Source organism: Podarcis pityusensis (assembly GCF_964106645.2).
Source record: "Podarcis pityusensis genome assembly, chromosome: 3".
In the NCBI taxonomy this organism is placed as follows: Eukaryota; Metazoa; Chordata; class Lepidosauria; order Squamata; family Lacertidae; genus Podarcis; species Podarcis pityusensis.
Window position 1 is genome coordinate 120,074,430 of NC_138026.1, and position 122,897 is coordinate 120,197,326.

Here is a 122,897-nt window from a genome sequence, read left to right on the forward strand (position 1 = left end):
TGTCCATGAAATGGGGGGGACGTTACTGAAAAGAAGCTTAGTCCTCTTAATTGCGTCATGTTGTGCGGTAGATCACTGCCAGTCGTTTTATGCTGGGAGTAGATCGTGCCTGGGCTAGATGAACTTGGGACGCGGGTGGCACTGTGCGTTAAACCACAGAGCCTAGGACTTGCCGATCAGAAGGTCGGCGGTTCAAATCCTGTGACGGGGTGAGCTCCCATTGCTCGGTCCCTGCTCCTGCCCACCTAGCAGTTCTAAAGCACGTCAAGTGCAAGTAGATAAATAGGTACTGCTCTGGCAGGAAGGTAAACGGCGTTTCCGTGCGCTGCTCTGGTTCGCCAGAAGCGGCTTAGTCCTGCTGGCCACATGACCTGGAAGCTGTATGCTGGCTCCCTCGGCCAATGAAGCGAGATGAGCGCCGCAACCCCGGAGTCGGTCACGACTGGACCTAATGGTCAGGGGTCACTTTACCTTTAGATCGTGCCTGGGCTAGATGAATTTGGGGTAGCGTCCAACTCTCTCGTTCTGTGATGGAACTCGGGTGCTATTGATGGAATCAGAGGCTCCAGATGTGCCTGATTCCAGATATGGAACATCTGTCGGCAGGTGGCCTTCCAAGTTGAGCTCCTCAAGATCAGTTGCTGTACCTGCCTGCTTGAGGCGTTGTTGTTGAATCACAGAATTGTAAAGGTGGAAGCGACTCCAAGTGTTACAGTTGTCCCCATTGGGTTGTCACAGCCAGACATGGTGGACGCCGTGACTGGCGTAGTGGCCAGAATTGGAGCTTCAATTTCCAACCACCTGGTATTTATACCAAGGCTGGCCAATCCGGAGGTGCCATGCTCCCTGCCAATCGCAGCTGCCCACATTGCCCATTCCCGTCCCATTTGCGAGCCTGAAAGAGAACTGAAAGGTGTAATAGAATGATTGGAACCTTATATCATATGTGGTGGTCGTGTCCGGAAATTAAGAAATACTGGAATACGATACATGAGGAAATTAAAAAGCTAATAAAAACATCACATAATAAAAGAGCAGACTCATATTTATTAGGAATTTTGAATGGAGACATCCCGAATGACAAAATTAATATTTTCTTGCCCCCGACAACAGCAGCAAGAATGTTAATAGCCAATACAGTGGTACCTCGGGTTACATACGCTTCAGGTTACAGACTCCGCTAACCCAGAAATAGTACCTTGGGTTAAGAACTTTGCTTCAGGATGAGAACAGAAATAGTGCTCCAGTGGCGCAGTGACAGCGGGAGGCCCCATTAGCTAAAGTGGTGCTTCAGGGTAAGAACAGTTTCAGGTTAAGAACGGACTTCTGGAACGAATTAAGTACTTAACCCGAGGTACCACTGTAATTGAAAAGGAAATTACGTTCCAACCAAAGAAGAATGGCTGAATAAATTATGTGAATACTTGGAATTAGCAAAGACTGATTTGATAAGACAAAACCCAAAAAATATAATCCAAAAACAATGGAAATGTTTAAATGATTATTTATGTAGACAAAAATTAAATGTAAGGTATTGGTTGTGTTTAGAATAGATTTATGAAAGATTTAGAAAACTTATTGATAGGAATATTTGTGTGAGATTGTATGGGAAAAATACGGAATAACAGATACTATCTTGCTTAACATGTATATAGAAAGTGCAGTGCAAGCAATGGAAGTCAGCCAATGAAATTTTATTATTGAGATATTTGTAGTATAAATTTGGAAGAAATTCTTCCAACTTTTTTTCTTCTTTTTCTCTTTACTTTTTCTTTTCTTCCTTTTCTCTCTTCTTTTATTATATGTGTGTGCTTATCTGTATGTATGTATCTGCAATATGTTGCATACATTTTGCAATAATTACGTTAAATAAATTAATAAAATAAAAGGGTGGAAAATGAAAAAAAATGAAAGAGAACTCCGAGGCTTGGACATCCCCGGAGAATTTGCCCCCCAAAGCACAGTGTCGTCTCTGAGCTCTGAACGACGAGCAAAACAAAAGGGGAAACTGGGAGGTGGGCGGTTAATGCTACCTGGGCTGTTCTGTAGTCGAGAGAACGATGCTTGTTCGTTTGATCTGGGGAGCTGATGGAGAAAGGGTGCCTCTAATTTAAATTAGACTACTGCAATGTGCTCTACGTGGGGCTACCTTTGAAGGTGACCCGGAAACTGCAATTAATCCAGAATGCGGCAGCTAGACTGGTGACTGGGAGTGGCCGCTGGGACCACATAACACCGGTCTTGAAAGACCTACATTGGCTCCCAGTACGTTTCCGAGCACAATTCAAAGTGTTGGTGCTGACCTTTAAAGCCCTAAAGAGCCTCGGTCCAGTAGACCTGAAGGAGCGTCTCCACCCCCATCATTCTGCCCGGACACTGAGGTCCAGCTCTGAGGGCCTTCTGGCAGTTCCCTCACTGCGAGAAGTGAGGTTACAGGGAACCAGACAGAGGGCCTTCTCGGTGGTGGCACCCGTCCTGTGGAACGCCCTCCCTTTAGATGTGAAGGAAATAATCAGCTATCTTCTCTTTAAAAGACACCTGAAGGCAGCCCTGTTTAGGGAAGTTCTTAATATTTAATGCTGTACTGTTTTTAACACTTGATTGGAAGCCGCCCAGAGTGGCTGGGGAAACTCAGCCAGATGGGCGGGGTATAAATAATAAATTATTATTATTATTATTAAATCCCCAGAGCCCAAAATGTGGCAAATGTTGGACTTGTGTCTCCCCAGTTTCCTTGCTTCATCTCTCTTTTCCCATTGCTGCAGAGACGGCGCCAATTCTGACCAGCGGAAGAGGGAAGAGGATTTTTACTACACGGAAATGCAGGTGAAGGACGAGGCGCCCCCAGAACCCGCAGTGGCCGTCTCCAGCCCCACCGCCACCTCTGCAGGGGCTTCTTCTCCCATCACCATCCAGCAGACTCCATCAAAGCCAGAAGCTCTCATCCTGGACCAAGCAGTGCCCCCAGAGCATCACCTGTCCAGCAGCGCCCTCAGCCAGTCGGCTCCTAGCTCCTTCTGGCACATCCAAGCTGACCATGCGTATCAGGTAGGGCCCGGCCAGCCCTCCCCAAATATATATCTCCCCCCATACCCTTTTTATTACAACTAGCAAAAACCCAAAAATATGGCTGTGGGGTGCAAAATCATGCCACGTGCAAAACAGTTGAACGAGAGGAATAGGGATGCACCAATATAACTTGAGGTTAAACCACAGAGCCTAGGACTTGCCGATCAGAAGGTCAGCTGTTCGAATCCCCGTGACGGGGTGAGCTCCCGTTGCTCAGTCCTTGCTCCTGCCAACCTAGCAGTTCAAAAGCACGTCAAAGTGCAAGTAGATAAATAGGTACCACTCCGGCGGGAAGGTAAACGGCGTTTCCGTGCGCTGCTCTGGTTCACCAGAAGTGGCTTAGTCGTGCTGGCCACATGACCCGGAAGCTGTACACCGGCTCCCTCGGCCAATAAAGCAAGATGAGCGCCGCAACCCCAGAGTCGGCCACGACTGGACCTACTGGTCAGGGGTCCCTTTACCTTTTACCTTTATGCAGGGTAGTCTGGCTACGGTGATGCATGCTTTGAAAACAAAGTCCTCCTTCATGGAGCGTGCAGTTAAACTACAGACCTCTCTCTCTGTCCTGCCACCCCATAAATGCATTTTGCAAAAGAGGCAGCGGAGATGGAAACACAGCGAATCCTTTCTCACCTCCTTTGTTTTTTCTCTCTCAGGCTCTGCCGTCCATCCAGATCCCCGTATCCCCACACATATTCACCAGTATCAGCTGGGCTGCAGCGACATCTACCATCCCTACCCTCTCGCCGGTGAGTCCTGACTAGAGATGTAAAATTTCTGGAAATTTTGAAGCCATGTGAAATAAAATGTGCCCCCCCCCTGTTTTTTCCGGGGGAAAATAGAAATTTTGGAAAAATTGAAAAAAAGTTTAGTGTGGTTTTACAAATTGCGTGAAATGCAGTGTATATAAAAGTATTATGCCTGCAATAAAACACGTAACAACCTCCCTTGCCCTCAAAAGGAACAAAAAAAGCAAGAAACCATCAACGTAAAAATAATCAGATTTGCCCCTTAGCACCAATAGCAAATAAAGTTAAGGTTCACCTCAATATTTAAGCTCCATAGAAGGTCTACCCTTTGAGCAGTGCTTTTTTAAAAGAAGAAGCAAGACAACATATGTTGTTGTTGTTTAGTCATTTAGTTGTGTCCACCTCTTCGTGACCCCCTGGACCAGAGCATGCCAGGCACTCCTGTCTTCCACTGCCTCCCACAGTTTGGTCAAACTCATGCTGGTAGCTTCGAGAACACTGTCCCACCATCTCGTCCTCCGTCGTCCCCTTCTCTTTGTGCCCTCCATCTTTCCCAACATCAGGGTCTTTTCCAGAGAGTCTTCTCTTCTCATGAGGTAGCCAAAGTCTTGGAGCCTCAGCTTCAGGATCTGTCCTTCCAGTGAGCACTCAGGGCTGATTTCCTTCAGAATGGAGAGGTTTGATCTTCTTGCAGTCCATGGGACTCTCAAGAGTCTCCTCCAGCACCGTAATTCAAAAGCATCCATTCTTCGGCGATCAGCCTTCTTTATGGTCCAGCTCTCACTTCCATACATCACTGCTGGGAAAACCATAGCTTTAACTACATGGACCTTTGTTGGCAAGGTGATGTATCTACTTTTTAAGATGCTGTCTAGGTTTGTCATTGCTTTTCTCCCAGGAAGCAGGCGTCTTTTAATTTTGTGACTGCTGTCACCATTTGCAGTGATCATAAAGCCCAAGCAAGTAAAATCTCTGCCTCCATTTCTTCCCCTTCTATTTGCCAGGAGGTGATGGGACCAGTGGCCATGATCTTTGTTTTTTTGATGTTGAGCTTCATTTTTTAAAAAAATAATATTTATTACTTTTAAACCTTACAAAAAGGAGAAAAGAAAAGAAGAAAGAAAAGAAAAGGAAAAGCAAACAAAAACACACAAAAAAATACAATACAATATATAAACAATACACAACACAACATTAACATTAACACATTAAACAAAACGAGCAAAAACAATTCAAAAAACACACATCATACCATCTCAATATCCTCTCTTTCATTCCCTTGTTTCATCGACCTCCTCTCACCTCCCTTTTTGTATTTCATTTCTATTAATTATTTCAGCAAATCCTTTCCATCTTTCTCTATTTTCTGTCATGTGATTATCTTAACATATTTTAACCTTATTTTCCATTAATACTATAATACTTATTTATGCTTAATTCCTTAAAACATTTCTACTAAAGCCATATAATTCCCTCCCAACATTTTTCTAACACTCATTAATTTTACATTATTTCCATATATAGATTTTAAACTTTTTCCAATATTCTTCCACCGTCTCTTCTCCCTGGTCTCGGATTCTGCCAGTCATTTCCGTCAATTCCATATAGTCCATCAACCTGGTGATCTTCTGTCCGAGGCTCTTAACTCTTTTCCAAGTCCCTTCTGCGAGTCTTCTTCATATTTATACATGCACTTTACTTTGTCTTCTCCTGATCATGTTCTTATTTTCCTTCCTTTGATGCTGAAAAGTAGATCTCGGGGAAATTCCCATCTAGCAATGTTTTTATTCCTTCTCGACAAGTCAGCCAAATCTCCATAGTTAAAACTGAAATTCAAAAGATATTTCCAGTCGTATTTCAAAGTTCCTCCAAGTCTGGCGGTCCCCACAACTCCAGTCTCCTCCTGACCCAAGTCCAGGTCCCAAAGGTCAATAAATCCCTGCATGAAGGGATCTATCCAACTTTCCTTCTCCCGTCCAAGCAGGGCTCCAATCCTCAAAGTCTGACTTTCTCTAAATTCAGTCTTAAAAGGCATCAACTTATAGTCATCAAATTGCATCTGTAAGGCTGGGGCTCTCTCCCTCTCCACTTGTGCAGCTTTACGTTCCTTTGATGTTGAGCTTCAGACCATATTTTGCGCTCTCCTCTTTCACCCTCATGAAAAGGTTCTTTAATTCCTCCTCACTTTCTGCCATCAAGGTTGTGTCATCTGCATATCTGAGGTTGTTGATATTTCTTCCGGCAATCTTAATTCTGGCTTGGGATTCATCCAGCCCAGCCTTTTGCATGATGAATTCTGCATATAAGTTAAATAAGCAGGGAGACAATATACAGCCTTGTCGTACTCCTTTCCCAATTTTGAACCAATCAGTTGTTCCATATCCAGTTCTAACTGTAGCTTCTTCTCCCGCATAGAGATTTCTCAGGAGACAGATGAGGTGATCAGGCACTCCCATTTCTTTAAGAACTTGCCATAGTTTGCTGTGGTCGACACAGTCAAAGGCTTTTGCATAGTCAATGAAGCAGAAGTAGATGTCTTTCTATAACTCTCTAGCTTTCTCCATAATCCAGCGCATGTTTGCAGTTTGGTCTCTGGTTCCTCTGCCCCTTTGAATACATGCAGTTTATTCGATCTCATTTTCTGAACTACTGCTGTCATTTTCCATTTCTTCCTCTTCCTCTTTATCATTTTTTTCATGGACTTCTAAAAAACGGCTTTGCAAAAAAAACGGCTTTGCAAAAAACAGGGAAAAAACCTGATTTCCCCCCAATTTTTCCGTTTTCCCCCAGGCCTTCCCATCTCTAATCCTCACTTCTGTGGCTGCAGGAATCTTGAGCAGCACAAAGGGCTGTTTCCAGCGCCTTGGGGAGGCGGGGTCCTGGAGACACTTGCTTTTGGGTGTATCGTAAAGTACGTACGTTTCTTGTTTGCAGGTGCGAAGCCGGTCCCTGAGTTTCAGCGAGCAGCAGCCTCCGCCGCCGCTGCCTCCTCCACCACCACCACCTGTCTTGAAATCCCACCTGATTGTCACGTCTCCTCTGCGGGTGCCCAGCAGCTCGAGGTAAGGCCGGCAAATAATAATAATAATAATAATAATAATAATAAATACCCCACTCATCTGGCTGTGTTCCCCGGCCACTCTGGGCAGCTTCCAACACATATAAAAACATAATAAAATGTCAAACATTACAAACTTCCTAATGTTGTTGTTGAGTCGTTTAGTCGTGTCCGCCTCTTTGTGGCTCCCTGGACCAGAGCACGCCACGCACTCCTGTCTTCCACTGCCTCCCCCAGTTTGGTCAAACGCATGTTGGTAGCTTCAAGAACACTGTCCCACCACCTCGTCCTCTGTCGTCCCCTTCTCCTTGCGCCCTCCATCTTTCCCAACATCAGGGTCTTTTCCAGGGAGTCTTCTCTTCTCATGAAGTGGCCAAAGTCTTGGAGCCTCAGCTTCGGGATCTGTCCTTCCAGTGAGCACTCAGGGCTGATTTCCTTCAGAATGGAGAGGTTTGATCTTCTTGCAGTCCATGGGACTCTCAAGAGTCTCCTCCAGCACCATAATTCAAAAGCATCAATTCTTCGGCGATCAGCCTTCTTTATGGTCCAGCTCTCACTTCCATACATCACTACTGGGAAAACCATGGCTTTAACTATATGGGCCTTTGTTGGCAAGGTGATGTCTCTACTTTTTAAGATGCTGTCTAGGTTTGTCCTAATAGCTTTTTATTATTCCTAATAGCTTCCTAATAGCTTTTTATTATTAATTTATTTTACAATGCATATAAAACAGAGAACAACAATTACGGCAACAGGCAAAAAATAAAAAGTTGGGAAAAAAGAAACTGTAAAATAGACACCTAGAATGAGTAAGCTGCACATGAATTAAAATAACCAAGCTCAGATCATCAAGTATTGTGACAGACTTGAAAACGATGGTTCTGGAATCCCCTGAGATCTAGGGATGGAGGAAATAAAGGAACGAATGAATGAACGTCATAACAGAATGCCAAATCCTATCAAAAGTCTCTGGAGGTTCTAGTCCTTGTAGAAATCACAAATTATGTGTGATTTAAGTCTGCCTGGATAGCTCAGTTGGATAGAGCGTGGTGCTGATAACATCAAGGTTGCAGGTTTGATCCCCATATGGGACAGCTGCATATTCCTGCCTTGCAGGAATTTGGACTAAATGATCCTTAGGGTCCCTTCCAACTCTTCAATTATACGATTCTTTGATTTTCCTATATTATAGCTATATTCCAGAGTCAGCAGTATCAAATGTCTGGTGTAAGATTTTGGGCAGTTTCTGATTGAGTTGCGATCACTGTTTGTGCTGCCAAGATTATATATATATATATAACGACAACAACAGCAACAACAATTTTAATTTGTACCCTGCCCTCCCTGGCTGGAGCCGGGCTCAGGGCAGCTAACAACATAAAACTAACACAGTATACAAAGAACATAATAACAGGCAATCAATTAATTAAAATACATTTTAAAATTTAGTTCAGAGCAAATTAAAATCTGGACAGATGGCAGTCCACGGGTAAAATTGACATGCTGATGATGATGATAATAGTAATAATAGTAATAATAATATTTTATTATTTATACCCCATCCATCTGGTTGGGTTTCCTCACTCTGGGCTGCTCCCGACAGAACACTAAAACCAGAATAAAACTCCAAACATTAAAAACCTCCCTAAACAGGGCTGCCTTCATCAGAAACACTCAGCAACATTTATTTTGGAGAAGGTCTTCTTGACTTCCTTTCCGTTTGGCCCCGGGGTTCCCAAAGTAGTTCCAAACACACCTAGAAGACCCCCCAGGACTGCAGAGGCTGCTGTCCACCTCTATCCCCCTGTTTTCATGGCCGTGTTAAGGGGAGGATAACTCTGGGACGTTCTCTAAATGTCGGCGATCCAACCCTGTGTCTCCTTCAACGCCTGTCCCCTGCCTTTCTCTCTCCCGCAGGAAAGTCCGCGGCGAAGCCAAGAAGTGCCGTAAGGTCTATGGCATCGAGCACCGCGACCAGTGGTGCACCGCCTGCCGGTGGAAAAAGGCCTGCCAGCGATTCCTGGACTGAGCGCATGCAAGTTTCCCAAGATGGAGGGAGCAATTCTCTCTCTCTCGCTGCCAGCCAAGCGCCAAGGGGCCAGACCTCTGTGTTTTTGCAGCGTCCACGCCCTTGGAAGCCACTCTCCCCGTGCTTCAGCGGAGATCTCGAGAGCCCGTCCTGGGCTCCGTATATTCTACGTCCGGCAGGTTTTTTTTCTTCCTAATTTTCAGTGTTTTGTGGGAATGTTCGTTTTTTAAAAACACATCTTTTCCTCCTTTTTTTAACTCACAAACACAAACACAGCGCCTCCCTTTCTATTTGTAAATAAGAGGTGCAAAGCGGGGAGAAAAGAGAGTTTTTGGCTTGGTGTAGCTTAACAGACTTGTTTCTCGGTGTGCCCAGGGACCAAAGAACCTTTTTTCCTGAACTGTTCCCTCCAAACGTGGTTGGCTGAGTGTTTGGGTTGGTGGTTGCAATATGGAGTGCATAGGAGCATCCCTTATCTAATCCCAAATCGAGAGGGTGCTGGGTCCATCAGCTGAAGGAGGAAGGGGCGTGGCTGACTTCCTGTGGACTCCGCCAGCATGCTGTCTCCCCCTTCTGGTGCCCGGGAGGAATTACACGCTTGCTCCCAAGCCCTGGGTTTCCCCCCTTCCTTTTAAACATTACGCTGTCAAAAGAACAATCATTGCATCAAGCTACAATCCAGCGAATGCTTGTTTCATTGAAGTGGAAGGAACCTGGCTCTATTGCTTTGGTTTATGCTTTCATTCCCCCATTTTATACCTAAAATTTAATGTGCAAAACAGCCGTGGGGCACCTGAGTATTTCTCATGTGGCTTCAGTCGCCCCCTGCCTCAAAGGCCAGACCTGGCGTTACCCGAGGGAGGAAATAATATTTTTGCTTAATGATGGGCTTGCCCATCAAGACCATTGGGTGGTTTTGTGGGTGCTCTGGTCCGAACTGGAGCGAACTGGAGCGAGTAAAAGTCATGGGTGCCAGGGCATAAACGCCATTATCGTGGCCTTCCCCAACGTGGCCCCCCTGCCAGTGTTTTGGGCTGGCTGGGGCTCATGGGAGTTGTAGTCCCAAGCACTGGCAGGGCGTCCGGTCGAGGAATTTGCTTCCTTCCTTCCCTCTTCAAGGTCAGGCCCGTTGCGCATGCAATCCAGACCGTTCGTCGCCAATGCACCCAAACTGCGCCATTTTGCAGAGCATGCTGGGAGAATGCACTTGGCTCACATTGTGGAGTTGTGTGGAAAGGCAAAACATTTTGGGGAAAACCCTCTTTTTAGCCTAGTGCTGCCAGCGGTCAGTGTAGTTGCCAAATGACAATCAACGCAGAGAGCTAGATCTCCGCGCTGGGGAACGATAAAAGTAGCCCAGGGATGTCTTGTGACAGGAGATTTAAAAACTCCAGGAATGTTGAAGCCCTCTGTTTCCCTGCACCCCCAGGTTGGGGAAAAAATATATGAAAGTTTAGGTAGTACTTTTTTAAAAAATCGGATTTTCAACTTGCTTTAACACACCACGTTTCCAGCGGTTTCCATTTAGGCCCCAGAACCCGGGGGGGGGGGAGAGGTGGGGCCCCCCCACCCACAATTTGTCACATGACTCCATCTGATTCTCGGTTGTGGGTGCCGCACTGCGCAAGGAGGGAGCCCTCATTGAGACCACCAAACTTTGGGGCTGCCAGTCATGACATAGAGGCGCTTGTTAACGAATCGTGGTTTCCCTTCCTTGGGGGAGCGCTTCCCTCCCTCCACAAAAACCAGTTGCCCCGACATCTTTTTCCGATTGCTTACGTGGTTTTCCCCGTCCCAGTCACCTGCGTTTTGATAATCATGAGCCATAAACTAAAGACATAGATCTCTCCTTGCGAAAAGAGCAACCGAATGAACAATGAACACTCTGAGAACGAGGATTTCTTTGCAGAAAATAAAAGCTAGCCCTGCTTTACTTTTAAGGGTACTTTTTAAGGCTTGGGGTGGGAGACTTTTTTTTATTATAAAAAGGAGTTATGTATATTATCAGTGCTTGTTGAGAAATGTGTGTTTTCCTTTGTTGTCATTTTGTGCATCATACACACCAGCCTCCCTCAATCTCCTGATCTTTTGGACCAGAATTGTGCTGGTTGGGGCTGGTTGGCAGATCTGGTCCACAACATCTGGAAGACTCGAAAGTTGAGGGAGGCTGCTATACACAGTATGTCGGATTTTTTATTTCCCTAAGCCCAGACTCCTGGTCAGTGCTAAAGCTGGTCGACGCCAAAACGTGGGTCTTATTTGAGCGCTTTGAACATCCAGAGAATCAGTGGATTATCGGATCGCCCAAAGCTTGAACCCAGATTTCTGCATTTTTATATTTCCAGATGTGAGATTTTGGGATATTTGTGTTCTTTCGATTTCATCAAATCAAATCAATCTTTATTATGGTCCAGAGACCCAACAAAACGATTTCTTCAAATCAGTGTGCGTTACTTGAAAAAAGAAACCCTCATGAATTATGATGTGGAAACGTTGTATTTTTGACAGCTGTGTTTAAATTTCGGGGACAAATAATCTGGGACATCAGAGATGTTTCTTTGGAAATCTCATCCATCCTGCTTCAAAAATATCGATCTGTAGCTGTCTCGCTGCATTTGACCTTTCTGAGGTCCGGCAAAATCTACCGGATTTCCAGAATGCTCTGTTTCTGCTCCTGAAGGAGTCTCCTGACCTCTCTTCCCCATCAGAACTAATTTGTCTTGAGATTTGGAGACCAGTTTCTTCACTGGCAGAAGTCCGGGCCCTTGGGAATCTCTCTTATTTTTTGCTTCTGGTTTTTGTTTTGTTTTTTGTTTTTGTTAAAAGGTGATTAAGGAGGAGGAGGTGGAAACAGAGAAATAATTTGTAAAGGAAAAAGGAAAGAAAAAAGGACTTTGGGGTAAGCATGTGGTATCTGGCTTTCCCTTGCTAAGCTGCAAAAACCCCGGGGTTGGGGAATATTTCCTGCTGTTACCGAGCTATTAAAGGAATGTGCACTCCGTCAGTGGGGAGGCGATGACTTATATTCGCCGCTAAAAGCAGCACCCTGGTTGCTGTATGCTCCAACCCCCGGCCTTGTTCATCAAATGCCTCGTTCCAAAATTCTATAGCACTTAAATTTTGGAAAGTGAAAAAGGAAAAGCTAAGCTTGCATAGGAATATATTTGTTGTCAGTATTTTTTTTTTGTTTCATTCCATGGGATAAGAGTTCCCCACCGTCTCTTTTTATTTTCTGAGCTGTGCAGTGCAAGTTAGACTGGACAACGTAGGTCTGTGGTTTTATGTATGCCTAGCCTTTTTCTTTCTTTTTAAAAAACTGGTTTGTCAAAGTCGTGGGGTGGGAGGGAACCCAGAACGCAATGGAAACTCGAGGGAACAATCTACCCATGCAACAGATTGCCACTTTGCCATTATTTCCAGGGTGCACGACTTCCCCTGCACCGAAAGGGCACAATCCTGTTGTCTCTACACTTAGGATAGAGGACTTTACATCTGCATGTGATGGCCAGAAACTAGGGGCGAGTGATGGGAACAGGCAGGGCTGGCTCATTCTGCCACCGCCTCCTCCTGGCAGACTGACTGTGAGGGCTGCCTATTCATGAGACTAGCCCTCATTGAGGAGCCAGGTTTAAGGTTCAGCCTGCTAGCCCTTCCTGCTTCGTTCCACTCAAGATGCTCTGCTTCCTAGACTCTGGTCCTCCCCGCCAAGCGCTTTGTGGCCCTGCATGTAACTCCGATGGCTGGCATACGTAGAGCCAGGAGCAAGGCTGTGTGTTGCCACTCTGTGGACTAGCACCTTGATTTTTGTATTGTGCCATGGTGGGAGCTTCGGGACTTGGCACTCAATAGAAACCAGCAATACACGAATCCCATCACTACTTCAAAAGGTGTGAGCTTCATCTTGTGTCTGCATGATGCCCAGGGAGATGTTCTGCAAATTATTTCAGGGCCCCAAAGTACAAAATCCGGCTTCGATCAACGATAACCTTGCAACTATTGTGGGTAACTTCAGTTTTTTCCCTTGGCAGGAAATGAACCGAAAGCAAAATATTTGCTATTTCCTCTAGCCAAAACAGCTGTTCCTCTGGATTTTCTTTACACCTCTGAGCTCCCCTTTCCTCTGTTTTGGAAAAACAGCCTAAATGTTTCGATCTCATTTTTAAAAATCTCTTCCCTTCCCCTTTCTCTTTTTTCCCCGGCCCATTCTCTCAATTTCCCTTGAAACCTGGTCGAGTTCCTTACTTAGAACTTTTTATAGTGAAAGTCTCTCTTTTCCTCACCTCTCTGTAAAACAGGATGGGGGTCTCTCCTCTGACCACAGGTGTGCTTGCAGCCTTCCTAACAAATGGCAGCTCCTGCAACTGAACTCTATGAGCTGTTTTTCCTTGCTACATCCTTAAGGACATGGGTATATCATTACTTCTAAAGGGTTTTTTTTTTTAATTAAAAAAAATATAGGGTTGTATTCAAGCGGGTGCCAAGTCCCTCAATCCATTGATTCCAGTTTTGCAGGGCTTTCGGTCCACCATTCTGTGATCAGAATTTGTTCTTGGGCAACAGAAATTTTCTCTCCCTCCCCCTCCTCAATCTAAATCCTAGGGGTTCGCATCCCATAACAGGACACACATCAGAGGGGAATCCTGTTGTGTTAGCACGAAATCCCACACTTGTACAATTATTCTGTTGCATGCCACCTATATTCTTGTCCATCCAGTGGCGCTCTCTTTCCCCGAGCGAACGGTCCAGGTTTGTCGTTTCAGCGTCCTGACCTTCTGAGACAGAAGTCGCTTGAGTCGAAGACCCAGGAAAGATCTGCACACACCACTGTGGGCTGGATCTCCCACCCCACTTAAGAGGGCTTTTGTACACATGTATATAGGAATCTTTTCTACCAGGCACTAATAGGAAGAGGTGGGAGCTGTTTTCTAATTTACACTTTGCACTGCGAACCGTTGAGTTTTCGTTGGGAGGCTGGGAGCCCACATGAGACCGACAGAGAGGAAGAGTTTGTGCAGAAAACTGGCACAAATTGAACCATTGCACATTGTCTGGTTCGATCCAGAACTCATTGATTACCCCTTCCTACCAGGAAAGGAAAAAATGAACGCTTGGGTTTTGATCGGGAATGGGAACAGGGGACCCTTTGTGGATGTTGTTGGACTACAACTCCCATGATCCTTGGAGATGATGGGAGTTGCCTGAAAACCGAAAGATTCCCACCCACCCCAACCAAAATAAAATACCAGCGAAATCCTACATGGAAAGGGCTGCGTGGGGACGTGCATGTGTGGATGTTGTGGCCTGTCGGGCATGCGTAGACATTTTTGTTAGCTAGGCCTGCTGGGGTTTACCTGCATTTCTAGTCGCGTGGATACAAACTCCTTTTTGCATTTGGTAGAAATCTTAACACACACACACACACACACACACACACACAGGTGCAAGCAATTCTGTGGGTACATGAGAATGGGGACCAGTCTGATCACCAGCAATTTTCTTCTTCTCTTTCGAAAGAGTTTAACAAAGGTGCAGAGAGAGAAAGAACCAGGAACCTCCATTTTTTCTGCCCTTTCTCCCTCGCACAAGTCACACACCAGCCAGTTCAGAAGTTCCAAGATGCTAGCCATCCTCTCCAAACTGTCCGTCTGTCAAGATCTCCTTAGGAAGCTAAGGAATGCAACATGGCCGTTTTGTGGGCTTGCTGGGTTGCTGGCAGGGTGGGAAAGGTGAGGGGCACCCCCCCCCCCCCAGTTATTACAAGGCGTTTGGACAGGAAAGGGGAAAGGATGAGATCTTGTAACCCGCTAATAATAGCTGCTGTTTGGATGGTGATATGCTACCAAGCCTAACGGGGGGAATATATCGTATCGGTGAATTACTGTCTCTTAATTGGAGCTTTTCTTTTTTGATTGTCTTCCAAGTATTATTTTTTATTGTAAGCAAAACAAAAAAAAAATGTGAAATGTAATTTTTACAACGGCAATATGAAATATATTTTATAATAAAATGATATGGCCTGATAACCCTACGTTTCTCTGGGTTTTTTTTCTCCTACTTGCTATTACTGTATCATCATCAAGATGACATTTATACCCTACTTTTTCCTCAAAGAAACTGAAGGTGTCGTACGTAGTTCTCCTCCCCATTGCAACCCTACAACTACCCTGTGAGGTAGTTTAGGCTGAGAGGCAGTGGCTGGACCCCAAGGCGACCCAGGGAGCATGCAGACTGAGTGGCGATTCGAACCCTGGTCGCCCAGGTCCTTGGCCGACTCTAACCACTACACCACCGCTGCCTCTCATTCCATTACTTCAGCGGAAACCCCTGGGGGATGTGCCTGTGTGCTTCAGGTATGTGTGCAGCAACCACAAGGCCGTTTGGAAACAGCCTGATAATGTTTCGTACTTGCTCTGTGTTAATCCGATTTGATTCTTTATTTGGGTTTGAATCTGTTAAAGCCAAACCTCTGGTTTGCTCCCATTGATTATATTTTGGGGGGACGATCTAAAAGGGCTATTAAGGTTTCTTCCCCTGACTTTATTTTTTTATTTTTTAACTTTTATTGTGCTTTAAACAGGTACATATAAATATATACCTGACTTTATTACATTCCTATCCTACCTTCCCTCTCAGCACCTCAAGGTGCCACACGAAGTTCTCCTCCCCATCTGATCCTCACAACAACCTTGCGAGGGACGGTAATAATAATAATTTATTATTTGTACCCTGCCTATCTGGCTGGGCTTCCCCAGCCACTCTGGGCGGCTTCCAACTCAGATTAAAAATACATTAAAATGTCACACATTAAAAGCTTCCCTGAACAGGGCTGCCTTCAGATGTCTTCTAAACGTCAGGTATTTTTTTATCTCTTTAACATCTGATGGGAGGGAGTTCCACAGGACGGGCGCCACCACTGAGAAGGCCCTCTGCCCGGTTCCCTGTAGCTTTGCTTCTCGCAATGAGGGAACCGCCAGAAGGCCCTTGGCGCTGGATCTCAGTGACCAGGCTGAACAGTGGAGGTGGAGACGCTCCTTCAGGTATTCTGGGCCGAGGCCGTTTAGGGCTTTCAAGGTCAACACCAACACTTTGAATTGTGCCTGGAAACGTACTGGGAGCCAGTGTAGGTCTTTCAGGACTGGTGTTATATGGTCTTGGCAGCCATGCCCAGTCACCAGTCTAGCTGCCGCATTCTGGATTAGTTGTAGTTTCCGAGTCACCTTCAAAGGGAGCCCCACATAGAGCGCATTTGCAGTAGTCCAAGCGGGAGATAACTAGAGCATGCACTACTCTGGCAAGACAGTCTGTGGACAGATAGGGTCTCAGCCTGCGTACCAGATGGAGCTGGGAGACAGCTGCCCTGGACACAGAATTGACCTGCGCCTCCATGGACAGCTGTGAGTCCAAAATGACTCCCAGGCTGCGCACCTGGTCTTTCAGGGGCACAGTTACCCCATTCAGGACCAGGGAGTCCTCCACACCCGCCCGCCTCCTGTCCCCCAAGAACAGTACTTCTGCCTTGTCAGGATTCAACCTCAATCCGTTAGCCGCCATCCATCCTCCAACCGCCTCCGGGTTTCGCCGCTCACGCACGCGCAGAAGCGCCAGATTGCACTGCGCACGTGCACAGATGCAGTGCCTCTGGGACGGATTACGTCCGCAACTTGAGGTTCCACTGTACTCACATTCTGATGGTTTTGGATTCTGTAGAAGAGGCTGTTGGATCAGGCCAAAAAGGGGCCCATCTAATCCTGCATCCTGTTCTGAAAGTGGCCAACCAGTTTGTGGGGAACCCGCAAGCAGAATCCGTGCACAAGAGCATCTCTCCGTCCCTGTGGCTTCCAGAAAATGCTACTCAGAAGCAGCCATTGCTGCCTCCGGCTAGTAGCCATGGATAGCCTTGCCCTCTACGAGTGTCTCTAAATCTTCTTTTAAAGCCATCCAAGTTGGTGGCCATGGCTGCTTCCTGAGGCAGGGAGTTCCACAGTTTTACTGTGCCTTGTGTGAACAAGTACTTTCTTTAAAAAAATTAAAAATCAGGGTTGTTTTCTGTGCTTGATTTACAAGAAAAAGGGGAGAGGGAGCCAAACTTTGCTGGCTGTTCATTGGTCAGCTCCTTTGACGTACACTGCTGCGGGGAAGTCACATAAGTGTAGCATTTATTTTTGTATTCTTTGTATTCAGGTTTTCTAAAATAAGTGAGTATATGTTTGGCTGTATGTGCATATTAAATAATAAAAGTAAAAAAATAAATAAATTGTAGAGTTGTAAGTGACCCTGAGGACCTTCTGGTCCAACGCAGGAATAGGCAGCTGTCGTTTGCAGGAATCGAACCTGCAACCACGGCATTGTCTGCACCCTGCTCTAAGCAGCTGAGCTATGCATAAGGCAGTGGGTGGGGGTGGAATAGGTGATCTGGCACTGCACAGACATGACATTTGCCTTTTTTTTTTTTTAAATAATATTTATTGATAATTTCAAAATTACAAGAAAAATAAAAAATGACAAACAACGCTACAATACAAAAAAGAAAAAAGAAGAAGAAGACAATAAAAAAAGGAGAAAAGCACAAAATGAGAAAACCAATATAACAATACAGCAATAAAAAAGTAAAAAAAGAAGAAAAAAGAGAAAAAAAACCACAAATCCCAAATTGCATATCCATAATTTCCATTTGCTTGTTTCATTGACCTCCTCACACCTCCGTTTTTGTATTCTAGTTTAGTAATTATTTCAGCAAATTCTTTCCATTTTTCTCAATTTTTGTTATAAAATTTGTCTTAACAATTTAACCTAGTAATTAGCTCAACAGATCCTTACCATCTTTCCCCATATTCTATTATTCAGATTACCTTAATTTATTTATCCTTATCTTACCCCTAATTTAAATCTTAAATTTCAAATATACATAACTCCTAATATCATTTCTGCTAGAGTCGTATAGTTTCATTCCCACATTTTCCCTAATATTCATTAGCTGATTCTAAAATAAAAAAGTTTCCATTATAAATTCTCTTCCAATCCTCATCCAGCGTCTCTTCTTCCTGGTCTCGGGTCATGTCAGTCCTTATTGTCCATTCCGTCTAGTCCATCAACCTGGAAGCCTTATGTCCGAGGCCCTTAAATCTCTTCCATGTCCCTTCTGCAATTCTTCTTCATCTTGTTTGTGCTTGCCCTTTTCCTTGTCTCTTGTTGGTCTCTGTCTTAGTTTCTTTCCTTTCTCATTGAGGAGTAGGTCTCTGGGGGGTTCCAACCCAAAATTGTCTCCATCACCCTTCATCCAGCTCACCCATTCCCCACAGTCCCACTCCCCACAGTCCTCGATGTAATCCAAAATGAATTTAAAATCAAATTTCAGAATCTCTCCAAAGCTATAAGTCTCCTCATCTCCAGACTCCCCTTGGCCCGCTCCAGCTTCAATCTTCAATAACAGTGGCTTATGCTCCTTTAGGGCCTCGGGTCTCTCCATTTGTACTATTTGAGGTGCAGGCACATCCTCCTCCATTATCAACTGCACTTGCCCAGTCGGTACAGATTGATAGGTTGGTTCTTGGATGATTTCTGTATCAATGTTATTAACCACAACAGTCAAATCCATTTTCTCATTCATTAAGTCCATCTTTTCATGCATCTGTTCCAGCAAAGCATTTGTCTTGCATAGAGCAAGCAACCAGTCTTTCTCCCAGCTCATCTTTGTTCAGGGACGAAAAAGTCTGTTCCCACAGTCTTAATCTCACAGATGTTGGGTCTCAAATATGCTGCAACAACAATTTAGCAAGCTCCCTCTAGAGGAGGCAATCTACTTGTAGCCATTTTTTTTTTAAAGACAAAGGAAAGTTACTTTCATTTCTCAGATATTTCAAACGTTTTTCAGATATTTTGTTTCTTTAAGATGCAAAAGGCAACATTAGAATCAACTTGTTTCTCTTCATTAGCTATCTGTCAAAGTGTTACGTTCACCGTCAATGAACCTCAGCAACAGTTTCTGTCTCTGACACCCCGTTCCCAGGTTAGAGACGATGGAAACTTATCCTTCTTAACTCCCACACCTGGTAGAGTTAAACAGAGTTCCCCTCCCTTTTCTCCTGCTTCCAAGGGGGGTTTCAGTGGTTCTAAATGAAGGAAATTTAGTCCTTTTTTGACAGCTTCCCGGCTTTAGCTTGCAAAATTTTTGCTTTAGTCTATATACAAGGAAACGGAAGGCAGACTTCCTGTTTACACCTTCCCGCTTTGTTACCAAATTAAAACAATTTCTTGATCCAATTTTCCGTTTCTACTCACGGGTACTTGTTTTAAGTCCAATTGTCCACAGGAAAAAGTCAGCGCTCTCTGGCAATGGCTGTGCGGCTTCACTCCGTGAAAGTAGCAGTCAGTTCGTAGCACCGCGCTTCTCACCCCACTTTGCTCCGGAGCCCCTAGATGGGATTCCCTGCGAGTAGGGGGGCGCTTCTGGTGCCCTGCCGAACCCCACGTTCCCAGGCTTCCTCCGCCTGGGATTTCTAGTGGGTCCCCACCTTCGCCGCAGCGGGAAGACCCAATTTTCATGGAGCCCGTTCCTCCGGTCGGAGGAACTCCGCCATTCACCAATGGCGCTGACCCGGAAGTCTCCTGACCATCCAGAACTCATGGCCTTTCCCCCAAAGAATCCTGGGAACTGTTGCGCATACCCACAGAGAACTACAATTCCCAGCACCCTTAACAAAAACAACGGATGTGAATGCGCTCACGATCTCTCTGGGACCAGAATAAGCGAGGCTCTTATTTAAGTACATGGAAATGAGAGCTGGACCATAAAGAAGGCTGATCGCCGAAGAATGGATGCTTTTGAATTCTGGTGCTGGAGGAGACTCTTGAGAGTCCCATGGACTGCAAGAAGATCAAACCCATCCATTCTGAAGGAAATCAGCCCTGAGTGCTCACTGGAAGGACAGATCCTGAAGCTGAGGCTCCAAGACTTTGGCCACCTCATGAGAAGAGAAGACTCTCTGGAAAAGACCCTGATGTTGGGAAAGATGGAGGGCACAAGGAGAAGGGGACGACAGAGGATGAGATGGTGGGACAGTGTTCTCGAAGCTACCAGCATGAGTTTGACCAAACTGCGGGAGGCAGTGGAAGACAGGAGTGCCTGGCATGCTCTGGTCCATGGGGCCACGAAGAGTCGGACACGACTAAACAACAACAACAAAAATAACTATTTAAATACAACACACACACCCAAAAAATGCGCTCATGATCTATCTAGGACCAGAATAAGCGAGGGTCTTATTCAAGTACATCTCACGTACATCCCCCCAAAAATCAGGGGTGAAAACAGCCTGTTCCGGCCACGAGGCTCGCCGCTCAAGCAACCATACCTCGCAAGAAACGTTGGCCCAAGGTGTGAGCCACCCAGGACCACTTTTTAATTACTTTCCTGCAAGCAAAGCCCAGGTGTTCCATCTCGGGGCGATGATGTTTGCATTCCTACGAAGTCATAATTCATAGAAATTGAAAGGAAGGGGGAGGGAAATTCCAATGGGGAAACAAGGAACTGATGCCTCACCTCACCCTAGTGCACGTTTTGTTTCTCCCTCCCTTTTTAATTCCCCAAATCAAAGCCTGCCAAGGAGGCTGGAGGCACTTTATAAAACAGAGCTCTCCATTGCCCTTCGCACTGCCAAACCTCTGAGGCGGAGCGCGCAAGGATCTGAACCCGGCTCACCCAAGCCCCCACACAGCCTCTTTGAACAGCTGCGTAAAAATCATAGAATCACAGAGCAGTAAGGGACCTCAGGGGGTAATCCAGTCCAACCCCCTTGCAATGCAGGAACTGCGGCTGAAGAATCTGACCCGATCATAATAATAATAATAATAATATAATAATTTATTATTTGTACCCTGCCCATCTGGCTGGGTTTCCCCAGCCACTCTGGGCGGCTTCCACAGAAACCAAAAATACACTAAAATATCACACATTAAAAACTTCCCTGAAAAGGGCTGCCTTAAGATGTCTTCTGAATGTCAGGTAGTTGTTTATCGCTTTGACATCTGATGGGAGGGAGTTCCACAGGGCGGGTGCCACTACCGAGAAGGCCCTCTGCCTGCTTCTCTGTAACTTGGCTTCTCACAGGGAGGCAACTGCCTCGGAGCTGGACCTCAGTGTCCAGACTGAACGATAGGGGTGGAGACGCTGCTTCAGGTCTACTGGGCCGAGGCCGTTTAGGGCTTTAAAGGTCAACACCAGCACTTTCCCGATCTGTTTAAAAACCTTGCCATGAAGGAGAGTCCGACGCCTTCCGAGGGAGTCCTACAGTGCTTTTAAACATCTACATGCAGCCGCTGGGAGAGATCATCAGGGGGTTTGGACTGGGTGCCCATCAATATGCGGATGATACCCAGCTCTACCTCTCTTTCAAATCAGAACCAGTGAAGGCGGTGAAGGTCCTGTGTGAGTGTTTTGAAGATCTGAGCATTTTGAAGTTCCAACAGCAGGAAGCACACCAAGTCCCGAGTCCTCCCATTTTGGCCCAATTTTTCCATTCGTTTCTCAAAGGAGCTGGCCAACCAACAGCCAGCAAGCTTGGCTCCCTCGCCGTTTACCTTCCCACTGGAGTGGTACCTATTTATCTACTTGCACTTTGACATGCTTTCGAGCTGCTAGATTGGCAGGAGTAGGGACCGAGCAATGGGAGCTCACCCCATCGCGGGGATTTGAACCGCCGACCTTCTGATTGGCAAGCCCAAGAGGCTCTGTGGTTTAACCCTCAGTGCCACCCGCCCCCCTTAGTAGCCCTATTTAGGGAAGTTTTAAATATTTAATGCTGTATTGTTTTTAACACTCAATTGGGAGCCGCCCAGAGTGGCTGGGGAAACTCAGCCAGATGGGCGGGAAAGAAAGAAAGAAAGAAAGAAAGAAAGAAAGAAAGAAAGAAAGAAAGAAAGAAAGAAAGAAAGAAAGAAAGTAAGTCATGCTACCATGAATCCACTAGAGGGAACTGTTGACTCATTTTTCTCTCCTGCTTTACCTACAACGCACTTCAATGTTTCACCCACCAGATGGCAGTATTTGTTCTTTCTCGTTCCCAAATAAGAGGTTTGGCTTGAAAGCAGACACATCTATCTGTCTGTCTGTCTGTCTGTCTGTCTGTCTCTCTGTCTTTCTGTCTCTGTATTATAGATAGAACAATGTTATGGAAGGTGTTTAGCCACCCAAATGTTAACTTTCTTTTTTCTTGCTTGGGCATTGAAAGGTAAAGCCAGTGTGAATATAACGGGTGAAAAGTTTCAGATTAAGGCTGAACTCTTCCGCTCACTTTCTCATTGATTTCAGGTGAGACTTACTCCGGAGTTGTTGTTTAGTCGTGTCCAACTCTTCGTGACCCCCTGGACCAGAGCACGCCAGGCACTCCTGTCTTCCACTGCCTCCCGCAGTTTGGTCAAACTCATGCTGGTAGCTTCAAGAACACTGTCCCACCATCTCGTCCTCCGTCATCCCCTTCTCCTTGTGCCCTCCATCTTTCCCAACATCAGGGTCTTTTCCAGGGAGTCTTTTCTTTTCATGAGGTAGCCAAAGTCTTGGAGCCTCAGCTTCAGGATCTGTCCTTCCAGTGAGCACTCAGGGCTGATTTCCTTCAGAATGGAGAGGTTTGATCTTCTTGCAGTCCATGGGACTCTCAAGAGTCTCCTCCAGCACCAGAATTCAAAAGCACCCATTCTTCGGCGATCAGCCTTCTTTATGGTCCAGCTCTCACTTCCATACATCACTACTGGGAAAACAATAGCTTTTACTATTCGGACCTTTGTTGGCAAGGTGATGTCTCTACTTTTTGAGATGCTGTCTAGGTTTGTCATTGCTTTTCTCCCAAAAAGTAGGCGTCTTTTAATTTCGTGGCTGCTGTCACCATCTGCAGTGATCATGGAGCCCAAGAAAGTAAAATCTCTCACTGCCTCCATTCTTCCCCTTCTATTTGCCAGGAGGTGATGGGACCAGTGGCCATGATCTTTGTTTTTTTGATGTTGAGCTTCAGACCATATTTTGCACTCTCCTCTTTCACCCTCATTGAAAGGTTCTTTAATTCCTCCTCACTTTCTGCCATCAAGGTTGTGTCATCTGCATATCTGAGGTTGTTGATATTTCTTCCGGCAATCTTAATTCTGGCTAGGGATTCATCCAGCCCAGCCTTTCGCATGATGAATTCTGCATATAAGTTAAATAACCAGGGAGACAATATACAGCCTTGTCGTACTCCTTTCCCAATCTTGAACCAATCAGTTGTTCCATATCCAGTTCTAACTGTAGCTTCTTCTCCCACATAGAGATTTCTCAGGAGACAGATGAGGTGATCAGGCACTACTTCTGAGTAGACACATGCAAAATTACACCAGAAGGCAAGCAGTCCAGGGTTGCATTAGGAATGGGAGTTTGTTATGCACTGAGTTGAATAGGATTCAGAATGCAGCAGTCTGATTGGTCCACAGGAGCCACCCAATCCAGCTCCAGGTGGAAGTGAATCCGCAACCTGATTGGCCTACAGGAGAATCCTGGAATTAGCCAATCACGTGGGGCCCATTGTGTAAATAATGTACATAAAGCAGACATTTCAGGGAAACTTCCATTCCTCCTCACCACTATCAGCTGAATAAAGAGCATGAAATCCACACTCGACTCCAAGTATATTTCAGAGTTGTTCAGGCCACATCACGTTTTAATGCAAACCTTCCTGATTTGTGTTTCCCAAAGCAAGATGCAAGATGAAATGCAACTCTCCTTGAAATCCCCACCTCTCTGAATTTTGTGGGGCAGTTGCCCAAGCACCAAATGCATATATTCAGGGAAAGGGTCAGCGAAGTCTCTCACTGTGGGGAGATTAGGGTGTGCATAAGTGCAAAATGGATATTGTAGAGTTGGAAAAGGTTCAGAAAAGGATCTGGACAGAGGAAAGTTTTTCTTCTGCTCTCGTAACATCCATGGATGTCCATTGAAGTTGAGGCTGATGGGAATTGCAGTCCAACAAAATATGGAGGGCACCAGCTTGGCAAAGGCTGTTCTGTTGTCTCTGGCTTGCTTTTTGCATTTCTTATAGGTCTGTCCATTTGTTAATTTTTGCTTTGATCTATGTGTGATGCTTGGTCCCTGCTCCTGCCAATGTAGCAGTTCAAAAGCACATCAAAGTGCAAGTAGATAAATAGGTACCACTCTGGCGGGAAGGGAAACAGCGTTTCCGTGCGCTGCTCTGGTTTGCCAGAAGTGGCTTAGTCATGCTGGCCACATGACCTGGAAGCTGTACGCCGGCTTCCTTGGCCAGTAAAGCGAGATGAGCGCCGTAACCCCAGAGTCGGCCACGACTGGACCTAATGGTCAGGGATCCCTTTACCTTTTTATGTGTGATGCACTGCTTTGAGGGCACAACATTGTTGCATGATGCCTCGGCATTCTATATGAGTTGGTGGCATATCCATTTCTTTTTTAAGGAAAATCCGTGAGGAGGTCATAAATGGGAATAATGAATGAAACTTTTTCAGTGCCTCTGAGAATGCACGGAGTACCTAGCTTCCACATCCCGCTCTCTAGCCCCATGTGCATCGGGATTAGGGGAGGGTAGACTACCTGCCATGGAGTTTTCTTGGCAGGGATACTGGAGTGGCTTGCCGGTTCCTGCTCCAGGTGGATCACGTTTGGTCAAAACTCTCCACTATGACCTGTCCATCTTGGGTGGCCATGCAAGGCATAGCTCATAGCTTCTCTGAGTTATTCAAACCCCTTCGCCATGGCAAGGCAGTGATCCATGAAGGGGATTGCCAACAAAAGTCCGTATAGTTAAAGCTATGGTTTTCCCAGTAGTGATGTATGGAAGTGAGAGCTGGACCATAAAGAAGGCTGATCACCGAAGAATGGATGCTTTTGAATTCTGGTGCTGGAGGAGACTCTTGAGAGTCCCATGGACTGCAAGAAGATCAAACCTCTCCATTCTGAAGGAAATCAGCCCTGAGTGCTCACAGGAAGGACAGATCGTGAAGCTGAGACTCCAATACTTTGGCCACCTCATGAGAAGAGAAGACTCCCTGGAAAAGACCCTGATGTTGGGAAAGATGGAGGGCACAAGGAGAAGGGGACGACAGAGGATGAGATGGCTGGATAATGTTCTCGAAGCAACCAGCATGAGTTTGACCAAACTGCGGGAGGCAGTGGAAGACAGGAGGGCCTGGCGTGCTCCGGTCCAGGGGGTCACGAAGAGGCAGACATGACTAAACGACTAAACAACAACAGACTACCTGCACTGCATCATGTGAATTCTGGCCTCCCTTGAGCCTGAAACGAAGCCTCGCCGCTGCTTTCTTTGCAATGGGTTCTGCTCAGTTAAAGAAATAATAACGTGTAGCAAATGATTCAGTCCCCAACAGAAATAAGCCTGCGTAGCCAATAATTCAGCCCCCAACTTGGCAGCCTCATCTCGCGCCACAAACGTCCCATAAATTTTCCCCAAACTACAATGAAGAGTTGTCATTTCCGCACCTCTCCTCTTTTCGTGGCGTTGAGTTTTATGGGTCCCCTTCTGCTCCAAAACGCTCCGAATGCAAAGGACTCGGATGCCATCTAGCATGCTCAAGTGCTTCCCAGAGCTCGTTCGATGAACGGCGGCGCAGGAAGATCCTGATTTGGGGCAATCAACCCGTTCCAGGCTGCTGGGCCCGCCTGGCGATCTGGGGCTCATAACGGCTGTCAAACTCCTCTTTTCTGCCTGTTTGGGCTCCCTTCTCAGCCAAGGCAGCAGGAAACATTTTCCCACCTCTGCAAATGGTTTATTTGGGGGGTTGGGGGGTTGGATGGAGAGGCAAGCAGGGAGCACTCCTGTCATAAATATGACAGAAGAAACAAGACTCCCAACTATAAGATCAGGCATTTCTTTAGAAAGTTATGTACCGTATTTTTCACCTGACCATAAGACGCACCTAGTTTTTAGAGGAGGAAAACAAGGGAAAAAATATTCTGAACGAAACAGTGGATGTATGATTTTTGTGGTTCATGCTGTGGCCACAGACATGTGATTTGACAGTGAGTTTGGGGTGACCCAATGCAAAAATCCTGAGAATCCATGTGGATCTGTGCTTTGTAACCACGTTTTTGCGCCATTGCGGCCCCACGAAACAGTGGATGTGTGATTTTTTTTGGTGCCAGCTGTAGCCATGGACATGCTATGTGATCTGATGGTGAATTTGGGATGACCCAATGCAAAAATCCTGAGGATCCATGGGCTCTTACCTCCCCCCTCCCAGGCAGCCTCCTTTATCACTAGCGTCCCTTATCTCGCTCCCGATCCCACCGATCAGCTTCTTCCTTTCAACACTTCCTTCCCTCTTGTTTGCCTTAGTGTCTTTTCCTTAGCTGGAGCAGTTTTTCGCTCCTCCTTTTCTTCTAATTTCTTTCCTCATTGCTTTAATCTTCCTGTCTCCTCTCCTTGCAAGTTTGCTGTCTTTACCTCCCCACTCCCAGGCAGCCTCCTTTATCTCTAGAGTACAATATCTCCCCTCCCGATTGCTTGTTGATCAGACATTTCCCCTTACTTTTTAGGAGGGAAAAAGTGCGTCTTACAGAGTGAAAAATATGGTAATTAAAAGTTATCTGAAAAGCTAGTCAGGCTTTTCTTTAAAAAATGTGTTCCAAAGCAGATTGATAGCTTGCTGAAATTTTAGGTTGAAGCTTAGTTTAGATCATTTGACAAGTGTACAAAAATATTAAGAAAATTGGGTGACACAAGGTAAAAAAGTTGGATCACTTGATATGGAATAACCCAACAGTGTGTGCCTGGCAATTCTGCTATTGAGAAGCCTTCTTTGTGGTGGTGGGGGCCGTTCGCAATTCTTCAGTTCTAGGTTCTAAGATCTCCCTGCTATGGATTGCGAGATATGAGTGAGGAAGGAACAGAGTCCAGGAGATCCCATTGTGCCTCGGCTGCCTCCTTCCCGTGCTCGCCAGCTAATGCTGACCGGGCAGGAATATTAATCGGTGGAATTCTGCATCCCTGTGCGCTTATGAACTCCCACCCCCACCCTGCTCATCTTGCTAATACAATAGATTGGAGACCTGTCAGGTCTTCTGTTTCTGCGCAATGTTGTGGAAAACGCAAGCTGGCTTCTTTCTCGAAATTAAAGTACGGCTCAATTACCTATTGGCTTTGATTGCTAATGAGGTTACAAAAGAGGTGAATCCCGGGTTAATTAAAGAGGGGTGGGTGGGTGTGGGTGGGTGTGAGAGAGAGAGAGAGAGAGAGAAAGAAAGAAAGAAAGAAAGAAAGAAAGAAAGAAAGAAGGTGTTATGTACTGAGTTGAATAGGATTCAGAATGCAGCAGTCTGATTGGTCCTAGAACAATAGGATCCAGAACGCAGCAATCTGATTGGTCCTAGAACAATAGGATCCAGAATGCAGCAGTCTAATTGGTCCATAGGAGCCACCCAATCCAACTCCAGGTGGAAGTGAATCCGCAACCTGATTGGCCTACAGGAGAATCCCATAATTAGCCAATCACGTGCAGCCCATTGTGTAAATAATGTATATAAAGCAGACACTTTGGGGGAACTTCCATTCCTCACTACTATGAGGTGAATGAAGAGCATGAAATCCACTCTCGACTCGAAAGAAAGAAAGAAAGAACGAAAGAACGAAAGAACGAAAGAAAGAAAGAAAGAAAGAAAGAAAGAAAGAAAGTAAGTTAGTTTAAAGTACCCGGGCTAAAAACTGAGCTGTGTTTATTATGCTTTGGCCATAGGTGGGTGAAGGCATTGCAACAATCTGAACAGAAAACAAAATGGGCATGGTCCATACAAACACAAATCAATAATGCCGTGCCTTTAAACAGTAAAGGAGCTTAAGATGGCAGTGAAAACAGACTTTTTAATAGAATAAAATAAACCTATCTCCACCTTCCCTCTTCCCTGAGTTCTTATTTGCAGATTCCCCTCCTCTTCCTCTGCCTCCCTCCTTCTAACTTTGCTTCCAGGCTTCAAGTCCTCTCCTCTCTGAGCTCACAGAATCCTGGCTCCTGCAGACTCCAGCCCTGGGCTTTGAAGGGTGAAATCACCTAGGCGTGACAGAGAGGCATCCATCGCCTTGCATATCAGAGGGACAAACACCGCAAGGTTGAAGCATTTTGAAGTACTGCAATAGCTGCTATCTCTGGACGGTGATGAAAATGATGACGATGATTTCTAACCTGCCTTTTTGGCTTGGAAGTGAAAAAGAAAAACGTTAAAACAGAAAATTAATTCTACATTTTCCTTGATAGGAATGCTTTCTCCCACCTCCACCCAAATTTTCTACTCTTTTAACTTCATTGTACAAGAAGCAACCGTCCGTATTCAGCAGTCCCCTCCAACAGAAGCCCCAAATGTCTACTTAATTGCATTTAACTTTTTCAGTGCTTTCCATTTTCAGGCAAAGGTGTCATTCCTCAAGTTGCCATGTGCCTATAGCCAGTAGTACGACTCATGCAACACGCTGGTGACTAATAAAGGTAAAGGTAAAGGGACCCCTGACCATTAGGTCCAGTCGTGGCCAACTCTGGGGTTGCAGCGCTCATCTCGCTTTATTAGCCGAGGGAGCCGGCGTATAGGATCTGGGTCATGTGGCCAGGATGACTAAGCTGCTTCTGGCGAACCAGAGCAGCGCATGGAAACCTTCCCGCTGGAGCGGTACCTATTTATCTACTTGCACTTTGACGTGCTTTCAAACTGCTAGGTTGGCAGGAGCAGGGACCGAGCAACGGGAGCTCACCCCGTTGTGGGGATTCGAACTGCCGGCCTTCTGATCGGCAAGTCCTAGGCTCTGTGGTTTAACCCACAGCGCCACCAGCGTCCCACTTGGTGACTAATATACACACAATAATTACCAAAACGATTATGCATTCTTTATCAATCTTCTGAGAAAAATACAAAACCTTATGCAAAGCCACAGAGACTTGCGAACTACCCATCCTAAGATGAATTTATAATGTCTGATTTCAATGGATTTTTCAAGTGCTTAACTCAGTCTATAGCCAGGCTGATTCAAAAGTAGTGATTTTTTGTGAAGTAGTGAAGCAGCTGATCTCCTGACTCCTTTTCCTCTAAGCACAAACAGAACTGAATTCCCGCCCTCTGCACCTCCTTTTAGCTGGCAGCCCCTGAGTGATGGAACTCCCTTTGCAAGTTCACGATCCCATACCCTCCAACTTTTCTCCGATGAAAATCGGGACGTCCCATTCCATAATGATTATCTTAATTTAAACCCCACCCATCTTCCTGGGTTGCCCCAGCCACTCTGGGTGGCTTCCAGCATATATAAAAACATAATAAAGCATTAAATACTTTGAAGAATCTTCCCTATACAGCATTGCCTTCAATGAAAATAGGGACATCCCTGGAAAATCGGGACTTCAATACCAGCCCTTGCTGAATGCCAAAGGAGCATAGCTTTACCCTAGCCATTAACACCTGGGAGGATGTTTTCAGAATGTGCCCTCTTCCTGGGACTGTAATTACGTAAACTTTTTAAGATACTGAATTTTGATATATATATTCAAACAGTTTACACACTGCTTAAGCAGCTTAAAGGTAAAAGGACCCCTGACCATTAGGTCCAGTCGTGGCCGACTCTGGGCTCATCTCGCTTTATTGGCCGAGGGAGCCGGCGTACAGCTTCCGGGTCATGTGGCCAGCATGACTAAGCCGCTTCTGGCGAACCAGAGCAGCGCACAGAAACGCCGTTTACCCTCCCACCGGAGTGGTACCCATTGATCTACTTGCACTTTGACGTGCTTTCGAACTGCTAGGTTGGCAGGAGCAGGGACCGAGCAACGGGGGCTCACCCTGTCGTGGGGATTCGAACCGCCGACCTTCTGATCGGCAAGCCCTCGGCTCTGTGGTTATGCAAAAAGTGAAAATCGAATGCTTCTGAATCCCAGTTCCTGGAAATCAAAGGAAGGGAGAGGGCTCTTGTGCCTGGGTCCTGCTTGCGGGTTTCCCACAAACATCAAGATGGCCACTGTGAGAACAGGATTCTGGACGAGATGGGCCATCGGCCTGATCCAGCAAGTTCTTCGTCTGTTCCTGTTAACAATAAAATCTAAGGGCCACCAAAGGTCTTGCTCTGGTACCTGAGTCCCTGGTTTCCCTTTCTGCTTCCTCCATAACATTCAGGCTGAGACGATTCCCCATCTCTGCTCAGTTTTTCCTCTTCCCATCTTCCTGCCTTTCAGCTGTTTTGGAGACGATGGAATAGAGCGTGACAATATTAAGACTGCTGGATCCTTCTTTTTTCGGAACTGCAAAAAAAGACCAAACCAGACACACATACAGTCATACCTCATGTTACATCCACTTCATGTTAACGTTCTTTCAGGTTATGTCCCGCGGCGACCCAGAAGTACTGGAAAGGGTTACTTCCGGCTTCTGCTGCTCGCGCATGTGCAGGTGTGCAAAATAACATCACGCGCATGCGCAGAAGCGGCGAATCGCAACCCGTGCATGCGCAGACGCACTGCTGCGGGCTGCATTCCTTTCATGTTCCGAATGGGCCTCCGGAACGGATCCCGTTCACAACCAGAGGTACCACTGTATCTACGTAAGAGAGGAATAGCAGAGACCTTGACCAGTCATTCCATTTACATTCCACCTTCCTCTTCCAAGGATCTCGAGGTGGTGTACATGTTTGTCCTCCCAATTTTATCCTCGCGACAACCTTGCGAGGTAGATGGGGCTCAGGGACGGTGACTAGCCCAAGGCCAACCGTGAGTTCCATGGCTGAGTGGAGATACGAACCCTCATCTCCCGGGTTCCAGTCCTTTGCTGAAGTGTCAAGAAGGAATGACTGAACTGAAAGACTACCACACCACCATTCTTTATGCCCAAAGTCAGAACCGTCCCCTTAGGGCAGTGGTGGAGAGCCTTTTCCATCCTGAGGCCCACATTCCGGGCAACTTCCGAAGGGCCACATGTAATTACTACTGTAATTCGCTCTATGCGGGGCTGCCCTTGAAGATGTCCCAGAAACTCCAGCGGGTGCAGAATGCTGCAGTGAGGCTCCTCACGGGGTCCCTGCCATGGGAGCATATTCACCCAGTGCTTTACCAGTTGCACTGGCTCCCGGTGGAGTATAGGGCTAGCTTCAAGGTGCTGGTCTTGACCTTTAAAGCCCTTTGTAGCTTAGGGCCCTTGTATTTACAGGACCACCTCTCCTGGTCTGCCCCGCAGAGGACCTTAAGGTCCATGAATAATCATAGTCTAGAGGTCCCAGGCCCTAAGGAAGTCAGATTATCCTCCACCACGGCCAGGGCCTTTTCAGTGATGGCTCCAACCTGGTGGAATGCTATGTTCCATGAGACCAGGGCCCTGCAGGATTTAACCTCCTTCCACAGGGCCTGTAAGACAGAGCTATTCCGCCTGGCCTTTAATTTAAATTCAGCCTGATCTTTTATTTCCTTCTCTTCCCTCCCCCTCCCCTTTTATGAAGATCACCCGCTCTGAGACCCCACAGCTAATTCTCCCCTGGCCTCCTCGCTGGCCCAAGTAGGACTAATTCAGCCAGCTAGCCCTTGTGACCATCTAACGTTTATTGGATGGATTTTCCCCCAAACTGATTTTTGAATTTATTGTTATTCACACTTTTATACTGTATTTTATGCTGCTTTTACAATTAAGTGTTTTAAATTTGTTGTCAGCTGCCCTGAGCCTGGTTTTTGAACTGGGAAGGGTGGGGTATAAATAAAATTATTATTATTATTATTGTTGTTGTTGTTGTTGTTGTTGTTGTTGTTGTTGTTGTGGCTGGAGCCAGAGGCTAAAGTGGGTGGAGCAAAGGTTGTCAATTTTTCCTTTGTACTGTTGGTTAGTTTCCATACATACCCCTCTCCATCCTCCATCAAGACTAGCAAGAATTAATTGCCGGGGGTTGGATTGGATGATCCTCTGGGTCCCTTCCAGCTTTTATGATTCTATAATTTAAGGGTACATCCCAGCCACTCAAAAATGTGGAATGAGGGGTGTGGTCTGGAAACTCTTCCAAGGGCCATATAGAGAAGCCCAGAGGGCTTCCTTAGGGTTAGGTCCGACGGCAAGCCCATACTGATAGCAGGGATTTCTTATAGTCACCCTTTGTCGACTAGCAACTGGTACAGGGAGGTTATCTAGAGTAGCTGAGCAGGATCAGGGCTGGCTTCCAGGAAGGTGGGCCCACCTACAGAGTAGATGGGTCCTTCTGAGCCCTGGGGTCCCGAGAACACTGGGTGCTGGCACCTGCTCCCAGAGTAGGCCATTGTTCTTCCACAAATTCCATTAGTGCAGGAGCTTAGTTGCAGTTACGGCTGAAATACTGCAATTCTGGCCACCAGCTTCATATTTTGGGTGGAAATTAGCCACTTCACCAAAAGGCATTCTCTCACCCAGCCTGGGTGAGGGCAGGTGAGGCTTTGGACTACTGCAATGCGCTCTATGTGGGGCTACCTTTGAAGGTGACCCGGAAACTACAACTAATCCAGAATGCGGCAGCAAGACTGGTGACTGGGGATGGACGCCGAGACCACATAACACCGGTCCTGAGAGATCTGCATTGGCTCCCAGTACCTTTCTGAGCACAATTCAAAGTGTTGGTGTTGACCTTTAAAGCCCTAAACAGCCTCGGCTCAGTATACCTGAAGGAGTGTCTCCACCCCCATCATTCTGCCCAGATACTGAGGTCCAGCGCTGAGGGCCTTCTGGCTGTTCCCTCACTGCGAGAAGCCAAATTACAGGGAACCAGGCAGAGGGCCTTCTCGGTGGTGGCGCCCTCCTTGTGGAACACCCTCCCATCAGATGTCAAAGAGAAAAACAACTATCTGACTTTTAGAAGACACCTGAAGGCAGCCCTGTTCAGGGAAGTTTTTAATGTGTGACATTTTAATGTATTTTTAATCTTTGTTGGAAGCTGCCCAGAGTGGCTGGGGAAACCCAGCCAGTTGGGTGGGGTACAAATAATAAATTATTATTATTATTATTACAGTGGTACCTCGGGTTACGTATGCTTCAGGTTACAGACTCTGCTAACCCAGAAATAGTACCTCAGGTTAAGGACTTTCCTTCAGGATGAGAACAGAAACCGGGTGGCGGCGGTGCGGCGGCAGCGGGAGGCCCCATTTGCTAAAGTGGTGCTTCAGATTAAGAACAGTTTCAGTGTGATGGCCTGGGAATCCGATTCAGAGGCTGAACCAGAGGAATCCCAGCCTGCACAGGAGTCCCCGCCTCCAGGGCCGGCTGAACTGGGGCAGGGGCTTGATTCTGAAGCGCCTGCACCTATGCCGGATCCTCAGGAGCAGGCACCAGGTGAATCCACTCTGGCTCCGGAGGGGGTTGAGGACACAGTGCCTACAGGTGCGCCTCTCCCAGCCCTGTCAGGAGAAGGTGAGCCTCCCCCTGGGTCCAGTAACCCTCCATCCTCTCCTGAACTGCAGACGCTCAGGGCAGAGAGGCGGAGGGAACTGGTTTCTCGCAGGAGGAGTGCTCGCCTTAAGGCCAGGAGAGACGGGTCTCCTGGGGGCCGGGACCGCCCCTGGCCTCAGAGAAGATAAAGGCCAGTCAGCCTGGTCCCAGGTTGCGGGAGCAACGTCCTTGAAGAGCTGTTTCGGCCAGCGCCCAGTCCTGTTCCCCCAGAGTTCCTGTCCTTGCCCGGCTCCTTGCTTTGGACCCCGCTTTGCCCGTGGAGGACTGTCTGCCGACCCTCGACTCAGGTCCTGGACCTCGCCCCACGGTAACATCCCCCCGGGACCAGCACATTCAGGTTAAGAAAGGACCTCCGGAATGAATTAAGTACTTAACCCGAGGTACCACTGTATATTATTATTCTGGAGTCACAAGGACCACCCAAATCCCACGAGGAAAGAAAGGGCATCCTTGTCAGAGGCAGATGTCCCTGTTTTCGCCTTCTTGAAAATCTCTCCGGAGCTAATATTGGGCCATCGTGAGGATGACGTTCTTGATGGGTCTGACTCAGCCAGGAGATGTGCAGGTCCTTCCTGTAATTCTCAGTGCAGAGAGAAAGGAGGAGAGTACGCGTGGGGAATGTTTTTCTACACACCTGGGAAAACTCGCGGTGGCGATCGAGGATTTTTGGTAGCTCTTGCAGACGAACTGCTTGACAAACTGCCAGGGGAAAAGCTTTCTGAGCTGAATAACCTAGAAATAACAACGACAATACTTAATGGTGCTTTACAGGCAAACGCAAGGGCCTTCAAGGTAGGCCAGCACTGTGACCCCTCCTATTACAGAGGTGGGGTGTTTGTGTCTGTGACTCAGAGGGGGCTTCACCTGAGCCCACCTGAGGCAAAGTTCATGGCAGAGGTCTGAACCTGGGGTTTCCTAATTTGTCGCCCAGCCTCTTAGCCACCAAATCTCAGAGCAGCTGTTTACCAGCTCCACCTGATACGCAGGATAAGACCCTACCTGCCCGCCTACTGTCTGGCCAGAGTGGTACATGCTCTAGTTATCTCCCGCTTGGACTACTGCAATGCGCTCTATGTGGGGCTAGCTTTGAATTTGACCCGGAAACTACAACTAATCCAGAATGCGGCAGCTAGACTGGTGACTGGGGGCGGCTGCCGAGACCACATAACACCTGTCTTGAAAGACCTACATTGGCTCCCAGTACGTTTCTGAGCACAATTCAAAGTGTTGGTGCTGACCTTGAAAGCCCTAAACGGCCTCGGTCCAGTATACCTGAAGGAGTGTCTCCACCCCCATCGTTCTGCCCGGACCCTGAGGTCCAGTGCCAAGGGCCTTCTGGCGGTTCCCTCGCTGCAAGAAGCAAAGCTACAGGGAACCAGGCAGAGGGCCTTCTCGGTTGTGGCACCTGCCCTATGGAACGCCCTCCCACCAGATGTCAAAGAGATAAACAACTACCTGACATTTAGAAGACATCTGAAGGCAGCCCTGTTCAGGGAAGTTTTTAATGTGTGACATTTTAATGTATTTTTAATCTTTGTTGGAAGCCGCCCAGAGTGGCTGGGGAAACCCAGTCAGATGGGCGGGGTACAAATAATATATTATTATAATATTATTATTATTTCTTTGTTTGCTATGGCTCGTATCCAGCCAAGCCAAAGGTTTGGTCTGAGTTCACACTGCACCTTTAAAGCACATTCAAAGCAGATTTTTCACCCTCAAAGAATTCTGGGCGCTGTAGTTTGTTGAAGGTTGCTTGGAACTTGCAACTCTATGAGGGGTAAACTTCAGTGCCCATAATCCTTTGAGGGAAAGGATGTGCTCTGATATTTTTTTAAAAGGCATTGTGTGTACACAGTCCGACTCTTGACTAATCAAGACCATTGATTTCAAAGGGTCCACTTTACAACATAGCCGGATACTACCCTACATTAATTCTATATGCTGTAAAAATATCTCAAGACTTTTTCCAATTTCCTTCCTCATGAAAACATCACCTGAAAAAAATTGCACGTTTTTATTTTATTTAAAAAACCTTAATAATCTGGATTGTTGCTTTCAAGGCTTTGGCAAATTGCCCTTTTTGGAAAGATTTTTCTTAAACTAAATGTATCTAAAGAGCAAATCTCAAATGACTATATATATATATATATATATATATGGCATGGTTTTATTTCTCATACAGATATTGCAGCAAATGTTCACTCATCGCCACCAGTAAATGCAAATGCCTGGGTCATTTAGGTCCTTTGTTCTCAATAATAATGGAACTTACAAGTAGAGAACATTTTTTTAAAAAATAAATCTTTATTATTTGTAAAGGGAATATTTGCATGAGTCAGTACTTCATTATCTCTTTGTAGCTTTGTACTTTTATCCTTCCAATCTGTGATGCTTTTATGATTTAAATTTTTGAATCTTTGCTGCCCCCCACCTTTGTTATGCTTGCACTATTTTTGTTAATAAATTAGTTAATTGAAATTTTTATTCTACAACTGACATTTATCGGTTTCACTTGCCTAGGCTTGTATTGTTTGCTATGCCACTAATTTTAACTTATGAAAATTATTTTTCCAAAATTGGGGGCGGGGGGGGGGGCGGTCACGGATTTTTGGAAAATATAGCAGTGGAAGATTTTCTAGAAAATGCCCCCCTCCCCAGCACTGGTTAAGTTTGCATTTTACATCTGCAAGGCTGCCATCATCCACATCTGCGAATGTTGTCAGCCGTTACATTAGTGACAGCTGGAGGATGGTCCGCCAAGGGTTTATTATCCCATTATACATGCCTTAGTAAAGATGAGCACATTGTAATGAACTCTACATGGGGCTACTCTTGAAGATCATTTGGGAAAATCATTGGGCCCTAAATGCAGTTATTAACTGGTGAAGGTCTCACGGGTCGTGTGACGCTGATGTTTAAAGAGATCTTGGCTGGCCGTGTCTTTGTTTCCCTGCTAAATTCAAGGCCCTCCTGAAAGCCCAAGATGTGTCATCAAATCACGGAATTGAACCCCCTGCAAAGCAGGAATCAGAGCTAAAGATCCCTGTCAAATGCCCACCCAACCTCTGCTTTAAAACCTCTAATGAATTAGAGCTGGACCATAAAGAAGGCTGACCGCCGAAGAATGGATGCTTTTGAATTCTGGTGCTGGAGGAGACTCTTGAGAGTCCCATGGAATGCAAGAAGATCCAACCTCTCCATACTTAAGGAAATCAGCCCAGAGTGCTCACTGGAAGGACAGATCCTGAAGCACAGCAGAGGTTATATTTTCTGAGAATCCTCCAGAAAAACAATCTTTCAAAGGACCTGTTGATGGCATTTTACCATGGTACTGTGGAGAGTGTTTTAACCTATGTTCTCTGTGTGTGGTTTGGGAGCTGCACAGTCAGGGGAAAAACAATGCTGTCCAGGGTTGTAAAGACTGTGGAGAGAATAATTGGGTGCACTCTTCCCACCTTGGATCAAATCTACGCTTCCAGGTGCCATAAGAAAGCTGCAGAGATAGCGCAGGATAGTGCGCACCCTGGAAATGATCTCTTTCAGCTTCTGCCTTCTGGAAGAAGGTACAGGGTTATAAAGACTAGGACTAGCTGCCTGAGAAACAGTTTCTACCCAAATGCAATTTTGGTTTTAAATGCAGTGTAAGGGACACTAGTGGCGCTGTGGGTTAAACCACAGAGCCTAGGACTTGCTAGTGAGAGCCAGTGTGGTGTAGTCTCGTAATCTGGGGAACCGGGTTCGCGTCTCCGCTCCTCCACATGCAGCTGCTGGGTGACCTTGGGCTAGTCACACTTCTCTGAAGTCTCTCAGCCCCACTCACCTCACAGAGTGTTTGTTGTGGGGGAGGAAGGGAAAGGAGATTATTAGCCGCTTTGAGACTCCTGAAGGGGAGTGAAAGGCGGGATATCAAATCCAAACTCTTCTTCTTCTTCTTCTTGCTGATCAGAAGGTTGGTTGTTCGAATCCCCGTGACAGGGTGAGCTCCCGTTGCTCGGTCCCTGCTCCTGCCAACCTAGCAGTTCAAAAGCACTTCAAAATGCAAGTAGATAAATAGGAACCAGTCCGGTAGGAAGGTAAACGGCGTTTCCGTGCGCTGCTCTGGTTTGCCAGAAGCGGCTTAGTCCTGCTGGCCACATGACCCGGAAGCTGTATGCCGGCTCCCTCAGCCGGTAAAGCAAGATGAGCGCCGCAACCCCAGAGTCGGTCACGACTGGACCTAACAGTCAGGGGTCCCTTTACCTTTAAGGTAGTCTTTATGTAAGTATATTGTACTCCATTATGGGGTATCAGAGTTTTTAGGGGCTAACCAGGTTGGGATAGCTGGGATAGCAAGCTTGTGGGTTTTTGAATGTCTGATGTAGATTTTTTCAATTTTGTTGTTTTGTATGGGACAATGACAATAAAGATTATCGTATCATATTGTATCGTATTGTATCGTATCGTAAAGACTCTCTGACAGATGTCTGTCTGTCTTCTGTTTAAAAGCCTTCATTGGATAATCAAATCTTAGAATTGCAGAGTTGGAGGGAACCCTCTGCCAAGCCTCTAGTCCAACCCTCTGCAATGCAGGAGTCACAGCTAAATAATCCTTGGTCGATGGCCATCCAACCTCTGTCTGAAAGGATGATATGGATGACCAGCTGACCAAGTGGTTAGAGCAGCCTTCCCCCTACCTGGCGCCACGCTCGCTGGTGGGAGTCGCAATCCAAGACATCTGGAGGGCACCAGGTTGGGGAAGGCTGAGTTTGAGACACGGCGTAGGAAATGTAACGATTCAACATTAGAGGCACCTTGTTCCGTCCTCTTCTGGTCTTACTTGGGAGTCTTTGGCACTGTGGGGACGCTGTCGTAGATCTCATAGCTCTCTGCCCTCACGTACAGGTCCCTTAAGCTATAGTGAAAGCGTCCTTCTGCCTCTATCGCTTCCCTCTCCTCTGTGGAATACTCCTCTTCCTCAAAGAGGACGCGGCTCTCGACAGGGCTTTTCGCTGCCTCCTCTTTCTCCTCCTTCTCCACCTCCTCCTCTTCTGGCTCCTCTGGAAGAGGAGAAACCTCCTGGAGTTCAGGGTGTAAGGGGGGAAAAGGGAGGAACTAGTCAGATGTAGCAGAAATGTCTGCAGGGGCAGATAATTTTTAAAAAATGTGTTTATTCACATTCCTCATGCAGGAGCCCAAGGCAGTAAACACACCATGATAAAACAGCTCTTTAGTTGCACCATCTATACTTACCCGAAGGAACTGGTTATTGTATTGTTTCTTGCTTTTGTCACCAAGAAATTGTAGAGTTGGAAGGGACCAAGAGGGTCGCTGAGTGAGTGCAGCCTCTTGCAATGCACAAATCGTTTGCTCCACACGGGGCTCAAACCCCTGGCCCGAGACTGAGAGTTTATTCCTCTACCAACTGAGCTGCCTCTCTCTCTCTCTCTCTCTCTCTCTCTCTCTCTCTCATTCATTCAGAAAATGAAATAAAAAGGAAGGAAGGAAGGAAGGAAGGAAGGAAGGAAGGAAAGGGAAGGGAAGGAAGGAAGAAAAGGAAGGAAGGAAGGAAGAAGGGAGGGAGGGAGGGAAGAAAGGAAGAAAGAAAAGGAAGGAAGGAAGATGGGAGAGAGGAAGGAAGGAAAGGAAGAAGGAAGGAAGGAAGGAAGGAAGGAAGGAAGGGAAGGGAAGGAAGGAAGGAAGGAAGGAAGGAAGGAAGGAGGGAAGAAAGGAAGGGAGGGAGGGAGGAAGGAAGGAAGGAAGGAAGGAAAGAAGAAAGGGGGAAAGAAAAGGAAGGAAGGAAGGAAGGAAGGAAGGAAGGAAGGAAGGAAGGAGGGAAGGAAGGAAGATGGGAGAGAGGAAGGAAGGAAAGGAAGAAGGAAGGAAGGAAGGGAAGGAAGGAAGGAAGAAAAGGAAGGAAGGAAGGAAGGAAGGAAGGAAGGAAGGAAGGAAGGAGGGAGGGAAGGAGTGAGGGAAGAAAGGAAGGGAGGGAGGGAGGAAGAAGGGAGGGAGGGAAGGAAGGAAGGAAAGGCAAGAAAATGACATATGAAAGGGGGGAGAAGGAGAACATAACTAAAACTCTATGGTACCAAGAGTAAATTAAAAGGAAAAACACAATAATTTACATTGTCACTCCTTGCAAGCCTTTTCCTACCTGGCCTGAGAAGGCCAGACATTGGCAGGATTGGCAGCGACAGCAGCAGCAGATAGAGTCTAATGTTTTATCCTCTTGTGAATTATGCTGCTTCAAAGGGTGCCTGCAACTCCCCTCGCCCAATTCTGGCCCCAAAACGCCCCCCCCTGCGAAGTCTTGCTCATACTCACCGCTTCGTCGTCGCTTGGGAAGACGCGGATGCTGAGGTTCTCCAGGACAGCGTAGGATTTGGGTTGTGGTTTCAGGTAGCAAGGGGGCGGGTGCTGGAGAAGGTAGACCAGGGAGAGCCAGCGGTCAAAGACGGGCTCCTCTTCCTCGCTGGTCGCGTGAAACCGAAGGTAATAAGTGCGCCCATTGATCAGCTTGATCTTGATGATCCGCTTCTCCGGGTCATGAATGGAGATACGCACATATCTCAGAGGGATGAGCCTGTAGTGGCAGCAGAGAGGACGCAGAAAGAGAATATTCAGGGCAACTCAGCAGAAGGATGCGGGGAGCCACTGCCTTGTACTGAAGGAATGGGTTTCCCAAAACCCAAAACTGACCGTGAAGGCAGTTTTAAACTGCACCAAAATCCCTATTTTTCCTTAGCTAAAATGCATAAACATTGAGCAAATGTACAACAAGAACACAGCTCTCTCCCTTATCAGTCCGTGGCGGCAATGAGTGACCTTGCCAAGTTCCAGTAGAGCAGGGATGAGGTGTCTGTACCTTATCTTATGTGCTGACCACAAAAGACGCACAGACCCAATCTGGGAACAGCGCCAGAGCGTGTTCTCGGAGATGACGACCTCTTCCTCCAAGATAAGAGTAGGAAGAGGAATTCCCTTTTATGGTTAAGAATACCAGAGCAAGAACATATGTGATGTCAACCTGCGTACATAGGCTGACGTGGTTGGATTTATATGGGAAGGAGGGAGAGGGTGCCTGGAGAATATATATACTGCATGAAACTTGTCATTTCTTTGGACTTGCTGTGGACTTGATCACGCAAGTGCCTTCTGCTATCCGGAGAGCAGAATAAACTCTTTCTTTGAATCAACCTCAGTGTCATTTGACTTCCTTCCTCCTGTCCCGGAGCAACGCAGACCCAATCGGTGAACTCCAATAAGGCTACAGTACCTAAGCCAAGAGGACCGATCCATCTAGCTTATCAAGACAGATAAAAGAAAGCCCTTCTTGCAGGGCATACTTAACCTGTGGAACTACCTCCCACAGGAAGCAGTGATTGCCACCAACTTGGATGGCTTTAAAAGAGGAACACACAAATTCTTAGAGGAGAGGGGCTATTGTTGGTGATTAGCCAGGATGGCTCTGCTCTGCCCAGTGGTGAAGCTGCATGCTCCGAAGAATGGATGCTTTTGAATTCTGGTGCTGGAGGAGACTCTTGAGAGTCCCATGGACTGCAAGAAGATCAAACCTCTCCATTCTGAAGGAAATCAGCCCTGAGTGCTCACTGGAAGGACAGATCCTGAAGCTGAGGCTCCAAGACTTTGGCCACCTCATGAGAAGAGAAGACTCCCTGGGAAAGACCCTGATGTTGGGAAAGATGGAGGGCTCAAGGAGAAGGGGAACGACAGAGGACGAGATAGTGGGACAGTGTTCTTGAAGCTACCAGCATGAGTTTGACCAAACTGGGGGAGGCAGTGGAAGACGGGAGTGCCTGGCGTGCTCTGGTCCAGGGGGTCACAAAGAGGCGGACACGACTAAACGACTAAACAACAACAACACAGCAGTACTTGGATGTGATGCCTTAACTTACCTGGTGAGCATTGGTTCCTCTGTGTCCTCAGAGGAGACTTGGCCAGCAACAACAGGGCGAGCAATAAACATCAGAGTGGGTAGTGGCAGCTTGATGTTGGTGGAAGCAATACCGATGATGGCCTCATTGCACTGGTTGTGCATGAAGATTTGCTGGCCCCTTTTCGTCACCTGGGGTAGCAGAAATAATAATAATAATAATAATAATAATAATAATAATAATATATTATTTATACCCCGCCCATCTGGCTGGGTTTCCCCATCCACTCTGGGCGGCTTCCAGCAAAACACTAAAATACAAAACCTATTAAACATTAAAAGCTTCCCTAAACAGGGCTGCCTTCAGATGTCTTCTAAAAGCTTGGTAGTTATTTTTCTCTTTGACATCTGGTGGGAGGGCGTTCCACAGGGTGGGCGCCACCACCGAGAAGGCCCTCTGCCTGGTTCCCTGTAACTTGGCTTCTTGCAGCGAGGGAACCGCCAGAAGGCCCTCGGAGCTGGACCTCAGTGTCCGGGCAGAACGATGGAGGTGGAGGCGCTCCTTCAGTTCTACTGGGCCGAGGCCATTTAGGGCTTTCAAGGTCAGCACCAACACTTTGAATTGTGCTTGGAAATGTACTGGGAGCCAGTGTAGGTCTTTCAAGACCAAGAGTACCGTAACCAAGAGTACCATAACTGTTGGAGAAGGTCATGCCAAAAAAAAAAAAGCTCTCCTAGATTAGACTAGGAGGCTGATCTGTCAGGGGCTGGCTGGATGACGAGGAGTGGTGGACAACAGCAGCTGGAGAATCCCTAGGGAAGCCTCAGAAGTGTGGGATGTAATGCACTGGGAGCAGCCAAGTACAGCATTCCTTGTTTTCCTAGAGTGGACATGCAAGGGAATGTTTGGTCCAGCCAGTTGAAACTTCCTCCTGGCCTGGATCATCCTTCCTTGCATGTGACTAGTGGGTGGGCACTGGTAAAAGGCCAAGGCATTCTGCCACTCTCTCTATTTTCCATCTTCTTTTCATCCCGCGAACTTCCCTGACTGCTAACTGCAGTCACTAGGTCAACCCACATATGGAGTAAAACTGTTTGTATATGCTTGTAACTTTAAGCCTAAAGGCTGCCTTCAGGCATCATGCTCTGCTCTGCCTGATCGTGAGTAAACTTTCTTTTTGTTCCTTATGAATAAGACTGTGGTGTCTTTATTCTTTTAGGAGGGATTCAAGGGGTCTTACCAGGAAAATACAGTGGTACCTCGGGTTAAGAACTTAATTCGTTCTGGAGGTCTGTTCTTAACCTGAAACTGTTCTTACTCTGAAGCACCACTTTAGCTAATGGGGCCTCCCGCTGCTGCCACGCCGCCACCGTGCGATTTCTGTTCTCATCCTGAAGCAAAGTTCTTAACCCGAAGTACTATTTCTGGGTTAGTGGCATCTGTAACCTGAAGCGCCTGTAACCCGAGGTACCACTGTATTAGAACCCATTTCAATTTGGACAAGCCAGATTGTATTGTGTATTGTGTATCCTCTCCTGCCACCCTGAACATACCCACAAAAAGAAGCTCAGATCCCAGGGTGTGGTGGTGGGACATTGAGGACACGTCAGATGGGGAAGGAAGGGTTGGATGCTCAAGAGGCAACAGGCTTTCATAAGCAAGAGGAGCCAGGTGCAGAAAGCAGTTCAGATTCAGCAGATGAAGCAGAGGTGGAGAGGACACAGGTTGCAGAAGCTTGCTGTATTAAGCTCAACCTTGTCTCCAAGGACACGGAGGTCTTTGTAGCAGAACAAAGAACACAGACACCCCCCACACACACATAGTTTGAGGCTTAGAGGAAGTAGAAGGCAAAGACCTCCAGTTCTGGCAACTGCTTCATAGGGGCCAGTCCTGTCTGTAGGCATTACTACATTGTACACTGTTTCCTTGAATGAAGAGTTAACTTTTCTGCTTGTCTCTGCATCTTCGGTGATGACCTGCATCTGAACCAGCCCTGACATCATTTCTGGGTCAACCTTGTCACTTCCATCTTCAGGAGAGACACTCTTACTGCCGTAGGTTCCCAAGGCTTCTCTTACATTTCCCTTTATTGTCCTAGAATCGTAGAACTGTCCAGTCCAACCCCCTGCAACTTGCTCTGACAAGCTATAGGAACAGAGGAAGCTGGCCATTTGTCCGTCTAGCACAGTATTGTCTCCAGCCTGTCCCAGCCTACCTGGGGATGACCGAACCTGGGACCTTCTGCATGCAGGACAGATGTTCTGCCACTGAGCCACAGAAAATAGGATGCCGGGCACCAGAGTTAGTTGAGGTCATTGCAGGCCACCTCTCTGCAGTTCCATTTACCTGGAAAAAGCTGCTCTCGAACATGGCAACAGACCGAAAGTTCGGGTATTCTCCTTTCCCGAGGTATTTCTGCAGAACTGTCTCAATCGGGGACTGGGTCAGAGAAGAGAAGTCAATGTTTTCATGTGGGCTGTGGAAGAACTTCAGGATGCGGCCACCTGCAAAGAAGATTCCACAGCCTCAGCGTTACATGCAAAAGAGTGCAGTTTTTAATAATAATAATAATAATAATAATAATAATAATAATAATAATAATTTATTATTTATACCCCGCCCATCTGGCTGGGCTTCCCCAGCTATTCTGGGCAGCTTCCAACCAAATATTAAAATACAGTAATGCATAAAACATTAAAAGCTTCCCTAAACAGGACTGCCTTCAGATGTCTTCTAAAAGTCTGGTAGTTATTTATCTCTTTGACATCTGATGGGAGGGTGCCACCACTGAGAAAGTCCTCTGCCTGGTTCCCTGTAATCTCCCTTCTCGCAGGGAGGGAACTGCCAGAAGGCCTTCGGCGCTGGACCTCAGTGTCCAGGCAGAACGATGGGGGTGGAGACGCTCCTTCAGATATACTGGACCGAGGCTGTTTAGGGCTTTAAAGGTCAGACCAACACTTTGAATTGTGCTCAGAAACATACTGGGAGCCAATGTAGGTCTTTCAAGACCGGTATTATGTGGTCTCGGCGGGCGCTCCCAGTCACCAGTCGAGCTACCGCATTCTGGATTACTTGTAGTTTCCAGCTCACCCCACGTACAGCGCATTGCAGTAGTCCAAGCGGGAGATAACCAGAGCTTGCACTACTCTAGCGAGGCAGTCTGCGGGCAGGTAGGGTCTCAACCTGTGTACCAGATGGAGCTGGTAAACAGCTGCCCTGGACACAGAATTGTCCTGCGCCTCCATGGACAGCTGTGAGTCCAGAATGACTCCCAGGCTGCGCACCTGGTCCTTCAGGGGCACAGTTACCCCATTCAGGACCAGTCCTCCACACCCGCCCGCCTCCTGTCCCCCAAAAACAGTCCTTCTGTCTTGTCAGGATTCAAGCTCAATCTGTTAGTTGCCATCCATCAGCAGTCCAATCTTGTGTAGACATGTCTACCCAGAAGTGAGATCCGTTCAGTTTGATGGGATTATGTCCAAATGACCTAAGATTGCAGGCTGAAACTCTGGACAAATGAAAAAGGTCTTTGCTCTCAGCTGGAAAGAATTTGGGTTCAAGCTGGAGTACACAGCTGAAATGTCAACTATCTGGAGGTACCAGAACAGCAGGCAGTTTTGGCAAGCAGCCTTCCACAACCTGGTGCCCTTCAGATGTTGTTGGGACTACAACGCCCATCATCCCTGAACATGGGCCTTGCTGACTTGGGCTGATGAGCGTTGGAGTACCACAACTTCTAGAGGCCATAGATTCATGTTAAAAAGTGTAGGGACAAGATGTCTAGCTTCTCCTTGCTGCTAAAACCTCTACTTCTCTTTTAAATCAGAACCAGTGAAGGCGGTGAAGATCCTGTGTGAGTGCCTGGAGGCGGTTGGAGGATGGATGGTGGCTAACAGACTGAGGTTGAATCCTGACAAGACAGAAGTAATGTTTTTGGGGGACAGGGGACGGGCGGGTGTGGAGGACTTTGGGTTCTCAAATTTCAGCAGCATTAAAATTCAGCGCCTGCTCTTGCTCCACTTCCATCATTGTTTGAGTGCCTCCTGTGAAAAATAGCACCCCTAAAACCGCCTCTGCGAGGCAGAGCATTGGTCTGACACAGTACATACAGTGGTACCTTGGTTTTAGAACAGCTTAGTTTATGAACAACTTGGAAACAGAACGCTGCAAACCCGGAAGTAGGTGTTTTGGTTTGTGAATTTTGCCTTGGAAGCGGAACATGTACCGCTTCCTGTTGAGTGTGTTCCATTTGTAAATCGAGTCCTGTGCTGCTAATTGGGCTTCCTGTTGAGTCTGTCGGCTGTTGAGTCCCAAGCACCCACGCAACACAGAGGTGATATTTGGAGCTTTTGTGTTTGCTATTTTTTTGTGCTTTTGTTTGTGTGGCTTTTTCGTTTTTTTGACTGTGACTTGTTCCTTGTTTTATGCGACTGACATGTGACTGTGGCTTGTGACTTCGTTTTTGTGACTGTGTGGAACCCAGTTCAGCTACTGATTGTGTGATTGTGGAAATGGATAAAAGCCCCTCATCCAAACAATGATATCATCAGTGCACATAAGGTGAAAAAAAACTTAATTTGAATTTTTATCATCTACAATGCTGCCTTATTTATTTCATAGTACAGCACATTGATTATTGCTTTCATTTTATGGATCAATGGTCTCATTAGATAGTAAAATTCATGTTAAATTGCTGTTTTAGGGGTTGTTTTTAAAAGTCTGGAACGGTTTAATCCATTATGCATTACTTTCTATGGGAAAGTGCGCCTTGCTTTTAGAGCACTTCGGTTTTGGAATTGCTTTCCGGAACGGATTACCGTATTTTTCGCCCTATAGGACGCACTTTCCCCCCTCCAAAAATGAAGGGGAAATGTGTGTGCGTCCTATGGGGCGAATGCAGGCTTTCGCTGAAGCCTGGAGAGCGAGGGGGGTCTGTGCGCACCGACCCCTCTCGCTCTCCAGGCTTCAGGAAGCTATCCGCTAGCCGTGGGAGACGCAGCTCTCCCACGGCTAGCGGAGAGCTTGCCGGCACCCAGAAGCTTGGGGCGCACTGAGCTCAGCACGCCCCAAGCTTCGGGTTTCGCGCAGTCCTCCGCTAGCCGTGGGAGAGCTGTGCGACTTCGCGCAGCTCTCCCACGGCTTGTGGATAGCAGCCTGTTCTGGGGGCTGGGGTCGGGGGAAGCTTGGGCTTCCCCCGCCCCAGCCCCACACCTGGGGAAATATTTTTTTTTCTTTATTCCCCCCCCCCCAAAAAATTAGGTGCGTCCTATGGGCCGGTGCGTCCTATGGGGCGAAAAATACGGTAAGTTTGGGAACCAAGGTACCACTGTATAAGGCATCTTCCTAGGATGATAACAATTCATGCGCATGATGTATCTGGCTGCTAGTGCATGAAAGCTTAAGCTATAATCAATCTGTTTGTGATGAAGGTGCTCTGAGACTTTTGGGTTTTTGTTGCTTTTATTTTGCAGAGGCAGACTTGGCAAGGCTGCTCCTCTGGTCGATGAAATATTTGCAGTGTCTAGCAGCCAACAAATAAAGCATGAATCCAGCCTCGCCATTTATAACAGTGACATTTCCTATCAACACCTGTCCTCACACTACGATCGTAGCAGAAACACGAAGGGAGAGAGAGTCAGAGATAGGATCTATGGATTCAACTGTGCATCTGTTCTGCACCGTGTAGGGCAGCCAACCTGGTGTCTTCCAGATGTTTAGGCCCACAGCACCACAGCTGGGAAGAGATAAGACAAGGACAGGGATATCTTATAAAAATAATTTTATGGGCATTGTGACTTATCGTTATGTTTATTGATTATAGTTTAGTAATTCTTTACTGTTTCAGAAAAACATCTACTTCTGCCTGGAGACAGACAGGTCATGCATCTACAGCAGTGACCAGAGGAGGAATGACCGCTGGGAGGAGCGCAGAGAGAAGAAATGCCAAATCTTAAAAAGTGTAGTATAAGCACTGACAACTGGGAAACACTGGCCTGTGAGTGCTCCAGTTGGAGAACAGCCTTTCCCAAAGATGTCATGGGCTTTGAAGATGCTCGAACTCAGGACGCAAGGGAGAAATGTGCTAAGAGGAAGGCACGCTTGGCAAACCCTCAATATGATCAACTCTCGTCCGGAAACCTATGTCCCCACTGTGGAAGGACGTATGGATCCAGATTTGGCCTCCACAGTTACTTACGGACTCACTGTTAAGACCGTGTTCATGAAAGACAATCTTACTCAGCTATGAGTGATCGCCAAAAAAGAAGAAGTTAAACTGTGGAACTCACTGCCACAAGTGGCAGCAATGGGACCAATGTGGATGGCTACAAAAGAGGGTTGGACGAATTCATGAGGATGTTGCTATCAGTGGCTACTACTAAACACCGACAATTGGGAACCACTTGCCTGCGAGCGCTCCAGTTGGAGAACAGCCTTTACCAAAGGTGTCATGGGCTTTGAAGACACTTGAACTCAGGACGCAAGGGAGAAATGTGCTAAGAGGAAGGCACGCTTGGCAAACCCTCACCGTGATCAACTCCCACCTGGAAACCTATGTCTCCACTGTGGAAGGACATGTGGATCCAGAATTGGCCTCCACAGTCACTTACGGACTCAGTGTTAAGTCCATGTTCATGGAAGACAATCTTACTCGGCTATGAGGGATCTCCAAAGAAAAAGATGCTGTCCTTCATGGAGCTGGGCATGTTTAGCCTGGAGAAGAGGAGGTTAAGGGGTGATATGATAGCCATGTTCAAATATATAAAAGGATGTCACATAGAGGAGGGAGAAAGGTTGTTTTCTGCTGCTCCAGAGAAGCGGACAGGGAGCAATGGATCCAAACTACAAGAAAGAAGATTCCACCTAAACATTAGGAAGAACTTCCTGACAGTAAGAGCTGTTCGACAGTGGAATTTGCTGCCAAGGAGTGTGGTGGAGTCTCCTTCTTTGGAGGTCTTTAAGCAGAGGCTTGACAACCATATGTCAGGAGTGCTCTGATGGTGTTTCCTGCTTGGCAGGGGGTTGGACTCGATGGCCCTTGTGGTCTCTTCCAACTCTATGATTCTATGATTCATCCAAGGATGTAGGAAGCAATGCTTCTGAATCCCAGTTGCACTTGTGCTCTGATCCTGCATGGAGATTTCCCACAGGCATCCAGTCAGCCCTTGTGAGAAGAGCATGCTGGACTAGATGGGCCATTGGCATGATCCAGCAACCTCTTCTTACCTGTGCATGTTCTTAGGTACAGAGCACCTTGACTCACCTGCATGGCCTTGGAGATAGGCCTTTCTCCCCTTATGATCTTCTTTGTCTGACGTAGGCGACCTTGGCTGGCTGTTTTCTCCCCTTTGAAAGCCTGGTATCCTGGACAAAATTGACATCTGCACAATAGATAGTCAGAAGTGTTGGAATTTTGGGGATTTCCTGTGCTGACCTGAATGTTTGTTTTTTAATTTTTTTGTTTTGTTTTCCCCCCACTTTCATCCAGGGATGTTGAATAACTTTCCAAAAAATCAAACAATAACATACATCAAAATCATCCTATTAGATATACATAACAGTATATACTTTTGTCCCTTCTCATTTATCCTAATTTTTTTCGCCTCCCTTCCTCCCTCCCCTTTAACCTCTCCCCCCAAAACTTGTTCTCTCTTCAAATCTTTAACCATGTGCACAGATTATTCATTCTAATTTGGATGCTTGGGTTGGCTTCCCCCGTGCTATCTAATTCCTATAACTTGTCCATTTATTCAAAATATTTTGACATTTGTTTTCCCCTGTATCTTCCGTCATTACCTGTTCAAATATATCAGATTGTATATGTTCAAAAACATAGTCATTCCATATTTCAATTGTCCATTTGTCCTTTTCTTTACATCCTAATGCAATAACAAACATACCAGCCAAGATCATAATTTTATACCAATCTTGCTCTTTTCTTTCTGTTTTACTGTTTCCCAGTATTCCTGAGATAAGCATTTCTCTATGGACTTCTATCTTAACCTGAAATACCGTACATCAGAAATAACCTTTATAATCTTTTGCCAATGTTCCTTTACATAAATACACTCCCACCACATATGTGCATATACCCCTAACTCTTGACCACAATGCCAACACTTAGGACTCAATCCTTAACTATATATGCCAGTTGCGCCGGTGGATGTGACTTGACTATGGCAGCTCATTTCTTGCATACTCCTAAGGAATGTCTCTGTTTTGTCGCTTTCCTCGCTTAATTTTCAAGGGGTGGCAAAGGGTTGATTATTATTATTATTATTATTATTATTATTATTATTATTATTATTAATGCATATGCATTATTCCAATAATGGAATGCATGCCACGCCCCTGGAATGCATGCCACGCCCCTGGAATGCATGCCATGCCCCTGGAATGCGTGCCACGCCCCTGGAACATGTGCCATGCCCCGGAACGCACACCACACCCCCCTGGGCAGCATGCCATGCCCTGTGGGATACATGCCACTCCCCCTGGGATGTGTGCCATGCCCCCTGGGATGAGCGCTGCTCTGGGTACCGGAGCAGGTTGCTTCGCCTCTGGCCACGGGGCCTTGGAAGTGAGGGTGACCAGCTGCCATGTTCTCTGTCAGCATGAGGGGAAGGCAGAGCCTCGCAATCGGCTGCCCTGGGGCTGAGATCATCGTGCGATATCGGAGGTCCCTTGAAATCGGTTGCCTTGTTCTCCCTCACGCGAGGAGCCATATATTTCTGCATCTTGCCGGGTCAAAATCGTTATCACAGTGTGATTTCTAAACTGACTTTGGCCAATACAGTCATATCTCATGTTACGTTTGCTTCATGTTACGTTTTTTCAGGTTGCGTCCCGTGGAGACCCGGAAAGCCATTTCCGAGCTTGGGAGGAGAGGGGGTTGCGGGCTAACCCCTCCCACACACGCGGGGGCTGGCCTTTTGCCCCCGCGAGATCCAGGGAATCCCCGGGCGTGTTTTCGACCCGGACCCGCCAATCGGCGGGCTGGGGAGGCGTGGCCTAGCCTACTTAAGGCCAGGCACGCCTGGGGACCGCCCTCTTTCCCCTTTCCAGTTGAGCGGATTTTCAAAAGAAAATCCAAGAAGAAGCACACGTCTGCGAAGAAGAAAAGAAGTAAGCAGTCTGAGACGGAGGACGAGTCAGGTATGTCATCCTCGGATTCGGATAGTGATGGCCCATGGATGGTTACTGGGGTTTTGGTGAAGGCAATCATGGGATTCCACTTTGGGCGCACGAGAGGAGGGCCAATTCCCATCGTAAGACCTTCAATGGGGTACTGGAATGGAAGGATGGGGCGTTGGTCGAGGATGTAAAGGTTTCTACCAATCAGTCCAATCCAAAATCCAAAAAATCCAATCCAAAAGAAAACGTTTTTTCAGGTTGCGTCCCGTGGAGACCCGGAAAGGGTTACTTCCAGGTTTCGCCGTTCGCGCATGCACAGAAGCGCTAAATTGCCCGTCACGCATGCGCACATGTGCACAAGCACCAAATTGTGCTGCACACCTGTGCAGATATGGTGCTTCTTTTTTTTAAAAAAAGTAATGTTTATTAGAAGTTTAAAAGTTACAAAAAGAAAAAAGAGAGTTAAACAAAGCAAAACAATACAATACAATACCTAAAAAACAAAAAACGCTGCTTATCTTATCAAAACAAAAACAAGAACAAAAACAAAATCAATTAAAAACACACCCAATATTTCCATATCTTGTCTTTCATTTACTTGTTTCGACGACCTCCTCACACCTCCCTTTTTTGTATTCTAGTTCAGTTAGCTATTTCAGCAAATCCTTTCCATCTTTCTCAGTTTTTGTCCTAAAATTTATCTTAACACAATCTAACCTTATTTTTTTTCCCCTTTAGCCCATTAACAGTCTATTTTTACTTAATTCTTTATAACATTTCTGCTAAAGCCATATAACTCCATTCCAGCATCCTTCTAACATTCATTAATTTGCACATGCGCACAAGCACCAAATTGTGATGCACACCTGTGCAGATACGGTGCTTCAGGTTGTGGGCTTCTCATGTTGAGAACGGGTCTCCAGAACAGATCCCATTCGCAACCAGAGGTACCACTGTATAGTGAAAAACCGCACAGTGCTAAAACAGATCCACATTCTTTTTGGGCAAAAGAAGCGATGCTTATTTTGAATTTGCTTTTCTGATGTTCTGTGTTTGGCTGTCTATATCATATGCTGTGTGAGCCGGTGGCATATGAATGCTGGTTTCAAACAATAAATAAAAGTGGGTTTGTGATCTCACTATGTGAAAATGACAAAAATTTAGTTGTGGGAGGGGGGAAGGCAAGGGATGGAGCCGCAGACCCCCTGGGTGTGTTCTACAGACCCCCTGGGGTTCCCGAACCCCTAATTGGGAACCACTGGATTAGAGAATTGCAGCTGGAACTTCTGTGTGCTCGCTGAGAAGGAAGACCCACAAAACTGCAACCTTACAGGATTACAGTCAGAAACTACTCAGCTACCCTTGGAAGTAAGTGCTGGCTGTTTGCAGATCAGTCTGCTAATTAAGTAGCTAATTGAAGTGCGTGAGGTGTGGAAACCTCATTCTAGAAAGCAATTAATTATGGCTGAGAGCCAACAGATCAAGGGAAAGGACTTGTGGGGCAGGATTTGAAATAGTTTGAAACGGGAAACAAGCAAGGGAGAAAAAAGGTTTGCCCCAAATAGGGATGTTGGAGAATTCTGATGGGAACGGAAATTGCCAATCTTCACTTATTTGCCCCACGTCTAGAATGGAAACCCAGCCAATTAATGCGAACTTTATTTGATGTCACTGCTACTTTCAGTCCCCAAATAATAAGTACTTGATCACATGCCCCCCTCATTTGCATTGAGTGAGGGGGACTAACGTAATGACAACCTGGTTTACATAATTTGTCTCATTAATTACATAAGTTATAGAAATTAACTGCAACAGAGAACAATATTAATAATGTAGTTTTTGGTTGAAAATGACTTGCAGTGGAATGGAAACAGTGATGCATGTGTCAAATATAGGGCAGAACAGAAAATGAAGCCTTCTTAACATCTCTACCCGCAACACATCTTCCACTTCCCCTCCAGGGACTGTGCCTTTTCCCATCCACCTCTGCAAAGCAGCTAGGCTGCTATTCTGCACTTTCCGTTCTTAATGAAGAAGTAGAAGCAGTAAGAAAATAAAATATAAAAACAGTTTCCCCACTGAAATGCAAGAGTGGTACCATCTTTGTTCAGAGATTCCTACTTATTTTCATTTCTCGGAGCGGCCGCCAAGACCACATAACACTGGTCTTGAAAGACCTACACTGGCTCCCAGTAAGTTTCTGAGCACAATTCAAAGTGTTGGTGCTGACCTTTAAAGCCCTAAATGGCCTCAGTCCAGTGTACTGGTTTCCCCAGCCACTATGGGTGGCTTCCAGCAAAATATTAAAATACAGTAATTCATCAAATATTAAAAGCTTCCCTAAACAGGGCTGCCGCATTCTGGATTAGTTGCAGTTTCCGGGTCACCTTCAAAGGTAGCCCCACGTAGAGTGCATTGCAGTAGTCCAAGTGAAAGATAACCAGAGCATGCACCACTCTGACAAGACAGTCTGTGGGCAGGAAGGGTCTCAGCCTGCGTACCAGATAGAGCTGGTAAACAGCTGCCCTGGACGCAGAAACACTAATGGCCTCTTAGGCTTCCTCCATGTGAATAGGAGTTCACTTTTTGAATAATAAGAATGATATGTCACTGGAGGGGGGGGGATCAGGATTTTAGAGATGGGGACAGCCAAAAAAAGTTTGGGAACCACTGGTTCAGACGCAGCGGACTTCGGAATTCCAGTTGCTATGGGACAAATTTCGCAGGAAAGCGAAGTTTCCTTTGGGCTTCCCAAAGGCAAGCAAAAAGGCTCAGCATACCTGGAGGATGTAAATTCTCTCCCTGCTTGGACTAAATCCAGGGCCCCAGAATTCTCTTCAGCTCCACGGTTAGGGACAAGACCAAGTTACTGGGATGCCTTGAAGGGTCTGCTCTTCCTAGATCTGCAGCAGGCGAGCTGAGCTGCGTCCAGCCAAGACAAGGGGGTGGTGGGCTTCATTTCTCCCCAGCACCTCCTGCACCACTATTGTGATGTCACAATCCCACGATTGCATCACATCATGGCTTCATGTGACTTTTCCCCTTGCCCTGGGTAGCAGTTGTCAGGGAGCGCTGGTTGGAGGCACCAGTTAGGGAACCCCCAGGGGAACCCCCAGAAGAGGAAGGCTCAGAGCCAGGGGGTTGGTGGTGGGACGCCAAGGAGAGGTCAGAGGAGAGGATCGGGAGGAGGTGCTGGATGCTGAAGGGGCAACAGGGTTTGGTGGGCAGGGAGAGTGGGCGACAGGGAGCAGTTCAGACTCTGAGACTGAAGCAGATGGGTGTGTGCTGTTAGAATTCCTGATCCATGATTGCAGTCATGGGACTTTTCTCTTTCACATGACGGTGTATGTTTTGACTCCACAGAGTGGGAAGTGACGGAGACAGGATGTTTGTGTTACTGTGTTCCGTGAAGTGGGACTATTGTCCTTTGTTCTTTTTCTCTTTGCTGTCTGATGCTAGAGAGAGAGGGAGCCATGTTGCAGTGCTCCGTGTGTGTTTATATGTAAATAAAGTAGATTAGCCAAAATGCTGAGCTGCTGAGGTCCATTATGCAAGCTGCGAAGACTGTGCGGATCCCTAAGTGTGCCGCTGTCGGTTGGCATCGGTCGCTGTGATGTTCGGGCTGAAGAAAGCTTATGAAACTCCCGAACTATTGACCAGGAGGGAGGGAACATGCCAGTCGGGCATGTTTCTCTGCCAGGGTCCTACTCGAGTGTAGGCTGAACTCCTGATGCGTGTGTGTGTGTGTGTGTGTGTGAAGAGGATGCTGAAGAATCCCAGAAGTCTCCCTTTACGGCTGCAACAAGCTCCTTTCTCCCTAGTCTCCAAGAAGATAACGAGGAGGGCAGGACACAGGTCTGTCTTAAGCATATCCAGCGCCGTGGTGCAAAGCTCCCTCCAGCGCGCCCTCCCTGTTTCCCAGAGTCTTTTGGGGAGGATGGCGCTGCTGGTGGGGCTGGAGGAGGGGGGCAGCAGCTGGAGGGCAGCTCCTCCGGCGGGGAAGAGGGGCTCACCCCGTCGTGGGGATTCGAACCGCCGACCTTCTGATCGGCAAGTCCTAGGCTCTGTGGTTTAACCCACAGTACTACCCGCATCCCTTACTGGTATGTCATAGAATCATAGAATTGTAGTGTTGGAAGGGACCTCGAAGGTCATCTTATGTCAAGATTTGTGGTCTCTCTAGTCCAGCAGCCTGTGCCCATGGAAAGCTGGGAAACAGGACCTGAGCACAATAGCAGTCTCCATTCCTGGGGGTTTCAGTGTGTTGTAAATGAAATCCACTGTGGTGGACCAGCCCACAGCTGAAAAAGGTTGCTGACCGCTGCTCAAGCATGATTCAAACACAATAGCACTCTCCTCCCCCTCCTTTGGTTTCCAGAAAACGATGTTCAATTTCTTGCTAGGCTTGATGTGGAACGCCCTCCCACCAGATGTCAAAGAGAACAACAACTACCAGACTTTTAGAAGACATCTGAAGGCAGCCCTGTTTAGGGAAGCTTTTAATATTTGATGTATCACAGTATTTTAATATTGTGTTGGAAGCCACCCAGAGTGGCTGGGAAAGCCCAGCCAGATGGGCGGGGTATAAATAATAAATTATTATTATTATTATTATTAATGGGAGAGGAAATAGAAAAGGCAGATCAAAGGTTATTTATGTATGCTACGACTGCTGCCAGAACTTTGGCAGCCCCAAAATGGAAAGTACCAGAATTACCAACAACAGAGGAGTGGCAGACGAAGATGGTTGATTATGCGGAACTAGCAAAACTGACCTGTCGAATCCGATATCAGGAGGAAGCAAAATTCCAACAAGATTGAATTTATGGAGTTCATAAATAATAACTGTAGAAATCTGAAGACTCTGGCAGGACTGAAATAAATCTGATGATGTAGATAGGATTGGATACAATAAGAAACTGGGAAAGTAACTGACATAAGAAAACCTGTTGAAGGGAGAGAAGGAAGTCAGCAGAGTGTGGGGAAAGAATGTGGGTAAATGATTGCTGAATTTTACTGTATTTTGTTTGTTTGTATTAAATGAAACACCAATAAAAAGCATTAAAAAAACCAAAAACCAGAAATTGATATTCAGAAGCATTGCTGCACTCCTTCCTTCCTTCCTTCCTTCCTTGATAGCTCAGTTGGTTAGACCATGGTGCTGATAATGCCAAATCTGCAGGTTTGATCCCTGTATGGGACAGCTGAATATTCCTGCATTGCAGAGAGTTGGACTAAGATGATCCTCAGACTCCCAATTCTATGATTCCTTCTTTCCTTCCTGGAAAGGTTTTTCCCTCCCTCCCTCTCTCTCTCTGGAGAAGACTAACTCCTACATTACTGGCTAGATCATATGACTTTCCTTCTTCCAACAAACCCTCAATTGAGGATGATTAACTCGTCTTGTTATTATCCCACAATGTCAGCCTGCAGGAGAGAACTTCTAATAAACGTCTGAGATGAGCGCTCCGTTGCTGATGGAACTGTCAATTCCCCCCCTAACCCCCAGATGGGTTCCTTCAATTTATTTTGTGCTTCTCCTGTCTTATGTAATTGGGAGAGGTGTGTGAAATCATGAACAGAGGCAGCTACTCTTCCAGGACCAAAAGATAAGGAGGGGCTGATTGTGTGGCATATTGGTTAGAGTGTTGGACCAGCATGTGGGAGACCAGGGTTCGAATCCCCACTCAGTGGTGAAGCTCGTTGGGTGACCTTGGACCAGCCACTGCCCCTCAGTCTAACCCACCTCACAAGGCTGTTGTGAGGATGACACGGGAAGGAGCAGAACCATGTACCCCATCTTGAACTCCTTGCATTACATGTTGGGTGGTACAACTTCTGTCCTGGCTAATCAACATGATGTGTCACCATGAGAATGTCTCTCCTGTTCCCATCCCTGTTGCCTCACAGATCTTTGAGGACCTAACTGGTGTTACTCGGTGATGGGGAAAACGTTGATACAAGGCGAACAATGGGTTAAAATTACACAGTGCTTGGGATCCTGTCTTGAGGAGCACATCCTCCACATCTGGATGCTCTGAGATAAGGGTTGCCATAGCAACACCATCAAGGCCAAGTCATTCACGCTCCCATTGGTTCAGGAAATATGCCTACATGTAAGTAAGCTAAAGGTAAAGGACCCCTGGACAGTTAAGTCCAGTCAAAGGCAACGGTGGGGTTGCGGCACTCATCTCGCTTTTCAGGTCGAGGGAGCCGGCGTTTATCCACAGACAGCTTTCCGGGTCATGTGGCCAGGAGGACTAAACCACTTCTGGTGCAATGGGACACCGTGACAGAAACTAGAGTGTATGGAAATGCCATTTAGCTTTCTGCCACAGTGGTACCTATTTATCTACTTGCACTGGTGTGCTTCTGAACTGCTAGGTTAGCAGGAGCTGGGACAGAACAATGGGCGCTCACCCCATCGAGCGGATTCGAACCACCGGCCTTCCGATCGGCAAGCCCAAGAGGCTCAGTGGTTTGGACCACAGTGGCACCTGCCTACGTGTAGAGATGGGTATAATAGTCTCTAGGCATTGCTTTCATTATGTTGTGTCCCATCCTCTTTTGCTGTCAGGGTCTGATTCTGAATCTGTGAGAGTCAGGGGAAGAGGCTATGGGTTAGCTAGCATGGTGATGGTGGCACTGCACATATCTTTACTTCTAAGACCAGAAGAACTGTGTATAGATAGTAATGTTTAGCTTTGTGCCCGGAGACAATAAACTCTTTCCTACTTGGAACTGCATGGGAGAGCTTTCCCCCTAAACAGGGACTCTGGAAAAGGCTGTCTGCTGGGATCAGGAAATCTCTGTGACTCGCCTGGGGCTCTGCGTAGCCTGCTGACACATCACACAGATTGAGGTGTGGTGAACTGCCAACTCCCTTCCACAAGTCACCAGCAGGAAAGGCTCGCTCTTCTTCATTATACCTCTGCAGCTCGGCCTGCAACAAAATGCCGCAGTGTGGGTTGCCCCTTTTCAGAAAACTCCATTCCACTCCCCCAACTCTTTGTTTTCTTTCCTCGCCCCCACCAGAATTAAATTAACTACATGCCTACTGACCATTCTAGTCCTCATTGGGCTGTTTGTGGGCACCTTGGGTATCCCCGTCCTAAATAATTATTGGGACTTCAGTAAATCTCGCCGCTTCCCAAACTGTGTGTTGCTGTAATATAGAAAGGTGGTGTGCAAATGTGAAATGAAAGTGAAATTGAAACTTGCTGATAGCTGAGTTACTTAAATCTGCTGATTTCAATTGGCCTGCTGTGAGCATGACTAGCATTGGATATCACCTAATGTTTCCTGGATCATTCCTTTCCATATGTTTATGAACACTCTCAAAGCACTCTAAAAAGTTAGCCAGCTACGACTTATCCTTGTGGAAGCCATGCCACTTCTGTTTCAACAAGGCTTATTCTTCATATGCTTAGTGAGCGCTGTCTGTTAGGATATTTCCGTTCCACCTTAAAAGGGAGCAGGCTTTGTGAGTCACAGAGTCTGCGTATTTCCTGTTCACAGGAAGTTTATGTTTTGTCTATTGCTTTCGTTGTCTCTCTCTGTGTGCCTGAGACATCAACACAGGCAGTCATGTTTTTCTTTGTTCTGACCAACGCTGAATAAACTTGTAAATAATGCTCTCCTGAGTGCATCTTTCGCTGTGCATTATCTGCTGATAGAGCGTGCATCAGCTCTGGAATGTGGCAAGCTATTTCTGGAAGCTCGTGTCGCTAATTGCTGATACTGTATCTATGGGAGATCGATGGACGTCCGGAGGCAACGTGGAGTCATGATGGACTTTGTCTCCCTGGCAGTATCCCAACACTGTCTTCCACCAGTTTTCCCAGAACAGAGAAATTAACCTAATCAGCCTCTGATTTCCAGGATCCCTAACCAGCTTCTAATTTCTAGGATCCAGATTCCCAGCCTCTAATTTCCAGGATTTTAAAAATTGGCGTTAACATTGGCCACTTTCTAGTTTTCGGTGAAGAGGCTCAACTGAAGGATATTTGGGGTAACATTTTGGTCTGGGGGACACCAGTACTTTGCCAGTACAGTGGTACCTTGGGTTAAGTACTTAATTCGTTCTGGAGGTCTGTTCTTAACCTGAAACTGTTCTTAACCTGAAGCACCACTTTAGCTAATGGAGTCTCCTGCTGCTGCCGTGCTGCCGGAGCACGATTTCTGTTCTCATCCTGAAGCAAAGTGCTTAACCTGAAGCACTATTTCTGGGTTAGGGGAGTCTGTAACCTGAAGCGTATGTAACCTGAGGTACCACTGTACTAAATTACTCTTGGGGCCCAGTATGCCCTGACCCTTCCAGTTCTTGTGATCCTGTATCTGTTGAGGTAGAACCAGTCCCTTTGTCTAGGTAATGGTTTTGCCTAACTTGTTGAGCACCACGATTAGCATACCCAATAAAGTTGCTTTGTGCCGCAAAACAAATGGATAGGTCTCTCCCACCTCACCCAGCTGCCAGGTACGAGGAGATGAGCCAGAGTTTTGGGGTGTGAGCTAAGCTGAAAGCAGACTGGAAGCGGGAGACACAGAGACCTGCTTGCTCTGTGCTGGGTCCAAAGCTGTGGCTAATGGAGAAGCAAGATCTGTTGGGGTGTCATTGCTTGGAGCTCCCCCATCTTAGGCTGAGGTTGTAAAGGTAAAGGGACCCCTGACCATTAGGTCCAGTCGTGGCCGACTCTGGGGTTGCGGCGCTCATCTCGCTTTATTGACCGAGGGAGCTGGCGTACAGCTTCCGGGTCATGTGGCCAGCATGACTAAGCCGCTTCTGGCGAACCACAGCAGCGCACGCAAACGCCATTTACCTTCCCGTTGGAGTGGTACCTATTTATCTACTTGCACTTTGATGTGCTTTCGAACTGCTAGGTGGGCAGGAGCAGGGACCAAGCAACGGGAGCTCACCCCGTCGCAGGGATTCGAACTGCCGACCTTCTGATCAGCAAGTCCTAGGCTCTGTGGTTTAACCCACAGCGCCACCCGCGTCCCAGCTCAGGTTGTACATATTTGTAAATATAAACCATATATCCTAAAGACACTGCAGTCTCCGCTGAGCTTCATTCCTAGGTAGCTGAACTGTGGGCAATTTCTGGAGCCCCTGGGAGCTCTTAGAGATTGGGACAGAGATAATTGTGTCCCACTGGCTCTTTCCATTCTGCTAGGGTTTGTCTATGCCATGGGTAGGCAAACTAAGGCCCGGGGGCTGGATGCGGCCCAATCGCCTTCTCAATCCGGCCTGCAGGCGGTCCGGGAATCAGCGTGTTTTTACATGAGTAAAATGTGCCCTTTTATTTTAAATGCATCTCTGGGTTATTTGTGGGGCATAGGAATTTGTTCATTTCTCCCCCCAAAAATATAGTCTGGCCCACCACGTGGTCTGAGGAACAGTGGACCAGCCCTCTGCTGAAAAAGTTTGCTGACCCCTGGTCTATGCCCATCTTTAAGTACTCCAGTTTGCCCACCTTAGCTCAGAGGCACCTGACATTATTGTATAAATACCTGTGCATGTTCTTTTTCTTTTCAAATGTTTTTGGCACACACATTTTACCATCTTTAGTTTTGGCCTTTCTGACACCCTTCACTCGTTCCGAATTTAGTGTGAAAATACAAAGGTGCTGCAAAAACAATCCGTTAAATCCCCCCATGCCTGGAAAGCGATCCTAAAAGTTTCTTTGAAATCCCCTGCCGCTCAGGAAAGTTGGGGAGCGAGTTCGAGTTAGCCACGGGCGAGCGCCAGGTCTGCAAGGAAGGAGGCCTGTGACTCATATCTCCGTCCGGGACTTGAGCGAGTGGTGTGGCCAGGGCAGAGACAGGGGTGTGGGTGGAGAATACGCTCCGGTAGCACATTAGCGCCATGCTCATTGACGGTGTGCTGACCACAACGCTACAGTAGAAATAGAAAAGTAATTTATTAATCTTTTCTCTTTTTTTCTTTTTGCTATGTACAAGTTTAATGGAGGAATCTTGGCGTCTGCAACAATTAAAAAGAACAGGGTTCCGCGTCTCATTTCCCCTGTTTTTGAACATTCAATGGTTAACAGAAGAAGGTGCGCCCAGCTCTCGCTACATTGCTAATTTTCGGTCATGCGGTCTTTTCCGGAGACGATTGTTACCAGGCAGGACAGAGGAAGGGGGCAACGGGAGTCTCATTGGCTCCTCACCCCTGTAATTACAAAAATACACCTTTGAAAGTGACAGCCCATAGAGAGCGGCTTTGACAAAATGCATGCCATAGGGGGAGAGAGAAAGACGGAGAGGGATGAGGAACGGGGAACAAAATATCCACAAACACCACGGTACTGCCAATCCAAAGATGTCAACCTCGTTTTGGGAACATAATCCAGGATTTTGACTCGGTCCCAATTAAATTCTGGTGCTAAAATAGAACAAATATCAAAGTTGCAAGCCAGAAAGTCAATAACTTGTCTACACAATCACAATCGCCTTCCTAAACCTGGTGGCCCCCCACCCGATGTTTTAATTAATTAATTAATTACATAAAAATTATATACCGCTTGATTGTAAAAACGAAATAAAACCGAAAGCAGTTTACAAAAAAGAACAAACACCTATTTCTTTTAAAGGGGAAAACAATTAAAACATTAAAAAAATTAAAACCAGCAATAATTTTTCTTCTTCTTAAAACAACAGCATTTTAGATAACTGGCAGGCTTGGCTCAACAAAAATGTTTTTAGCAGATACTGAAAAGAGTACTTTGAAGGCGCCTGCTTGATTTCAATTGGCAGGGAGTTCCAAAGGTGTAGGTGCCAACACACTAAAATATAGATTGCTTACAGATGTGGAAGGGGTGTCGTGGGTCACCTCTAAGAGTGCTGGCTGGGGGTGATGGGACTCATAGACCAAAAACATCTGGAGTACAATCAATCAATCAATCAATCAATCAATCAATCAAAAGCCCTACATGGCTTAGGTCCAGGCAACCTGACAGACCATATTCCCACATATGAACCTGCCCAGTCTCTGAGATCTTCAGGGGAGGCTCTTTTCTCGGTCCTGCCACCCTCACTGGCGTGCTTTGTGGGGACGTGGGACAGGGCCTTCTCCGTGGTGGCTCCTCCTCCTGGGCAACTTTAGAACTCCCTCCCTAGTGATGCAAGACAGGCTCCCTTCTCCCTGCTCTTCCACCTGCAGGTGAAGACCGTTTCATTCCAACAGGCCTTTGGGAATTGTTTGTTCGAGAGAAGGGCTTCTAATAGCACTTGGCTGTTTCCATCATCTTCACCTTATCTTTCCATAGTCTTTTAATTCTGTTAGAGCTCAACTGCTTATTTCTCATATCTTTTTACCTCTTCGCAATTTATCTGTGCTGCGTATTTTCATTTGCAAGCCGCCTCCACTCCCGGTCTGGGACGGCAAACGTGGGAACGACGATAAACAGAACGAGAACGGAAAGGGACTAAATCGGAAGCTACGGGGTTGACTCCTTAGGCTTCGGCAGACCTGAACCAATTCACTAGAAGTTGGCGGTACGAAGAAAAAAAACAGGAACACCGCGAAGGGGGGGGAGTCCGTCCGCCTGCCTAGATCTCGTTCTGCTCTTTCGGGTCGTCGGCTAGGCCATCGTACTCGACGGATCGCGGAGACATCCCCAAGTACTGCTTCAGGAACTCGCTAAACCGCTTCTGGTTGTGCCACTTCCGGGCCGATTTCCGGACCCCAATGAAGCCCCCAAACCGCTTCTGGAGCTCCTGGACTCCGGCCTCCCCTACCGGCTCGTAACCGAACGGCCCACTCAGGAAGCTGCTCACCCCTTTCGGTATGTCAAGCTGGGCCGGCATGTCCCTCAGCAGAGCTTGGACTCCGTCGCCATCTCCACCTTCCGCTTGCCGGAAGAGGCCGCTCGTCTTGGACACCCCCTTCTCGCCCCCAGCCTTGTCGAGGTCCGCCGCCCGGGCCAGGCTGCCGAGGCGTTTCAGGCCGCCCCTGCTTGGCCGCAGGCCGCTGTCCCACATCTCCAAGGGCCGGCCGGCGTCGTCTTCCAGGCTGTCGAGGTCGAGGGGCAAAGGAGCCTTGCCTCCGGTGGCTTTGCTGCACAGCCCCCAGGTGGCGCTGGAGAGCAGCTTCCCCTCGCACTCCATGACGCAGATCTGCAAGAAAGGAGGAAGGAAGAAACAATTTCAGGAGGAGCGTGTTCACACTTTTAGTTTCAGGAGTATTGCACTCCTGACGTTAATCATCTTTCTCTTTGAAGGAGGAAAGATAGGAAAGGGCCATTATTAAAATAGCTGCAGGCTATTTTAAAATGAATCTCTCTCTTTGTAAACTTAAGAAGACTGTAAGCACTGTTACGGAAATAAAAGGGGGGGCACATCTTTAAAGTTGTTAAAGGTAAAGGTAAAGGAACACCTGACCATTAAGTCCAGTCGTGGCCGACTCTGGGGTTGTGCGCTCATCTCGCTTTATTGGCCGAGGGAGCCGGCATACAGCTTCTGGGTCATGTGGCCAGCATGACTAAGCCACTTCTGGCGAACCAGAGCAGCGCACGGAAATGCCGTTTACCTTCCCGCTGGAGTGGTACCTATTTATCTACTTGCACTTTGACATGCTTTCGAACTGCTAGGTTGGCAGGAGCAGGGACCGAGCAACGGGAGCTCACCCTGTCATGGGGATTCAAACTGCCGACCTTCTGATTGGCAAGCCCTAGGCTCTGTGGTTTAACCCACAGCGCCACCCGCGTCCCAAACCCTTGTATACCCCTCCCCATTTGTGACATACCAATGATGCAGTGGTGATGTATCAGTGAAGCTGCTCGAAGTGTATTCTGGGGGAAAGAGGGAAGTTTTAAAAGTCGGTGTCACCCCATGCTCGAGGTTCTTACTCCTGTGGGCAGGGCCGTCTTATCCATAGAGGCTTGTGGCGCGGCGTGCCAGGGTGCCACGTTATGGAGGGTGCCAGGGAAGAGGTGGAGGCTGGACGCGGCGCCTCCCAGCATCAGCTCGCCGCCCTCGCCCGCCTCTGCTCCCCTCCTCCCTGGTTTGCCAGAACCAAGAGAGGCACAAAGAGGGTGGAGAAGTTAGCTTCACACAGGCATAGTCTCTGATTGCTTGGGGGAAACCCTGGAGAGGAGGGGACTTAGGCAGCTGTGGGGAGGCGGGGACCTTCATTCTCTGCAACTGCTTCATGGGGGCCAGACAGGGCCCGATTTAGGTTTGATGAGGCCCTAAGCTGCTGAAGGTTATGGGGCCTTTATATGTCCAGCTGTCAACAACAAATTGCCGCTGGTTTTGTGTTGAATATATGTTCATACCCTTGGCCTATGCTGCCTGATCATCAGTCTACAAGCACTCCTTAATATTAGATAACAGGCACAACAGCTTGATCTACATTCAACTGTGATGCACCGCAGTCTGCAGCTGCGTCCTACCTGTTGCCATGCAAACTGTCCATACAGAATGTAGGCACCCTATATATAGAAAGGAGCAAACCAGTGATATTTTAGGGAGCAGGCTAGCAGACAGAGCCCATGACTTACATCCTAGGAGCCTACACAACACAAAACACTGTTGCTGCATGTAGGTTTTATTTTATTTGTTTTTTTATCTTATATTTTGGAACGGTACATACAGGGTTTTTCTTTCCTTTAAATTTTTTTGGGGGCCCCAAGAGAGTGGGGCCCTAAGCTATAGTTTGTTTAGCTTATACGTAAATCCATCACTGGGGACAGACCTACCAGCGATGAGTTGCTGTGCTCATCCGGCATGGCACTCCTGTGCAGATCCTGTTTTTTTTCTAATAAAGCGTTAATTCCTCTTGTCTTATGTGATTGATTGCTGGTTTCACAGACTGCCTTCCTAGAGACACCACTTCTCTGAAACCTTGAAAGCTTCTGATACAAACAAACAAGCAGTTTCTCTTCCCTCACTCCCATCACTCACACGAGTGCTTGGGACTTCCAGAGACAGGCTTCCCAGCAAGGGTGTGGAGATTGAGGCCCGGGGGTTTAATGCAAAGACTGGCTCCAGATAGCATGGGGTGACAAGGTTGAATTGGTGGCATTCGGCCAAGTGGCGACACCTCGCTTTGAGAAGGCTTGCATATATTAGCAGGTAGCCAGGAGATGACGTGGGTGGCGCTGTGGGTTAAACCACAGAGCCTAGGACTTGCTGATCAGAAGGCTGGCGGTTCGAATCCCTGTGACGGGGTGAGCTCCCATTGCTCGGTCCCTGCTCCTCCCAACCTAGCAGTTCGAAAGCACGTCAAAGTGCAAGTAGAGAAATAGGTACCACTCCGGTGGGAAGGTAAACAGCGTTTCCGTGCGCTGCTCTGGTTTGCCAGAAGCTGCTTAGTCATGCTGGCCACATCACCCGGAAGCTGTATACCGGCTCCCTCAGCCAGTAAAGCGAGATGAGCACCACAACCCCAGAGTCGGTCACGACTGGACCTAAAGGTCAGGGGTCCCTTTACCTTTACCTTAGCCAGGAGATATTTCCCCCCCCCCCAGACCCCAAACTTTCTCTGTTCATCTCTTCTCACCCCATAACTAATTGATTGCAAACAGGTTCTTAGAGGGATCACTGACTTCCATCAGAAGTCAATTATAAGACAGCAACTTCCTTTCCCCCCTTTGCTGGAAAGGAATTGAATTCACAGCAAGGGGTCTTTGAGTGCCAAGAGCGAAGAACCCAACTCTCTTTTCACGCTCAGGTTGCTAAACCGCTTACTTCTGCAATCAGGCTACTATTTCCAAAGGCTTTCCTTCTCCACCCCCACCTTTCATTAGCAGGTGAACTGCTTGCATTTAACTCTACCCACACTGTGTGTGTGTGTGTGTGTGTGTGTGTGTGTCTGGCGGCTTGTCTGTATTTTTTTAAAACGCTGCCCTGCAAAAGTTTAGCTGTCTATTTATTCTGCACAGCCTGACTCAAGGAAGAGCAAAGTGGGGAACTTGGACTAATTATAAGTTCTGAAGTTTCCTGGGTCTTCTGAGCAGAGAGTTCTACATTTTTTGTCCCGAATGGCTTCTTCACACAGAAGGGAGGCCTTTTGAAATTGCTCTTGCTTTGGCAAACTGAGCCATAGCTGTCAACTTACAGATTTGAAAATAAGGGACCAGCAGCCTCGAAAATAAGGGATCAGCAGCCAAAATAAGGGTTCAGCAGCCAAAATAAGGGATCAACAATTACTTTGATAAAATACATATTTTGTTGCGTGCAAATGGCTTTAGATACCTATTAGGACCATAAATTACCATATAGCATATATTCCACACAAAAAAACAGCAACAATTTGTTGTTGACAAAGGACAGCTGGACATAGAAAGGGCCCCATTACATTCAGTAGCTTATTTAAGGGACATCATCAATAAGGGACAGCAGCGGGACATGGGGCTGGGATAAGGGACTGTCCCGCCAAATAAGGGACACTTGACAGCTATGAACTGAGCTGAGATATTTGTTCAGCTCCACCACATGGCCTGACTCTACAGCTTCAAGAGACATTGCTGGTGACGGCTGATCTCATGTGGGGGCTGAACTGTGTGGGGAGCCAGCGTGCTGTGAGCTCACTGACCAGGCAAATTAATGCAGGGGGAAGCTCCCAGGGCAGGGGTAGGCAAACTAAGGCCTGGGGGCCAGATGCGGCCCAATTGCCTTCTCAATCCGGCCTGTGGACGGTCTGGGAATCAGCGTGTTTTTACATGAGTAGAATGTGTGCTTTTATTTAAAATGCACCTCTGGGTTATTTGTAGGGCATAGGAAGTCGTTCATCTCCCCCCCCAAAAAATATATATATAGTCCAGCCCCCCCCCCCAAGGTCTGAGGGACAGTGGACTGGCCCCCTGCTGAAAGTTTGCTGACCCCTGCTCTAACCACTGCACCACGCTAGCAGAGAACCTCTGCCTTCTGCAGTGCCCTTGGAGTGAAATTCAAGGTTGCACCCATTGCGTGTGTGTGTGTGTGGCTGGTGGCGAAATTGGCATTTCCCTGAAATGAAGCAGCTGACTAAATGAATCTTAATGACCTGTCCACTGCATTTTCTTAATGGGCAGGAGATGGTTTGCCAGCACCATGCGGAGTCCAGCCCAGACAGCTGAAGCTGGCTTCGCTCCTTGGTTTGCTAATTCATTCATTCAGGCATGCTTGCTTTCATTCATTCCAATCCACAAACCGTCCGGCCATGACAGTATCAGCTGTGGAAAGGAAGCCCTCCAAGGTCAAGGGCATAAGAGTGCATTGAACTTGCTATAATTTTGAGGCGAAGGATCCTGTCCGTGCCTTAATTTCAGAGAAGCCGTCTTTGGTCGTTTGGCAACCAGAATAATCAAGGAGATTGCAGCATTTGGGACTTTTTAATTTACATCATAAAAATGTAAAGGGACCCCTCACCATTAGGTCCAGTCGTGGCCGGCTCATCTTGCTTTACTGGCCGAGGGAGCCGGCGTACAGCTTCCAGGTCATGTGGCCAGCATGGCTAAGCCGCTTCTGGCGAACCAGAGCAGTGCACGGAAATGCCATTTACCTTCCCACCAGAGTGGTACCTATTTATCTACTTGCACTTTGACATGCTTTCAAACTGCTAGGTTGGCAGGAGCAGGGACCGAGCAACGGGAGCTCACCCCGTCACGGGGATTCGAACCGCTGACCTTCTGATCAGCAAGTCCTAGGCTCTGTGGTTTAGACCACAGTGCCACCCACATCCCTAATTTACATCATAGGTATTTATAAAATCATGCATGACATTGAGAAAGTGGATATTTTTTTTCTCCCTTTCTCATAACACTGGAAGTCGTGAACATTTGATGAAGCAGAATATTGGATGATTCATGACAGATACAGTAGAAGAAAGGACTTCTTTACAGAATCAGAGAATTGTAGAATTGGAAGGGTCCTCTAGAGTCATCTAGTCCAGCCCCCAAGGGCTGGTCTGGGGCACAGGACCACATGGCACCAGGATATCTGGAAGGGACCAGATGGGCAAAGACCTCTTCTAGATTCACTTTCTGTTTCAGAGATGCTTCACAGGAGTTTGGGGGGGGGAGTTATCCTAAAATAAGTTTATTGCGCAGGCAGGTGCGAATCGGCCGGACTGCAACATGCTTCCAAGGTGGGCTCAGATGGTGACCTAGATGAATGCAGACGGATGCCTTGGCGACGATCTTTCTTTAGGGCCCCACTCAATGAGAAATGGAGCCAGGGCAGGGAATGGCTGGGACATAAATTCTCATCAAATGGGAAGGAGCAAGCGCCAGAAGCGGGAGAGGGAGAGGGAAGGAGAAAAAGCCCATTGCAAAAAGTGTCACTGTTGATCAGCCAAGGAGGCAGGAAAAGCGTGGAGATGAGAACGGTATTTACCTCTTCCTTTGAAACTTGGTGTTTGAGCTGCCAGGACTGGAGCTTGGAAGGCGGCCCAAAATCTGGCATATCAAGAACAGGCTGGCCCTAGCATTGGGCAGAGTGATGCAGGGGCCTCAGGTGGCCTGTGTTGAGGATAGGGGCAGGTGAATCTGTCAGTTTTGGTCCTTCCCCACCCCCAATCTTATGTTCAGTTCTCCACATTTCCACATGATGTTGTGAGGGTGGCACAGGGACGCGGGTGGCACTGCGGGTTAAACCACAGAGCCTAGGACTTGCCGATCAGAAGGTCGGTGGTTCGAATCCCTGCGACGGGGTGAGCTCCCATTGCTCGGTCCCTGCTCCTGCCAACCTAGCAGTTCGAAAGCACGTTAAAGTGCAAGTAGATAAATAGGTACCGCTCTGGCAGGAAGGTAAACGGCGTTTCCGTGCGCTGCTCTGGTTCGCCAGAAGCGGCTTAGTCATGCTGGCCACATGACCTGGAAGCTGTACGCCGGCTCCCTCGGCCAGTAAAGTGAGATCAGCGCCGCAACCCCAGAATCAGCCACGACTGGACCTAATGGTCAGGGGTCCCTTTACCTTTACAGTGGTACCTTGGGTTACATATGCTTCAGGTTACATGCTCTTCAGGTTACAGATTCCGCTAACCCAGAAATAGTGCTTCAGGTTAAGAACTTTGTTTCAGGATGAGAACAGAAATCGTGCTCCAGCGGCACGGCAGCAGCAGGAGGCCCCATTAGCTAAAGTGGTGCTTCAGGTTAAGAACAGTTTCAGGTTAAGAACAGACCTCTGGAACGAATTAAGTACTTAACCCGAGGTACCACTGTACCTTTACTAAAAATTCACCAGCACTTCAGTGCAAATGCATGCAATACTGCCTAATATACGCGTTTTTGCAAAGCAATCTCCCCTAATTTGTTCTTTATTGCACTTCTGTACACACTACTTGGCTGGAGAAACTCATTGCAAAATTCAGAGAAGTGCAAATTTCAAAGGATGCGCATTGGTTCACAAACGATGGATCAGGTAGGTTTGCCTTGCACTGTGTGCCATATGACCCAAGCCCGCCGCTGCTTGGACTACTCACCAGAAGGCTGAAGTCATCTTGCTGGTGGCTGTACAAATGTCTGTGGCAGTTCAGACAATCTCTCCGGCAGTCGCTGAGGGCGTAAGCAAGCAGGCAGAATGACAAGATGTTCCAAAGGAGGATCCTCATGGTGTCAGCTCTCAAAAACCTGCAAAAAGGAACCGGGGAGAGTGGAATGGTCAAGAGAAGGAACTGTCCTTGCCCGTCCTCTGACTCTGGGTCACTAGAAGTGGAAGAAAACTCCAACCCAGAAGGTTTTTTGTCATTCTCACCAGTCCTGTGGGATTGCCTCCCCACAGAGGTTCATGCTTAATAATAATAATAATAATAATAATAATAATAATAATAATAAATTTTATTTATACCCTGCCCTCCCCAGCCAAGACCGGGCTCAGGGCGGCTAACACCAAATATAAAATCAATTGATTGAAATACAACTTAAAAAACAAGATTAAAATACAACATTAAAACATTAAAATGCAACCTCATTTCAGTGGAAACTCAATCAAAAACTTTTTGGGGGATAAAAACATCAAGTCTTCACCAAGGCTGACTATCCAGACTGATCCTACGTGGGCCAGAAAAAAGCCAGGGAAGTCCCCAAATAGGAGTTCCAACACAGGAGAAAGGAAAAAAGAAAGAGGGGTAGGGGATCAAGTTGATTCCAAGCCAAAGGCCAGGCAGAACAACTCTGTCTTACAGGCCCTGCGGAAAGAAATCAGATCCCACAGGGCCCTGGTCTCATGAGACAGAGAGTTCCACCAGGCTGGAGCCAGTGTTGAAAAGGCCCTGGCTCTGGTTGAGGCTGTTGGGAAACTGTGTATGTGCAGCTACTCACACAGAGTCAATTAAGGTTTGGCAGACAGCCAGAAGGCAGTCTGAAGGAATAAGTCTGCCTAGAAATAACAGAGACATGAAGACAGCTTCCTGATTGGTCAAGCTCTTTCAAGGGAGTGATAATTAATGGCCCACAAACTGGAATGTGTTAGTTCGTGGTTCAGTGGTTCAGTGTGTCAGTGTAGGTGTTGTGAGTCGTGTCAGAGAGAGCTAGCAAAAGATCTGTGTTCTGTTCCTGTAAATAATCCACTGTATATAATAAACACCTAACTACAAGTTCCTGGTTCCTGCTTCGTCTATCCTGTCTCCAGCCAAGTCGCCAATTGCTTCTGTGTATTCTGCGTGTATTCTGCTAGGTCTGGCTAAGGTCCTGCAACTAGTCAGAAAGTTGGGAAACACCAAACTGGTTTTGCCAATAGAGGCTAATCTGTAAGTGGGCATATGCTTACAATCAAGAAGCATATAAATTCAAAGGATTTGCAGATAAGGTGAGTTCTGAAGAGGGATTTGAAGGACAACACAGGAGACGGCAGGGCCACGGGTGCAAGAACATGCCCACTACCTACTGAGCCAGGTTCAAGGCTCTTGCATTCATTTACAAAGCCCTGAACAACTTAGGTCCAGGTTACCCCGGGGCTCACCTGAACGCTTACATCCCGGTAGCAGCAGAACATATGCCCGCACTGCCCAGGGCGGGCGCACTCCCGAGGGGTGTGTGGCGCGGAGGGTGTGTTGATATTTTCACCCCTTCCCATTGCAAGAATCTCCTGATCTGATGATTTGAGAAAGGAGGGGGCGGGAACTGCTCTTCTACTCTTCCGCTCCTTCCTGACTGCCTGACTTTCGAAGAATTGATTTTAGAATGAATTGATTTTAGAATGTATTTTAATTTATTGACTGTGATTTTACGTAAACTGTTACTTTTACTGTTGTTAGCCGCTCTGAGCCCGGCTTCGGCTGGGGAGGGCGGGATATAAATAAATTTTATTATTATTATTATTATTAAGATTTTTTAAAGCGACACAGCAGTATACAATTTTTTAAATATAAACAAATGAAAAGGAAACACGGGCGGCTTTCACAAGTTGCGCAGAAAGGTCTCTTGCAGCTGACTTATGAAGGCGACGCCGAGTGTCATTTTTCTAGAAAAAGGGGTGCCAGAGCTCAGCATGAACTTCTCCTTTGTTGTCTTAGAATGGCAATGGCACCCACCTGAAAGGTGCCGGAACTGAGCTTCGGCGGGGGGGGGGGCGACTCTGATGACGCCCTTCCCTCCATGCTGAAACAAACCCTAGCGTTGCTCACTGGTGTGACGGCTCAAGCAGAACCTGTGACGGTGCAGTTACTCATTAAGTAAATTAAGAGAATCGGACCCCGAGGCAGGAGGGTACTCAAAGCCTGTCACAATGCGGCGAGTCAAGCCAAACGCAGCCAGGGATATGCTTGTTTCCCCACCTCCTCCCTGCCTCTATTTGCGAAATTCCTGATCTGCGTTTCATCTCACGCAGGGCGAGATAGCTCCTGACCAGCTCCAAGGTTTGCTGGCAGATGGAACAAAGAATTATGCTTCCTGGCTGGAGGGGAGCTCTATTTGTGACGCGCTTGCAACCCTCGCCTACCTCGCCGGTGCCGGGAAAGCGATGTGAGCATTGCGTACAGTTGGCATGCTTCGGAAAGCAATGTGGCTTGCTCACCCCAAGGAGGAGGGAAAGGAAAGGCCATCTCTGACCCTGGGGAGGCTAGAGATTGTGGTCGTTGGTAGGTTAAATGTTGCAGCAGGCCTTGCAAAGCCACTTCCGCCCTACAGAGGAGATGGGGTTGCGGGCTTCACGATCCCACCACACGCGCGGCGGCTGGAGCCCAGCCCCGCGCGATTGGGGGGATTCCCGGCCGTGTCACACCCTGGCCAGCCTATCGGCTGGCTCTGGGGGCGTGGCCTGCCCTATTTAATGCATGATGCGGCTGGGGATCTCCCTCTTTCCCCACCTGCCAGCTGTTCCTGCTTTTTCCCACCCTCTCGCCCTATAAGGTTTCCTTTCCTTGACCTTGCTATGGACCTTGGTTGGTCGCTGTTGAGGGGCCTGGTAGAATTTTTTCCACTTGGCAAATTGGTCCCAGCCACTTGGTTTTCACCTGTCTCATAGCAAATCGTCACAACTTTCTTGGTATTGGCAGATAGGCATTGGTATTGCTCTGTAGATGGAAGAGGGGAGGAAGCGCCATCACCTGCCCCACATATTGAAGGGTAGTCCGATAAAGGATTCTGGGGGGCGTGGCCCTGTCCGAAGCCTAGGGAGGTGAGGGCCTAAGGCACGCCCCCTAGCGGTGACCCCGGGGGAGTTCCTAGTTGATGTGCATCAGCAGGACTCCCCCTACTGGTCGTTAACCCTTCCCGGACTTCAAGCGTATGGGCTGAAGTCGGATATAGTCAGTTAGGACCAATGCCTAAGCCAATACCGCTCATCACCTGTAACCAATAAAGTTGTGGCCTTATTTAGCCCATTAACCTTAATATTTGTGTCATGTGTCTTTATTTCCACTGGGGGGGCGGGAACTCACCACTCAAGCCCTCAAGTCCAAAAACCCTGATTGATGCAAGAAATCAAGCTATGAGAAGTTCTGCTGAGAGGGTTCAACTCTCAGGAACTTTCTTGACATGAGGCTCATACATGCTTCTGCTAGTCCAGCTGCTTTCTCCCGGGAAACTTTTCTGCTGGATCAGAACAAACATCAGTCAGTTTTTCTGCGGGTTGACGTTTGTTCTGATTCAGTGGTAAACAATGGCTTTTCCCAGAGAAAGCAGCGGGATGAATGGAAAACCTCTCAAATCTGTGCTTTCTAGACACGGAACAAGTGGAATGTGCCCATGGATGCTGAAACCTCAATTTCCCCCAAACGGAAAGCTTCCCAGAACTTGCGACTCCCGCTCTGGTATTAAATTATGTGGAGTTTAACACTGTCAGAAAAAACAACAACTCGTGAGTTACGTGTTGCCAAAGGCTTGGAGGATCATGAAAGATTCTGTTCTGTCTGATGGGATTTTATCTTCCATACAACAAATGCAGATATGCAGGACTCTCTCTCCACAACAGTACAAGGTGAAATCTGGTTTTCCTCATGGTCTCAAGTACTCTACTTACCTGATTTAAGTATCTGCCTGATCTATTGTGCTGCTCTTTTGCATTTGCTTTGTTTGACTTCAATAAAACCATGATTCTATGCAAATAAAATTTTTGGGAGGGGGGAATAAAGCAAGCGATAGAGTAGAGTGGGGAACTTCAGGCCTGGAGGCCAAGTGTGGCTCTCCAGACATCCCTATCTGGCCCTTGGACCCCTCCCATGGCCACACCCCTTTCCCAAGGCTGCAGCTCTGTGTTCTCCTTGAGCTCTCTTGCCTGGCTCGGATGTGTACACAAGAGCAGTTCTGCGGGGTCAAGCCAATGACTCATCTAGTGCAGCATTTTAGAATCACAGAATCAAAGAATTGTAGAGTTGGAAGAGACACATTGTAGAGTTGGAAGAGATTGTCTTCCATAAACATGGTTTTAACAATGAGTCCGTAAGTGACTGTGGAGGCCAATTCTGGATCCACACATCCTTCCACAGTGGGGACATTGGTTCCCGGGCAAGAGTTGATCACGGTGTGGATTTGCCAAGCGTGCCTTCCTCTTAGCACGTTTCTCCCTTGCATCCTGAGTTCGGGTGTCTTCAAATCCCTTGACACCTTTGGTAAAGGCTGGAGCGCTCGCAGGCCAGTGGTTCCCAATTGTCGGTGTTTATACTACATTTTTTAAGATTTGCCTTGAGACAGTCTTTAAACCTCTTTTGTTGACCACCAGCACTACGCTTTCCATTTTTAAGTTTGGAATAGAGTAGTTGCTTTGGAAGATGATCATCAGGCATCCGCACAACATGACCAGTCCAATGAAGTTGATGTTGAAGAATCATTGCTTCAACACTGGTGATCTTTGCTTCTTCTAGTACACTGATATTAGTTCGCCTGTCTTCGCAAGTGATGTGTAAAATTTTTTGGAGACACCATTGATGGAATCTTTCGAGGAGTTGGAGATGGCGTTTATAAGTGGTCCATGTTTCACAAGCGTATAGTAAGGTTGGTAGTACAATAGCTTTATAAAAAAGCATTTTGGTTTCCCTGCGAATGTCAAACTCCCTGCACTCCAATCAGGAGAAAGCCATGCTGGATTTTAGCATCATTGTTGGCCCTTGTGGAAAGAAGTACCGTATTTTTTGCTCTATAAGACTCACTTTTTCCCTCCGAAAAAGTAAGGGGAAATGTGTGTGCGTCCTATGGAGCGAATGTAGGCTGCGCAGCTATCACAGAAGCCAGAACAGCAAAAGGGATTGCTGCTTTCGCTGTGCAGCGATCCCTCTTGTTGTTCTGGCTTCTGAGATTCAGAATTTTTTTCTTCTTGTTTTCCTCCTCCAAAAACTAGGTGCGTCTTATGGTCTGGTGCGTCTTATAGAGCGAAAAATACGGTACTTTCTTTCCTCTGTCCTCAGCATGTTTCCTTAGAAGTAAGCTCCTCTTTACTCAACAAGCCTTACTCCCCACAGTGCACAAAAGTGTGCTTAGGGCCGCAGCTGTATTTTTTTTTAAAGAACTCCACCCTGCCTTTCAATATACAACTCTCAAAGCAATTCACAGCTCGTTTTAAGAACCACCAATGGCAAAACAATTAAAACAGCAAAATAAAAAGGGGAAACAAAAGCAGTTCAGTAGCAACAAGGCCCCCAGGCCCTTTTGAATTCTACAAGCTGCTGAGAGGCACTAAAAAGCAGAGCCCTCAAACACTCATGACAGTAAAATGTTTTTACTAGGCACCTGAAGATCAGTTAGACTGGGTGCCATGGGAAGTACTGACTTTGAGGTTTCCCTGAAAGCTTAATGCTGGTGGTCAACAAAAGAGGTTTAAAGACTGTCTCAAGGCAAATCTAAAAGAATGTAGTATAAACACCAACAATTGGGAAACACTGGCCTGCGAGCGCTCCAGTTGGAGAACAGCCTTTACCAAAGGTGTCATGGGCTTAGAAGACACTCGAACTCAGACGCAAGGGAGAAACGTGCTAAGAGGAAGGCACGCTTGGCAAATCCGCACCGTGATCAACTCTTGCCTGGAAACCAATGTCCCCACTGTGGAAGGACGTGTGGTTCCAGAATTGGCCTCTGCAGTCACTTAGGGACTCATTGTTAATACCATGTTTATGGAAGACAATCTTACTCGGCTATGAGGGATTGCCAAAGAAGAAGACATAACAGAGTTTTATTTTGTATACTGTCCTTCATCCGAAGATCTCAGGGCAGTTCACAAAATAGTCCAGCATCCTGTTCTCACAGTGGCCAGCCATAAGCCCATTATGGGGAACCTGCAAGCAGGATTCGAACACAGGAGCAATACTCTCCCCTCCTGTGGTTTCCAGCAACTGGGATTCAGATGTGTTGCTGCCCCCGATTGTGGCGGCGCAGAGCATAGCCACTGTGGCCTTCTCTGTGATGGCCTGGGACTCGGGCTCAGACTCGGAATCAGAGGAGTCTCAGTCCGCACCGGATCCTTTGCCTCAGGCGGCAGCTGAACCTAGTCTGGGGCCTGATCCTGAAGAGTCCCAGTCTGCCCAGGTTCCCCTGCAACAAGCACCAGCTGGGCTGAGTCAGGGGCCTGAGCCTGCCCTGGCTCCAGATGTGGGGATGACCTCGTTGCCTCCAGCTGGGCCATCACTTACAGCTGCTCCACTACCGGTTGGGTCAGGGGAGGCTGAGGCGGCCCCTGGGTCTAGTAACCCACCAACGTCTCCCGAGCTGCAGAGACTCAGGTCTGAGAGAAGGAGAGACCTGAGTACTTGCAGGAGGAGTGCTTGCCTTCGGGCGAGACAGGGAGGTGAGTCACCGGGGGATCAGGACCGGCTATTACCCCGACAAAGATAAAAGGCTGTCGGACCCCGCCCCAGGTTGCGGGAGCAATGTTGCTGTTTGCTAGATCCTGCCTGAGATCCTGTACCTGTCCTTGCCTGGATTCCTGCCTCGTGTCCTGCTTTGGCCCTGTCAGACTGACTCCTAGCGGAACCTTCAGATACTGGACTGGACCTGGGCTGCGTTTCACTGTTTACCCCCGGGCCCAACACACTCTCCTTCATGGACTTCTTAAGGAAGTGACCCATCACCACCTCCTTCAAAGGGGAAGGCATTTCATCCTCTTCCAGTGAAGCATTGCTTACTCCCTGGTTGCGCCCAGTCCGGCCACTATGGCTAGCTATAAGAAGCCATGATGGACAGAGGTCAAGCGAAGAAGTGGCCGGCTGCACTTCTTGACACAGTTTGTCCACATCCTCAGACCACAATAATGGAAACTTATCCAATGTAGATGTGTTGCAGGGGGGTTGGACTAGATGACCCTCGGGTCCCTCTCCAGCTCTACAGTTCTATGATCCCATGGATCTGGAAATGCCCACACCATCTGGAGAGAGCCAACTTGCAAAATTTCCTGCACAGACATATCTTTGCAGCCCCTTAGCAATCATTTAAGCAACTTCTGAGAAGAGGGCTTGTAGGAGACAAGTCAGGATAAAAACCATTCCCTCACGTCTGATTAGGAGTCAAGCACCATCAGTCCTTTAACCCCACTTGAACATTTTCTTCCTTTCTCCCTTAAAAGCGACAACAAAGATACCAAACTGTGTCATGAAAGGAAGGGCTAAAAATATCTCTCTGGTCAGAAATCTCTTAGCCAGAGTTGGGGGATTAATTTACAACTTGATTAGGGTGACGGGCGATGGGCAGATGATAGCAGGAGGAAGAGGGGGAGAAACTGCCTTTGTTTTGGAGACAGGAGTTTATGGGAAGCGATGAGTCTGGGATGGATGCGATGTGCAATCAAAGAAGTGGGTGTGTGATTGAAGCACTCATTCTCACATCAATCACCGCAGTGGGAATTTGGCCGGACTCAGAAATGATGAGGTGCTGTAAATGTCTCTTATCAAGCGTGCAAGGCAAGCTCGCAAGGAGCCCATGTGGTCTGATACGGTGGTTTTTATGTGGAAAGCACAGGGAGTCAATAGCACGGGCAGCCAAACAGCTACTGAGGTAAGTTCAAGGTGTTGGTTCAAAGAGATTCTAGACCTCCATTTTGAAGGCTCCTTTTTCTGAAGACCTTCGCATCTCCCAAGACATCTGCCTTTCCTTTGCACCCAGGGGAGTACAAAGGGGGGCGGGCCGCCCCGGGCACCACACTGGGGGGGTGACAAGATGGCCCGCTGCCTCCCCCCAGCTGTAGAGCGGCGGAGGGCACGCACAAAGTCAGTGTGGGCACCGCTCATGCCCCGTCCGCACGCCGTCCGTATGATAATATTATTAATAATAATAAATTTTATTTATACCCCGCCCTCCCCAGCCAAGACAGGGCTCAGGGCGGCTAACACCATGTAAAAACAATTGATTAAAATACAACTTCAAAACCAGATTAAAATACAACATTAAAATACAGCCTTGTTTCAGTAGAAACTCAAATCAAAAACTTTTGGGGGATGAAAACGTCAAATCTTCATGAAGGCCAACTATCCAGACTGGTCCTACGTGGGCCAGAAAAAAGCCAGGGAAGTCCCCAAATAGGAGTTCCATCACAGAAGGAAGAAGGAAAAAGGAAAGAGGGGAAGGGGATCAAGTTGATTCCAAGCTGAAGGCCAGGCGGAACAACTGTGTCTTACAGGCCCTGTGGAAAGAAATCAGATCCTGCAGGGCCCTGGTCTCATGAGACAGTGTTCCACCAAGCCGGGGCCAGTGTTGAAAAGGCCCTGACCCTGGTTGAGGCTAGTCTGACTTCCTTAGGGCCTGGAACCTCTAGGGTGTTGCTATTTATGGACCGTAAGGTCCTACGTGGGACATACTGGGAGAGGCGGTCCCGTAGGTACGAGGGTCCTAAGCTGTGAAGAGCTTTAAAGGTCAAAACCAGCACCTTGAACCTGACCCTGTACTCCACCAGGAGCCAGTGCAGCTGGTAGAGCACTGGGTGAATATATTCCCATGGCAGAGACCCCGTGAGGAGCCTCGCTGCAGCATTCTGCACCCGCTGGAGTTTCTGGGACAGCTTCAAGGGCAGCCCTGCGTAGAGTGAATTACAGTAGTCAAGCCTGGAGGTGACCATCGCATGGATCACTGTGGCCAGGTCGGAGCGGACGTTGCGCATGCATTACGAGGCGGTTCGCCCCACCCCTCGGCGTCCCACCCTGGGGGATGGAGATAGTTCGTCCGCCACTGTTTGCACCCTCACTGCTCCCGTATGAAACGTTCCTTTATCCTAAGGACATAAAGACATAAGGATGGATAAGAAAATTGGCTTCCAGGTGGAAAAATCAAAATTAGAAACAGAATTGTTAGAACCCAAAACTAAGATTTTGTCAAGAATGTATAACTTGCTGTTGAAATGGAATACTCAGGATGAAACGGTGAAATCTGCTATGATTAAATGGGCACAAGATGTTGGACATAATATTATGTTTGCTGACTGGGAGCAGTTATGGACCACAGGTATGAAGTTCACGGCATGTAATGCCTTAAGAGAGAATATTATGAAAATGATATACAGGTGGTACATGACCCCAGTCAAGCTTGCAAAAATCTATCATTTGCCTGACAACAAATGCTGGAAATGTAAAGAAACTGAAGGTACATTCTTTCACCTTTGGTGGACGTGCCCAAAGATTAAGGCTTTCTGGGAAATGATATATAATGAACTGAAAAAGGTATTTAAATATACCTTCTTGAAGAAACCAGAGGCCTTTCTCCTGGGCATTGTCGGCCAATTGGTGCCAAAGAAGGACAGAACTTTCTTTATGCATGCTACAACAGCAGCAAGAATACTCATCGCAAAGTATTGGAAGACACAAGATCTACCCACTCTGGAAGAATGGTAGATGAAGGTGATGGACTATATGGAACTGGCGGAAATGACTGGCAGAATCCGAGACCAGGGAGAAGAGTTGGTGGAAGAAGATTGGAAGAAATTTAAAGACTATTTACAGAAATATTGTAAAATTAATGAATCTTAGAAGGATGTTGGATAGAAACTAAGAGGTTTTTAGCTGTAATGCTTTAAGAGATATGAAAAAAAAAAGGTTTACAATTGGGCAAAAGCTTAATGGTAAGGATTTGCTGAACCTTAAAAAACAAAGTGCGAGACTGGCTTCATTATTATCAAATAATGGAGGTATTTAAATTGGACAGGAAAATTGGCTTCCAGGTGGAAAGATCCAAATTAGAAACAGAATTGTTAGAACCCAAGACTAAGAATTTGTCAAGAATGTATAACTTGCTGCTGAAATGGAATACTCAAGATGAAACGGTAAAATCGGCTATGATTAAATGGGCACAGGACGTTGGACATAACATTATGTTTGCTGACTGGGAACAGTTATGGACCACAGGTATGAAATTTACGGCATGTAATGCCTTAAGAGAGAATATTATGAAAATGATATACAGGTGGTACATAACCCCAGTCAAGCTTGCGAAAATCTATCACTTGCCCGATAACAAATGTTGGAAATGTAAAGAAACTGAAGGTACATTTTTTCACCTTTGGTGGACGTGCCCAAAGATTAAGGCTTTCTGGGAAATGATATATAATGAATTAAAAAAGGTATTTAAGTATACCTTCCCTAAGAAACCAGAGGCCTTTCTCCTGGGCATAGTGGGCCAAATGGTGTTAAAAAAGGATAGAACTTTCTTTATGTATGCAACAACAGCAGCAAGAATACTCATTGCAAAGTATTGGAAGACACAAGAACTTCCCACACTGGAGGAATGGCAGATGAAACTTATGGACTATATGGAACTGGCTGAAATGACTGGTAGAATCCGTGACCAGGGAGAAGAGTCGATGGAGGAAGACTGGAAGAAATTCAAAGACTATCTTCAGAAACACTGCAAAATTAAGGAATGTTAGAGTGATGTTGGACTGAAAACAAGTGGTTTCCAGCTGCACAGGTTAAAGTTAAGGATAGATTAAGATTAAAGATCAAGATTAAAGATGTTTAAAGAAATGGAAATTTGATATTAAAAGGGAAAACTTTAAAGTTATATGATATTAAGATCAAGGATTAGGTTTAAAAAAGTTGAAGTTATATATTTTAACATTTTATTAAATTAAAGATTGGGATTAAAAAAGTGGAAAAGAAACTGCTGGACAAATAATGTGGACTGGAATACAAAAGAGGGAGGTATGAGGAAGTCTAGAAAATAAGTAATTTAAAAATGGAAATGGAAAAGAGAGTTTGTTTTTAATTGTTGTGTTTTGTGTTTTTATTGTTAAGTTTTGTATTGTTTTATGTGTGTGTTGTTTTACTTGTTTTGTTGTTTAAAACTTTAATAAAAAATTATTAAAAAAAAAAAAAGGATTTGCTGAACCAACAAACTGAATTGGAATACAAAAAAGGGAGGTATGAGGAGGTCCGGGGAAATAAGTCTAGGGAAGGTAGGTTTGGAAAATTAATGTCTTTTTTAACTGTTTTATTTTGTATGTTTCTTGTTTATTTTTTACTTTTTTGTTATATTTTAAAAAAACTTTACTCTTTTTTCTGTATTTTGTATTTTTTGTATTTTTTGAAACTTTAATAAATATCATTAAAAAAAAAAAAAAGGCATAAGGAGAGCCTGCTGGATCAGGCCAGTGGCCCAACAACTCCAGCATCCTGTTCTCACAGTGGCAACTAGATGCCCCCATGGGAAACCTCCAACCAGGATCCGAGCACAGAGCCCTCTTTCTTCTCCTGTGGTTTCTCGAAACTGGTGTTCAGAAGCATTGCTTCCTCTGACCGCGGAGGCAGGGCACAGCCATCATGCCTAGTAGTAGCCTTTGATAGCCCTCCTCCTCCTCCTCCATCCTCTTTTAAAGCCATCCGAATTGGTGGACGTCACTGCCTCCTGTGGCAGGGAGTTCCGCTGCTTAACTTTGTGCTGTGTGAAGAAGGACTTCCTACTCTGGCTTTAGAGGTGAGCACGTGAGCAAACTGACCGTGAATACAGTCATACCGCGGGTTACAGACACTTCGGGTTGTGCACCGCGCTGAACCTGGAGGTACCGGAACAGGTTACTTCTGGGTTTTGGCGCTTGCGCAGGCGCAGAAGCGCTAAATCGTGCTTTGTGCATGTGCAGAAGCACCGAAATGCAACCCATGCGTGCGCAGACGCAGCGCTGCCGGCTGTGGGTGCTGCGGGTTGCAAACGTGCTTCCCGCATGGATCATGTTCGCAACCCAAGCGTCCACTGTATTGTTATAGATTTGGGGTGGGGACCCCTTCCCCAAACTCTAGAAATTAATAAATGGTCAGATTTTGATTATTTGGAGTATTGAAGGGAAGACTGGAGGTCAGTGGGGTAGCACAGGCTAAGATTTCTTTCCAAGCCAGGGCCTCACCGGGGGTAGAGGCATTAACATGGTGAAAGGAAGGAGATTCCAACTAAACATTAGGAAGAGTTTCCTGATGGTAGGAACTGTTCAACAGTAGAAGGGACTCCCTTCGAGGTGGTGGACCCTTCTTCCTTGGAAGAGTTGGGTACCAACCTGCCAGGGATTCTTTAGCTGTGATTCCTGAACTGCAGGGGGCTGGACTAGAGGACCTTTGGAGATCCCTCCCAACCCTACAATTCTATGACTCTGATCTAGGGATGCTCAGGCAGCTTTTTAGACCCCAAAACAAAGGCCCTTTATTCACAGCAACACTACCTGCTCTCCACGGACCGGGACTCTGCCGTTTGAAGGAGAGCGGTTCTGTTTTCCGCTGAATTTTAAATAAAATGCTGCGGCAACCCAAAAACGCCAGTGGCCTCCCCCTCCTTGTTTTGAGTCAGAGGGTCGCATCAGTGACTCAGGCAGAGTTTATGACCCGCTGCCGTCCCAAATGCTTCAGCCCCGGACAATTAACCCCCAAATGATATTACGCTTGCATGTGTGAGTCTCCTTCATTTCCTAGATTTCTAATTCCTTACATCCATCTCTCCTGAATACCATTTGTGGATCTGCAGCCGGCAGCAAAATGAGGTGATAATGATATTCAACAATGGAGTTGGTGAGGCAAGGGGCTGGTCAACTGTGCAGTTCCACATTTGGTCCATTGCTTGGATGAAGGAGCCATAGACACAAGCCCACACAGTGTATGTGAGGTCCAGGAATGGCTATACTCAGTGCTTATGGCGAGCTTTGGAGTGGTTGTGCTAGAATCATGTTTTCCTTCCCTGTGGCAGCTGCAATGGAGGTTGCTTAAACCTTTCCCAATCCAAATTGAACTGTTACAGCTCCAGAATGGATCCCGTTCACATCCTGAAACAAATGTAACACGCGACTGCGCGTCTGTGTGTGTGCGCGGGTTGCGTTTCGCCACTTCCGCACATGCGTATGACATCATTTTGAGTGTCTGCACATGTGCAAGTGGCGAAACCTAGTAGTAACGCGTTCCATTAGTTCTGGGTTGCCGTGGAGCGCTACCCAAAAACACTCAACCTGAAGTGTATTCATCCTGAGGTATGACTGTATAGGTAAAAAAGAAAGGTAAAGGACTCCTGGACGGTTACGTCCAGTCAAAGGCGACTATGGTATCTCGCTTTCAGGTCAAGGGAGCCAGCATTTATCCACAGACAGCTTTCTGGGTCATGAGAGCCAGTGTGGTGTAGTGGTTAAGAGCGGTAGTCTTGTAATCTGGGGAACCGGGTTCGCGTCTCCGCTCCTCCACATGCAGCTGCTGGGTGACCTTGGGCTAGTCACACTTCTCTGAAGTCTCTCAGCCCCACTCACCTCACAGAGTGTTTGTTGGGGGGGAGGAAGGGAAAGGAGAATGTTAGCCGCTTTGAGACTCCTTAAAGGGAGTTAAAGGCGGGATATCAAATCCAATTCCCCCCCCCCCGGCACAACTGAACACCGTGACGGAAAACAGAGTGCACAGAAACGCCGTTTCCTTTCTTGCCACAGTGGTACCTCTCTATTTACTTGCACTGGTGTGTTTTCGAACTGCCAGGTTGGCAGAAACTGGGACAGAGCAACGGGAACTCACCCCGTCGCGGGGATTCAAACCGCCGACCTGCTGATCAGCAAGCCCAAGAGGCTCAGTGGTTTAGACCACAGCACCACACGCGTCTGTTATATACAGGGGTTTAGGGATGGGCAAATTTGTCTATTTCCTCCCCCCCATTTTAAATTCAACTTGTCAGACATATAATAATAGTAATAAATAATATTTTTTTATTTATACCCTGCCCTTCCCGGTTCAAAAACTGGGCTCAGGGTGGCTAACAACAAATTTAAAACACTTAATTGTGATACAAGATAGAAGCAACATAAAATACAGTATAAAAGCTTGAATAACAATAAAATTCAAGGTTCAAAAATCAATTTGCGGGAAATCCACCCAATAAACATTAGACGGTCACCAGGGCTAGCTGGCTATATTAGTCCTATTTGGGCCAGCGAGGAGGCCAGGGGAGAATTAGCTGTGGGGTCCCAGAGCGGGTAATCTTCATAGAAGGGGAGGGGGCAGGAAGAGAGGGGAATAAAAGATCAGGATAAATTTAAATTGAAAGCCAGGTGGAATACGAGGGCCCTAAGCCACAAAGGGCTTTAAAGGTCAAGACCAGCACCTTGATCCTGACCCTGTACTCCACCGGGATCCAGTGCAGCTGGAAAAGCACTGGGTGAATATATTCCCATGGCAGAGACCCCGTGAGGAGCCTTGCTGCAGCATTCTGCACCCGCTGGAGTTTCTGGGACAGCTTCAAGAGCAGCCCCGCGTAGAGTGAATTACAGTAGTCAGGCCTGGAGGTGACCGTTGCATGGATCACTGTGGCCAGATCAGGGCGGAAAAGGTAAGGGACCAACTCCTTAATGCGGCGAAGGTGGAAAAATGTCGCCTTGGCTGTTGCTGTAACCTGCGCCTCCATGGAAAGGGAGGCGTCAAGGATTACACCCAAACTCCTAATGGAAGGCACTGGCACTAATCGGGCCCCCGCAAGAGAAGGGAGTTGGTCCCTCATCCCCATGCCATCCTGACCCATCCAGAGGACCTCTGTCTTCGAAGGATTTAGTTTCAATCGGCTCCCACGAAACCATCCAGCCACAGCTTCCAAGCATCTGGTCAGTGTGTCCGGGGCTGAGTCGGTGTGGCCATCCATCAGCAGATAGAGCTGAGTGTCATCAGCATATTGGTGACAGCCCAGCCCAAAGCTCTGGACAATCTGGGCGAGGGGGCGCATAAAGATGTTAAAAAGCATCGGGGAGAGGATTGCGCCCTGCGGCACTCCACACACCAAGGAGTGGCACGATGACATCTCCCTCCCTAGCGCCACCCTCTGTCCCCAACCTGAGATAAAAGAGCACAACCAGTTACGGGCTATGCCCTGTATCCCCACGTCTGCGAGGCGGTGGTCCAGAAGATCATGATCGACCATGTCAAAGGCTGCTGACAGATCTAAGAGAATCAGCTGTCCCGACCTGCCTCGATCCAGTTGTCTACGGAGATAATCTGTTAGGGTGACCATAGCTGTCTCAGTCTCGAAACCAGGACAGAAACCGGACTGAAATGGATCTAAACCCAATGTTTCCTCCAGAAACCTACCAAGCTGTTCAGCAACCACTCTCTCAATTACCTTACGCAGATACAGAAGATTCAAAACTGGGCGGTAATTGGATAGATCTAAAGGATCTAATGGAGTTTTCTTTAAGAGCGGACACACCACTGCTTCCTTTCAGCTCCCCTGGGAATGTCCCCGTGCCAAGGGACAAATTGATAATTTTAGCCAGAATGTTTTTGCTCTGTTTATTTAATTGTCTATCTGTCTGCCACTCTGGACTCCATGTGGCGGGAGGGTGAGGGTATAAATTCAACAAATAACCATTTCTTGCGGTTATTTGAGAGAGTGAGAAAAGAATGAATTTCTATCCACTTTTCCCCCAATATATTTTAATTTCGTAAACTTTTATTGTGTTCCCTGTCTCTCATTCCACCACTCTCAATTTTCAGAATTACTCATAGATTCAACCCACTTAAAAAAAGAGAGAGAAAGATCAGATGCATCACCTAATTGGAGGCCGAGGGAAATGATTGTTTTGGCAGAACAAAGGGGCAAAACAATTCCTAAAACCCAATAAAGGAAGAATGGTGCATCAAGTCAAGGAAATTTGTACATGACAATATTGACAATTTGTGCTGCTCAGCACCGTAAAATGGTTATGAGTTTAAATCTAGGTCATTAAAACAACAATTGCTGCAACTCCTAATTTTTAGCAAATGTGGAAAATTTTTTAATGGGGAGCAATAAAAAAGGGCTAAAAGCCCCCACAATTCTCTTTAACTGCAAAAAAATGCGGAGAGAAACCAATAAACAGGCATATTGTACACCAATAAATGAATAAACAAAATAATAGTACCAAGAAGATTCTCGGAATTGTAAATGTGCAAGTTTCTATGATAAGCTTGAAAGACAAGAAATCTTACAGGTCCAAAGAACCGCCAACACCTGCATTAGCGGAGGCTTCAACTAAGCCTGAAATGATCTGAGCGTAAGTGAAAAAGAAGAGGCCTTCTGGACCAGGGCAATGGCCCATTTAGTCCAGAATCCTGTTCTCACAGTGGCCAGACCAGGTGGCCATTATGGGATGCCAGCTACAGGATTCGAACACAGGAGCAGCCCTCTTTCACCTTGTGATTCCCAGCAACTGGTATTTAGGAGCAGACTGCCTTGGACAACAGAAGGAAAACATAGCTGTTGCGCAGGACCTGCCCAAGACATTTTGACACCTGAGGCCAGCCAAAAAATATGGCACCCTCCCCTCCCCACCGGGGAAGAAGGGATGGGTGAAGATCTACATCGGGAATAAAGATCTCCATCGGGATCTGTTGCCCTGTGGTTCCTGCTGCCTGAAATGGTCACCTCACCTTGCCTCATGGGTGGGCCGGCCCTACCATTGTGGCTAGTGTTAAGTATAATTGCTTTAATTGACACTGAAATGGGAATGGCTCAATGTGTATTGGTGGAAAGGTTTAGCGTGGGGAGATTCCATTGAAGCTGAAGAACAACAAGAAGAGTGCTCTCTGAGTTTAACTCGTTGACAATTAACTATTGTTGTTTCCTGCTGGCTAACAGGTGGGTTTTGTAACCTTAGTTCAGGTGGCAAAGGTATTTGGCTGCAAATTTGCCTTGGAGTCGCCTTTGTGCATGGGCAGGCAAACTAAGGCCGGGGGCCGGATCCGGCCCAATCGCCTTCTAAATGCGGCCCGTGGATGGTCCGGGAATTAGCATGTTTTTACATGAGTAGAGGGACACGGGTGGCGTTGTGGGTTAAACAACAGAGCCTAGGACTTGCTGATCAGAAGTTCGGCGGTTCGAATCCCCGCGACGGGGTAAGTTCCCGTTGCTCGGTCCCTGCTCCTTCCAACCTAGCAGTTCGAAGGCACGTCAAAGTGCAAGTAGATAAATAGGTACCGCTCCGGCGGGAAGGTAAACGGCGTTTCCGTGCGCTGCTCTGGTTCGCCAGAAGCGGCTTAGTCATGCTGGCCACATGACCTGGAAGCTGTACGCCGGCTCCCTCAGCCAGTAAAGCGAGATGAGCGCCGCAACCCCAGAGTCGGCCACGACAGGACCTAATGGTCAGGGGTCCCTTTACCTTTACCTTACATGAGTAGAATGTGCGTTTTTATTTAAAATGCATCTCCGGGTTATTTGTGGGGCATAGGAATTCGTTCATCCCCCCCCCCCAAAAAATATAGTCCGGCCCCCCACAAGGTCTGAGGGACAGGGGACCGGCCCCCTGCTGAAAAAGTTTGCTGACCTCTGCCTTTGAGTCTTCTGTCTCAAGACTCTGTGGAGAGAAGATGTAAATGAAGCTCTCAAGAGCGCCAGGCGTAATGTTATAGGTCTGTTTGGGTTATTTCATATTTTCTAAGATGTTGAACTTATGCTGGACAGCACAAGATATTGTATGGATAATTTTGGATTTTTCATGTGAGGTTTTGATTTTGTTTTGATACTTGTCCCGCAAGTAAAAGTTTGAACAATATTTCTATGGGTCCAGACGATGGTTTCTTCTAAAAGGAGTCCGTGCTTCTGTTTCCAGTCGCTTCAGACTGCACAATATTAATATCGGCAATAGCTAGTAGCTGATGATTGGATAGTCTTATTCCCATGAATTTGCCTAACCCCCTTTTGAAGTTTTGTTAAGGAAATAGGAAGGTAATCCCCACAGCCACACAACACTTTGACTACACTCCTCCTAAGCAGCCTTTGTCAATGTGACAGCCTTCAAATGCTTTGAACTGCAATTATTGCCTTCAACCGTTATGTACTGAGTTGAATAGGATCCAAAATGCAGCAGTCTGACTGGTCCTAGAACAATAGGACCCAGAATGCAGCAGTCTGATTGGTTCACAGGAGGCCACCCAATCCAGCTCCAGGTGGAAGTGAATCTGCAACCTGATTGGCCTACAGGAGAATCCCGGAATTAGCCAATCACGTGGGGCCCATTGTGTAAATAATGTTTATAAAGCAGATACTTTGAGGGGACTTTCATTCCTCCTCACCACTATCAGCTGAATAAAGAGCATGAAATCCACTCTCGACTCTGAGTATATTTCACTGGCGACGAAGGTGGGATCCCGCTGAGCTGACCGCAGCACCGCCACCTGCCGCACCGCTGCCTCGCACTGTGTATCCAGTCTTCAGCTCTGCAGCTCACCTGTCCTGGCTGGGAATGATGGGAGTTGTAGTCCCCAGCGTACAGTTGTCGCCTGTTGGCAAAGTCTTATGTGCAATAAACAAGAGCTTCCCTACATTGCATTCACTAGTTCGCTTAAAGACCAGCCTGGTGAAGAGCTCTGGTTTACTCAAAAGCTTGTGAAGCAATTCTTGGGCTTGTTGACATCTTGGGTGGCCGTCATAATTTCAAAATGAAAGTGGCAATTTAACCTTTAGCCCTCCCAGATGCCAGTTTAACCTGTTGCTTCCTCTGCTCAGCATCTTCGACGGGTTCCTCTCCGAGAAAATTTTATTTATTCAGCATCCTGAGGTTTGACAAACAGCTGCTGGGAAATGAGAGTCAACGCTTTGTCCCTGCCTGGCCCCGCTCCACTGCACCAGTGGGCTAAGAGTGACGTTGAATCACTGGCATGACTAACACATCGTGCCAAGACTCTGGGAAGAATAAAGGAATCGTAGAGCTGGAATAAACCCTGAGGGTCATCTAGTCCAACCCCCTGCAATGCAGGAATCTTTTTTTCCAACGTGGGACTCAAACCCGCAACCCTGAGAGTTTCCTGTTCCACCTACTCTATGAGGCTGTAAAGGTAAAGGGACCCCTGACCATTAGGTCCAGTCGTGATTGACTCTGGGGTTGCGGCGCTCATCTCGCTTTATTGGCCAAGGGAGCCGGAGTACAGCTTCCGGGTCATGTGGTCAGCAGGACTAAGCTGCTTCTGGCGAGCCAGAGCAGCGCATGGAAACACCGTTTACCTTCCCGCCGGAACAGTACCTATTTATCTACTTGCACTTGGACGTGCTTTCAAACTGCTAGGTTGGCAGGAGCAGGGACTGAGCAATGGGAGCTCACCCCGTCGCGGGGATTCGAACCACTAACCTTCTGATCGGCAAGCCCTAGGCTCTGTGGTTTAACCCACAGTGCCACCCGCGTCCCTACGAGGCTGTAAGGATGAACTAATTCAGCAATAAAGGTAAAAAAAAGATAAAGGACCCCGGATGGTTAAGTCCAGTCAAAGGCAACTCTGGGGTTGCGGTGCTCATCTTGCTTTTCAGGTTGAGGGAGCCGGCGTTTATCCACAGACAGTTTTCCGGGTCATGTGGCCAGCAGGACTAAACCACTTCTGGCGCAACGGAACACCATGACTGAAGTCAGAGCGCATGGAAACGCCGTTTACCTTCCCACCACAGAGGTACCTATTTATCTACTTGCAATGGTGTGCTTTCGAACTGCTAGGTTGGCAGGAGCTGGGACAGAGCAACGGGAGCTCACCACCATTGCGGTGATTCGAACCGCCGTCCTTCTGATCAGCAAACCCAAGACACAATAACCACTCCAAAGCACACAACTCTGTCATCCTTCTCCCAGCAAGACAGAGAATACACCAGGTAGCCATGTCTTGCTGACGAGGTATTTGTTCCAGTAGGGCAGCCTTTACTGCCTATGCAGCACTTCAATTAATTAAGTATTTAGTTTAGTTTAATTAAGTATTTAAAGGACTGTTTTTCTCCCAGAGGGTAAAAGGGAAATCCCATCTCAGACAGGCTTGGATCTCTTCCCTTTTTCTCCTCCTCCTTCTCCTTGACGCTTTCTAATGAATTCTCTGCCCCTGCACATCGTAAACAGAAGAAGTGGTCTCAGTATTATCTACACTGATTGGCCGCTACTATCCAGGTTTTGGATTCATGTTTTACTCAGCCCTATCTGGGTCTGAACTGGGGGTGGGTGGGCTTCTGCAGATGTTCCGGCACTGAGCTATATCAAACAGTTCCATGTGTCAGACTTAGCCCTCTTTTCTGATGGCCTATTGAGTCGTTCATAAAATCACAGAATTGTAGAGTTGTAAGGGACCCATATGGGATGCAGGTGGCATTGTGGGTTAAACCACAGAGCCTAGGACTTGCCGATCAGAAGGTCGGTGGTTCAAATCCCCGCGACGGGGTGAGCTCCCATTGCTCGGTCCCTGCTCCTGCCAACCTAGCAGTTCGAAAGCACGTCAAAGCGCAAGTAGATAAATAGGTACCACTCCGGTGGGAAGGTAAACGGCGTTTCCGTGCGCTGCTGTGGTTCGCCAGAAGCGGCTTAGTCATGCTGGCCACATGAACCGGAAGCTGTACGCCGGCTCCCTCGGCCAATAAAGCGAGATGAGCGCCGCAACCCCAGAGTCGTCCACGACTGGACCTAATGGTCAAGGGTCCCTTTACCTTTACCCTTTAAGGGACCCATTTGACCAAACTGCGGGAGGCAGTGGAAGACAGGAGTGCCTGGCGTGCTCTGGTCCAGGGGGTCACGAAGAGGCGGACACAACTAAACAACAACAAACAACAACAAGGGACCCGTGGGGGTCATCTAGTCCAACCCCCTGCAAAGCAGGAATCACAGCTCAAGAATCCCTGACAGATGGCCACCCAACCTCTCCCATGATGGAGGGTCCACCACCTTCTGTTCCACAGTCAAACAGCTCTTGCCATCAGATAGTTCTTCCTAATGTTTTGCCAAAATCTCCCTTCTTTTAACTTGAATCCATTGGTTCCTCTGGAGCATCAGAAAACAAGCTCACTCCATCTTCCATGTGACAGCCCTTCAGATATGTGAACCACAGAATCATAGAATCAAAGACTTGTAGAGTTGGAAGGGACCGTCTAGGAATATGCAGCAATCCCATACGGGGATTGAACCTGCAACCTTGGCGTCATCAGCACCACGTTCTAAAACGGCTATCATATCACATTGCACCATGCCTTTCCTATGGGGACATGCAATTTGAGGGACACTCATCTGAATGGAGATTGCCAGATCAAGATGATGGAATCTCATTGCCAAGGTAAAGGTAAAGGACCCCTGGACAGTTAAGTCCAGTCAAAGGCGACCATGGGGTTGTGGCGCTCATCTCGCTTTCACACCGGGGGAACAGGTGTTTGTCCACAGAGAGTTTTCCCAGTCATGTGGCCAGCAGGACTAAACCACTTCTGGTGCAATGGGACACCATGACAGAAGCCAGAGCGCATGGAAATGCCGTTTACCTTCCTGCCACAGTGGTACCTATTTATCTACTTGCACCGGTGTGCTTTCGAACTGCTAGGTTGGCAGGAGCTGGGACAGAGCAACAGGAGCTCCCCCTGGTGCGGGATTCAAACCGCCGACCTTCTGATCGGCAAGCCCAAGAGGCTCAGTGGTTTAGACCACATGCCACCCGCATTCCTCATTGCTACCACAACCCCTGGCTCCGCTATAGGGCTCTGACCACTCTGACCACAATGGCTTTCATGCTCTAGCCATCATAATTCTGGTGCGTTGCAGGAGGTGCACGTGGCGAAGCAAGCTGTTTCTCCTGGAGCTCATGTCACAGGCTGAGCTGATACACGAAGGTGTTTTTGTTTTTTTGCAGGAGACACCACTTCAAGAAAATATTTCCCTGAACCATGCAGTGCAAGTTGTGGCCCAGAGGGTAGGCAGTGGATATGCTGAACATTCGCTTGGCATCTCGCTGTCAGGGCTGGGTTGAAGGCCACATGGATAGAAATGTACTTCACAGCATAATTTCCCTGTAAGGGCGGCCGACGTCAAACAAAAGAGGAGACAGTCCTCCGGTGAGATTCTCCTTCGCCCGTTCCCATTCCATTCAACAGAGCTTGTGCAAGAGAACTTCCCCCCTCCCAGCCAGTCCTTCCCGTTTTCCATGCAAAGCTGTCGGAACGGCGCAAAGAATGCTCCCCTCTCCCCCCGACGTTCATAAATATTTCATGACCGGTCGCGGGAAAAGACAGCATTTTGGGGGATAATGCGCCGTGAAATGTAATGTTCTCTCCTCCACCCCTAGTTACCAAGAGACGGAGCGTGGCTGCGCTCACAGCCCGTATTTTAAATACATCTCATCAGCCAACCTGATGCAGGCAGAGCGAACGCAGCAAGCAGACAGCTTGTTCTCTTGCTCTCCGCTTTTGCGGATAATAATAATAATAATAATAATAATAATAATAGGAAAAGCATGCAGGGATTCAGCCGGACCAAGGCAGGATAGTGGGGAGCACATGGATGCTTGATTTGCAGCATCCACCAGCTACTTAGGACTTGGGGAGGAGAAACTGAGGCACAGGAACTGCGCTGAAACAGGTGGACTTCTTCCCAGCTCCCACAATCCCAAAAGGGTAGCAAACTAGGAAGAATTTGGAAGAAAGGAGTGATGGAGTATCCATGTAGTAAATAGGTATGTTGGGAAGTACAAAAACTCCTGGAGGCTCAGCCTAGAGGAGGGTGCTCTAAGGTTGTCCTAAACTTTCATTTTCATATATACAGAATTATTTTTACTGTTTTTTACATTTTTCCCAAAATGACAACAGTGTTGTATAACAAAATAAACAACATTTGGCTAATAAGCCTGATACTTCCCTCCACACCCACCCACACACCGGCTAATGGTTTTCAAACTTATTCCCTGCTCCTGCATTTGATTATATTTTCTTCTTATCAAATCCAATTCTTTAAAAAAAACCATTATTTTTTAAATCACTCTTAATAACAGATGATACTTTTATCCTTACAAAACTTCTTGTAACCCTGCTAATGATGTCGGCTGTCAGCAGTTGTCTGTCAAATACAACATAAATTTATTCCAATCTTTCAGAAAAGTCTGGTCCTGCTGGTTCTGTATTTCCCCAGCCAATTTTGCCAATTTGGCATAATCCCAGTACATTTGGGAGCACAATTCAAAGTGTTGGTGCTGACCTTTAAAGCCCTAAACGGCCTCGGTCCAGTATACCTGAAGGAGAGTCTCCACCCCCATCGTTCAGCCCGGACACTGAGATCCAGCGCCGAGGGCCTTCTGGTGGTTCCCTCACTGTGAGAAGCCAAGTTGCAGGGAACCAGGCAGAGGGCCTTCTCGGTGGTGGCTCCTACCCTGTGGAACGCCCTCCCACCAAATGTCAAAGAGAACAACAACTACCAGACTTTTAGAAGACATCTGAAGGCAGCCCTGTTTAGGGAAGCTTTTAATGTTTAATAGATTATTGTATTTTAGTGTTTTGTTGGAAGCCGCCCAGAGTGGCTGGGGAAACCCAGCCAGATGGGCGGGGTATAAATAATAAATATATTATTATTATTATTATTATTATTATTATTATTATTATTATTCCAATAATTTCATCTGCCGCTCTTCTTTTGTTGCTAGTCCTTCCATCTTCGGGCTAACTCCTAAACACACTTTCTGGAGAGTAAGTCCCATTGAGCGTGTGGGGTGAGGGTCAACACAGGCCTTTTCTGTTGAGCAGCATCCTGCAACCTTTGTGGAGTTTTACTTGGGAGAAGAGCCACGCAAACCTGCCCATTTCTCTGTTTCTCATCCCCCACCCTCAACCGTAAGTTTAATGCTTCACATTCTGACATTAGCATGTGATTTTTTTCATCTCTGAAGCCCTTGTGGAAATCCATCAGAATTTCTGACTCTACACACTTTGGTGTGCAATCTCGCCTAATTGATATGCTTTTGCAAAGCACTTTCCCCTTAACAGAATGCACATTTTCACTAATAGATACATTTCAAGCATAAGACACTGACGGTTTTATTTGCTCTCAGAGCCTTTTACATGTTTTTCTACGGCTTTTTTATCGGTGTCTGGGTGCCTTTTCGTTTCAGTGGCAATGTTTGCTTTTTGCATTGTTTTTGTATCACGGAGATTTTTTTAAAAAAAATTAAACGGTTGACGAACGCTTTTAACCAAATAACGAAAATAAATTCATATGCACCCTCTAGCCTAGTAAATGAGCTTTTTTTCATACACGCATTACTTGGCTGCAAAATTCGGAGAAGTGCAAATCTCAAAGGCTGGCTGTGTTTCGGTTTGAATCTTGTTCTGGAAAACGCAGATTATAAGAGCAGAAGGAGAACACGCAGGATCAGGCCAAAGTCCCATCTAATCTAATGCCTTCAAGGGAAGCCCACAATCAGGATCCGAGCATAAGACCCCTCTCTCTTTTCAGCAATGGCTGTTCAGAACCGTGACTGCCTTCAGTCGTGAAGGCATGAATTTGTCTAATCCTAGGTTGCTGAGCACCACTGTCTCCTGTTGTTGCAGTAATTTATGTATAGGTTAGGGGGGGTTGCCCCTCCAGCAGATGGCATGCACATGCAGCCCACTACCAAAATCAGTCCCCACAAAACACTTCAGCGCAGTTTCTTCCTATCTATTCAAAGGGCCTCTGCTGCACGATACCAAATGTAAGAATTCACTGATCAATGTGTCTGTGTACTGGCTCACTGGGGAAACTTCAGAAATTCATATAGACATGCGAGCTCAGCTACTCAGCAGCCCCTCTGCCTGAGTGATGATCCCTGGCCTCCTGATACCTGAGTGCCAGACAGGTAGCCATTCCAGAAAGAACAAACCCAGATGAAGACAAAAGGGTGTGATTAACTTGGCTGGGAAACAGGGAAATGTAAGTATCTCTTTTGTTACACTTGATGGGTGTTTGGTGGAGGGCAAGGGGAACCATGGGGCAGGGTCCAGGATGCTCATATTACTGCCACCAGACCTCCCCTTTCATGATGTAACCATGATGTATGAGTGATGTAGTTTGGGGGGGGGTGTAACATGGGGATTAGCAACTAATAAAAGTTTGGGTTCTCTCTTGTTTGGGGCTTCCATCTTGTTCCACCTTGTGGCAGGTGGGAGTCCTGTCGCGACAGTCTTCAATAAAGGCCAAGCCTACTGGCTGCTGTTTTGCTCTGGTATTCCTGGCTGGTGTCCTTGTTTTTTGTCAAAGGGAGCCCTCAGATTTCTCCGTTAACACTGTGGCAGGGAGTTCCGTAGTTCAACTTTGTGCTGGATGAAGAAGTTCTCTTTTTTACCTGTTCTGAACCTTCCAACATTTATATACTTGCTAGTTCTCATGAGAAGGAGCCACGCCCACACAGCTGTATCGCTGATAGGCAGATACTCAGACCAGAGAAATGCAATTGCTAGAGAGGGCTCTGTGTGATGTCATTTCCTCTCTCCTGGAGAGGAAGGAGCATATAGTACTTCCTCTTCCTCTCTCTCTCTTCCTTTGACCAACCCTGAGCAGTGCCAGATTTACATATAAGCTAAACAAGCTATAGCTTAGGGCCCCACTCTCTTGGGCCCCCCCAAAAAAAAATTAAAGGAAAAAACCTTGGATGTATATTTCCAAAATATAAGATAAAAAACAAATAAAATAAAACCTACATACAGCAACAGTGTTTTGTGTTGTGTAGGCTCCTGTGATGTAAGTAATGGGCCCTGCCTGCTAGCCTGCTCCCTAAAATATCACTGCTTTGCTCATTTCTATATATAGGGTGCCTACATTCTGCATGGACTGGTTGCACGCCAACATGTGCAAATGGCTTCAGATACGTATTAGGTCCATCAATTACCAGATAGCATATATTCAGCACAAAAAACAGCAACAATTGGTTGTTGACAAAGGACAGCTGAACATATAAAGGGCCCCATTACCTTCAGGAGCTCAGGGCCTCATCCAGCCTAAATCCAGCCCTGATCCTGAGGGCAGCTGTGCCCTGTTCTTGCTATAGTTCCAGGCACATGCCTGAAGCTGGTCATACTGCAAATATAAATATTTTGCCTGCATGGATTTTACTGCTGTCATTGCTGTGAACCAATGCAAGATTGTAAGCGATTAAATTATATTTTTAAACTTGCTTCCCAAGCTGTTGCCTGATTCTTAGTTAAGCGGGGCAAGAAGGGGAAAGCCAACTTACTTTGTAGCCGCACTTTCTGAAAACAAGGTTTTGCAGCCTAGTTGCTTCGCTTTTAATTTTGCTGCCCAGGATGGGATTTTGAAAAACTGTTCAGCCCACACACGTGGGCGCCTAGAGAGATAAATTGCAATGAATATACCCTCTCCTATCCAGTCAAACCTATCCCACAAGGAGAAAGGGATGAAAACTTTGCTCTGTTGACTTTCTCCATGCTGTGCTTTCTTGTAAACAAAATCTGCCCTTATTCCCTTATGGGGGACACAAGACCCCCTATAGAGTCCTTTGCATTCTTGAGAGCATTTATTTACTTATTGTTGCCTTTGTATCTCACGTTTTCTCCAACGAGCTCAAGGTGGAGTACAAATCTCTCCCTCCCACACCTTGTTGCTCCATGTGTGGTAAATTACATTTTTCAGGATTCTGTAGGGTGGTTGTTATGAAATGGATGGTGGTGGACACACAGCCAACATCATGGAAACAAGCGTATTAAAATATAATCAAAAGAAACCCACAGAAAGAGCTGCCATTCGAAGCAACAACTCAGATATAAAAGCTCCGGTTTGTTTCTCATGTCTTCATCACTAGACACCTAAAGCATTGACGGAACGGGAAGGGTGGATTTTCAAAGGGGGGGTGGTGGGCATTGGTAAAAGTTCCACATCTGGGAAAGGATGGTTTTACAAGAATGCGGGTGGCACTGTGGGTTAAACCACAGAGCCTAGGACTCGCCGATCAGAAGGTCGGCGGTTCGAATCCCAGTTTTCCAGGTCATGTGACAGGGTGAGCTCCCGTTGCTCGGTCCTTGCTCCTGCCCACCTAGCAGTTGATAAATAGGTACCACTCCGGCGGGAAGGTAAACGGCGTTTCTGTGCGCTGCTCTGGTTCGCCAGAAGCGGCTTAGTCATGCTGGCTACATGACCCTGAAGCTGTACGCCAGCTCCCTCGGCCAATAAAGTGAGATGAGCGCCACAACCCCAGAGTTGGTCACGACTGGACCTAATGGTCAGGGGTCCCTTTACCTTTATGGAGAGTCCTGGAGTTTGATCTAGCTCAGCATCTTCTTCTAGCCATGTTCAAAAAGATGCGCAAGCAGGAAGCCCACAAGCAGGTTCTGAGGGCGTAAAAACATAAGGAGAGATCCTCCTGGACTGGGTCAATGACCCCATCTAGTCCAGCATCCTGATTTCACAGCAGCCGCCAATCAGGTTGCCTGTAGGCAGGGCCGCCCCAAGACATTTTGGCGTCTGAGGCAAATGGCAAAATGGTGTCCCCCTCTCTCCCCATCAGGGAATAATGGGTGAATGAAGATCTACATCAGGAACAAGGGAAGGGGAATGAATATCTACATCTGGTTCTGGTTATATATGTATTCCACTACAGCAGCAAAAATGTTGATTGCACAAAATTGGAAGACTGGAGAAATACCAACTAAAGAACAACGGTAAGAGAAGTTGATGAACTCTGCAGAACTGGCAAGAATGACAGAAAGACTAAAGAGAAAAAGACAACAGAGACTTTGAAAAAGAATGGGAACCATTTATATTATATTTGCAGAAACAAAGAAAGGCAATAGACTTGATGTCAGGATTTAAATAAACATTCACATTATTAGCATCAGAAAATGGTGAAATAAGATGATGTATTTAATTTTATTTTTATGTTTTTAAGGTTTGGTGTTATGTTATTAATAACTTTTTTCTGTTGAGAGATAGCAAAGCGGGTGAAAATAGAAACCAACCAGAAATGCAAGCCGGGGAAGTATTGGAGGGGAGGGAGGGAGGAATATATAGCAAAGGTTAAGAATCTGAGGTGTATGTAATATTAAAGAATATATACATCTGGATCCTGCTGCCCGAGGCAGTTGCCAGACCTGCTTGTAGGAATCAGAGCACAATTCCAACACTCTCCTCTCCTGTGGCTTCCAGTAATCAGCATCAGAAGCATTGCTTCTGCATAACTCTGTGCTCTGCGTGAGTTAGACCATTTGCTCCCCAAGCTCAGCATTGCATACCCTCCAACATTTCTCCAAAGAAAATAGGGACATTCTGTTCAATAATAATAATAATAATACTCCACCCATCTGACCGGGCTGCCCCAGCCACTCTGAGTGGTTTCCAACAAATATAAAAACATAATAAAACATTAAACCATAGCTGTCAACTTACAGATTTGAAAATAAGGGACCAGCAGCCTCGAAAATAAGGAATCAGAAGCCAAAATAAGGGATCAACAATTACTTTGATAAAATACATATGTTGTTGCGTGCAAATGGCTTTAGATACCTATTAGGTCCATAAATTACCATATAGCATATATTCAACACAAAAAAAGCAACAATTTGTTGTTGACAAAGCACAGCTGGACATAGAAAGGGCCCCATTACCTTCAGTAGCTTATTTAAGAGACATGATCAATACGGGACAGCAGCGAGACATGGCGCTGGGATAAGGGACTGTCCCACCAAATAAGGGACGCTTGACAGCTATGCATTAAACATTTAAAAAACTTCCCTGGGCAGGGCTGCATTCAGACGTCTTCTAAAGGTTGTATGTTTACTTATCTCATGGGTCGTATAATTCCGTACCCTCCAACATTTCTCTGATGAAAATAGGGGCATCCTAAGGAAAAGCGGGACATTCCAGGATCAAAGCAAAAACCAGGACAGCTTCTGTGAATCCAGGACTGTCCCTGCGAAATAAGGACACTTGGAAGGTCTGGTATTGTCTGCACTGCCTGGGAATGGATTTCCAGGTTTCCAAACAGCTCTGAAGATGCCTCTGGGGACTGAATGAAATGTGTCCTGTTAATGACTTGCATGGCCTGAGTACAGTCAGGTTTTGCCACCAGGGAGCTTTTATGAGAGAGGGAGGTGACTAAATTGGCTGGCCTTTGTGTATTACTTGTAGCAGATGCTGAGTGGGCAGATCAGGTTCACCAAAGCGAGCCAGGGGATGGAGCAAGCCTCCTAAGGAGGGAGTCTGCAGCGTTTGGGTGGCGCTGTGGTCTAAACCACTGAGCCTAGGGCTTGCTGATCAGAAGGTCGGCGGTTCTGAGCTCCCGTTGCTCGGTCCCTGCTCCAGCCAACCTAGAAGTCTGTGTGTGTGGTTTGGGAGCTGCACGGTCAGGGGAAAACCAATGCTGTCCAGGGTTGTAAAGACTGCAGAGAGAATAATTGGGTGCACTCTTCCCACCTTGGATCAAATCTACGCTTCCAGGTGTCACAAGAAAGCTGCAGAGATAGCGCAGGATAGTGCTCACCCCAGAAATGATCTCTTTCAGCTTCTGCCTTCTGGAAGAAGGTACAGGGTTATAAAGACTAGGACTAGCCGCCTGAGAAACAGTTTCTACCCAAATGCGATTTTGGTTTTAAACACATTGTAAGGAGTCTGTATGGGAACATATTGTATTTAAAAATGGGGTATCAGAGTTTTTAGGGGGCTAACCAGGTTGGGATAGCAGGCATAGCAGGCTTGTTGGTTTTGAATGTCTTATGTAGATTTTTCAATTTCGTTGTTCTGTATGGGACAATGACAATAAAGATTATTGTATTGTAGCGTATCGTTCAAGTAGATAAATAGGTACCACTCTGGAGGGAAGGTAAACGGCATTTCTGTGCACTGCTCTGGTTCGCCAGAAGCGGCTTAGTCATGCTGGCCACACGACCTGCGGACAAAAGCCATCTCCCTCGGCCTATAGAGCAAGATGAGCATGCAAACCCAGAGTCATCCACAACTGGACCTAACGGTTAGGGGTCCCTTTTCCTTTATTTTAGTTCAGAGAGAAGGCAAGGTAACCTGCCGGAAGTTTTTTCAAAAGAGAAAGTTGAGAGAGAAAGGTTTTCCTCCTCTTCTCAACATGTGGGCATCTCATGAAGCTAAATGCCGGAAGAGTCGGGGGCAGCAAAATAAAGTCCTTTATCCTTCATACGGCACATAGATTAACTATGGAACTCCTTGCCACAGGAGGCAGTGATGGCCACTGACCTAGATGGCTTTAAAAGAGGACTGGAGATATTCTTGAAGGACAGGGCTATGGGTGGCTCCTACTAGCCATCGTTGGAGGAAGAAAGGCCTCTGAAAACCAGTAGCTGGGAACCCCAGGAGTGGTGAATGCTCTTCTGTTTGGGTTCTGCTTGTGGGTTTCCCTTGGGAGCACCGGGTTGGCCTTCCCTGAGGTTGCTTCCAGACAACCACTTGGTCCACAATTTGTTCTGATTTGTTTGTGCAAGGTAGGCAAGGAGGTTATGCAACGCAGCAGCAAACAGTTGCTACTCCACATTTTCCAATTGCATTTTCCTATTACTTTCCTTACCAAAAAATTTCTGTTTTTAAAAAATAATAATAATATATAATAATATATGATCATTTGAGTCCAGCAAATGGATTCTTCCTTAACAAGGTGTTGGACTAGATGATGATGATGATACTAATAATAATAATAATAATTTATTTATACCCCACACTTCCCGGTTCTCAGGGCAGCTAACAACAAATTTAAAACACTTTAAAACACTTAATTATAAAACCCTCAGGGTCCCTTCCCACTTTACTATTCTACAGGAAAGGTGGGGGGAAGTTGGCAAAGGCCATTCTTCAGTGGTAGCCCCTCTGCGTTGCAAGGAGAGGGTCTTGCGTTCCAACCCCAGTGCCAATCAGTGTAGACAGTACTGGTGTCAGGCTCCTGGCTGGCTAAGTGCTGAAGCTTTTATTCCAAAAACCACTGTGCAACCTCAGCGTGGACCAAGCTGCAGGTTACACAATCCTGGGGTTCAGAGCAGAGCTCTAAGTTTGACCACTGCAGGGCTAGATATCTCCTGGGTCCCCTCTATGATAAGCTGGTAGGCACAAACTAAGTCTATGGGCAGAGCCGCGCATTTAAAGCGCACAACTCCCCACCCCCCAATACTGGGAACTGTAGTTTCTTGAAGGCGCCGGGAACTTTAGCTCTTTGCACTCTGCACATGGCTTCTCTAAAGCATCCCAGGAACCATAGTTTCTGCTGCAAAGAGCTAAAGTTCCCAGCGCCTTCAAGAAACTACAGTTTCTCCCAGGATTCGGAGGTAGGGGTGGGGAGTTGTGCGCTTTAAATGCGCAGCTCTTAAGGGAGTGCAACCGGTTCAGTCACACTGGGCATGGACTCCTGGGGGGTACAACAACTATTAGAGTGGAGTAAGAGAAGTGGGGCTGCCAAATTTTGATGTCGCCCGGGGCACCGCTGAAATCTGAGACCCCAGGGTCTGCCACTACCGTATGCTCTGCCCCAGCACCTGATACGCCCCCTCGGTCCTCATTTTGGAGAGTTGGGTGGGCCCAGCCATTTGCACATTTCGGGTCCTGAGAGAGAGAGCGCTGGGCAGGAGAGCAAGGACTCCTGCAAGCAGACAGAGTTCTGTAGCTCCATGGCAGAGCATCTGCCTTGCGCACAGAGGGTCTGGGTATGGCTGGGGAAAACTCCTCCTGGCTGAAATCTTGAAGAGCAGCTGTCAGTCAGTGTAGACAAGGGGTCAGCAAGCTTTTTCAGCAGGGGGCCAGTCCACTGTGCCTCAAACATTGTGGGGGGCCGGACTATATTTTGGGGGGAAATGAACGAATTCCTGTGCCCCACAAATCTCAGAGATGCATTTTAAATAAAAGCACACATTCTTCTCATGCAAAAACACGCTGATTCCTGGACCACACTGGACCACGCTGATTGAGAAGGCGATTGGGCCGCATCTGGCCCCTGGGCCTTAGGTTATCTACCCCTGGTGTAGATGATGCTGAGGCCATAAGGCAGCTCCCTATGTCCCTAAGAGCATAGAAGCAGCAACCAGAATGACCAGAGCAACTTCCAAAAGAGAAGGCACTGTTTGGAGCCTTTTCATTTGGAAGAAATATGAGCGAGAGAAGATGCAACAGAGTCGCAGGAAATTATGCACATTGTGGATGGAGAGAAGCTTTTCTCCCCCTCCACACCAGAACACTAAAAGGCAGGGACCATCCAGAAAAGCTGAAGGGTGGAAGAAACAAATGGAAGGACTCCTTCAGCTACAGCATGGGAGACCACAAGGTAGTCATCAGCAACTTCACTGGGAGATAAGGTGAACAATGACTATCAGTTGTAATGCATTTACGGAGCCTCCAGGGTCAGGAATAGTCTACCGCTAAACACCTGCCAGTAGTGATGTATGGAAGTGAGAGCTGGACCATAAAGAAGGCTGATTGCCGAAGAATGGATGTTTTTGAATTCTGGTGCTGGAGGAGACTCTTGAGAGTCCCATGGACTGCAAGAAGATCAAACCTCTCCATTCTGAAGGAAATCAGCCCTGAGTGCTCACTGGAAGGACAGATCCTGAAGCCGAGGCTCCAAGACTTTGGCCACCTCATGAGAAGAGAAGACTCCCTGGAAAAGACCCTGATGTTGGGAAAGATGGAGGGCACAAGGAGAAGGGGATGACAGAGGACGAGATGGTTGGACAGTGTTCTCGAAGCTACCAGCATGAGTTTGACCAAACTGCGGGAGGCAGTGGAAGACAGAAGGCCTGGCGTGCTCTGGTCCAGGGGGCCATGAAGAGGCAGAAACGACTAAACGACTAAACAACTAAACAACAACAAACACCTGCTGCTGGAGACCACAAGTGGGAGAGTCCCATTACACTCCATTCCTGTTTGTGGGCTTCCCAGATAACCCAAGCAGATGCTGGATCAGTCCAGCACCTTCCAACCAAATGCTTCTATTGGGAAACCCGCAAACAGGATCCGAGCAATTCTCCCTTCCTGTGGTTTCCAGGAACTGGGATTCAGAAGTGTTGCTGCCTCTAACTGTGGCCTTAGCAAACACACCTTCTCTGACGGAAGAGTTAAGGATGTGGGCATCTCTTGCCCAGCTGTAGCCGGGTTGTGTGATTTTAGCGATGGGAGAGAGGCGGAAGGCAGCTCAGAGACAGGTGCGCTTGGGAGCCAAGTCTCTGTGCTTCCAATGGGAATTGATTCTCAGTAAAACTGCATCTTTAGTGAAGGATTCCCGAAACTTAAAATTGCACATCAAATGCATATACAGTATGTGTGTTTGTCTTCTTTTCTTTTTTTTATGATCCAAAACATTGCAAAGATTTTGCTTTCTGCTGGAATCTTTCCATGTCAACACCAGGTTAACTAGCAGATAAGGCATGTGGTGGACACGAAGGTCTTAGGAGAAAAGCAATGACAAACCTAGACAGCATCTTAAAAAGCAGAGACATCACTTTGCCGACAAAGGTCCGTATAGTTAAAGCTCTGGTTTTCCCAGTAGTGATGTATGGAAGTGAGAGCTGGACCATAAAGAAGGCTGATCGCAGAAGAATGGATGCTTTTGAATTCTGGTGCTGGAGGAGACTCTTGAGAGTCCCATGGACTGCAAGAAGATCAAACCTCTCCATTCTGAAGGAAATCAGCCCTGAGTGCTCACTGGAAGGACAGATCCTAAAGCTGAGGCTCCAAGACTTTGGCCACCTCATGAGAAGAGAAGACTCCCTGGAAAAGACCCTGATGCTGGGAAAGATGGAGGGCACAAGGAGAAGGGGACGACAGAGGACGAGATGGTGGGACAGTGTTCTCGAAGCTGCCAGCATGGGTTTGACTAAAGTGCGGGAGGCAGTGGGAGACAGGAGTGCCTGGCGTGCTCTGGTCCAGGGGGCCACGAAGAGTCGGACACGACTAAACGACTAAATAACAACGGACACGAAGGAGAAGCCTGGGAGCAGGGAACCGCTGACCATCAGTGTTCTAGAGGATACAGTTAAACCCTCCTTGCGTTTCACCCCCCTCCTCTCTCTTACGGAATTAGCAATTAGCTTTCCTGCATGTCAGAGAACCGGCGCCAAATGTCAACACATCTAGTGGGAAGCAGGTGCCGCCGATTTAACTGAGATACTCGTAATGGGAAAGCACATTAACCTCTTTCTAAAAAACCCTCAGAGCAAACTGTAATCATGTGCGCGTTGCATTTCATCATGAGGGCATCTGGAACTTTGATAGTATTTTAATGCAGTTCTGAGATAGGGAGACGGCGCGCTCCTTTGTCAACGTGGCAGGCTCCACATTCTGTCCATAGACCTACCTGCCTATTCTTTGCAAGAACTGCCCCCCCTCAAAAAAAAACCCCTCACAGTGGAGCTGCAGATCTCCCTGGTCTACTGGATGCCTGCAGAGGCGCAAGTGGCGCAATGTGCATCCTATCGTAAAATTGACTATAATCGACTGAATTATACGGTGCAGAGAAAGCGGCAGACAAAAGACTGCAAACATTCAGCCGCAGAAATTCAAGCCCGGAGAGGCTGCCGAGCAGAAGCGGAAGAAGTTTGTTTTGGGGGTTCAAATTTGCCCTCAGGACACAGCTTAAGACATTTATCTCTCTGCGTGTGGCCCAAAAAGCATTGTTCTTCAAACAGTCGCTTCTGGGAATAAACCTTTAATATAAAGTTCCAAAGTTTTTCAGGGTTGTTTTTTTTTTAAAAAAAAATCCTTTTTCTTTTTGTTCAGAAATGGAGTTTTAAAATAGCTACTGTGGGATTCTGGAAGACTGAGCGTGGAATCCTATGTATGGCTACTCGGAAGTAAGTCCTGCGCCCTTCACCGCAGCTTGCTCCCAGGTAAGCGCACATAGAACTGAAGCCTAAAGGAACTTGGATTCTAAGTTGGAGAGATTTCCGTAGGAAATGCGCAGTTGTCTTTGAAGGGATTATTCCCTTTGCAAGACAATGGGAGAGCAGAAAAATTGAGAGCATGCTGTGCTTTTTGATCCCAAGGGGCAGGTCTCCTGTTAACGAAATAGTTCTAAAACAAACCTTTCAGAGCTGGCTGCTGAGAAATATCCACAGGAAGGAAAAGGGGGAAAAAGCAAACATTGCGACAAATATTTTCTTTCTATCTTTTTTTTTTTAAAAAAAAGCAATATATGCATTATTTGCAAAATGCCACCTTGTTCCGGCTAACACATTCCAATACATAGAGGAATTTCCACCCGCCCTTCTCTCTCAAATTGGGTGATTTTTTCTGTGTCCTCCACCACCCAAAAGCGTTTTTTCTTTAACAGGGAACAAAAAGTAGCTAGTTTATCAAAAGACAAATCCTCCTTCAACGAACCCGGTTCCAAACAATCTCTGTTCAAAGAGAAGGCGTGCTTTCGACTCTGCTGTCGGACCAGAAACAAATGTTTAAGCGGCTGATCTCCTTGAAGGAGAGGTTAAGGCGGAGAAGGAGGTTCGCCACCGGAGAACCATAAAGCCCCCCTCCCTCCCCAGTTCCGACCCCCCCCCCAGGTCCTTCCCACCCCAAACCTGCCAGTTCCAAAGCTCTGGGTTGGTTTCGAGAGCATGCAAAGCCAGGAACTCACAAGCCCCGCCAAGACAAAGAGGAGAGGCTGGCAAATCACAGCTAGCAGACGCCTACCTGCCTGGGTGTGATGCCTGGGTTGCACTGCTCCGTCTGATGTTCGAGCCTTGCACTGTGTTCTCTGCCGGAGTGGCCCCCTCTATATGTACACGCAGGCACACACACACACGCACAAACCTTGCCAGCCCATTAACATGTGGATCGGTGAGTCCAACCCTCTGAAGGAGCCACCTGACTGATCCACTGGCTTAGCAGCTGCGCGCCCCTCGGCACCCACCGGAGAAACCTTCCCGGAAAGTGTTTGTCACACTCCAGGAAGCTGGAACAATGGCACATGGGCATCACCGGCAGCCCTAAAAGTGAGGCTTCCGATGGGCTCGGGCTTCTCTGGCTCTGCGACGCTGCTCGCTCAGGCATCGCTGGTGAGGTTCCCTGGGAGTCCCGAGCTTCCAGACCTCACCGGGCGCTGCCTTGTGGCGGCTCTGGTTATTTGCCCATTGGGGCCAGAGTTACCTGCTCAGGCTGGCAGCAGCTGCAGGAGGAGGGCTGCAGAGGAGGGTCCCAGAGTCAATTCTGGTGTCTCCAGATAGGGCTGCGAGAGACTCCTCGACTGAAATCCTGGACAGCTGCTGCCGGTTGGTGCAGACAATACCACGCAGATGGGCAAATAGTCTGATGCAGTCAATGGAAGCTTCTTCTGTCCCTCTCTCCAGCAACTGAGGCACCCGCTGCCCTCCATCGCCTGCTTCCTGAGCCTTCTGACTGAGACACACTAAGCACAGAAAGCTGGAGGCTTCTGCATTCAAAGCATAGGTTCTGCCACTTAGCTCCTGTCCCCTGCCTAAGAGCCAACAGGGTGGAGTGGTTAGGGGTGTGTGGTGGGAAGCCCTGAGTTCAAATCCCACTTCTGCCACCAATTTACAAGGTGGCCTCAAACAAGATTCTGTGACTCGGTGCTTCCCATATAAAGCAAAGGTGTGTGGGGGGGGACCTGTGGCTCTCCACGTGCCTTTGGACTCCACCTCCCATCAGCATGGTCAGGGATTATGGGTATTGTAGTCCTGAAATATCTGGGGGCCCACAGCTGCCTGATGCCAGCAATAAAGGTCTTGAGGTCCTGCTTGAGGCCTTGCCATAGCCACCTGGTTGGCACCTGTGAGAATGGGCTACTGGACTAGATGGGTCATTGGCCTGATCCAGCTGCCAAGACTCTCTTGTTCCAGCGGCCACAATCCCAGGAAATGGCTTTGACTGGCCGGCTAAACCAGGTGAGTTTTGGACTTCCCCTGCTCAGCAGATGAACAAATGAGACCAAGAGTGGGTCCAATTATGATTATGATTATTAATTTATTATTTATACCCCGCCCACACTGGGCGGCTTCCAACAAAATATCTGTGGGAATGTTCAGGGATGCAGGAGAGGATATATTGTCTGATAATAGCCTTTCCAACTTGCCTTAACAAGTTCACAATTTAGCAGAGTAACATTCCCCTTTTTAAACTCACAGCGGATGCGTTAGCTCAGGCTCGCTAAAGCCTCTATAATAACTGTTCTGGTATTTCCCCCTTATTCCCTCATAAAAGATAAGACACGACACAGTCTTCTATAAAAGTATAAAAAGGTTTACTCAACACATCATTCTGTTCACAATAAGATCCCAGAAGGCAGACTTAGCTTAGAAAAGTAACATATACCTAGAAACTATCTCTTAAGGAGACAGTCCCTTTGTCCTCTCTTGGTTGGAGGCCAAGAGGGCATCTTTGGCTAAGCAGATGTTGCTTCTTTGATGCATGTTGTCAAAGAGAGGGAGATGGCTGTCCTACCCTGTGCTTTTGTCGTTACCTGCACAGGTGAGGCCACACCCACCTCTAGTCACATGCAGAGGAAGTCTGTCCCAGCCCAGAAGGAAACAGGAAGTTCATCTGCTGGCTGGACAAACATTCCTCCCCAGGTGTAAACATGTTCACTCTAGGAATGTTTACTTGACTGCTCTTGTGTTTCACATCCCACAATATTAAAATACAGTAATGCATCAAACATTAAAAGCTTCCCTAAATAGGGCTGCCTTCAGATATCTAAAAGTCTGGTAGTTGTTTATTTCCTTGACATCCGATGGGATGGCGTTTCACAGGGCGGGTGCCACCACTGAGAAGGCCCTCTGCCAGGTTCCCTGTAACTTGGCTTCTCGCAGGGAGGGAACCACCAGAAGGCCCTCAGAGCTGGACCTCAGTGTCCAGTCAGAATGATGGGGTTGGAGACACTCCTTCAGGTATCCGCTCAAGAAACCGATCAAGAAGTTGGTTTCTGCACGTGCGTGAGGTGCAGGTGGGGTTCATCAACCTGGGAAGAAAGCCCATCTAGGAGTAGGAAAACTCTGATCCCAAACCTCCACCACCTTGTGGGATATCTTGGGGAGAAGAAAAGGCTAAGGTGTAGACCCTACGCAAATCCAGAGTGGAGTCCCTAAGGCAGTTGGATGGCGCCTTGTACGCCTCCTTCCGGCAACTCCTGCAGCCAAACTGGCGCCAAACGTCTTGCTCTCCTTTCCTTTGGACCACATCAGCGAGGCTGAGAGGGGGGTCTTGTCATCTGGGCAGCTCAGGACCTCCAGACACACTGCCCAGGCTTGCGCCCCGGAGAGGTCACTTTGGTTCTGCTGGCACAGCAGTTTGGCTTCACCCCCAGAGGCACACTCCATTGCCTTCCAAGTCAAACAGGTGCCAACAACTGTTAAAAGGTTTGGAAAAGGGCAACTAAGATTACCAAGGAGATGGAACGACTCTGGTATGAGGAAAGGGTGCAGAATTTGAGAAATAAGAGGTGACATGGCAGAAGAAGAAGAAGAAGAAGAGTTTGGATTTGATATCCCGCCTTTCACTCCCTTTAAGGAGTCTCAAAGCGGCTAACATTCTCCTTTCCCTTCCTCCCCCACAACAAACACTCTGTGAGGTGAGTGGGGCTGAGAGACTTCAAAGAAGTGTGACTGGCCCAAGGTCACCCAGCAGCTGCATGTGGAGGAGCGGGGACGCGAACCCGGTTCCCCAGATTACGTGACTACCGCTCTTAACCACTACACCACACTGGCTCAGAAGTTTATACATTATTCCTGGCATGGTGCAACTTGCAGGCCCAGACAGGGGGGGGGGGGGGGCTATATGGGCCACTTGGCCCGGGCCTCTGATTCCAAAGTGCGCCTAGGTCAGCATATTCACAATCACTAGGAAAGCATTTTTAAATGTAAATACTTAAAACAGTCCTTTTCCCTATGTGTTTTTAAAAAGCACTATTGTATATCTATCCAGTAGTGATGTATGGAAGTGAGAGCTGGACCATAAATAAGGCTGATCGCTGAAGAATTGGTGCTTTTGAATTCTGGTGCTGGAGGAGACTCTTGAGAGTCCCATGGACTGCAAGAAGATCAAACCTCTCCATTCTGAAGGAAATCAGCCCTGAGTGCTCACTGGAAGGACAGATCCTGAAGCTGAGGCTCCAATACTTTGGCCACCTCATGAGAAGAGAAGACTCCCTGGAAAAGACCCTGATATTGGGAAAGATGGAGGGCACAGGGAGAAGGGGACGACAGAGGACGAGATGGTGGGACAGTGTTCTCGAAGCTACCAGCATGAGTTTGACCAAACTGCGGGAGGCAGTGGAAGACAGGAGGGCCTGGCGTGCTCCGGTCCAGGGGGTAACAAAGAGTCGGACACAACTAAATGACTAAACAACAACAACAATTGTATATCTATATTTTCCATTTTGTCTTTATATGCAGATACGGTTCAAGCCTTGAAATAAAATTGGCAGCATAACTTTTGTGAAAATTATTCAAATACTTACTTATTTATAAGACTTCAGTTATCCCCAGGGTTAAAAAAAAGGGGGAGGCCACATTATCTACCTGGCCTGGGCCTCTGCCTGGCTCTGCAAGGTCCTGGGTGCAAGTGGACGCAGAGAGGTTTTTCTCCAACTTCCATATAACTAAGACTTGTGGACCTCCAACGAAGCTGAGTGTTGGAAGATTCAGGAGAGATAAACAAAAATCCTTCCTCATGGAAAGCATAGTTAAACTGTGGAACTCTCTCCCACTGGAAGCAGCAACATCCACCGCGTTCTCCATCCCCCCCTTGTCATCTCTCCCTTGCCAAAAGAGGAAGAGGTGGCACCATACAGATGCCTAAAGGATGAAATGGGATTTGTTGTTGTTTAGTTGTTTAGTCGTGTCCAACTCTTCGTGACCCCACGGACCAGAGCACGCCAGGCACTCCTGTCTTCCACCGCCTCCCGCAGTTTGGTCGAACTCATGTTAGTAGCTTTGAGAACACTGTCCCACCATCTCGTCCTCTGTCGTCCCCTTCTCCTTGTGCCCTCCATCTTTCCCAAAATCAGGGTCTTTTCCAGGGAGTCTTCTCTTCTCATGAGGTGGCCAAAGTCTTGGAGACTCAGCTTCACGATCTGTCCTTCCAGTGAGCACTCAGGGCTGATTTCCTTCAGAATGGAGAGGTTTGATCTTCTTGCAGTCCATGGGACTCTCAAGAGTCTCCTCCAGCACCAGAATTCAAAAGCATCCATTCTTTGGTGATCAGCCTTCTTTATGGTCTAGCTCTCACTTCCATACATCACTGCTGGGGAAACCGTATAGCTTTTACTATACGGACCTTTGTCGGCAAGGTGATGGCTCTACTTTTTAGGATGCTGTCTTGTTTTGTCATTGCTTTTCTTCCAAGAAGCAGGCGTCTTTTAATTTCGTGGCTGCTGTCACCATCTGCAATGGTGGGATTAGGCATGTCTTTATTTATTTCCACCCAGCCATTTACAAAATCTGCACCGTGAGCGGCGATCAGGTTAAGAGCCAGGCATCAGGAACCTTTGACCCCTTTGGATGCTACGGTTCCCAGCACCCCTGCCCATTGGCCATGCATGCTGGGGCTGTTGGGAGTTGTAGTTCAGCCCCACCCCATGGACCAAATGTTTCCCACTCTGTGCCTTATAGAGAGACAAAGGCAACCCCTCAGGACCATGGGCAGGACATTGCAAGACCTGGATCCTGGATCTGGACCCCCGCAGCGCCTGGTTCACCAAAGGAGAAATGACCACTGGAAGGAGTGCAGAGAGAATAAATGCTGTGGTGCATGTATAGCAGCACAACCAGACGTCTTCCTCTGCCCCGGCTGCAACAAAACATGTCTCTCCCGCCTCGGTCTCTACAGCCACAGCAGGCGCTGTAAGCTTCCAACAGTTTGACTTCACTCCTGAATGCGCACTCCTCCATTGTCTCCCAAGACAGACAGGTGCCAACCAACCAATTCTGGCCGGGGGCAACTGAAGCCACTAGTAGCCCCCAAGAGAGAGATGGGTCACAACAGAAGGTCACTGTCATCAATGGTCACTTTGGTGCTGAGACTTGTTTTTAATGTGGATGGTTGTTGGTTTTTTTTTTGAAATTTTTTAAAATTAATTTTGTTTATAACAAACATCATATAAAAATAAACATTTAAAAAGGAAAAGTTTAACTACAGCTGTAACACTTCCCATACTGTTTATACAATCAATACAACCTCAAAGTGTGGGGTTTTTCAAATCCCTGACTTCCCTCCATGGTTCCATTATTTTCGTTATTAATTCATGCATGTCCAAATTCAATTATCCATCTATTCGTATCTAACTCTGTCTTTCGTTAAAGTACTGCAAATGTTTTTTTAGAATCCTGCTGATGTATCAGCCTGTTTACAATGCTTAGATATACATGCAATATATATTTCCCATTCATTTTTTAAAGTGGTTATTGTCCTGTTTTCTGAGTCTCCCTGTTAACTTTGCCATTTCTGCATATTCCATTAACTTCATTTGCCAATCTTTCTTCGTGGGTATTTTCCCCCTCTTTCTAACACTGGGCTATCAATATTCGTGTGGCCGATGGTTGCTGTTCATTAATCACTTGTTTCATCCACTATGGGACTACTTTTGGACGTGAAATTATAGGATAACTTATGCATAAGGACATAAGAACTGCTGGATGAGGTCAATGGCACAACTAGTCCAGCATCCTTGTTCTCACAGTGGCCAACCAGATGGCTGTGGGAAACCTGAAAGCGGGATTCGAACACAGGACCCCTTTCTCCAGTGCTTTCCAGTGACTGGTAGAATGTGGAGACAGAGCATAGCCATCCTGGCTAGTAGCCATCAGAAGTGTCCTCCAAGAATTTGCCTAATCCTCCTTTAAAGCCATCCAAATTGTTGGCCATCACTGCCTACTGTGGCAGGGAGTTCCATAGTTTAACCATGTGCTATGTGAAGAAGAAGTTCCTTTAATCCACCCTGACTCTTCCAGCATTCCTGGATGTTGATGAGTTCTAGTATTAGGAGAGAGCTTCGTGCCCCTTAATTTTTCGATATATTTTAAGACGAATTGCTAGTTGCTGACTAGTTAACCGCAATGATATTATACCACCGTGGTTATGGCATGGATGCATTTAGACAGCTTATTTTCCACGAACCTCTTTGAGCACAAAAGACAATTGTGGAAAATGGAGTATATAGATGAATTGACTGTTTGTGTATCCTAGCAATGCCAGGAAGCGTCTTTCCATCCAAAAATTTTAGGGCCAAGGAAAACTCAAGAGACACAGCTTATGCTATAGGGCCCTGAAGCTGACTTGCGGAATCAATTTGCAGTGATTGGCGTACCAATTGCATGTGGTTGAGTCTTTTCAGGAGGTGAATTTAGCAGCCAAGCACGTTGACCCCTCGGGTGCAATACTTTAACTCTCAAATTTTGCAGCGAGGAATGCCAATATCACATGCTGTTCTGCCTGTGTTTACTTGGATACAATGATGGATGGCTACATACCGCCCTTAATCTTGCCTTCTGAGCAACAGCTATCGCTGTAGGACTGACTTTGCCATGTTCTTGGAAAGCTGGAGTCTGAGCAGAGACTTTGCAGTCTCTACCGCCAGCATCTCCTGCTAACAAACCTTGACAGCGGCTCACGTGAATCAGATCTAGGGGTCTTAGCAGACCATAAGCTTAGCTTGGGTCAACAGTGTGATGCAGCAGCAAAAACTATTCTAGGTAATGCTAATTCTATTCTAGGCTGCATCAACAGGAATACAGTGTCTGGATCAAGGGAAGACATAGAACCTCTCTATTCTCCTTGGTCTTCTGAATTCTGGTGCTGGAGGAGACTCTTGAGAGTCCCATGGACTGCAAGAAGATCAAACCTCTCCATTCTGAAGGAAATCAGCCCTGAGTGCTCACTGGAAGGCCAGATCCTGAAGCTGAGGCTCCAAGACTTTGGCCACCTCATGAGAAGAGAAGACTCCCTGGGAAAGATCCTGGTGTTGGGAAAGATGGAGGGCACAAGGAGAAGGGGACGACAGAGGACGAGATGGTGGGACAGTGTTCTCTAAGCTACCAGCATGAGTTTGACCAAACTGTGGGAGGCAGTGGAAGACAGGAGTGCCTGGCGTGCTCTGGTCCAGGGGGTCACAAAGAGTCGGACACGACTAAACGACTAAACAACAACAATCCTTTGCAGAAGGGCTGAAAGAGAGCAGCTGGCTTTGACTCACTCAGAAATCTTTGTGGCTGAGGCGAGATTTAAATGCTAATTGTCCTGGCCGTCATACAAGACTCAGCCTCCACTCCAGGGTTGGGGAACTCCAGACCTATATGTGGCCCTTCAAGCATCTCTGTGAGAGCCAGTGTGGTGTAGTGGTTAAGAGCGGCAGTCTCGTAATCTGGGGAACCGGGTTCGCGTCTCCGCTCCTCCACATGCAGCTGCTGCGTGACCTTGGGCCAGTCACACTTCTTTGAAGTCTCTCAGCCCCACTCACCTCACAGAGTGTTTGTTGTGGGGGAGGAAGGGAAAGGAGAATGTTAGCCGCTTTGAGACTCCTGAAAGGGAGTGAAAGGCGGGATATCAAATCCAAACTCTTCTGTGCGGCCCTCTGAATTCTCCCCAGGCCACGACCTTCTCTTGTCACACCCACTTCTGGCCCTGACACTGATAATGCCCCTTGTCTGCCTGACTGAAGGATGGAGAGTTGGGTCGGTGAGTGTGTTGATTGACAACTGTAGCTCTACCCACATTTGCTCTGGCCCCACCCACCGCTGCTATGTGGCCCCTGGAAGGTCACCCTGAAGGAAATATGGCCCTTGGGCTGGAAAAGGTTCCTCACTGCCCCTCACTGGCTCTCACCGTTATATGATATATGGGCTTGTTTCTGCTTGTTTTTGTTGGTTGTTTGCTCCCTATTGAGCCTCGCATCTTCCATTTAAAATCAAAGAGATTTCCTGTGCTGGGGTTGGGGTTGGGGTTGGGCCAGATGACCTCTGGGGTGCCCATCGCACACTTCAAGCCTAGCACAAAACTGAGAACAGAAAATTAAAGGGATGGTGTTCTTTTTTCTTTCTTTTTCCTTTTAAACAGAGGTTAATAAGCTTTTAAAAAGCGTGGAGGGTTTATGGAAAACTTAAACCACACTGTAATTATGGCTCGAGATCAATGCACGGTAACCTTGCAGAAAGTTAACTAAATGTGGAGCTGGCTAAGTGGTGGCGATAAAGAAGTGATTAAAATGAAAATGGCTTTTTTTTAAAAAAAAAAGGGGGGGGGAGTCCAAATGAAGGGAACTGCAGATATTATCAATTTGGTCCAGTGAAAATGTGACTTGGGAGGAGGAGAAGGTCAAAGTCTCCAGGAGCAGATGGCTAAAGAGGGAAATAATCACACGCCATTAAGGGCACCATTCAGCCGGTGGTTCAGGGAAGATCCACAGCTCAGCGGGAGAGGAGCATGCAGAAAGCCCCAGCTTCAGTTTGCTTAGGGTTGTTTTTTTTCCAAAAAAAAGGTCATTTTTTCACCACATCTGGGCCTTACAAAAACCAAAAATGTGCAAAAGGCAAAATTCAAAACACCAAAGCATAAAACAAGCAGCATTTATGTTGCAAAGGCCTAATGAAATAAAACCACCCAAACCTGCCTTCCAATATTTGCATTATTAATCATCATTATTGCTATATTTATATTTATTTAATATCCCTCCTTTTTCCTGGATGGGGTCTCAAGGCATCTTAACCAAATGAAAACGGCACAGATAAAACAAAGAAAGCTTAAAACCTATGAATGACAGCAGTTAGAAAGTAATCGGATTCAGATACAATTAAAACAATGTTTGTTTTTTTTAAAAAATCTATTAAAATACGAATAATGAAGACAGCGCAGCATTATTAAAAGCCCTTTCCTTAAATAAATAAAAAAAACCCAGTCAGCTCTCAAAGGCCTGTTGGGCTACAACAGTCCTCACCTGCCAGCAGGAAGACAGCAAGGAGGGAGGCAGTTCAGCCTCACTAAGAAAGGAATTCCAAAGTTGCCTGGGAGCCACCACCAAGAAGGCCCTCTCCCATACCCTAGCAAGTGTAGGGCTGGACCCACTGCAGTGATGGCACAAATCCTCACTGGCAGGAGTCCATGGAGGGACCACTCCCCCAGTTGATCTCAGAGATTGGCTTGGTATCCTGGGCCTAAGTTTTGTACCCTATGACAATTTCTTGTAAATGGAATCCATAAATTTGGGTCTTCCCCTCTGGAGCAGGAGAAAACAAGCTTGCTCCATCTTCCATGTGACAGCCCTTGACATATTTGAAGATGGCTGTCGTATCTCCTCTCAGTCTCCTCTTTTCCAGGCTAAACATACCCAATTCCTTTGATATAAGAAAAAAACAAAAACCTGCTCCTTTTCCCTTATGGGGTACCCAAGAGCCCATATAGAGTTCTTTTGTAGGTTCTCTAGCGGTAGGAGAAAAATAACAGAGGCCAACCAGAGAATATTGAGAAGCAAAGCAGCTAGTAAGCCTGATCTTTATTAACTGTTGCAACATGGTGCTCCCCCCAGACGCAGGAGAGAGGAGGAGGAGGAGGACCCAGAACAAAGGTGTGCCCACCCTTATATGGTCATTTTAATCTTCTTGCAGTCCGTATAGTTAAAGCTATGGTTTTCCCAGTGGTGATGTGTGGAAGTGAGAGCTGGACCATAAAGAAGGCTGATCGCCGAAGAATTGATGCTTTAGAATTCTGGTGCTGGAGGAGACTCTCGTGAGTCCCATGGACTGCAAGAAGATCCAACCTCTCCATTCTGAAGGAAATCAGCCCTGAGTGCTCACTGGAAGGACAGATCCTGAAGCCGAGGCTCCAATACTTTGGCCACCTCATGAGAAGAGAAGACTCCCTGGAAAAGACCCTGATGTTGGGAAAGATGGAGGGCACAAGGAGAAGGGGAAGACAGAGGACGAGATGGTGGGACCGTGTTCTCGAAGCTACGAATATGAGTTTGACCAAACTGCGGGAGGCAGTGGAAGACAGGAGTGCCTGGCGTGCTCTGGTCCATGGGGTCACGAAGAGGCGGACACAACTAAACAACTAAACAAGTCCAGATCTCTGTGTATTCCCAAGTTTTGGAAAGGCCAGGCCTCACAGCTCTTGCAACCCAGAGTCTTTTGGAGGCAAGGAAAGGCATGCGTGTGGTTGTGGCTTCCTTGCTCACTCCTGTCAACAACAACAGCCGCAGCCGCAGCCTCTTCGGAGTTCACAAAGGGCGGCTATGAATTAGCTGCCTATTAAAAGCCCCCAGCCCTTTTGCCAATACATCAATGTCAAAACACTCATTTGTTCCAAAGTGCCCAAGATTTGGTCCAAAAAGAAAGGAGCAGATGGTTAGGAAATGGCTTCTCCAGCTCAATATGTGAAATTGGACAATAAAATCCCTGCCAGCGGAGAGATTTTTATCTCTACCATTTCTTAGAACAATACCCAGGAAAAGTGTAGGTATATAGATTTGCAAGAAGCAGAAGCCTCTTGCAAGAGGTACATTGTTTCGCTGGCAACATAATTGGGATTTTATGCTTTGAATGACTGCTGCCCAATAAATCTTTCCCCAAGAAGATCAAACTAACTAAATGACTTCTGTTGAAGCTGTGGATGAAAAGTTGGGGAAGGAAGTGATGGGCAGGAGACCGAGGCTGGAGATGACACAATTACTTTATACATATCTATTGTGCAACCTAGGGATGCGGGTGGCGCTGTGGGTTAAATCACAGAGCCTAGGACTTGCTGATCAGAAGGTCGGCGGTTCGAATCCCTGCGACGGGGTGAGCTCCCGTTGCTCATTCCCAGCTCCTGCCAACCTAGCAGTTCAAAAGCACGTCAAAGTGCAAGTAGATAAATAGATACCGCTCCGGTGGGAAGCTGGTTCGCCAGAAGCGGCTTAGTCATGCTGGCCACATGACCCGGAAGCTGTACGCCGGCTCCCTCGGCCAATAAAGCTAGATGAGCGGCGCAACCCCAGAGTCGGCCGCGACTGGACCTAATGGTCAGGGGTCCCTTTACCCTTACCCCTGGGCTGAATGGTCTTGCTCAAGAGAAGCTGCTTCCATGCACATATCGAAAGGCTGTGAAGCTGCCAAGTCGTCATGACACTCAAAACTCAGGAACTTTCTGAGCACTGCTGCTCAGCTGGAGAGCGTCCTCTGTTCCACACACCCTGTGACCCCGCAGCGTGCCAAGACTCACCCCCCCTTCCTCGCCCCCCGCCCCCCGCCTGCTCTCCTGCGGCGACATCAGCAGGACGGCAGAAGAGCAAGTAAGGGCTGTGATTGTCATCTAATCAGCCCCTAAAATACTAATGGAAAACGGGGAGAGAGAGAGAGAGAAAAATCCAACCCTCTAATAAGAAGGTTGATTTATTTTCTTTAGCAGGTTATTCTAATCATTGGCTCCCATTAACAGCGGCCCCTGATGCTTATCGAGATGGATATGACTCACCCAGCTATTGGGGAACGGGGATGAAGATTAATGGGAAATAAATAAGATTGGGAGGCAATTAGGGAGCCGAGAGGGATCTGGGGATAGTACCGGAATTAAGCGTTGCTTGGCGCTGGGGCTGATGCCTTGGCCTTGTCTGTTTGGGGGAGGATTTTTAGCTGGGTTGCAATTTTTAAAAATAATGCAAACAAAAAATGGGACCGGTTACCACCAGGACTGGGCAATAGAGCAACGACCTTTTGCGCAAAGAAGGTCCAATGATGGAAGAAGCTAAAAAGAGCCTGGCTGCAGGATCCGGCCACAAGGATCTAGTCCAGCCCCCTGCTCTCATGGTGGCCAACCAGATCCATTAAAAAAATGAGAACATGTGGAGTGCAGAGAGAAAAAATGCGGTTTAACCCACAGTGCCACCCACATCCCTGACCCTGACCCTGAAGGTAAAGGTAAAGGGACCCTGGACCATTAGGTGCAGTCGCAGATGACTCTGGGGTTGCGCCGTTCATCTCGCTTCACTGGCCGAGGGAGCCGGCGTACAGCTTCCGGGTCATGTGGCCAGCATGACTAAGCCGCTTCTGGCGAACCAGAGCAGCACACAGAAACGCCGTTTACCTTCCCGCCAGAGTGGTACCTATTTATCTACTTTCGAACAGCTAGGTTGGCAGGAGCAGGGACCACACAATGGGAGCTCACCCCGTCGTGGGGATTTGAACCGCCGACCTTCTGATTGGCAAGTCCTAGGCTCTGGGGTTTAGACCACAGCACCACCCGTGCCCCTAGCCCAGGGGTAGAGCTCCCCAAAGCCACCTGGTTCAATCCCAGTGGCATTTTCAGGTGGGGCTGGTATAATTTTCCTGCTTGAAACAGCCATTCCTGCCACTCAGTGTGGACCATGGGTAGGCAAACTAAGGCCCGGGGGCCAGATCCGGCCCAACCGCCTTCTAAATCCAGCCCACAGACGGTCTGGGAATCAGCGTGTTTTTACATGAGTAGAATGTGTCCTTTTATGTAAAATGCACCTCTGGCTTATTTGTGGGGCCTGCCTGGTGTTTTTACATGAGTAGATAGATAGATAACACAATAAAAACAGTGTTCATAAAGTACATGAGTAGAATATGTGCTTTTATTTAAAATGTATCTCTGGGTTATTATTCTCTGGGGCATAGATAGATAGATAGATAGATAAGATAGATAAATTTATTGTCATTGTCCGTATATACACAGTATACACAACAACGAAAATCAGACACCCACCCAAAGACCGGGTTCACATACACATTTGCACGTATCTCCAACACTCTCATCCTATTCAGACATAATCTATAAAAACATATCATACTCCAGAATGTAACATAACCTATTAAAGGCATAACATAACCTAAAAACCTGTCTCATTCCTTCCTACTCCCTGCTTGCTATTTCTTGCAACTGGCCTGAGGAATTCGTTCTCCCCCCCCCCCTAAAATATAGTCCGGCCCCCCACAAGGTCTGAGGGACAGTGGATCAGCCCCCTGCTGAAAAAGACTGCTGACCCCTGGACTGTGGACCATACTGAGCTACAGCCACAGCCCGGCCAGTGGGATGGCAGCTTGGAAGTATTCCCATAAATAAAATAGGGCTGCATCTAGGATGGAGAATAGGTGGTTGATTTTGTGCTTGGGGGCAGGGGGGAGTTACACGTGCAAGATGATAAGAAAGGGGAATTAATACAGAAATAATAAGTAATGGTTTAAAATAGACAGGTACGGAGGATGCGTTGAACCTCTTTTGTTCTTTAAAGGTACATAATCTTGTTTTGTAAATGTATGGGCAGGAATTGATAAACCGGCAGCTGTTGGGTAAAGGGAATTGAATATAAAGGGAATGAATTGTGAGTCAGAGGTACCGTATTTTTCGCCCTATAGGACGCACTTTTCCCCCTCCAAAAATGAAGGGGAAATGTGTGTGCGTCCTATGGGGCGGATACAGGCTTTCGCTGAATACAGGTGCGCACCGACCCCTCTCGCTCTCCAGGCTTCAGGAAGCTCTGCGCAACCCTCGGGAGCCTGGCGCCAAGCCGCGCCGGGCTCCGAAAGGTTGCACTGAGTTGCCTGCCCTCACGGGCTCAGCGCAGCTCTGCGCAACCCTCGGGAGCTCGGCGCGAAGCCGCGCCAGGCTCCCAAAGTTGCGCAGAACTGCCTGCATTCTGAAGCCTCGGGCACGCTGAAGAGCGCGCCCGGGCTTCGCGCAGCTCTCCGCAAGCCTGGGGAGACCAGTGCGGCTCCCTAGGCTTGCGGATAGCAGGCTGTTCTGGGGGCTGGGGTCGAGGGAAGCTCGGGCTTCCACCGCACCAGCCCCATGCCTGTGGGGGAAATATTTTTTTTTCTTTATTCCCCCCCCCAAAAAAAACTAGGTGCGTCCTATAGGGCGGTGCGTCCTATGGGGCGAAAAATACGGTAAATATGTACAGCAATTTGGTGGTGGGGAGAGAGACAGGGATTTTTCTGGGACTGAGAGAGAGAAGTGAACTTTTTGGAAATATTGTTTTAAATTTGATGTTATTTGGCACCATTTTTTTTAAAAATGGGAATAAATAAATAAATAGAAAAAAGAAAATAGAAATATTCTCGTGAATAAAAACAAGTGGTTGCTTTTAGGATTTTTTTTCAATGCATTCATTTCGGACTCCCTCTCCCTCCTGCCTGAGAAACCAGGTCTCCTCTGCTCTCTCGATTCTCAGCGCTCGATCCAAGCCGCCTGCCCTTCTGGTTGGACTCTGGCTTCCTCGCAGGGGTCCACAGCAACCTTGCATCGAGCTCTGCCGCTCTAATTTCTTGCAGCCGCCTGAAGAAGCCCCTGGCTCTCCCTCGCCTCGGCTTTCTCCTCCAAGAGAGGCAGGTTTCCAGGCCGCCTCTAAGGTGCTCAGCAGGGTGTCAATCACTGGCTCTGGAGAAATCCTGATGATCTCCCAGTGCAATGGCGGGGGCATCATGACTCTCCTGCTGGCACAGGGACAGAGACCTACGGGGACAAAATGCATCCCAAACACCCTGTTTGCCAGATCTGCTAAGGCAGCTTTTCTCAGACTTCCAGAGTTCAGCCCAAACCCTCCTTTCTAGGCTTAGTTCTCTTCATCCTCCAACATCACTTCAGCACTAACCTTCTGAATTGCAGCTGATGTGCAAAGGTCCTTTGTGAGTCGAGGACCCGCCACCCACATAGGATTATAATAAGACACACAGACACGTTATTTTAGGTTAATGGGCAAAATTAGGCCACAACTTTTATTGGTTACAGCATGTGAGTAGAATTGGCTTAGGCATTGGATGAAACAGCAATACCAGACTCCACGGGAGTCATATCAGGGTTAACAACCAATGGGAGGAGCTTGTTGATGCAAATACAACTGGAAGCTCCCCCATGACGTCACCAGGGGTCGTGCCATGGCCCCAGCAGGGCATCGGACAGGATCCACGACCGCCGGATTCCTTTAACGGAATACCCATAAGAGGAGGGGTAGATGATGGCCCATACCCAATCCTCCGACACAGCACACATATCCCAGTGCCTAATCGCCAATACCAGAAAGTTGTGACGAATTGCTACGAGGTAGGTGGAAAAACCAAGAGGCTGGTGCCAATTTGCCAAATGGATAAAAAAGTCCTACCAGGTCCCTTGGGCAATCAAGGCAACCAACCGAAGTCCATAGCAAGGTCAGTATGCAAAAGAAGCTGACCTAAGAGGGAGGGAGGGAGATCTGAAGAAAGCAGGAACAGACTGGGAACTGAGCGCTGCCGCGGCCATTTAAATGCAGCTAGCCCCGCCCACCAGCCAGCCCTATTGGTCAGCTGGAAGGCTTGGCCACGGCAGCAGAACCAATCAGGAGCAGGGAGCCCCTGCGGGAAGCTGCTCCTGCTCACAACCCCTCCCGTCTGGGAGGAGGAGAGGCTTTCACGCAGCGATATACCTAAAATGTGGCATTTTTGCATTTAAATCAAAGGCTTTACATCTGTACCTGTGTGGGGTTTCCCACGTGCCAGCCACAAGCTGCAGTATTCTGTAAAAAAAATCCCGTAGCACGATCGCTGATGGGAGCAAGGCCCTGGCAGCGTACGGCACCTGTGCTCAGAGATCTGCCCTGGTAGAGATTTGCTGTGTCCTAACTCCAGGGTCAGGGGCACGGGTGGCGCTGTGAGATAAACCACAGAGCCTAGGACTTGCCGATCAGATTTGAAACTTTGGTTTCCCAAGCCGTAACATCTCCTCTGACTTGTCACCTCTGCCTGCCCTAAGAAGCCCCTCGCGACATGATGTATTGAACACCAGGGCGCCCTCAGAACAAGTTTAAGGGGGGGGGGGTGTCACATGAGGCCGCCAACAAGCCTTTATCTCTCCTTACAAATTGTGGTTTCATTGAAAGAGCAGATTGCGCTCATTTACCTGTCAGGGCGCAGCTACTCATTAGTCTTGCCTCGGTGTCATGGGGACGGGGGGGGGGGTCTTTGACAGGCTTGCGGAGCCCAAGACATTCCTTGGGAAATGGCCTCATCTGAGCGTTAAATTAAACTTGTCAACACCTCGCTATTCTGAGTGCTCTTCAAAAAGAGGAGAAGTTTTCTCCGAGTTCCAGCAGGAATAAAATGAGACCCGTCTCAGGCCAGAAATGAAACTTCCCCCAAATAATTCAAAATCAAGGGGATTCTCAACATTCTGCGCTGAGATTCCCACATGCAACTGGTGTGGATGAGATTTGATGCTGCGCTGGGGTCTAAATCACAGAGCCTAGGACTTGCCGATCAGAAGGTCGGCTGTTCGAATGCCCGTGACGGGGTGAGCTCTGGTTCCTCGGTCCCTGCTCCTGCCAACCTAGCAGTTCGAAAGCACGTCAAAGTGCAAGTAGATAAATAGGTACCACTCTGGCGGGAAGGTAAACGGTGTTTCCGTGTGCTGCTCTGGTTTGCCAGAAGCGGGTTAGTCATGCTGGCCACATGACCCAGAAGCTATATGCCGGCTCCCTCGGACAATAAAGCCAGACGAGCTCTGCAACCCCAGAGTCGGCCACGACTGGACCTATCCATCAGGGGTCCTTTTACCTTTACCTCCAGTAGCTTAGGGCCTCATCAAACCTCAATCCGGCCCTGCATGGAAGGAATGGGGGCGGGGACAACACTTTTTATTCCATTTACCTCCGGTAAATCTTAATTCAAAGGGGCACATTTTGTACCACAGTGAGTCCTCATCTAACGCCTTGTCCGGATTCCTCGTGGGTTGCCTTGTTTGCCTCTTCCTTGGAGATCCATTTAAAACCATTTTTGCCTCTTTGGGCTGAGTGCTTGACATTCTCATCAGCCTACCTGACAGGCCCCTGCCTTCACCTCTAGCTGGGGAAAGCGTCAGAATTTAAAGGATCGCTTAAGGGAGCATCTGGCTTCGCTCTTGCACAACGGAGGGGATCCATAATTATATTTAGGATTTAGAGCCAGTTCTTTTTCCAAAAGCTCTGGAGGGAGGGGAGTGACGAATAAGAGCATCCCCCATTTCTGACATTCTCACGACGACCCTGAGAAGTGGGTCACTAGGACACAGCGAACAGCGAGCCACTTAGCCCCGGAAAAGAAAGGAAAATCTCTATTATGCACCATGGTAACCCAAATCTCGCTCCAAGGAGAGCTGAACTTGGGGACCCCTGGCGAGTTATGCAAATTGCAGTTGCATAGCTTTGATTTGCGGCAATCAGAAATAATAAAGCATCCATTCTTTCTTTATTTAATTAATCAATTCGGTGCCCTCTTCCAGAAGCCGGCCCTCAGCGAGCTGTGCAAAACAATGAAATGTTTGCAGAGTTTCTGCATCCGTAGGGAAGGGAAGCAGAATCTGGAAACAGTCTCCCTGGAAGAAAACCAAGGTGGTGAGATTGGGGGGGGGGGGGGACCAGCCTGGCCCCCTCCATCAGCCAGAGGAAAAGAAACCACTTCAGGGACCCTGTGGCACTCACTGTCTCTCAAGCTTGTCTACCACACAGGGCTGTTTTGGGGATTCAGAGAGAACCATCTCTGAATTCCTCGGAGGAAAAGAGGGCAGATATCAATCAATCAATCAATCTTTATTACAGTCCAGAGACACAACAAATCGTTACAAAGCAGTGCACAATTCAGACAGCCTACCTCCAGGTTAAACAAGCATTTTGTTCATACTTAAAGATAGGGATCATTGGTTCTTGCAACCACCGATAAAAACTTCGCCACTGCTAATGTTCTAGCGTTTCTCCGGTCTTCCAATAGGAACCTGACATAGTGAGCCTCTGATTTCCCTGGGAAAGGTACCAGCAAGGGTAATATCAGTTCAGCCCTGGCTTGCTCGTATTCTGCACAGTGCAGCAAAACATGTTTTATAGAATCAATGTCTTGAGCACATGAGCAAAGTCTGTCCTGGTAGGGAACTCCTCTCAACCTGCCATCCAACACTGCAGAAGGAAAGACGTTTAGTCTGGCTTTGGTGAATAACCTTCGATAATTTGGTACTGTCAGGTTTTTAATGTAAGGTGTTAACTTAAAGACAGGGCAGATAGCAATGCAATAAACAAACAAATAAATAATGCACCGGTGACATGTTGCAGAATATATCTGCACATCCAGGCTGGAGAGGCCTTTTGTGTATGTAAGATTTATATATGCAATCCAAGGTGAACTTTTCCATCCAT

At 47.3% G+C, this 122,897-nt stretch overlaps 3 protein-coding genes across 5 annotated transcripts in view; 1 reads left to right on the forward strand and 2 right to left on the reverse strand.

The window, feature by feature from the left end:
* Window positions 1-14,928, forward strand: part of ZNF395 (zinc finger protein 395) — a 55,117-nt gene extending 40,189 nt beyond the window's left edge. Inside the window, exons 6-9 of the mRNA XM_080998270.1 lie at window positions 2,667-3,048; window positions 3,726-3,818; window positions 6,753-6,880; window positions 8,794-14,928. Of these exons, the coding sequence (XP_080854396.1) occupies window positions 2,667-3,048; window positions 3,726-3,818; window positions 6,753-6,880; window positions 8,794-8,905 (715 nt within the window). The 3' untranslated portion in view covers window positions 8,906-14,928. The remainder of the gene's footprint in view (window positions 1-2,666; window positions 3,049-3,725; window positions 3,819-6,752; window positions 6,881-8,793) is intronic.
* Window positions 14,929-27,751: 12,823 nt separating this feature from the next.
* LOC308474606 (Golgi-associated RAB2 interactor protein 3-like) lies at window positions 27,752-53,303 on the reverse strand. Of its 3 annotated transcripts, XM_081001127.1 has the most exons (9): window positions 53,110-53,303; window positions 48,459-48,576; window positions 43,544-43,701; window positions 41,219-41,388; window positions 39,627-39,885; window positions 38,143-38,381; window positions 33,961-34,058; window positions 30,011-30,178; window positions 27,752-28,102 (listed from the first exon to the last, which is right to left on the reverse strand). In XM_081001127.1, exons 2-8 carry the CDS (start codon window positions 48,574-48,576, stop codon window positions 30,078-30,080), a joined length of 1,143 nt encoding a protein of 380 aa, XP_080857253.1. In that variant the 5' UTR covers window positions 53,110-53,303; the 3' UTR covers window positions 27,752-28,102; window positions 30,011-30,077. The 3 variants fall into 3 exon arrangements, with proteins under 3 accessions (XP_080857253.1, XP_080857254.1, XP_080857255.1); XM_081001128.1 differs by lacking the exon at window positions 27,752-28,102 and having other exon boundaries at window positions 30,137-30,178; window positions 38,117-38,381; XM_081001129.1 differs by lacking the exon at window positions 27,752-28,102 and having other exon boundaries at window positions 30,139-30,178; window positions 38,000-38,381.
* A 6,927-nt stretch (window positions 53,304-60,230) lies between these two features.
* On the reverse strand, window positions 60,231-104,610 carry PNOC (prepronociceptin). Its single transcript, XM_081001249.1, has 3 exons — window positions 104,459-104,610; window positions 68,739-68,886; window positions 60,231-62,449 (listed from the first exon to the last, which is right to left on the reverse strand). The coding sequence occupies exons 2-3, from the start codon at window positions 68,865-68,867 to the stop codon at window positions 61,883-61,885; spliced, it is 696 nt and encodes a 231-aa protein (XP_080857375.1). The 5' UTR covers window positions 68,868-68,886; window positions 104,459-104,610; the 3' UTR covers window positions 60,231-61,882.
* Between the last annotated feature and the right edge of the window lie 18,287 nt (window positions 104,611-122,897).

Excerpts from the sequence above, each read along its gene's own strand:
- LOC308474606 (XM_081001127.1), bottom strand. The coding sequence starts at position 48,576 with ATGTCAATTTTGTCCAGGATACCAGGCTTTCAAAGGGGAGAAAACAGC. Across the intron at positions 43,702-48,458 it reads CTATCTCCAAGGCCATGCAG|GTGGCCGCATCCTGAAGTTC; the intron begins GTGAGTCAAGGT and ends TCTTCTTTGCAG. Across the intron at positions 34,059-38,142 it reads ACAGTGCCAAAGACTCCCAA|GTTATTCAGCTCAGAAAGCT; the intron begins GTAAGACCAGAA and ends TGTTATTTCTAG.
- PNOC (XM_081001249.1), bottom strand. The coding sequence starts at position 68,867 with ATGAGGATCCTCCTTTGGAACATCTTGTCATTCTGCCTGCTTGCTTAC. Across the intron at positions 62,450-68,738 it reads AAGATGACTTCAGCCTTCTG|ATCTGCGTCATGGAGTGCGA; the intron begins GTGAGTAGTCCA and ends CCTTTCTTGCAG.